The 144179-nt window shown below is 40.9% G+C and overlaps 4 protein-coding genes and 1 pseudogene across 7 annotated transcripts in view; 4 read left to right on the forward strand and 1 right to left on the reverse strand.

Annotated features, from left to right (window-relative positions):
- Positions 1 to 40396: 40396 nt before the first annotated feature.
- On the forward strand, positions 40397 to 81860 carry LOC110561551 (zinc finger protein 208-like; annotated as a pseudogene).
- A 14992-nt stretch (positions 81861 to 96852) lies between these two features.
- Lrrc14b (leucine rich repeat containing 14B) lies at positions 96853 to 100822 on the forward strand. Its single transcript, XM_021631431.2, has 2 exons — positions 96853 to 97944; positions 99252 to 100822. The coding sequence occupies exons 1-2, from the start codon at positions 97058 to 97060 to the stop codon at positions 99895 to 99897; spliced, it is 1533 nt and encodes a 510-aa protein (XP_021487106.1). The 5' UTR covers positions 96853 to 97057; the 3' UTR covers positions 99898 to 100822.
- A 6-nt stretch (positions 100823 to 100828) lies between these two features.
- Positions 100829 to 111123, reverse strand: Ccdc127 (coiled-coil domain containing 127). 3 transcript variants are annotated; one of them, XM_021631432.2, is made up of 3 exons: positions 111044 to 111123; positions 106597 to 106727; positions 100829 to 103915 (listed from the first exon to the last, which is right to left on the reverse strand). In XM_021631432.2, the coding sequence occupies exons 1-3, from the start codon at positions 111112 to 111114 to the stop codon at positions 103254 to 103256; spliced, it is 864 nt and encodes a 287-aa protein (XP_021487107.2). In that variant the 5' UTR covers positions 111115 to 111123; the 3' UTR covers positions 100829 to 103253. The 3 variants fall into 3 exon arrangements, with proteins under 3 accessions (XP_021487107.2, XP_021487109.1, XP_021487108.1); XM_021631434.2 differs by having other exon boundaries at positions 111006 to 111105; XM_021631433.2 differs by having other exon boundaries at positions 110613 to 111078.
- Sdha (succinate dehydrogenase complex flavoprotein subunit A) lies at positions 111124 to 135550 on the forward strand. The gene is made up of 15 exons (XM_021631429.2): positions 111124 to 111268; positions 116010 to 116096; positions 117361 to 117522; positions 118453 to 118596; positions 118930 to 119094; positions 121248 to 121396; positions 125372 to 125496; positions 126704 to 126872; positions 127626 to 127821; positions 128509 to 128680; positions 130974 to 131092; positions 132009 to 132120; positions 132309 to 132439; positions 133829 to 133942; positions 134598 to 135550. The coding sequence occupies exons 1-15, from the start codon at positions 111206 to 111208 to the stop codon at positions 134682 to 134684; spliced, it is 1995 nt and encodes a 664-aa protein (XP_021487104.1). The 5' UTR covers positions 111124 to 111205; the 3' UTR covers positions 134685 to 135550.
- Positions 135551 to 139740: 4190 nt separating this feature from the next.
- Pdcd6 (programmed cell death 6) overlaps positions 139741 to 144179 on the forward strand; it is a 16705-nt gene continuing 12266 nt past the window's right edge. Inside the window, exons 1-2 of one of the 2 annotated variants that reach the window (XM_021631426.2) lie at positions 139741 to 139954; positions 140649 to 140710. In XM_021631426.2, the coding sequence (XP_021487101.1) occupies positions 139860 to 139954; positions 140649 to 140710 (157 nt within the window). In that variant the 5' untranslated portion in view covers positions 139741 to 139859. The remainder of the gene's footprint in view (positions 139955 to 140648; positions 140711 to 144179) is intronic. The other variant, XM_021631425.2, reaches the window with a different exon arrangement.

The following is a 144179-nucleotide window of genomic DNA, read 5'->3' on the forward strand; positions in this document are numbered from 1 at the left end:
CTCTTTCCTGCCCCCAAAGTAATTGATAATTGATAATAGTTGTGAAAACGGACAACCTGGCATCCATCCCCTGGATTTGGAATCCCGCAATGGGCAAGTGTTCTACAATAAAGACTTCAGAAGCCTCCAACCTTACACTGATTAACAGAAAATTCCTTAAGGATATATTGCTTAATGTCAGAGAACTTGCCTGGTATTTGCTAGGCTTTAGGTTCAAGCCCCTCTAAAACACACACAGGCACGCACACACCTAAAATTTCCCCTCCACAGTATCAGTATCAGGCAGATTGTCCTCAGCCCTTCTCATATATAGCCTAAAATACATGATGATGGTCCTGCCTCAGCCTTACCATGTGCTGGATGTGGGTTTGAGCCAGCACAGGGCATTGTTGTCAACTGTTAAATATAACTGGAGATGATGTGTTAAACAAGTCAGGTACTTACGGATTCCTGTCATTTTTGTAAATTACACCGTTAATCTCACAGACTCAAGGGAAGGACCACCCGTCCGAATTACGGTTAAATTAAAGCCAGCCTTATTCAGGCACATATCATAGCCGAATCAAAAGCTGTCTTCCCCAAAGGCGGGGTTTGTAATACCAGCCCCAAGCCAACTTTCCAAGCCCTTTACGTAGGCCAGAAACCTAGGTTGGAGAATTTTGCATGTGATCGTGGTAACAGAACTGAGACCAGGCAATTAATGAAATTGGGTCATGGAACAATGGGTAGAGACCATTCCCAAGAACAGGTAGCTGGGGGGAGGGGAGGTTACAGTACATTTTATGGTTCCTGGGGTAGGGTGCAACCCAGCCCTGAGAAACAGAAACTCAAGTTTTATAGTATACAGAAACTTAACTTTGCTACAGACTCAAAATGGCTCCTAGGAACAAAAAAAGGAGAAGGGCTCACTTCTCAATAGCCTTTTATTGAGCAAAAGTTCCCGTTTCACCCATGTTTTGTTGATTCGGATTCCGTCCTTCATACCTACACAGAAACATCTAATACCATTTGCTTAAAATGTCAGTCTGGACCTCCTATCTTTCAGTTATTCCTTGACTAACTTTCAGTTTGTAAAAATCCACATTAAAATGTAATGTTTTGAAATCTAACCTGGAGGCCTAGAGGGATGGCTCAGAACTAAAAGCACTTTGCTGCTCTCACAGAGGAAAGAGGTTCTGTTCCCAGCACTTGTGTGGCAACACACAACTGTCTGTAACTCCAGCTTCAGGGGTCCAACACACTCTCTGGGCTCAGCGTGTACATAGCTTGCTCTCTCTCTCAGATAGATGCAGGAAAACACTTATACATATAAAAGCATGTATAACCATGTCTGCTGCCTTGATGTGGCGAATTGGGGAACGGGACACCTCAAGCATTCTATCTTTAAACCACAACGCCCAACTTTTATTTTATTTAAGTACATGAACCTGAGTGTTATTATGTGAATGTGTGGTGCGTGGGGGTGGTCACAGAGGCCAGGAAAAGGTAGCAGATTATCCCTGGAGGTAGAATCACAGGAGGCTGTGATCCAGCCAGCATGGGAATTGGGAACTGATCTCCAGTCTTGGGCACCTGCAAGAGCAGAGTGGGGCTCATAATCACTGAACAGTCTCTAAAGACCTACTGTTTTGTTTATTTGTTTGTTTGCTTGCTTGCTTTGGTAGACAGGGTTTACTAAGTATCCCTAGCTATTCTGGAAATACCTATGTATATAAGGCTGGCCTTGGATTCACAGAAGTCTACCTACCTACCTCTTCCTCCTGAGTGGGGTAATTAAAGGTCTGTGCTCCCAGGCCTCTTCTTTTTTGAATAAAGTATTTTGAAATTGCATTTATTTCTGGGCATGGCATTTTGTGTATGTGTGGAGGCATATGTGCCATAGCTTGTGTATGAAGGTTGGAGAACAACCTTGTTTACTGCTTTCACCACGTGAGGCCCCAGGATTGAACTCAGGCAGCCCATCTTAGAATAAATACCCCTTCCCTTGGAGCCATCTTGCTAGTCCTTAGTTAAATAAAATTTTAAGATATTGTTTATTATATGGCATTTGAACCATAGAAATTGATTAATTTATGTACTACTTCAAGTGGATACTGTGGATTCTATATAAATTAGCATATTATAGACTTAGAAAAATAATGACTTGTGATAACAAATATTATCATGTTTGATCCAGGAGTAGTTTGCATTGACTTAATTGGCTTAAATTCATTTTAATAAAAATATACGGAAGAAGAAACATCTGTCTTCTGGTGGAAAATAACTTTGAGTTAAAAAATGAAATGAACATCTACACAATGGAATATTACTCAGCGATAAAAAAATAAGGAAATCATGAAATCTGCAGGTAAATGGTGGGAACCGTAAAAGATCATCCTGAGTGAGGTTTCCCAGAAGCAGTAAGACACACAGGGTAAATACTCACTCATAAGTGGTATTAGACCTATAATATAGATAAACATACCAAAATCTGTACATCTAAGGAAGCTAATCAGGAAGGAGGACTCTGGCTAAGATGCTCAATCCCCTTTCAGAAAGGCAAAGAGGATGGACATCGAAGGAGGGAGAAAAGAGGGAACAGGACAGGAGCCTACCACAGAGGGCCTCTGAAAGGATCTACTCTGCAGGGTATCGATACTCATAGCCAAACTTTGGACAGAGTGCAGGGAATCTTACGAAAGAAGTGGGAGATAGTAAGACCTGGAGAGGACAGGAGCTCCACAAGGACAGCAACAGATCCAAAAAGTTTGGGCACAGGGGTCTTTTCTGAAACTGATACTCCAACCAAGGACCACTCATGGAGATGGCCTGGAAGCCCTGCACAGAGGTAGCCTATGGCAGTTCAGTGTCCAAGTAGCCTCCATAGTAATGGAGACAGGGACTGTCTCTGACATGAATTGATTGGCCTGCTCTTTGATCACCTCCCCCTGAGGGAGGAGCAGCCTTACTAGGCCACAGAAGAAGACAATGCAGCCACTCCTGATGAGACCTGATAGACTAGTATCAGAGGGAAGGGGAGGAGGACCTCCCTTATCATAGGACTGGAAGAGGGACAGGGGTAGGGAATAGGGAGGGTGGGATTGGGAGGGGAAGAGGAAGGGAAGTATACAGGGGAGATACAAAGTGAATATACTGTAATTAATAAAAATAAAAATAATTATTAAAAAATGAAATGAAAATTATTTCTTATTAGATTTCCACAAGTCTTATGATTCTCTCTCTCTCTCTCTCTCTCTCTCTCTATATATATATATATATATATATATAATTATTTTCCAAATTCACTTGTACACACTACTTTTATTCTCAGAACACTGATTAATATCTTGCAGAATGTGTAGGACATGGTGTGGAAAGTAATGCTTACATTTCTTATTTTTGGAAGACAGATGTGAAGCCATAAAAAGATATTCACTTAAGATTACAGCATAAAAGGTCTGGAGAGACTCCCAGAGTGAGATCATTAGAATTTTATAAGAAAAGATATGTTGGGCCTTGTGGTACATGGCTTTCATTCCAGTACTCTGGAGGCAGAGGAAGTCAAGGCCTTCCTGGTCGATTTAGGGAGTTCCAGGACCACCAAGGCTACAGACTTGTCTCAAAGAAAGGAAAAATAGAAGTTCAGGTTTCCCAGTTATACAAAGAGTTAATTCTCTAGTATGTATAAAGTGTAAAACTGTGTAAAAGTTCCTTGCTATCATTCCAGTTTCTAATCTTTGAAATATATGCAGCTGCTAATTGCTGTCACTGCATTATTTACAGTATGAGCGATCTTATCTCTACACCCAGAGTAGGAACTCTTCTTAATGTAGGTCAACCCCTCCTTTATCCTAGCCGCCCCCTCATGATCACTCATCAAATCTTACTCACCTCCTACCCTTATTTTCCCACTCCTACTACATCCAAGCAACCCCCATGCCCTATTTATTACAAATCATCTGCACTTGTTCTTCATTACACCTTGATTCATGGTCTTGTTACCTATATAGGGTCTTATCTTTTAGATCCATTTCCAAATAAATGTGCGTCCTCCAAACAAAATAGGTCTTCCTAAAATACAGAAGTATCGTATTGTGTCACATCTGTGCTTCCGTTCAGGATAATACTGTTAATTATGCTTAGGCTCCGACTTCTTCCTGCATCTGGGCCTCATTTGACACCAGCTATACCCATGTCATGTTGTTCCCTTGCCCTGTGATGCTTCCTCACTTTAAATCCTCCTTTTCCTTTTCCTCTCTGGCATGGCAACAGCTCCTGTTACATCAGCACTCCACTCAGGTATCCTGAGCTCAGGTGCCCTCACCATATCTTTCCATGGCCTTCAGTATCACCTTTCTTTTGTGTGCACCTTCTGTGTATTTTGTGTAAGATTTTTCTTTAACACGTACACAATTACATTTTGGTAGAAAATGCATGCAAAAAGAGTAAGCATATGCCTACACTAAATTTATCTCATTAACAAAGGAACCCACAGCAGGTGTGTTGGCTCACGACTTTAATCCTAGCACTCCAGAAGCAAGCAGATCGCTGAGTTCGATCTGCTGATCTATGTAGTGAATTCCAGGACAGCCAGAACTACATAGTAAGATCCTGTCTCAACAAAACAAAAAATAAACAAAACAAAACAAAAAACAAAGAAACACATAAAATGGCTTAAAGAGAAAATTTGAAAAGCTAAAATTGTTAAAGCTCATGCAAACAAGATAGAACAGCACATTGCATAATTGAATTTGAATTGAATTGAATTGAATTTGTGGTGCTATGGATTTATCACACAGGTACTTACATGTTAAGTATGTGCTCTACAGTTAGTTGACCAACACCAGGATTCAAATTCTAAGAAATGCTGGTGTATTAGATGTGGTCCTAGTTAAACTGTAGATTTTATCACCTAAGTTTTTATCCCACAGAAGAAGATTAACTCATCAGTTTTGCCTAACCTCAAACTTTTCATGGATGTTAGATATCCAGGACTAATAAATAATAAATGCCAAAGATTAAATGATCATAACAATTCTCTAAAAATATTCAGATGGATTGTTGGAAAATTATCTTCTAAGGTGACATTGGTTGAAATGAACGACATCTTTCTTTTTATTCCTGAGTTTGTAACTTATCTTAGCACTATGCTTTTTTTCTTTTTCTTTCTTTTCTTGAAACATACTTCACTATGTATTACAGACTGACCTGGTACTCATGGCAATTCTCTTGCTTCATCTTTGCAAGTGTTGAGTTTAGAGGTGTGTGTCACAACAGAACTGTACTTTTTAACTCATTCAATCTTGGCCCACACTATGAACTACAGAACCGGTTTGGTGTTCCATCTAAAAAATATATTTCCCTGGGAATATGTACATAGTTTCTCATAGTTCACAGGGCTTGAATAGCTAGCAAATAACCAATTATTAAGCCTTTGCCCTAGAGCAATCTTCCTAGTGCTGTAACCCTTTAATATAGTTTCTCATATTGTGTTGACCCCAAACAATAAGATTATTTTGTTGTTATTACATAACTGTAATTTTGCTACTGTTATGAATTGTAAGGTAAATATCTGATATGCAGGATATGTGACCCCTAAAGAAGGAGTCTTGACCCATAGGTTAAGAAATGCAGCCACTGGCATGAACTCTGTTGCCTGCTCTTTGATCACCTCCCCCTGACAGGGCTACCTTGCCAGCCTGCAGAGGAAGAGGATCCAGGCAGTCCTGATGAGACTTGATAGGCTAGGGTAAGATAGTAGGGGAGGAGGACTTTGCTTTTCAGTGGACTAGGGAAAGGGGATGGGGAGAAGAGTGAGGGAGGGTGGGACCGGGAGGAGATGAGGGAGGTGGCTACAATTGGGATATAAAGTGAATAAATTGTAAAAAATAATGAAAAACTAGATTTATTAACACACTGGGTAGAACGTGAAGAAGGTTAAAAAGGGGGAGTTCGGGTGCCTTCCAGAGCCTGAGACTCAGTGACCCCCACCCAATAGGCTTAAGAAAGGAAGAAAGAAAGAAAAGATAGATAGATAGATAGATAGATAGATAGATAGATAGATAGATAAGTGTTGATCTAAGCAGGGTGCGGTGGTGCATGCCTGTAATCCTACCACCCAGGTAGGCAGAGGCAGGCAGATCTCTGTGAGTTCCAGGCCAACCTGGTCTACAAAGTGAGTCCAGGCCAGCCTAGGCTACACAGAGAAACCCTGTCTCTGAAAACAAAAGAAAAAGAAAGAAAGAAGGAAAGAAAGAAAAGAGGGAGGGAGGAAGAGAAGGAGGGAGGAAGAGAGGGAGGGAGGGAAGGAAGGAAGGAAGGAAGGAAGGAAGGAAGGAAGGAAGGAAGAAAGGAAATGCTGCCCTAGAGTGTACTCTTTCCTATAGTCCACCTGGCCCCAAAAGATGTCCTTCTTCTAAAAGTTCTTCTTTCCCACATCCAGTGACTCTTAGACTTCAGCAATGTTTCCTGCCTGCCATTTCTCATCTTAACCCATCTTAACCGCTAGCGCCTCAGCCTACGAAGTGCCGAGCAAGAAGAACAACACTGAAAAACAACACCAAGAGAAAGCGTTGTCCTCAAGAGCATCCTTTCCTCTAAGGAGAGGCTGAACATTGTCAACTCATCTGTCAGAAACTCTGAATACCACATTTATTTTAATTAGACCATAGAATAAGAAGTTTTATAGGGTGTGGTGATAAAACTCTGTTTAAATCTCAGTATTTAAGAGATAGAGACAGGAGGATCAAGAGTTCAAGACCAATCTGGGCTACATGGGACCCTGTCTCAAAGAAACAAAACAAAAACAAACAAACAAAAATCAAGAACTTTCTTTCTGATTATAATTTATATTTGATTAATAAGTTGATAGTGAGTTCTGCCTTTGAAAAGTAGGTCACAGGATAGTTAATATTTCATAAGGTAAACAAGTTAAATGAGCAAAAGTTTAATAAAAGTATGTTGAAAGTCTGTCTACACAGGAGCCTACCACAGAGGGCCTCTGAAAGACTCTACGCATCTAGGTATCAAAGCAAATGCTGAGACTCATAGCCAAACTTTGGGCAGAGTGCAGGGAATCTTATAAAAGAAGGGGGAGATAGAAAGACCTGGAGGTGTCTGGAGCTCCACAAGGAGAACAACCGAACCAAAAAATCTGGGCACAGGGGTCTTTTCTGAAACTGATACTCCAACCAAGGACCATTCATGGAGATAACCTAGAACCCCTGCACAGGTGTAGTTCATGGCAGTTCAGTCTCCACGTGGGTGTCCTAGTAAGGGGAACAGAGGCTGTCTCTGATAGAACTCAGTGGTTGGTTCTTTTGATCACCTCCCCCTGAGGGGGAGGATGCAGCCTTAACAGGACACAGAGGAAGACAATGGAGCCAGTCCTGATGAGACCTGATAGGGTAGGGTCAGAGGGAAGAGGAAAAGGACCTTCCCTATCAGTGGACTTGAGGAGGGGCATGGGAGGAGAAGAGGGAGGGAAAGTGGGATTGGAAGAGGAGTGGGAGAGGGCTACAGCTGGGATACAAAGTGAATAAACTGTAATAAAAAATAAATTAATTAAAAAAAGAAAGTCTGTCTGCAATATCTTGGAAAGTATATTCTTTGTATAAAAAAAACAAGTTACAAAAAAATTAATAGTTACGCTTAAAACTCTGATCTGCAGAGAGGAGACTGGGGTGGGCAATGGAAACAGAACAGAAACAATGAGACTGAATAGTTTGCCAGGAATTTTTGTTTTTTCAGTCTTTGGTGGCTATTGTATTAGCGTTCTGCCAATATAACACATATCTGAAATAACTAACTTATAAGGATAAAGGTTTATTTTCCCTCATGGTTTTAGAAATTTCAGTCCTGGCTGGCCTGGAACCTACAATGTAGACCAAGTTGGCTTGGAACTCACATGTCTCTCCCTCCTAAGTGCTATATGAGGCATGCTCCATCATGCCTCATATATACATATACACACACATATACATATACATATACATATACATATACATATACATATACATATACATATACATACACACACACAGCTTGCGGTAAAATAGTCATAGCAGAAATCTGTTTTCAAGTACAAGCTCATGTTGCATTGATCACTATCATCTATTCCCATAACTTTTTAAGCTTCCAAACTGGAACTCAGAATCTATAAAAGACTGATTTTCTACTCCCATTCCTCTCTGCCCTTGGAAAATAACAGTCTTCTGATTCTTCAATTTTGTTTCCTTTAGATACATCAAATAAATGAAATTATTTCAAATCTGTTTATGTCACTGAGGTTCATGCATCTGTCAAATTTCCTTCTTCTAGAGCTGATCCAGTTAAATGTACATACCATATTTGATTGTGCATTTTCAATGGATTTATTTCTAGCTTTGTCTATTATACATAGTGCTAATGTAAATGTTAACTAATATGCAAATTTTGTTTCAACACTATTTTCAGTTCTTCGGGGTGCCTGCCTACGGAGTGGAATTATTAGATACTTACTTCTAACTTTTTAAGGAGCCACCAACTTTTCACCTGTGGCTGTCCTATTTTATATTTTTGCCACCAGCCAAGGGGAGGGAGTTTCACTGTCCACATTCAAACCAACACATATTACTTTCCATATGGGGAAATAAATTAGTGGTAGAGGACTTACCCAGATTCTTGTGGACCTGGATTCACTGTTCAGCATCACAAAAATGAAGCTATGAAAGTGTTATAGGGACTGGGGAAATGGCTCATCAGTTAAGAGCAATGAATGATAATCAGGAACCCAGGCTCAATTCCCAACACCCACACAGCTTACAATGGCATGTAACCAAAATTCAGGAGATCTGCAGCACCTGGCATGCAAATGGTGCACAGATGTAAATGCAAAAACACTACACACATAAAAAGCTTTAATTAAAAATATTATCATTATCTCTGTGGACATTAAATGGTACCTCATGATGGATTTTATTAATAATATTTTTTGACAATTCCATACATGTATAACATGCATTCTGGACATACTTATCTCTCCAGCTTTCCTTAACTTCTTCCCTCTGCTTCCTTCCCCCACCAAGTCAATGTTCCACTTTCATATCCTTTTGTTTTTGTTTTGTGATCCACTGGGTTTAACCAGGGTTACTGGATGCACGAGTGTGAAGGCTCCCCTGGAGCATGAGTAACTCACCAGTTGAAGACAATGACTTAGTCTTCTTCAGTAGCCTTTGATTGTCATTAGTTCCCCCAGGGCACCAAGAACTCCTGCTGAGTTGTCTAACATGACTCAATGTCTAAAGGCTTGGCCTTGTTTAGCTCCTATGCAGGCAACCACAGCTGTTATGAATTCATCAGTGAAAAACCATATTGTTCCCATGAGACACTGTTTCATGGTCCCCCTTCTTATTGCCAAGTTTTTATATTCTTCCCACTGCCTCATCTAATCTTCTGGGAGCCTTGGAGGAGGTGATATGAGTGTGATGTTAAAGGTTTCCAATATTTTGGTTTTTATTTGTAGTTCCCTAATGATGTAGTGTAAAAATAACTTTTATTCTCCTATTTCAGTTGTTGGCCGAGAGGCCTATTGCCTCCTTCTGCTAACCTAGGCCTAGTCCTGGAAGCTTCTAGCCTTCATACGTTCTAACCTAGGCCTAGAATGTTTTCAGCCTCTGAGGCTTACTGCTGAATAAGCTCACCCTTTCTTGTTCTTACTGAGCTCTGGGCTGGCTGGTTCAACTCAGCTGTTCTGGCTTAAACGCCTCTGCCAGCTGCTGATTCAATCTGGATTTTCTCTTGGTCTCTGAATTGCTTGCTCTCTTGGCCTTAAACTAACTCAAGCAATCTGCTCTAATCTCCTGGCTTCTTTTCATTCTCTTGGATTGTTATGTCTTCACCTGTGTTTTCTCTGCAACCCATCTAATACTGTCCCAGTAAAACTGCCTCTTCTCTCTCTCTCTCTCTCTCTCTCTCTCTCTCTGCACTGCCCCTTTAGTAGCTTGCTTTTCCTTTCTGTTCTCATGAGAGTTGAATATATCATATTCTACCAAATCTTTCTCTGATTTATCAGTTTTTCTGCCACTCAATTAGACATCACTTTCACTTTCTTCTGCAAATTATCTTTGCCTTCATTGTTTGGAATTAAAGACATGTCCCACCACGCCTAGACCTAAGCTTTTCTTTACCTGATACTTGCTCTATCCCAGGCTGGCCTTGAACTCTGTTTCCTGGATTAAAGGTGTGTTGTGTTCCAGACAGATCACACAGACCTAAAAGGTCTTTGTATGTGACCTCTTGCCACAACAGCCAAATTCTGAATTAAAGTTCCTCCACAATGCAGAACATCTTTGGGTGTATTTGTTGTCTATTTGTGTACCTTCTCTGGGAAAATATTTATACAAGTCCCAAGTCTGAGGCAGGATGATTGTGAGTTCAAGGCTAGCCTGTGAGACCCTGTGTTGAAAAAAAAAAAAGTCAAAATCAAAATGGATTGAATACAGCAGATGTAAGAACCTTCAGCCCTCTATTAAGTCAGATATTTTATTAGGGTAGTTTGTTTGTAACGCTGAGGTTGTACGAATTCTTTATATATTTCAGACACTGGTCCCAGTATCTCCTTTTCAAAGATATCTTGTAGCATGTGATCTTCCAAAGGTTTTCAAAATGGCTGATGAAACAGATAAGAGTAAAGACCAGGAAACTCCTTTATTTTAAGGAACTGTGAATAAAAAGAAAGCTGATTTTTGTTAGTTTTTTATTTGTGTGTTTGCTTGCTTACTTGTTTGGTTTGGTTTTTTATCATCTCAGGCCTGATTGCCTTAGCTTATTGCAAGAGACTAGTTGGGAAAGCAGTCTAATCACTCACGGATATCAGCGTGTTTCCATCCTGGATAGTAAGACTGCTCACTCACCTAGGAAACAGTTGCTGCAAAATATAATTGGTCCAGATCAAACTGTCCTCTATAACAGCCTTTATTATCTTGACATACCAGTTAAGATAATAAAGCTGGGCCTCAGGGTGTCGCCATCTGCTCCACCCTCTGCATTTACCAACTGAACAGGAAATGCCTGCTTCTTGAGGCTGCAATCACTTGTGGTCACAGTTTTAGATTTTTGCAGTCATATGCAGGTTACAAAAGACGTTCTCAAGCTGCTTGCTGATTTCAGGAATTAAAATATTCTTTCTGATTGTGATTTTAAGTAGCTTCTCTGGAAAACAGTGGTATTTGTATAACATGGCACTATGACCTGAAATGAATGTAGAAACATCTTTCCAAACAAGGTGGGCCATCCCATCAAAGGAAATTTGAATACTTGAAAAATGACATGGAAACATTAGAAAGTTTTTTGGGACAGAGTCTCACCATGTACCTCTGGTTGGCCTGGAGCATACTTTATGGACCAGTATATACACAGCAGAACTTTCTTAATGATACATGGCATAAAACCCAAAACAAAACAAGAAAACCTCAAGCCTGGATTACCGGGTGTGGTGCTGTGTGCCTGCAGTTTCGGCGTCAACACAGCTCCTGTGAATTGGAACTGTTAGGGTGGTGGGACAGGGGTACCCTCATGCTACCTGCACTGCTGCAAAGACAACTCCAGACAGCGGAATCCAGGACTGGCCGCCCAGTCTACCACCTTAAGGCCAGACACTGATGCTCCCTTGGTGATGTTGCTGCAGGATCTCTAATTTTTTCAACAGTATTTTTGGCAAAACTGTCATTTCTTCTGTGAATCATTTTCATACCTTTAACAAAAATCAATTGGCATTTGAGCTTAATGGTACATGACCATAAATTTCAGAGCTAAATATAGACAATAGGATCACAAGTTTGAGGCAGCCTGAGCAGCATAAGGATACCATATCTCAAAAAAAGAAAAGAAAAGAAACCCATCTGCCACCACGAATTACCATTAAAATGACTACGGTTGTGAATGTCTTACAGAATTTTGGTAAGAATGCAGTGAAACTAAAACCATTTTGCATTATGGTCAGGAAGGTAAAATTATGTAAACACTAAAAAAACAAACAAAACAGCAACAAAAAAATAGATCTCTTTAAAAACTGAAAATGGAATAATCCCGAGAGCTACCAGTTGTACTTCTGGATCCATACCTGAAATAATTGAGGGCAGAACAACTGAAAAGGTGCATGTAAACTTATCTTCATAGCAGGATTATTCACAATAGCCAAGGGAGGAGCAAACCAAGTGTCCATGAGTAAAAAAAATACATAAATAAAATATGATACATATTTCATTTTGTACATATTATAGACTATTATTTTGCTTTGCAAAGAAAATTCTGATACCTGCCTCAACCTTGATAATCCTTGAAAATATTAAAATATACAAAATAAGCCAATTTCAAAGTCTCGGGTACAACTCCTTTATGTAAAACTCCTAGAAAGGCATAAGGCTTGAGGCTAGAGGGTGAGGAGGAAACATGGGAAGCTGTTAGTCACAGAAACAGTTTCGGTTTTCTTTTTAAAGATTGTGTTTACCGTTTTTATTGTATGCATGTCAGAGTGGAGGTGTGTATATTATGTGTGTGCAGGTGCCCTTCGAGGACTGGAGAGGGTGTGAAGGTCCCTGAGGCTGGGCTTCACAGGTTGGTGTGAGCTGCCTGACACAGGTAATCAAAGTCTGGTCCTCTGGAGGGGTAGTGAACTCTTCTAACCACTGAGCTGTCCCTCAAGTCCTGAAGATTTATTTACTTGTTTATTCATTTAATTATGCGCTTAACCCTGTGTGAGTATGTATGTACCACCTAAGTTTGTTTTGCATTATTATGAAGTTCTGGAGATAGTGCAACAATGTGGATGTATTAAGAAAACTGAAGTATAACTTTAGAAAATTCAGATAGTAACTTTTACATTATTTGTAATATTCTACAATATAAAAGACTCAGCTGGCCATATTTGGAGAGCAGGTCTCTGGGATCTGGTATTAGACATTCTTGGTTCTATATGAACATACCTCGATGACCACAACTTTATAATGGTTTTACATTGGATGATACATACTTCCCAAGTCTCCTAAACTGTATTGGCATACGCTCCATACCAGGACCACTGGCATGAACACCGAGATGGGGATAGATAGCGTGGACCCATCTGCCTTAATACAAAGTTTTGACAGGAGCAATGGATAGAGATACCATTTTGCACACTGCAGCCTAAAATAGATGAACTCTGGAGTGTTATAAATAAAAGCAGTCTTGGGGGAAAAAAAAAAAGTAAATTTAAGCACCCAGACTATTTCCAAGTGCATACTCCAAAAAACTATATAGTCAAAAATTTTCTGAGAACTAGGTGTGTAGCTCTGTGCTAAAGCACACGGTTAGCTCGCACGTGGCTCTAGTTCCTGAATCTGGTGTAAAAATCACAGAAATAGTAGAAATGCATAGCGAATAACGGTCTAAAAATTCTGACTAGTGTTTGAATGGCAACTTCCTCATTTTGACTTGACAATGACCTAACGAAATGCCATCTTTCACCTGGTAACTCTGATGCTAGTGATGAGAAAATAACAGAATTGTTGGAAGAATATTTCAAATGACTCCTTTCATCTTTAGAGTACGTATAAGGAGCACAATTTTCCATGCTTGTTTTAGTTCTTTTACAGAACAATTGAAGTGAAAAAAAAAAAAAAGAGAGAATTTCTGAACATAACCTTGTGGACAAAGTTTAAAGGTTTTTCATTGAATCACAATATGCTTTTGTTAAAGTCACTTTTTCTCTTCACCCTTTTTTGTCCTACCAACCTGTAAGTAGACCATCGAGACAGATATTTATATTTCAGTTATTTCCGGATGTATTAAAAGTTTATCAAGAAAAACTTTACACTAAAATCCACATTGTGTTGACTACATCCACATTAACTATGTGCTGTCCTCAGGTGTAGCTGCCTTTCTTTTGGGAAAGCCTTCCCAGTGCGGTTCCTCATACCACAGATATCTCACTTACTCGATTGTGGAATATTTTTAAGACAAAAAGCTTACCAAATATAAAACAGTGAAAGCATTCACTGACAATAAAGTGAAAAGTCTCCTTAGAAGGAGAAAGCAGTATTCATGGCTCAAGATCCCAGGGACAAAAAAGTTTCAAAAATGTATAAAGTTCATACCTGCTTCTGACATTTTCAGGGTCTTGGGCAGTAAATGCAATGTACAATGTGCAGTGTAAGCGAGGCATTTAATCTACAAATCAATCTGTCAGAAGAAACATTATCTATATGTCTATCTTGAAAAAAAATGCCTTAAAAATACTAAATATTTAAAATGAGTTTAAATTTCTATATTTCCTAAGATGAAAATGGCAAAATGTCAAGGACATTGAATATAATTCTAATACATGTTTGGATGCTTTGATGACATGCTGGCGATCTGGGAGTATGTAAAAGAATAGAAACATATATTACAATAAATCTTTGGTGTAATTACAATCAAAGTCTTGATGCTCTACATACAAATTTGAGAATAGTATATAAGACACAGCTTTATGAGATATTTCTCTTGTTGGCGTTAGCTTTTAAAAACTCTTTTATTTACATCTCTTTTTATCTTTTTCTCCCTGATCCACTCCAATCCCTTTCAACACCCCAACAGCAGATAGGAGAGAGAAAGGGTTAGTGGGAGAGGGGTGCAGCTCTTTCTTAGCTGCTTCCTATCCCTATTCAAAGATGATAAGATAGTATACATAAGTGACCCCTAAAATTCTACCAGAGAATTCCTACAGTTGATAAACCCCTTCAGCAAAGTGGCTGTATACAACATTAACTAAAAAAAAAAAAAAAAAAAATCAGTAGCTCTCCAATGTACAAATGCCAAAAGGGCTGAGACAGAAATTAGGGAAAATATGCCTTCATAATATAAAATGTTAAGGTCTAGCATTCACTGAAGGAAAGACCCCGGAATCAGGCAGTAAGCAAAAGTAAAGAGTGTTTATTCGGCAGTGAATTCCAGCATGCTGGTGTCACCACCTTCACAAAATGACGGTGACCCGGAAGTGAGCACCACAGACTCAATTTAAAGCTGGTTAGAGGGATTCTAGGGACAGATCATCTTTATTCTGATTGGAACAAGTTAGAAGCAAGGGTGCAGGTGCACCTGGGATTGGCTAAGACTTTAGTTAAGAGTTAGGGGCTTTCTGAACTGGCTCAAACTGGTTCAAGCTGGTAGTTGGGCAATTTGGGCAACCTTACCTTCCCAGAGATCACAGCTGTTCCTGATTGGTTGCCCATTCTCTGTGGTTTTCCTTATAATTGTTATCTCATTTCTAAGAATTACGGACTTGGGCTTAGTATGCCTAGTAAGAAACTGAAGCCTGTCATGGAATTGGTTAGCCTCATACATCTGGGACCCTTCATTCCCCCCTTCAGAAAAGCTCCATCTTGAATCCTTGAGATGTCCCTAGGGGCTGACATTGTTGTTTAAGAATCATTTGTTGAGCCATGGAGACTTGTTCTTTGGCAAATCTGAGTAAAGTGTTAATAATACATGGGTCTCAGGCAGCAAGCAAACAGGGTCAGGAGCGTTGGAGTCACAGCTTCAGAGGGCCAGAGGGGTGTGATGTAGCCTTCCGTCATTCTTCCTCAAACAGGGTCCTTTCATGCCTCAGCCTCAGCTCCTTGGATATTTCTGGTCCTGCCAGTTTGATGTGGGAGTTATGTATCCAGGTCCGGATTCTGTCCACCATAACAGAGTGGTCACGATCACTGTGTAAGGACCCTTCCAGTGAGGTTCTAGGATCTTGTGGCTGTTGTACTTTTGACTCAGACTTCATCACCTGGTTCAAAGAAACATGGGTTAGCAAGGGGCTCAGACTCATATATATCCTTAAGGAATGGCTGGAGGTTCTTTCGTGTTTGAGGTAGGGCATGTAAGGATTCTCGAAAATGGTAGTTATAGCAAGCAAACCAGACTGTAGGTTAGGCAAAATGGTGGGGGTCTCCTGTACAGAATCTCAAAGGGGGTGACCCCACAAGTGTATGGGATGTTTCTAGTCTTATGTAAAGCATGGGGCAACAAGCTCACCCAGTCTCTGCCAGCTTCCAGGGCTACTTTAGTTAAGGCCTCCCTCAGTGTCCAATTCATGCCTTCTACCCGTCCTGACCTCTGGGGACTATATGCACAATGAAGTTTCCAACTGATCCCCAAAACATTTCCCTGGGTTAGCTGAGAGATGAAATCTGGGCCTTTGTCTGGAGCAGGGAGGTAAATTCACACCTGGGGATGATCTCTTCCATCATCTTCTTGGCCACCATGGTGGGGTAGGCCTCTACCCATCCTGAAAAGGTGTCTGTAAAGACTAACAAGTATTTCTAACCATTTTTAGCAGGCTTTGTCTCAGTATAGTTTATCTCCCAGTTTACGCTGGGGCACTGGCCTCGGACCCTGGTGGCTGAAGTCATATTTGATGTGTTAACAGCTTGGCAGATGGGGCAATGAGAGGGAGAGAGAGAATCGTCAATCAGTTCTCCCACATGAAAGATTTTATAATTAGCCCCTCTGAGTAGTTCCTTTATTTTCCTTATTCCAAGGCCGGTACTCCGATGGATTCGATAAATGAGCTGCCTTGCATATTCTCCGGGAAGGATGATCCAGGTGCAGCCATCTATCTTTCCTGTAATCCCCCTGACATTTTGCCATGTCCTGTTTGTCATCTTCAGTGGGCAGTTGTGGAGGCACTGTAACAACCAGAGCTAAGGACCCTTGGAGTGCAGCAACTCTAGTGTTGCTTCTGCCCTCCTGTTTCCCTCTGCTTCCAGGATATGTCCTTTTTGCTGTCCCCGGTAGTGAATGATGGCCACCTTTAGGGGGAGCCATAGGGCTTCCAATAGTACCAGAATTTCATCTTTTATTTTGTTTTTCCTTCTGCTGTCAGAAAACCCCTTTCTTTATAGATGACCCCGTGGACATGTGCAGTGACAAAGGCATATCTACTGTTAGTGTAAGTACTGGCAATGTCCCCCTTTGCCAATTGTAGGACTTTTGTGAGGGCTATTAATTCGGCCCATTGGGCTGTGGTGTCCAGCACTAAAGTTTGAGCCCAGAGAGTTTCCATAAGGTTCACTACTGCTGCCCCTGACTACCTAGTACCATTCTGAACGAAGCTGCTTCTATCCATTGTGCATCTGGCCAGGTGATGTCTGTCAGATCTGGCCTTAAGCTCTGGATGAGTTAGAACACAATGTGACATGGAGTCAGGATCTGGCAAAAAGGTTGCCGGGTTAAGATCCATACTGGATGCTAGGTGGGTTAAGGAGCAGGGACTAATAATGGGCTAGTCTTGTATTAGACAGCCAACAGTCATTCTTTAGAATTCCCTCACTAGCGTGAGGGGTAATAATTATCAGTTCTTGTCCCATGGTAATCATAGATGCATCTTTAACCAATAGGGTGGTAGCTGCCATGATGCAGAGACAAGGGGGCCAGCCCTGAGCCACTGGGGCCAGTTTCTTTGTTAAATAGGCTATAGGTCTCTTCCATGGGTCCAAAGTCTGGGTTAGGACCTCTGTAGCTATACCCTTGTTTTCGTCCACATATAAGTGGAATGGTTTATAGATGTCAGGTAATGTCAGGGCTGGTGCCTCTAATGAAGCCTGTTTGAGTCTCTGGAAGGCATTGTCCATTTCAAGAGTCAAATCCAAATCATTGTCTTGGCCTCTTGTGGCCTCATATAGGGGTTTGGCAATTTAACCCAAACCCAGGTATCCAGAGCCTGCAAAATCGTGCTGACCCCAGGAATTCCCATGCCTGTCTATGTGTGATGGGGATGGGATTGTTCAGAATAGTCTCTTTCCAACCAGGAGACAACATCCACTGTCCCTTCTCCTTGGGAATGTAACCCAGATAGGTTACCTCTGACTGGCAGAGTTGGGCCTTCTTGGCTGACAGTCAGTGCCCCTGATGACCAAGTTCTTGCAGCAAGTCTCAGGTAGCCTCCTGACGTGTCTCCAGTGTTGGAGCCATGAAGAGAAGATCACCTGTATACTGAAGGAGGCTTACCTGGGGGTGGTTCTCATACACGGTCTCATCGAAGATGGCCGGTGAGTTCTTGAATCCTTGGGAAGAGGGGGCCAGGTGAGCTGCCGTTGAAGTGCTCTCCATATCATGCCAGTCAAAGGCAAAGAGAGGTTGGCTGATGGGTGCCAAAGGCAGGCTGAAGAAAGTGTCCTTCAAGTCCAGGACTATGTAGACTGTCCATTCATTGAGCAGGCTATTCAGCAAGGTGTAGAGATTGGGCACAGTGGGGTGTATGTCTTCCACCATTTGTTGACCTCCATAAGGTCCTGCATTGGTTGATAGTCATTTGAATTGGGCTTCTTCACAGGGAAGAGGAGGGTGTTCCAAGTCAACTGGCAGGTGACCAGGATACCTGCCTCCCAAAGCCCATTGATCTGTGTGGTGATTCCTGTTCTTGCCTCTCTGGGTATCGGATATTGCCTGATTGTGGCTGGGGTAGACCAAGCATTCAGCTGCACAATGATTGTAGCTCTGTGTTGGGCCAGGACTACTGGGTTATTTTCAGCCCAGACTTCAGGGATTTCAGCCAGAAATTCATCCAGTAGCGTGAGAAGGCTATTTCTTTGAGGTAAGAGGGCTGAGAGAACAAGTTATAGTCCTCCTCCAGTGCCAAAGTCCAGACATGAAAGGGGCAGCGGAGTCCGTGACCTGCACCCCTCTGGGCTGAAATGGATTTGAGCTCCCATTTTGGTCAAGAGGTCCTGCCCCAAGAGCAAGTAGGGGCACCCTGGGATCACCATGAACGAATGGATTACTTGCCCTGTTCCTAAGCTCACTTTTCTTCTGGTAGTCTAGGGGTAGGCCTTAGTTCCTAGGGCCCGCTGGACCCAAGTCTTTTTGTCAGACAGTGGTCCCATAGGTTATTTCAACACTGAATGCTGAGGCCTTGTGTCCACCAGAAAGTCCACAGGCTTCCCCTCCACCTTCAGGGTTACCCAGGGCACATGGAGGGGTCTTGAGCCCTGACATCCCCAATCATCAATCTCTTCTAACTCAAGGATCTCAGGACTCTCTTCCTGATTGTTCTGGGGATGCTCATTTCTCCAGTGGCCCAGTTCTCTGCAGTGTGCACATTGATTCCTCCGTAGGGGTGACAGGATGGTTATCCCACAGCCTGTGGCCGTCCCTCAGCTGGCCGCCATGGTCCTACCTTTGCCCCACCTTTGCCCCAGTGGGCTAAGTCTGTCCAAATGACCTCATTCATCCAGCAAGAAGGATCTGGGCCAATCCTTGAGTTTGTCTCTCAGGGGTCTCTCAGTTATTGTAGACTTTCCCCGCTACGGCAGTTAGCTCACCTCTGTTCTCACCGGCAAATCCATCAAGCCTCTGAAGCTTCCAGGGAATATTGGCAGCAGCTTGCATCACAAATGCCATGTTAATTGTGGACTGGTGTTCTGGTGATGTTGTTGTTGTTGTTGTTATTATTAATTAGCATCAGCACTTACAGCTATAAAATGTCCTCTTAGAACTTCCTTGGTTTTTCATCAGAGATTCTGGTAGATTATATTTTTTTTTTATTTTATTTTGTAAATTTTAAAATTTACTCACTGATTTCTTCAATGATTTCTCATTTAAAAGTACTTTGCTCATACTCCAAGTATTTTTATCTGAAGTTAGTCTTACTATTGATTTCAGTCCACTCTGGTCTGGTAAAATGCAAGGCATTATTTCAATTTCTTTATTTCTATTTACTTAATTACTACTTATATTTTAAAATTAGCTTACATAATAACAGATGTCCTTATGGCATTTAATACATATTTTTATACTTGTTCAGTTTGGCTGATTCTTTACCATCCTCCTCCACCTATTTTTCTATCCCATTCTCTGCTGTAAACGTTTATCTCAGTATTTTTCTTTCCACTTTCATAGCCTATGCATTGTGTTATCCTCCCCTTCTTCATTCATTCATTAAATCATCTTATGGGCCCCCTTCTAGTTTCTCTGTCTTTACCTATTTTTACTCCTACCTTAATACATATATGTAGCTGTTAGGAACCAGGGTCCTCTTATTAGGGAGAAAATATTGTATCATATTAAGGAAGGTATCCCAGACTCAAAAAGACATTTTTGTGTGTTTTAGGGCTTACTTTGTGGTCCGTTATCTGATTAATTTTGGAAAAGTTTCCACGTACTACTGAGAAGAATGTGTACTCTCTGTGGCCTGTAATATTCCCGAAGGCCGTGTTACAGCTACCTGATCTATGGAAAATTTACCAATGAGTTTTCTTCGCTGACTTTGAGTTTGGAAAACTTATGTAGGTATAAGAGTGGGATACTGAAGTCTTCTATTGTTCTGTCAGTATCTAGGCACCATTTTATCCCTCGTAGCATTTATTTTATGAAATAGGGATTACGAAAATTCAATACATCATTGTTTACAATGTTTATCTGCTTGATGAATTGTTTACTTTATTGGCATGAAGTGGCATTATTATTTTCTTCTTCTTTTTATTGCATCTCCAATCTTTTGGCTAAGATCAATTATAGTATGTCTTCTTGTTTTTAAGACTTTTTTTTTCCCCAGAAAATCAATACGCCACATTCATTTGTTTGGTAGGTTGATTTTCAGCATTTAGTCTTGGGTTTTGGTTATTTTTTTCCTAATTATATATGTTTCATAGATAGCAGAATCCTGTTTATTAATCCAATCAGCCTGTGTCTTTTCATTAGTGTGTAGAGGTAATTTTTCAAGGTTAGTATTGAGAACGGTTTTTAGTATTGTGTTAGTGGTTGTTATTGTTGACTGTTTTATGCATGTTTTTTCCTCCTCTTCTGATGGTATTACAGGTTGCTGGGTTGCTGGGTAGGGCATGACTGGTTCCTTCCTGGCTCTCTTCTGTTAACTTTTCCTTTCATGAATATATTCTTTCTTATGGATGAAACTATCTGTCTTCTTCTTGTATATATGGTATTTTTTAAAGAGTGTTATGTGGTATTTGCTTTGTTTTAATGAATTGCCTTAACTCATGTTTGTCTTGAAATATTGTTATTTTTCTTCATATTTTAAGAGATAACTTCTCCAGGTAGAACCCTCTTTCTTGACATTTATTTCCAGGACTTGAAATAAACCATTTAATGTTTTCCTGGCTTTTAGTGTTTCTGATCAAATATGTGATGGTGCTATTCATATGTTTCTGCCTCTATATGTGACTTTACATTTTTCCTTAAAATTTTGATTATTCAGGCCAAAAGTAATTAACGTGCTTAAAACTGTCAAATTTGAGAATGTAACAAAATTCTAATAGAAAGTGGATAATAAAAAATACTTTGATTATTATTTCTTTGTTTTTTTATTTTTGATGTCTTGACTATGATGTCATAGGTAAGTTCTTTACTGGTCATGTCTGTAGTTCTAAATGTTTTTTTACATTTGAAAGTCTGTTTATTTCCCTATGTTTTGGAAACATGGTGCAGTGGGAGGTGGCCAGGTAATTTCTCAGAGATTTTCACAGTGACTGTACCAGTTTACACCCTGTGCTGGCTAGTTTTTATGTCAACTTGACATAAGCGAGTGTCATGCAGGAAAGAATCTTAATTGAGAAAATGCCTCTATGGGATTTACCTATAGTGAAGGCCATAGGGCAGTTTCTTGCTTGATGTGGGAGAGCCTGCTTTACTGTAGGTGGTGCTGGACAGATGGTCCTGGATGATGTAAGAAAGCATACTGAGCAAGCTCATTACTGAACCAGTTAGAGAGCGACCCTCTTGCATCAGCTTCCACCTCCAGATTCCTCTCCTGCTTGAGTGTCTGTAGGCACTATATTTTTAATCCTTCTTTATTTGGATTCTTAAACCTCTTCCTCCCTTCCAAACCTTATTCCTTCCTATGCCCTAACACTAGAAGATTAGAGGGGAATGGGACATAGTTCTCTTTGAGCTACTTCTTGCTGATTAGGGTCATCAGGTCTACCGCTTCCCACCACATGGGGCTGTGGGCTTGGTCAGTAATGTTTTCCAGGTATCCTGAGTTCCCCTTGTGCAGCATTGTTTTATTAAACTTCTCCTGAATTTGTCCCATAGTATGATAGTTTCTACTGACTTTATAGAAGTTTCCCATTTTTTTTCCCATTTCCCCCCTGTAAGTAGTATACAAGATGCTATTCTTAAGAAGCTTACTTGCTGTATGACAGAGCTTGTGTAAGACCTCCCCAGCCCAGTTTTTATACTTTCTACCTTATGCTTTTCCTATCTTTTCATCTTCTGGTACCTTCAATTCAGGACCCTGTCTCTGAAGAATGACCTACTGATTCAGGGCATTGGTGTACTTAAGAACTAATTCTTGGAATACCTTTGCTGTGTAACTCTCCCATCTAAGTGGCTAGACTTGCAGTCTCCAGTCCATATTTAAATTGTTCAAAATGAAACCTGGGGCCTGAACCTAAGAAAGACTTAAGAGTGACAGCATAGGTGAATTGCAAAATATGTTCTTGGCTGTCTCTTCTTTGAGCATTAGCCAGAGCTGACTGCATACTTGTCATTAAAGAGATTTTTTTTCCTTAATTAATCTTTTAATTGTGTGTGGAGTGATTTCTCCCTGGGAAGGCATATTAGTTCTAGGACAACTGCATCTTCAGCCTTTTAGGAAAATGTTTCTGAGACAAACTATGTTGACTCAGGTCTCCTTGATCCCACTCTGTTGCTTCAACTTGCTTTCCTCTTGATGAAAATTCCTAAATTCTTTAGTTAAAAGTCTGTACCACAACAGTGTTTTAAAATTGCTCATTCGAGTCATGTAATGAAATGTCCATTTCAATATCAAGAAAAAGATTTGCATGTGGGGCATGGCTTCTGCCTCCAGACCAGAACAGGAGGAACAGTTTAATGTGTACAGTGCAAGGTAGATTGCCGAGGTTTAAGGGAGTCAGCTTCAGGGGTCACCATTATGAAGAAAGACCTGATTTAGGTAGGGAAAGAGATTTTAGAGAGATTTTGTAATTTCCCAGGATGTATTAATTCATGGGTGTGAATAAAAACAGAGCAGTTTGGTGGGTGTATATTTGGGTAGGTTAGCCTGAGCCAGTGAACATTGGGTTTCCAATTAAGGGATTGTCCTATGTCGTGGATATGTGCAAAGCTTGTTGACACACTTGAGTCAACCTATAACCCTCCTCTTTATCTCTCCTCTTTGGGGCTTTGGATTATAGTTTGATTGTCATTTACCTGATAGCCAATATCCATTTATAAGAGAATGCACACCATATTTGTATTTCTTGGTCTTGGTTACCTCACTTATGATGATTTTTTTTCTAGTTGCATTTATTTTCCTGTAAGTTTCATGTTGTCATTTTTAACAGCTGAGTAATATTCCATTGTGCAAATGTACGTTTTCTTTATCTATTCTTCAGCTGAGAAAAATCTAGTTTGTTTCCAATTTCTGTCTAGTACAAGTAGAGCCACTATGAACATAGTTGAGCAAGTGTCCTTGTGGTCAGGCAATGGTCGAGGGGAATTTAGCAGCTCTAACTTCTAGGAATCAGGTGCTTCTTTATTTAGAGAAGTAAGTTTCACAGAACAAAGATAGACTAATGATTATCCAAGTGGTACAAATTATGTGTTTGATTTTTTATTACATTTCCAGAGTTACAAGTTCAGTCACAATTAGAAAATACAAACAGAACAGAATTTATTTTTATTATTAGCCCTATAAATTTAAAGAATCTAAAGAATGTCTCCTCCAAAGCAAACACATTTATTATATGACAGCCTGCTTTTAGGCTGGCAGTGTTTGCTGTTTGAAAGCACTCCAGACAACCAAAATGTCTGAACCGGCCTTTTTTTTTTTTGAATAGCAAATACAAATACCTAACTTCTCTTACTGTATGTTTCATTTATGCTATAAAATGGGAGATGTTTATTTTTGTCAATCTATCTTACTTATTTAGTCCTGTTCCTCCAGGGATATATCCTGTATGGCCTCCTAACTTTAAACTACATTTTCAGAGAGCTCTAAGCCTATAATAAAAGACACCTTGAATCTGTAACCTGTTCTCCTGGACAGTCAGGGTGTGTCAATGGTCTCTACTTACCCTGCACTAGTTATACTGTTTGAGTTTGCTCTGGGGAAGATACCCCAAGAATATTCCTGGAGTAACGGCCTCATCTAGTTATATACTGTGCTTTACTGATCTCCAGGGGATAGGGAAGACTTCCAAATCGTGGCCAGATAAAGTTAATTTTAGAATTTTCCTAAAAATACTCAGACATAATTTTTCTCAGAAAAAGACATAAAATGAGTCATAATGCAGAAAATCCCCAGGAATGCAACATACAGAAACCAGAGATAGAAGAACGGTGATTGTAGCACTCTGCTCAGCTTTGCTGAAACAGTGTCAAGCAGCTGTGCTGGCTGCTTGACTCTCACCATTTCAGTGGATGTGGCTATGCCAGCATGTCACTCAGCAAGTATTCTTCCTGGGGTTGACCTGAGTTCAATACCAACACCTGACCCAAGTTGGGAGGCTCATAACCATCTGCTACTCAAGATACAGGACATCTGACATCCTCTTCTGGTGTGTCACCTGTACACACATGGAAGACATTCTCTCTGACACACAAACATACACATAAAAATGTGACTAGACTTGTTTTCAGAAGTGCTTATGACTTACAAAGCAGTTAGTGCAAAACAAGCTGTTTAGGTGTATAATACAAATCATATACTGTTTCTTTAAAAACCTGCTTTCTTCCATTTGTTTCTTAAATTTTTACATATCCTCAGACTGGTGCAGACTTGTTTCCAATCATCAGTCAGGATTAGGATTAGGAAACAAAATGATTTCTTAGTGATCCTAACAGACATCCTTTTCTTTATCATTAGAGAATGAGATACTTTTAGTAGTCAAAATTGTTGAAACACTTGCATGCTTTCGGGGAATCTCTCCAATTGGAATAGCCTTCCACCCCAAATTCATTTTCTATTATTGACAGAGAGAGATCCAGAGTACACAGTGTGAGTGCTGGCCAGTGATTCTTTTGATTTTGATTTTGACTGTAATCCTGTAGTTCTTGTTTAAAGGACTGTGTTATATTTATAGTTCTGTCTTTGTGTCTGCTTTTATCAGTGGTGCTCTCTATGTTGTGTGATTTTATTAATTATATTGTTTCTCTGGAAAATGATAGACCTCCAATTTTTATGCTTAGAAAATTTAATATATTATGCTATGAGTTCCTTGAGTTTTTGTTGGTTTGGGGACTTTCTATGGAGAAACAGTTTTGGTTTTCTCTTTTTGATCCTAAAGAATTGTCTCTCCTCATTTCTTGGCAGTTGTTGCAATCATCAGTGTTTGGGTTTTTACTACTTAGATATGGTTAACACATTGGTTTTGAGCTTTTAAGACTTTTATCATGTGTTATTATCTCTGTGTGCTAATTTGCTTCAGTTCTCAACATTTCAGAGCATTTCAGAGCCTACAGTCATCTAAGAGAGGTTCAACGGAGGCAGGTCCCTCTCAGTTCTCAACATTCCAGAGCCTACAGTCATCTAAGAGAGGTTCAACTGAAGGTAGGTCCCTCATCAGAATGGCTGGTTGCTAGGTCTCTGAGAGACTGTGTTCATTGATGACTGTTGTGGGGAGGATCTTCCCCTGAGGGTGGCACAATCCCTAAGAAAGTAGGCCTGAGCTGGACTAAGAGAGCCAGCTGAGCACGGGACAGTGACCAGGTAAGAGAGCAAGCCGGAAACAATGTTCGTGTTTGGTGTTTGCCTTCATTTTCTAGATTGGGTTTCTGTCCTAAGCGCCCTAAATGATGGACTGTGATCTGACAAACCCATCCAAAAAAAAAAAAAAAAAAAAAAAAAAAACATTCATTGTCTGAGATGCTTTTAGTTAGAGGATTCAATCACAGCAGCAGAGTAGCAAGTTAGAACAACAACAACAAAAAAAAAAAATGGCACACAAAAAGTGGACAGAACCTGCTGCTGGACAGAACCTGGGGATGTTCTTTTTTGGAGGAATATAGAAAACATGAGGACTTGTGATGCCAAAAGGCATAGAAAGCTGTACACAGAGCTTAATTAGCTGTTCTTGTTGGACCTACAAGATCAGAGTGTTGAGAGTAATGCAGACAGAGGAAATTGAGGTCAAGGGATTTCAGTAGAAAATACATTCCATGAAAAATTTAGCTATAGAGGTCATTTGTGTGGTATTTTGGCCTCAAATCTTTCTTGTTCTACCCATGCCCCAAAGAACTGAGTATGGCAGAATTAAAAAATACTGGGCTGATTTATTAGGTGTAATATTGAATCTGTTGGATGGCTATTACTAGTGACTCATTCAGGACTAGAGTGAAAAAAAGCAACAAGCGGGGCAGAAATAAATGCAAAGTCTTTGTCTTGTAGAGAAAAACAGGTAGTTTCAGGTGGCAATCAAGTGCTGAAACAGAGGCATGACATTTCAAGGCGATTATAACCATTACAGAGAGGGCCTTTGCTCAGGATTGGAAGCCTAAGAATATGCCCTCCTGCTAAGCCTTAACACTGTGTCCTGCTAAGCCTTAAATTAATGGAAGGAGGAGCAAAGTGATTCCTACTCCCAGGAAGAAACTTCATATAAAACCTGCTGCATCTGTGGGCCAAGCCTGGGAGGGTCCATCCCAATTTAGAAGCCAAACTTGACAGGGTCACCTATAATGTGCTGGTTCTGGAAACAAGAAAGATGCAAGATTTAAGGTCATGGGTTCTTTTCCTATGGTCTCAGTTCAGCACTGTTTCAACCGTCTATATTGGGCAGAGTCAGAGCCCCAGTGAGGAAACTGTCAGAGTGCATTGCATAAAGCTGTAAGATGAAGCCTGAGTTGCATTTTGAGACCACAAAATGTTGAGACATCTAAGCTGTGGGAAATCTGCCATGGAGAGGTGAATAAAGGGAGCAGAAGTAATCAAACTGAGAGACGTATAAGAAGTTGGAGGCATAGAGCCATCTAAACTCTCTGAAACTGAAGTCCCATGTGTCCAAGACAGAGCTACAAGATTTGGTGTTTGCCTTGTTGGGTTTCTTTCCTTGATCCAATCTTCCCTTGCTATATACACATTCTACTCTATTGGAATGGGAAAGAGTATTCTGTGTCATTGTATCTTGGAAAGGTATAACTTATTTTCTGATTTTACAAGATGTGGCAGTCAAAAGATTGCCTTGAATGTCAAAAGAGTCTTTGGACATTTGGACAGTGTAAGGGCTATTGCAGACTATTAGGATCATTGGAGTTAGACTAAATGCATTTTCATCATGAGATGACTCTGAGCCTATAATGACCAGGGTCAGAAGTAGTTGATTGAATAAAAAAACTCCTAGATAAGATGATGTCTTTGAACTCTTGTCTGTCCATTGTATCTTTCTTTGGGGAGCTTATAGAAGCTTTTGTAGGAGGAACCTTTCTAGATTCCTTATTAGGGTGTTCTTGATTATAGACTGTCGGGAAGAGAATGGAATTGTGACATTCTAAGTTTTCTTTGGTAAGATTAATTCAATAGAGCTAAGTTCACAATATTTTAACAATCCCAGAAAATGTACTGGGTTAGCTGTGCTTCAGCATTGGGCCAGTATTTTCTCTGGGAAACACTGAAAGTGTTTAATTCTAGGTGGGTAATGATAAACATTCTACTATGTTGAATGTCTAAGAAAAAAAAAAGTTATTTTAGACATTGTGCCAGTGAGTAAGCATGCTCTATGAAAAGGTGTTAAGTAAACTCTCCTTTGGTTCATCTGCATCACGAAAAAGTGTCCCTGCCGTGACAAAAAAAGAGAAATTTAAATTCAATTTAAGTGACTAGTTCATACAAACTGCTGGTGTATAGAAATGTGGAGTACACTAAAGAGAGGGAAAACCTTCCACCTGCAGGGAGACTCATTAAGATACAAATATAGGTGGAACAGCCTATGCAGAGAAGTCAGTCTCAGTCCCTTTAGGGGCTTTCACAGGGGTCACCCAAAACCATCAGAACACACAGATAGATACATTACAATTCACAGCAACAGCAAAAGTACAGTTATGATGAAATGGCAATGAAAATAATTTTATGGTTGCGGGTTGCCACAACACGGGGAACTGTATTAAAGGGTCACAGCATTAGGAAGGCTGAGAACCACTGCTTTAGGAAATTGCTCAAACTGATCAGGTACACTAGGTCCCTCTGTCCCCAGACAGTAAAGACTGCTGAGACACTCTCACACAAGCTACGCTGCCTAAGAAGAGGTAGCTGAGCCACTAGCCAGGAACAAGCAGAGACCATCCCAGTCACCTGAAACTGGCTCAGACCACCTGAGCTACCTGAAAAGAACACCCTGTTGAGCTGCCTGCAGGTTGTGCAGTGAGCTCAAGGTTTCCAGCTTTGGGGAGGCATCACCCATGCTGGGATGGGTTGTGGATGATGCAGCTGTCCTTGAGTTACTTCTGCTCCTCTAAGTAACCCCTCAGCCATACTCCAGTAACTACCCCAGGGAAACTCATTGGTGTTTTCCTTACTTCTGTCTCTCATCAGTTCTTTATCTGGGGTGGGTAGGCATTTATTGAGTCTCCCCAGGAATAGGGTCATACAACACCTGCTTTTCATGACTTGAGGCTTCAACTTTAACAAGTTTCACAATTTCTTTCTTTCTTTCTTTCGTTCTTTCTTTCTTCTTTCTTTCTTTCTTCTTTCTTTCTTTCTTCTTTCTTTCTTTCTTTCTTTCTTTCTTTCGTTCTTTCTTCTTTCTTTCTTTCTTTCTTTCTTTCTTTCCTCTTTCTTTCTTTCTTTCTTTTTTTTTGTAAGGGTGGGTCTCAGATAGCCAGAGCTGGCTGCCAACTCACTCTGTAGCTGAGGATGACTTTTAAAATATATTTTCAATTAAATTTTTTTAGACAGACTCTCATTATGTATGCTTTGCAGACCTAGAATTCACTATGTAGGTCATGCTGGCCTCAGGATCACAGAGATCCAGCTGCCACTGCCTCTAGAATCCTGGGATTAAGGGCATGCACTACCACAGTCATCCTGACCTTGAATTCTTGACCCATCTCTGTGTTACTCTTTTCTAAGTTTAATTTAAAATCACACATACAATTAAAAGTACATAAAATGTAGAAATAAGATGAAGAATAGCAACTCCCCAGAGGTTTGTTCCACTTGTATTGTTCTTGGAGATGCCAACATTACTCTGGAAATACAACAAGACAGAAAGCAGATGGAGTGAGTAAGGAACTTGTTTGGCCCTAATCCTCGTCTCCTCCCCATACATTAGCTAGAAAGCACCAACATGCCCCTGTGTGGAAAAACACAGCTGAAGGAGGTACAGAAAGGATTCAGGGAAGAGGCATCTATAAGTCTAATAATGTAGATTACACAAAAAATTGATCTGGAGTTAATGCAAACATATATTTCCTACCAATTGAATAATTATATAATGCTACCTATAAATACTGTCTAGTCATTTAAACAAAATAAACACTGTCTTTGTTTAACACTACAGAAATACATTGTGTTTTTTGTTCTATTGGTGCAGGGATTCTACACCTCACTGCAACACACTGGCCCAAACATCATGGAAAGTATGTATCTTACAACACAATTATATAGGGAAAATGTACACAGATTTCTTTCAGAATAGTTTTCCAGCAACGTTGCCCAGTGTTGGTCCTACCTGTGTCTGAATGCTTGAACAATATGTTCCAACAATGTCTTTTGACTAGGTTTGGTCAAACAAACATTAGAATATATGATTTAAACATTCTCTTCCATTGTTGGTTATACCCTTGGGCAAGATATAGTATGTAGAACCCCATGGCCAGGACACATGCCCTAGGCAAGAGCAGGCCCAAGCTACTACAAACAGGAGGGAAGCCATCTTAAACCAACCAGTCTCAGTCAAGGCACCAGATGGCTAAAGTGTCAGTTGTGATCTAGCCAGCAGTAGCACAGGAACTGTCAAATGAACGCACTGCAAAATGTGCTCATCAAAACTGTTCTTATTTTTAAACTACCGAATTTTGGTTATTTCCTTACTCAATAAATGTAAACAAATATCTCAGAAGCCAAATTCAATGACTTTAACAGAAATATACCAAGCACATATTCTCAAAGTATACAACAAATATAATCAGAAGACTTTCTTAAGCACGTGCACAAGATCTGAAAATGACAATGAATGTCAACTGCAGGAACTTAGGTTACTGGTGTGAGGACAGATGACATGAACCATTAAAAAAGTACATTCATAAAGTCTACTTTACAACTCTGTGTGTGCACACACATGCGCTTGTGCATGCACCAATGCTCACATGCATGTGCGCAGAAGCCAGAGAACCTTAGGTTTCCTTCCTCAGACATCATCTACCTTTTATTTGAGACAAGGTCACTTATTGATCCAGAAGTCCCAAAAGCAGGCCTGTCTGGCTGGAGAGCAAGCCCAAGACAGTCACCTGTTTGCTTCTCCCCAGAGGTGGGATTACAAACACGTGCCACCATTGAAGGGGCTCTAGCAGGCCTGAGATGGCAAACACTGCAGACAGGTTTTGCCCTGTTACCCCTTTCCTCTCCCTGGATAAAAACCCTTACATTTCGAAAGGAGGCCCCCACGGTCTATTCCCTTATTTTGCCACTGACTCATTCCTGAGACAAAACACCAAAGTCCAACTATCAAAATCCATTATTTGTCTGATATGTCTAATGAGGATTTACCAACGTTTTCCCCTTAAAACCCAGGCAGAAACATCCTCTTTGTTCTCTTGCTTTCCTTGCTTGCTCGCACTTGCTGCTGCTGTCCTTGCAGCCCCCACCTCCACTGACCCACTCAGGACAATAAATCTTTGTGCTGAGAATTTAGTGTCTGGGTGTGCTCTGTACTAATTGCTGGGGGTGGGGCGGGGGAGGGAGTCACCTCCCTTTCAACCACACCACATGTACATACATACATGTATATATACACACACAATGCTGTATATCTGTGTACATACACATATATATCTTTTGGTATCCAATTTAGGTCCTCGTGGTTACAAATATCATGCATACAGCTATCTCTCCAGCACCCTCACTCTTTGGTGAGATTCTCTTGTAGGCTTAGATGTTCTTGAACCTGCTCCATAGCTAAAGATAGTTATTTTTTAATCAGGAGCCTTCCATAACATTTTTTTTTTAACTCAGGGACTTGCACATGCTGTTATGGTCTAGGGCAGGGCTCCAGTAGTGAGTAACAAACACCTCAACCCTCCTAGGATGATCTTGAAGCCCTGATTCCCCTGTGTCTACTTACCAAAAGCCGTGCTGTCAGGCATGCATCACAAATTTTAGTTATGTAAAAAACAAAAACATAAAAAGGACTTATAACTTTAGAGTATGTTACTACAATAGACTCTAACAAAATCATTTTCTTATGGGCATCAGGCAATATACTTTCCCTATTTTAAATAATGTTTAATAGAATATTATTATTTTCCTGAGTATCAGAGATAGTAAATGAGAAGTGTAAGAGTTATTTTCATTATAAAAACCATATCATCCACAAAATCTTGATATTTTAGATAAGGTAGTTAAAAGTATATGTTTATTCTAAGCAGGGCTTAATACTATAAAAAAAGACTCATGACAAATGAAAACTTGATGGCAAAATATGTAAAAACCAGAAAAAGACATTAGGAGTCTAGTATCTACAAATGTTGAGAGCTTGGGCAAGTCAGATCTCTTTTGGTTGGTTTTTCACCTTTTAGATAAAGTGTAAGTCTTCCCAAAACTGACATGTACATCAGTGCGTTTAGATGCCACATTAGGTGACAGTCATTTGAGAGCTTACTGTGTAGGTAATGTGGGTAGACGGGTGAAATGTAAATGAGCAGATACTGTACAGACAGAGCTTATCAGGTCATGCCCCACCCCAAGGTCATGCCCCACCCCAAGGTCATGCCCCACCCCAAAGTCCCCTACAATATTAGTAACAATCCCTAAGGCCATGCCTGACTCTTCTCTCCTGAGAATTGGTCCAAAGCTTTCAACATCACACAGTCCCTGATAGGTATTGAGGGATATTTGCACCTGTGAGCCTCTGCCACACAAAAACTTTCTAATAAGCTGACTGAATGAGACTGGAGAAAGCAGTGGGTGGAAGTTGCCCCCCCTCCCCCAATGAATACTTATTCCTTTCAGGATCAGAGATAAAGAACTGCTAGTTTCTCTTCTGCCTCCTCCCCTTCATCCCTCTGAAATGGATCTGAACTATTTACTGGTATTGTACCATCCAAAATGCTGTTAATGAACTGGACCATGTCACTGGCATCCTTTAAAAAAAGTGCTGTTGGTTTGAGGCATTTAGTGTAACTACCATTGGGACTGTCAATTCACTAGAAAAAAATGGGGGGAAAAATCAAAATTTATATTAGGCACATCAGAGACAAATACTCTAGTGCTCATTTACATCTCAGTAGCTACAGTTAGAGAAGAAAACAGATATTTTCAAACCTTTACCCCTGTGGTCTATAGGAACTTTTCAACATCTGCATAAAATTTACCATTAGCCAAGATTGTATGAAAATATTCTAAAAATCAACACCTGAGTAACAGTGGTTAAATAAAAGAATAAAAGTTCTGCTGTGCAAAACAGATTTCTGCACAGTACTATACAGAATACTAATAACATTTAAGCCCGCCTCACCCTGCCTCAGATGGTACTCTGTTGATGCTTGTTTTCAAATTCTATTTTATTGGGGGTATTTACTGCTTCTACATCCCTTCTCCAACCCCCCAACCTGGGTATGAAAAAGAATTTTAGTGGGGCATAAGGCACAGACCCCTTTACTTCTCCTGGCCGTTTGGAGTCAGTTGGGTTATTTTGGGGCAATACCAACCTCCGTCAACAGCAAAAACAGCAAGCATTCCCCTTCAAGCCAGTGTTGAAAACATTTCTCTCCATGCACCACATGGTCCATATCTGGTCTCTCCAAACTGCTACACCAAACTGCCATGCACCAACACTGCACAGCATGCCTTCTTGCCTCCCGGCTCTCAAATTTATTTTCCTCAGTGTCCTAGACCACACCCCTCTCCATGATGCAAAAGGCAGGTCCTTACAAGCTGGCAAAGACAACGCCCCGCAGAAGACAATTATTAGCGATGGACAAACTAAAGCTCAAACTAAACTCCCACACTTGAGATTAAAACAAAAACCCATTTACATAACATAACTGAGTTTACAAAGAAATCAAAGCTTCCATTACGGTATTCAGAAACCCACACAGGCAGAAGGAAGGTCTCCGGAACCACACTGTTCGAATCTGGAGCTTTCTTTTAATATCACAGGATGTTAGTCAAGAACTTTAGCTTCTTATATGTAAAGCTTTTTTCTTAAAATATAAAACCCAATACCTAACTTGCTACACGATATGAGAAAATTAAGGCGAAACATCCAGAATGGTACCTTGTATATATTAAGTAAACAAACAATACATGTTGAATAAACAATATTTTGAAGTTTCTGTATTCTCCTGTCACTCTACCCAAACAACAGGATACATGTATTTTCCAATAGGCTTAAACATTCATCAAAGCGGATCATACCCTAGCACATAAGGCCCTGTTGCTATGGCTTGAACATGAAATGGCCTGAATATCACCAGCTCCTGATAGCATCTTTGTAGGCAGGTGACTCTTCAACAGTTAACCTAGCTAGATGTTCCAAGTCACTGGCAACAGGCCCTAGATGGTTTATCTTCCTTTTCTCTCCCTCTACTTTTACTTCTTAGTCACCCACAGTGAGGGGTGCCAGCCACACATTCCTGCTGCCATGAGAACCTGCCTCATTTAGACTAAAAGCAACAGAATCACAAACACTGATTGAGACCTACAAACCAAAGTAAATTTTACCTCCTTTAAAATGTTTTCCTCAATTATTTTTCAGAGAGAAAACAAAACAAAAAACAAACAAAAAAACCCGTACCCTTCAAACCTAACAACTTAAGCTGACTATGATATTGTGACTGTAATTTGAGCTCAATGTTCTATTTAACAACTGATTAAACTATGTATTAAATGTTCATCTACTGCTAGATACTGTCATCTCGGATTATGGTTAGTTATTAAAACAAAACTCCTGTGGATGTTGCAAAACGTTTTTTAAATGAATCTATCTACTCACTGCAAACAGCTTAAGGAACGGTCTTATCAAAGTCCCTATCATACACGGCAACAAATGTATTTCTATTACATTTACATTATTGTAAAGAGGATACAGGAAGGGTATCTTTATGAGATTATACAGAGTATCTTTCCTCTTAGGTTTATACAGGATCAACCTTGCAACTTCTATAAACAATAACTGTTCTATGGGCCATGGGAAATATATAAACAATTGTTTTTCTTTTCTTTTTTGATATTAAAACTTTAGTGCCATTTGGGGAACAATGTGGAAGGGGGATGGAAGCAAAATGAAAACAATATAAGCTAGAGAATGGGAGGTGTGCAGCAAAAAAGATGACTTCTCCACACGGCACAGCTGCTGCAAGTATGAGCTCACAGCAGCCACGGTTATCTGCACAAGCCCCGCATGAGACCAGGCCTGTCAGCATCCTTCCTGCACAAGGGAGGGGCTATGTGGTCCTATCTCTTCCTGTGTGATTACTGGCAGTTAATAGCTGTTGGGTCAGGAGCTTATCACTTTCTTACATGATGTTACCTATGACCTGGTCATCAACGTACCACACACTCATGCAAACAACTCAAATTAAAGTAAGTTGAGTCAGACTTACTGGGCAGAGGTGTTTCAGAGGGAAAGGTGGGGGAGAAGGTCAGTAAAATAACTAAAATGTGTTTTTTAAGTTGAAAAAGTATTTAGCGTCAATTACTTCAAGTATCTTCAATAATTGCCGTGTGGAAGGCAGCCAATTCTCAGGAGTTGGGTCTGTTTTGCCACCTTGTGGCATATGAGCATAAAACTCAAGATGTCAGGCCTGTGAGCCAGAGAACAACCCTACCAGCCCACAATTACCTATTAAAATTATTACATTATGTATTATAAACACTACAAATATGTATATTGTAGAATGATTTTAGATCACTGAAAATTATAATGTTAAGTGGGAAGTAATCTTCTTTAGTAAAGAATAAAATTAAATCTCAGTAAATTCAAAATACAGGATTTAGAAAACAAAATAAGACATTTAATGGGAGAATGCCAGCATCAGAAAATGACAAGTGCTTCTTGGAATGTTTTTTCCCAGCTAATTAAGTCACTCCCCATCTCTCAAAATTAGAAATATCAAAGTGGAAAACTGCTAAAAAAACAAAAAACAAAAAACAACAACAAAAAAAACCCGTCAATACTTTACTTGTTCAGACAGCAAGGCTTACATAATCATCTCCACCCACATGGCACAAGCAACAAGAGAAAGAGCACAATATTAGATTAAAAAAAAAAAAAAGATACAAAACACAAGCCAGAACTTGGTAGACACATGAAATTTCAATACTGAACATGAAAATCCCTATGAGTGTGTTGTGCTAGATTTTGATAAGCAAATACACAAGCAGCAACAACAAACTGGACATTTCACCTCATTATACCTGTTTAAAAGGCAGGGAAATAAATGTGCTGCATGTAAGACTCATTTAAGGAAAGCTGGTTTACCGTGAAATAGGGTCACTCAGGTCAGCTACCATGCACCATGAGAACTGCCCAGTGAACTTTCAGTAGAGTTTATAAACCAAGAAAATAATGAATCCTGGAAGTTTCTATTGCCATTTTTGATAGCAGCAACAAACACAAAAATTTGAAATACAGAAAAAAATCATATTCTTAAGTAAATATTTACATTCCATTATTTTTTTGAGTTTTTTTTTAATAATCACTTGCCAGGCATGTTCATTTACATTATCTCTAATTGTGAATTTATGTGCGTATTTTCTCACCATTGAATACATGTCGAACACTCTGAGGAACGCATGAATGTAGTCATGCACCTACATGACTAGGTGCAGCAGCTTCTCTAACTTGTAAGAGGTGGCATGATGTATCCTCATGCTGACTGTAAGCTCCAGGTCCATCGTTCCTTGATTCACCTTTCAAAGTATGAGACATGTACTCTTCTTATGAAAAGCCTGGGGCCAGAAGTGCTTGACATTTCTGAAAGTTTTCATGGTTTGGAACATTTGCACATAAACAAAAAGCTCTTTAGGGCAGGGACCCAAATGGTAGGTGCAGAACTCATATTTTTCCCTCATATATACCTTATACACATATCCTGAGAGAAATTTCACACAACTCTTTAAAAGTGACTTTGTATTCTAACCACTATGGTGGGAAGGCAGGTGTGAAATTTTCTATTTAGAGCCCATGCATTTAGACCTTAGAGCATCTCAGATGGCAGATTTAAATTTTAGAGATTATCTTATCTTACTTACTACTTTCGATTTACTTCACTGTAACGCCAAATTAAACAAAGACGACAACCTTCCAAACAAAGACAATCTTCCAAACAAAGACAACCTCCCATTACACTTGCACATGCCTATGGAGGTGGTCGCTGAAATCACCAGCAACTTCTTGGATAACTGACTTTAATCTGTAAAAGAAAAAATACATAAATATTTCACCTCTCCAATTAAAAGGTTTAATTATCCCACTATAACATACAATGCCTTTACTGAGTACTACAGGCAAGGAAGGACACTCTCCGGAGAGAGCACAAAGAGCTGATCTGGGTGACATTTGAAGCTTAAATCTGTCTCAAAGCAACAACACCTGCTGTGCTTGAGTGATGTTTTTCTCATCAGTAACTGCAATGGCCACAAGCTTTCCTGAAATTAAGAAAAACATCTTTCATTTCCTCGAATTGGGAATGACGGTACACATACTAGCTGAATATTACTTCTGCTGTAACTGGGAACCACCGGGCTATGTTTCTAGACTTTAGTTCTAGCCATCATTTATATGTTACCCAAAGTTAAGCCAACAGATAAGTATGGTGCAATGTTTGCAGCCTAGACCAGTGAATTAGTTAACTGCAACAGATAAATTTCTTCTCCCTCTAAGAGGTAAATAAGAATAAATTTGTTGTGATTTCTCTATTAAAAGTATCTTATGCTTATTATGTCAAAAGCTACACCATAAAGAAGACATTAATTTAAAAAAAGTTTACTTAGAGTTATTTTTGCTAAAAAACAAACAAAAAACCCCGTAGTTTATAACAATAAGGAAATGACTTTTGTGTGGCCATTTTCTCTGTTACAGTCTCACCAGTAAAGGCATATGGACTCAAACTGAGTGACACGCTGCTCTTGAAGTATGAGTGAAACAGTAAATTACAGGCCAATTGATAATGTCCAGGAGGGTAGGATGATGTTGTAACAGAACAGCGGTGCTCTGGTGGTGCTGATGTGGGCTGAGGAGGCTAAGTTCTCAACATTGTACCAAGCCCTGGAGAACACAAGCAAGACACCACTGTTTACTACCTACGTAACTGAACTTCAGGCGACTCCCACTTATTTTAGGAAAGCAAGTTTTTCAGACTATAAAATAAATTTATATACCTAAACATGCTGGAGTATTATTTCACTCAGGGCAGGAACACAAGTGTAGGATTGTTTACATCATATATTTCTAATACATTTATATAATCTCGACTCACTGTTAATTTTTTGTTCAAAATATCAGTCCATAAGGATTATTTCCTTTCTTGAAATATATCATTACTATTCAGTGCCTAATTTTTATTGGGCCTGAGTTTACATAATACTCTTCTAAGAAAGTAAGCTTTTTATAACTTTTAAACTTTCTATGTGTAGCTAACTTTCTAATTATTTTCTTGCTTTGTCATTTTCTATCATATGACCTTAAGAAATGAAGCATAGGATTGATTCCGCTCACAAGTAACAGCAGACATTAGAAGCCAGCAAGAAAACATCACTTTAACTTGTCGTTTCATGGTTTTCTGTCTGTTTGTTTTCCTCATTCCTGAGTCGCCCAGACTCCTCCTCCTCCTCCTTGTCCTCAGCTGCCGGCAGGCCTTCTCTTTGGCTACATTGATGCTCACATGAAAGTATATATCCTTAGTACTAGAAGTCTTACTTCTTAAAAAGCAAACATAAGTCTACCTTAATTAGGAAGTGCAGCTTTAACATAACTAGTAAATAAGCATTCAATTAAAGAAAAGTTCTGTACTGATATGGGAATGGCCCCATGCTTGTTACCTGTGTCTTCAAGTTCATACAAAGGGAAGCCATCCACAGGGGAGTTCTGAAACCTCTCCCTGCTGATCCATGTGGCCAGCGCCATCTGCATTCTCTTGAAACAAAGCAAAGAAAACAATCAGTGCAAGATGGCTGTAATGTCTCAATCCAACAAAAGTGCATATAGTATCTAACATGATATTATAATTATAAAATTATTAAGCTGGTTCTTGGGTAGTTTATTCTACTCCATCAGATATACAAAAGGAATAACGAACAAAGCTATTACTACAGCTTCACTAAATTCAGCAAAAAATAATTCCAATAAAAAATAATTTAAATGTCCTAAACCAAAACTGAGTGCATTTTGCAACATATTGAGAAAGTCCATTTATTTAAAAAGAACTTATATAAACACTTATTTATGTAATGCAAACACTTATTATAGCCTAAATATTCATTTGAAAAATAAACTTGAAAATATAGTAACAAAATGATCAAATGAAAGCATACTCCTGCAATGACAGCCTGATGAAGGTGTTACCGCATTCCATGACTACAGAAATTTTGTATTGTAATTTCTTTGCTCCAGTTTAATTATATTTTATCTTAGTTTACAATTCTTTCTCATATCTACAACTTAAACACGTACATAAGACATGATACATTTGCTGTATTTCAACATTAAATACTTCCTTTTCTAGGCAGAATGGAATATGGTGTTTATGAGAAATATTACATCCTGATTAAAAATATAGTTCTGAAATACCTTTGGAAACATGACAATGGTATGAAGAAACCATTAAAAATAAAGGTCTTTAAATGCCTATCAGTGTGTTTTGACTACATTGTATTCATTGACTGAAAGGTGTGCTTTTCCTGTCACTTACATTAGTAAATAAACTATTTTTAAGCAATCAAACCTACAGAAGTATTTATAGAGCTAGATTTAGAAATTAGAAAACTGAACGTAAAGCCACAAGTTGATTACTGGCCCACAATCTTCATTTCATGCCAATAGCAAATTTCCTAAAGATTGTACAATGTGATAAATTTAAAACTCTTCAGAAAAACTCCTTGTAATAGTATCCTTACATTTCCAGATTCATAAAGAATCCATAGCAGAAGAAACATCTGAGTCATTATGAGATCTGTTATCCACCCAAAGGCAGGTGATGAAAGTTAACTATCCTCCTAAAAATTAAATCTGAACGTTTTAATGCGCAGAAATTGAATACAGCTTATTTCTTAAAGCAACAAATAATTTCACACACACACATCATTGGAAGCAACTGAGGATGAAGTACACTGATGGAAAAACTACTGAAGAGTTAAAAGATCAATGTATTAATTGTAACACTTTGTCAGTGGCAGCACTTACATAATCTTTTATAAATGCCTCCTTATAACAATGTTTTAATTATGAAAGGCTTTATATGATTTAAAGCTTTGGCTCATGCCATCATAAACATAAGTGTCATCTTTTAAAACAAGCACAAGTGGGAATCTCTTTCAGTGTCACACAGCACAGAAAAAGATCAGAAGTTTAAGTTTTAACGCTATCCCAGCTCTCCCTATTCCTACCACTACTCTCCAAATCCCCTCTCCTACCCAGTTCCCTCCCTCCATCCACTGCCAATCCCTTGGGCCTTTACACAATGGAATACTACTCAGCTATTAAAAACAGGGACATCACGAAATTTGCAGGCAAGTGGATGGAACTGAATTTCCTGAGTGAGGTGATCCAGACCCAGAAAGACCTGCGCGGTACGTACAGTGGGTATTCACCATGAAGCACAGGCTAGCCAGGCTGTATCCACAGACCCAAAGACGCCCTAACACGGAGGGCCAAGGGAGGAGGCTGGAATCTCACTCGAAAGGGGAAATAAAATGTCAGAGTCTTGTGGAAGAGAGCGGGGAAGAATTGAGGGAGCCAGAGGGTTCAAAGACACCCCCGGAAGACCTACAAAGAACACTAACCTGGACCGACGGGGGCCCACAGATACTGAACCACCAACCAAAGAACATCTATGGGTGTAGCAGAGGTGCAGCTTGGTCGTCATGTGGGTCCCCTAACGATGGGAGTGGGGCCTGTTTTGACTTTGTTGCCTGCCTTTGAATCCCTTTCCCCTAGCTGGGACGTCTTGTCTGGCATCAGTGGGAGAGGATTCACTTGGTCCTGCTGTGACTTGATGTGCCAGGCTGTGTGTGTGTTGGGGGGGGGAGAGGGTGCCAGGGTGTGTGCGCACGTTTCCTTCTCTAAAGAAAAAGGAAAGCAGGATTGGGAGAAGTGGGGCCTGAGGGTGGGACTGGGAGGAGAAGAGGGAGGTGGCTGCAATCAAGCTGAAGAGTGATTAGATAGAAGATAGACAGACAAATTAAAAAAACAAAAACAAAGCAAAAAAAAAAAAAAAAAAAAAAAACAAAAAAAAAACAACCTCCGATGTCCGGACCTGGTAAGATACAAAAGGGAGGAAGCTGAACAGAGGGAAGCTGGAGTGGTGAGTCTGCCTCGGGGCGGGGTGGGAAGACAGACCGGCAGGCTATTGGAGAACAGGCACAAGCTACTGCCGCGCAAATCTCTGCAGATCTGGAAAAAGTCTGGGCCAGAAACCTTCAGCACACTCTAACCCTATGGGAGGTGCTCACGTCACTCCACTCACTGGCCAATCGGAGCCTAAAGGCGGACCAGCTAGTCAGAGGAGGAAGAGTGTGTTTCCGGGTTTCTTGCTGCAGATTCCGCTCCGTAGCAAAGTGCACTTGAATTGTTTGGGGTGATGTGCTCTGAGCGCTGCTGCTGCGTGCTGTGAAGGGAGCTCAGGCAAGCCTGGAAGTCGATATGGTGAGTACAGGGTCACTGCTCACATCGGGGAGGAAAGGTGCCTGAGCAGCGGGAGCTGGTGCGGTGGGCTGTCCCCGGGGCTGGGTGGTAAGCAGCAGCCAGTTGCGGCCACGTGTGAGGTCCCCTGTGCTCTCAGTCACTTCCTTCCTGGACCCTGCGGTGGCCTCTGAATGACTTCACTGTGGGAGCTGCGTCTGCAAAAAGCATTGGGAGCAGGGGTGTGCCTGCGTGTGTGGAGAAACATCCTTGGCAGGATTCCAAACTCGGAGGGCCCTAGTTTCTCCAGTATCTTCTGCAGGTTCTGCCCTTAGCGTTTAACATTCGGGTGTAAGGTCCATTTGGAGATAATTTTGTGGAGGTTGTAAAAGGCACCTCCTGTTGGGTAGTATTGAACTGTGACGTAGACGAGAAGAGTTGGTGATGTAAAGGATTTACCAATGCTTAGGTAATGTTAAGTGACACCAAGTAGAATTTAACTGAGGGAGGACTGTCTCTAAAACACCCCACAGGCCAACCAGGCCTGTTAGAGGTTAGGATGCTGGGTTACACATATTTGTTCACCAGGATTGTCCAGAAACATGGCTCAGAGCCATGACAAAGGAGGCAACCCTGATTTACAGCCAGCCACTAGGCCCATTCTCATATCAAAGAGCAGGCCTCTAACAGTCTGCTCCATGGGGCATTACGAGGTCAAAGCCAACACCAAGGCCTGGTGTGCCAGAAAGGTCCAGTTTTCTTCTTGAGCTTAGGAGCTGGAGAAGCTGTATTTCTCCCAGCTGCCCTTCCTTTTGTAATCTAACCGTTTTGGTTACCTGGACTTTTTCATTTATCATTTACTATCCTGACCTCTTGGTCTAGCTTTTGCCTCTCCCCTCCTCCCTCCCTTCATATGGCTGAGGGTCATGTTTACTGAGGACTCTTCCAGATGTCCTTGGCTCTGGCTATTCTTTCTCTTTTATCTACAGTAAACTTTTTTTTTCTTTTTTAAACTTTTATTAATTACACTTTATTCACTTTGTATCCCCCATAAAACCCTCCCTCTTCCCCTCTTTTTTATTATTTTTTCCATCTCTTTAGTAATTTTTTTTAATTTTTCATCAATTACACTTTATTCATTCTGCATCCCCCCATAAGCCCCTCCCTCCTCCCCTCCCAATCCCACCCTCCCTCCCCCCTCTGCATGCATGCCACTCCCCAAGTCCACTGATAGGGGAGGTTCTCCTCTCCTTTCTGATCTTAGTCTATCAGTTCACATCAAAAGTGGCTGCATTGTCCTCTACTATGGCCTGGTAAGGCTGCTCCCCCCCAGGGAGAGGTGATCAAAGAGCAGGCCAATCAGATTATGTCAGAGGCAGTCCCTCTTCACATTACTATGTAACCCAATTGGACTCTGAACTGCCCTGGGCTACATCTGTGCAGGGGTTCTGGGTTATCTCTATGAATAGTCCTTGGTTGGAGTATGAGTCTCTGGGAAGTTCCCTGTGTTCAAATATTCTAGTTCTGTTGCTCTCCTTGTGGAGACCCTGTCCTCTCCAGCTCTTACTATTTCCCAGTTCTTACATAAAATTCCCTTCACTCTGCCCAACAGTTGCCCATCAGGCTCAGCATCTGCATTGATAGTCTGTAGGGCAGAGGCTTTCAGAGGCCCTCTGTGGTAGGTTCCTAAGTTGTTTCCTGTTTTCTTCTTCTTCTGATGTCCATCCTCTTTGCCTTTCCGGATGGGGATTGGGCATTTTAGTTAGGGTCCTCTCTCTTGCTTAGTTTCTTTAGATGCACAGGTTTTAGTGGGTTTGTCCTATGTTGTATGTCTATATGAGTGAGTATATACCATGTGTGTCTTTTTGCTTCTGGGACAACTCACTCAGGATGATCCTTTCCAGATCCCACCATTTACCTGCAAATTTCATGATTTCCTTATTTTTCATTGCTGAGTAATATTCCATTGTGTAGATGTACCACAATTTCTGCATCCATTCTTCAGTTGAGGGGCATCTGGGTTGTTTCCAGCTTCTGGCTATTACAAATAAAGCTGCTACAAACATGGTTGAGCAAATGTCCTTTTTGTGTACTTGAGCCTCTTTTGGATATATGCCCAGGAGTGGTATGGCTGGATCTTGAGGAAGCGCTATTCCTAGTTGTCTGAGAAAGCGCCAGATTGATTTCCAGAGTGGTTGTACAAGCTTACATTCCCACCAGCAGTGGAGAAGGGTTCCCTTTCTCCACAACCTCTCCAGCATGTGTTGTCACTTGAGTTTTTGATCTTGGCCATTCTCATGGGTGTAAGGTGAAATCTCAGGGTTGTTTTGATTTGCATTTCCCTAATGGCTAGTGAGGTTGAGCATTTCTTTAAGTGCTTCTCTGCCATTCGGTATTCCTCTACAGAGAATTCTCTGTTTAGCTCTGTTCCCCATTTTTTAAGTGGATTACTTGGTTTGCTGCTTTTCAGCTTCTTTAGTTCTTTATATATACTGGATATGAGTCCTCTGTCAGATAAAGGGTTGGTGAAGATTCTTTCCCAATCTGTAGGCGGTAGCTTTGTTTTGATGACGGTGTCCTTTGCTTTGCAGAAGCTTTTCAGTTTCATGGGGTCCCATTTATTGATTGTTGCTCTTAGAGCCTGTGCTGTTGGTGTTCTGTTCAGGAAGTTTTCTTCTGTACCAATGAGTTCTAGGGTATTTCCCACTTTTTTTTCAAGCCAATTTAATGTGTCTGGTTTTATGTTGAGGTCTTTGAACCACTTGGACTTCAGTTTTGTGCAGGGTGATAAGTATGGATCTATTTTCATTTTTCTACATGTAGACATCCAGTTGGACCAGCACCATTTGTTGAAGATGCTATCTTTTTTCCATTGAATGGTTTTGGCATCTTTGTCAAAGATCAGGTGTCTGTAAGTGTGTGGGTTTATTTCTGGGTCCTCTGTTTGGTTCCATTGATCCACCATTCTGTTTCTATGCCAGTACCATGCAGTTTTTAAAACTGTTGCTCTATAGTACAGCTTAAGATCAGGGATGGAGATACCTCCAGAAGATCTTTTATTGTAGAGGATTGTTTTAGCAATTCTGGGTTTCTTGTTATTCCATATGAAGTTGAGAATTTTTCTTTCCAGGTCTGTAAAGAATTGTGTTGGTAATTTGATGGGCATTGCATTGAATCTGTAGATTGCTTTTGGTAAGATGGCCATTTTTACTATGTTAATCTTGCCAAGCCATGAGCATGGGAGATCTTTCCATCTTCTCATATCTTCTTCTAATTCTTTCTTCAGAGATTTGAAATTTTTTTCATACAAGTCTTTGACTTCCTTGGTTAGGGTTACTCCGAGGTACCTTATGTCATTTGTGGCTATTATGAAGGGTGTTGTTTCCCTAATTTCTTTCTCAGCCCTTTTGTCTTTTGTATACAGGAGGGCTACTGATTTTTTTGAGTTAATTTTATATCCGGCCACTTTGCTGAAGGTGTTTATCAGCTGTAGGAGTTCCCTGGTAGAGTTTTTGGGGTCACTCACGTATACTATCATATCATCTGCAAATAGTGATAATTTGACTTCTTCCTTTCCAATTTGTATCCCCTTGATCTCCTTCAACTGTCTTATTGCTCTAGAAAGGACTTCTAGCACTATGTTGAAGAGATATGGAGAGAGTGGGCAGCCTTGTCTTGTCCCTGATTTTAGTGGGATTGCTTTAAGTTTCTCTCCGTTCAGTTTGATGTTGGCTATAGGCTTGCTGTATATCGCCTTTACTATGTTTAGATATGTGCCTTATATCCCTGATCTCTCCAATACTTTAAACATGAATGGATGTTGGATTTTGTCAAATGCTTTTTCAGCATCTAGGGAGATTATCATGTGTTTTTTTTCTTTCAGTTTGTTAATATGGTGAATCACATTGATGGATTTCCGTATATTGAACCACCCCTGCATACCTGGGATGAAGCCTACTTGGTCATAGTGGATAATATCTTTAATGTGTTCTTGGATTCGGTTTGCAAGTATTTTATTAAGTATTTTTGCATCAATGTTCATAAGGGAGATTGGCCTGAAATTCTCTTTCTTTGTTGAGTCTTTGTGAGGTTTAGGTACCAAGGTGACTGTGGCTTCATAGAATGAGTTTGGTAATGTTCCTTCTGTTTCTATTTTGTGGAATAGTTTGAAGAGAATTGGTGTTAGCTCTGCTTTGAAGGTCTGGTAGAATTCTGCGCTGAAGCCATCTGGTCCTGGGCTTTTTTTGGATGGGAGACTTTTGATGACCACTTCTATTTCTTTGGGGGACATAGGACTATTTAGTTGATTTACCTGGTCCTGATTCAGCTTTGGTAAGTCAAATCGATCAAGAAAATTGTCCATTTCATTTAGATTTTCAAATTTTGGGGCATATAGACTTTTGAAGTAAGTCCTAATGATTGTTTGGATTTCCTCAGTGTCTGTAGTTATATCCCCCTTTTCATTTCTGATTTTGTTGATTTGGGTGGTGTCTCTCTGCTTTTTAGTTAGCTTGGCTAAGGGTTTGTCGATCTTGTTGATTTTCTCAAAGAACCAGCTCTTGGTTTCATTGATTCTTTGAATTGTTTTATTTGTTTCCAATTGATTGATTTCAGCCCTGAGTTTGATTATTTCCAGCCGTCTACTCCTTCTTGGTGTGTCTGCTTCTTGTTTTTCTAGGGTTTTTAAGTGAGCCATTAAGTTGCTTGAATGAGCTGTCTCGAATTTCTTCTTGAAGGCACTTAGTGCTATGAACTTTCCTCTTAGCACTGCTTTCATTGTGTCCCACAAGTTTGGGTATGTTGTGTCTTCATTTTCATTGATTTCTAGAAAGACTTTAATTTCTTTCTTTATTTCTTCCCTGACCCAGCTGTCATTTAGTAACAAGTTGTTCAGTTTCCATGTGTGTGTAGGCTTTTTGCTATTTCTGTTATTGTTGAGGTCCAGCTTTATTCCACGGTGATCAGACAAGATACAAGGGATTATTTCAATCTTCTTGTATCTGTTGAGGCTTGCTTTGTGACCCACTATATGGTCTATTTTGGAGAAGGTTCCATGAGGTGCTGAGAAGAAGGTAAATTCTTTTGTGTTTGGGTGTAAAGTTCTGTAAATGTCTGTTAGGTCCATTTGATTCATGACCTCTGTCAGAGACATTGTTTCTTTGTTTAATTTCTGTTTTGTTGACCTGTCCTTTGTTGAGAGTGGGGTGTTGAAGTCTCCCACTATTAATGTGTGGGGATCTATATGTGCTTTAAATTTTATCAATGTTTCTTTCACAAATATGGGTGCCCTTATATTTGGGGCATAGATGTTCAGGATTGTGATGTCTTCCTGGTGTAATTTTCCCTTGATGAGTATGAAGTGTCCTTCCCCATCTCTTTTTATTAATTTTGGTTGGAAGTCTATTTTATCAGATATTAGAATGGCTACTCCTGCTTGCTTCTTGGGTCCGTTTGCTTGGAAAGTCATCTTCCAACCCTTTACCCTCAGGTAATGTCTATCTTTGTGTCTTAGGTGTGTTTCTTGTATGCAACAGATTGCTGGGTTTAGTTTACGTATCCGTTCTGTTAATCTGTGTCTTTTTATTAGAGAGTTGAGTCCATTGATGTCGAGAGAGATTAATGACCAGTGGCTGTTAGATCTCTTGATTTTGATGTTGGCTGTGGTCATCAGGTTGTGTGCTTGGTTGCTTTTTGTTTTACTGAAGTGAGGTTATTTATTTCCTGTGTTTTCTTGAATGTGGCTAGTTTTCCTGGGTTGTATTTTCCCTTCTAGTGTCTTCTGTAATGCTGGATTTGTTTGTAGGTATTGTTGAAATTTGTTTTTGTCATTGAATATCTTGTTTTCTCCATCTATGAGGACTGAGAGTTTTGCGGGGTATAGTAGCCTGGGCTGACATCTGTGTTCTCTTAGGGTCTGCATGATATCCGTCCAGGCCCTTCTGGCTTTCATAGTCTCTGTTGAAAAGTCAGGTGTGATTCTAATGGGTTTGCCATTACATGTTACTTGGCCTTTTTCCCTTGCAGCTTTTAGTATTTTTTCTTTGTTCTGTATACTTACTGTTTTGATTATTATGTGGTGGGAGGATTTTCTTTTCTGATCAAATTTGTTGGGTGTTCTGTAGGCCTCATGTATTCTAATTGGCCTCTCCTTTAGCTTGGGGAAATTTTCTTCAATGATTTTGTTGAAAATATTTTCTGGGCCTTGGAGAAGGGAGTCTTCTTTTTCCTCTATACCTATTATTCTTAGGTTTTGTTGTTTCATATTGTCTTGGATTTCTTGGACGGTCTGTGTCAGGAATTTTTCGGATTTAACATTTTCTTTGACAGATACATCGATTTCTTCCATTGTATCTTCTACACCTGAGATTCTTTCTTCCATCTCTTGTAGTCTGTTGGTTATGCTTACCTCTGTAGTTCCTGTTTTCTTCCCTAGATTCTTCCTTTCCATTATTTCTTCCATTTGTGTTTTCTTTAATTTTTCCAATTCTATCTTCAGGTCTTGAGTTGTTTTGTTTACTTCCTTCACCTGTCTGATTGTATTTTCCTGTTTTTCTTTTAGTTCCTTCAACTCTGTTTCTTTTATTTCATTCAGTGCTTTAAGCATTTCCTTTCTAAAGGCCATAAACTGTTTGGCTGCAGCTTCCTCTATTTCTTTATGGATGGCAATATTCTGTTTGAGTTTATCTTCCTCTATGTCTTTACGTATCTTATTTGTTTCCTCTGTTATTATTTTCATGAGCATAGTTGTTAGGTCATCTTCTTGGATTTCAGTTATGCTGGGGTGTCCAGGGCTACTTGCCCCTGGGTAACTGGGTTCTGGAGATGCCATATTGCTCTGTCTTTTGTTGCTTGAGCTTTTACGCTGGCCTCTACCCATTGTGCTGTCTTAGGTGTTTGGGGTTATTTTCTGGTGGTTCTTGGGGATCCTGTGGTGGAGAGAATCCCCTTTGCAGAAAGCTGTTTTTTCCTGAAGGATGTCTTCTCAGCTTTTTGGGTATAGTCCCTGGATGGCTGGTGTTTTTTCAGGAGTTGCTCACCTCAGGGATATAGACCTGAGTGGTAACTGTGGTCTTTGTTAGTCGAGAAGGTTCTCCTCTCACCCAGGGAAGTCCTGAGGGCAGCTGCCCTGTTTCTGGGTTTCTTGTTGTAAATTTAATGATCAGCTGCTGTGACCCAGTTGGACATCAGGCGCACAGCAACTGTTTGTGCCTATGTCTGGAACACAGCTGAGTGGTGGCGCCTCGGCCCCACTGGTCTGCTAGACTTTTTCTAGGGAAGGATTGGGTGATTTAAGTCAGTACAGTTTCCTTCCTTCCTTGTGGATTCTCTGGAGACACGGACTCCCAGTGTCTTTTTTTTGCCCTGGTGCATACTGCTCAGTGTCTGCCAGCTGGCTGGCCGCAGAAACTGCCTGTGCCTGGAGCACAGCTGAGTGATGGCGGCTCAGTCTCCGCCAGCTGTCTGGTGCGCAGAAACTGCCTGTGTCTGCCTTTGCGGCCTTTGGGACCCTGGGTGCCTCCCTAAGCTGGGTAATTTTCCGGGGACCTTTTCAGGCTGGGGGTGTCGGCTGAGTGCTCTGAGATCAGACCAGCCATTTCCCTCCCTGTGTGTTTGCACCGGACAGTGAAACTCATTCGCTGGTGCCCTGGTGCCCACAGTTCTATCTCAGGCAGCGAATCAGGCGCTCAGGCAGAGCTCTGTGGTGCCGGAGCCTGGGTCCCCGGCTCTGGCTCTGGGCTGGCTCCTGGGGTGCCCATGGAACCCGAGTCTTTTCCAGGGGATGTCTGGGTGACCTAAGGCCAGTCCCAATCGTTTCCTGTACCCTGGGGTTATCTCTCGACTGAAAATTCCAGTCTCTGATAGTGTGGTGCACACGGTTCAGTCTGGGACCATGACCAGAGACACTGGCTTGTAGCTCTGGGCTGGGGCTGGGGCTGGCTGCCGGCAGCCAAGCATCTGGCAGAACCAGGATCTCTTCCACGGTTTAGCTGGGTGAGTTAAAAGCTGATTGAATCCCCCACCGTGGGGTATCCTCTCACCTGGGAAACACAATGACTGTGTTTTATGGCCGTGAGTTCTGATTACTGGTCACTGTGCTGATCCTGCTGCTACTGCTCAGAATGAGAGTCCTCCCGGCACCGCCATCTTGCCCCTCCCCCTACAGTAAACTTTCTATTCCACCATAGCCAGGAACAGTCATGTTCTTTTCTTTTTATTTATTTATTTTTATTCACCCCCCATTAACCGCTCTCTGCTCTCAAATTCATGGCCACTTTTTGCTTTAATGGTTGTTATTGTTTGAATGTAACTGAAGCTTGGCTGCAGGACTTTCCAGCTATTAGGTAGAGGTGGCTGCACTGGACATGCAGTGTGTAATAGAATACACACTTGAGTTGTCTGCTGAGGTTTCAGAGTCTGAGCTGCTGAAACTGAGACTGTGGTTCTGTTGGTCCATGTGTTTATGTGGGCAGAGGCCCTTGGCCTTGACCCTCCTTGAATGTTGATTCCTTGGGAATGGGGAGGCTGTGCATCCCTGGCAGTGGAGAGCTGCGATACTTACAATATCACTGTCAAGTCTGCACACAGGCATTGGTGGTGGTATGCAGTGGGAAGACAGGTTGGAAAACTGAAGGTCTGATTTCTAGAAGTTCTGAACCTTGCATTCCACATTCAGTTTTGTGTGATAAATTTTATAAATAGTTTACAAGCTGGTAGAAAGGGATAGGTGTTAGGGATCATCCTTCAGCAATATTTGAGTAGAATCTTTTAACCTTTCCACTACCACTAGTCACAATGGCATGATTCAAGAAAATTCAATTCCAGGGTACAAAAGGAGGTTCTGAGATGCAGAAGTTTTTCAGGTGTGCCTGGTGTTGGGTAGGTGGATTGGGCAGATTCTTGTGACATATTTCATGTGTCAGGAAGCAGGCATGAAATTATTCTTCAACCTTGTTTTGTGTGTGGGCTTCAGTGGAGCTGGGTTTGCCTGAAACCACAAGGGAGCATGAGGGCCTGCAGAGCCAAAGTCCACCTTTCTCATCTCCATTTACAGAGAGAGGTCTAGAGCATGGAGCTTCTATGTTTGGAAGTGAAATCAGTAGTAACTGGCGGGACAGAAATATAACAGTTTAGGGATCACTTTGAGTTATATTTGTAGGAGTTGAGAAGTCTGTGTTTATTTAATTTGTACACACAGACAACCAAGGTAACATTGTTCACGTATACACTCTTCCTGGTGGAAAAACATACTTTTACAGTGTTGGCTCTATCATGCTTTCTGTTGTGCACATGTTTGTGATATTTTAGGATGCAGTGACCTATGATGATGTGCATGTGAACTTCACTCAGGAAGAGTGGGCTTTGCTGGATCCTTCCCAGAAGAATCTCTACAAAGATGTGATGCTGGAGACCTACAGAAACCTCACTGCTATAGGTAAGGCAGTGAACTTTCTTTCCCTTTTTAAAATTAGGGGACAACTGTTTCTTTGTTATTGATGGTCTTCTGTAATTTTAATTGAGAATGAGGAAGAATGGGGTGAATAAATCAGGCATGGTTGTAAAGTTCACTGAAGATAGAAACGTAAATTTTGCCTAATTTCCAATAATATATATTTTCTGATACTATATTTTAGGCTACAATCGGGAAGACCATAATATTGAAGAACATTTTCAGAGTTCTAGAAGTCATGGAAGGTAAGTTTCATTTGCAAACTGATACAGTATGCCTCTGAAGAAATTTTAATGTGTTCTGGAAGTTTTAAAGAAAAGCAACAGTGTAAAAAAGCACAGCTTTAAGTGTATCAATGGTTACTAAATTCTCACAAAACACAGTATCTAAATGTCAGGTATCTGATTTGTGTTTGCAAGGCATTCTTCTAAGAAAGAAGACAAAAGTGCCTTAACATATATCACCATTTGAATCATAGCCCCATTGGAGCTATGCTGTAGAACTGCCAATCCACTTAGTCTTATGCCACTTAGATAGTGCCAGAGGTATACACACTGACTAGGTGATAAGTGTATGTCCAAAACCTTCTAATAAGCAAATAGTCCATAGTCAAGCTGGCATTACTCAGAGAATTGTAGTAACTTTGCAAGTTTAGTGAGGGGGCAGTTTATGACAGTCAAGAATGTTGTGGAGAAATCTCAAGCCCCATACCACATGTCTGTGAGGAAAGGAACAAAAAGCCAAACTGTGTGAGTGCAATGTGAAACCCTTTCATTTGTTACTCTTTTAATAGGTATATCATATGTCATAGTGGCTACAGGCCATGTGAGCATAGGGATATTAAAAGAAGCAACATCCCTCCCCCTTTCTCTTCCAGAACAATTAGGAGACGTGTAATAGTCCCCACTTTGAGTAGATTTTCTGAATGTGATACAAGTTTACAATTAATTGCTTTTTGAACTTCATTGGGAACAGCCACAAACTGACCCTGCAGAAAATCCCTGTGCGTACTAGGAATGTGGAAATTCTTCTGTTTATCGTGGCTCACTTAACAAATGTAGTATAACTCACACTGTAGGAAAATTTATGAATGCAGTCAGTGTGGTAAAGCTCTGAGTTCTTCCAGTTCTTTTCAAATACGTGGAAAACCTTATGTAGAAAAAGCATGCTATAAATGTGAGCCATGTAATAAGTTCTCTTACCATCACAGGTGTCTTCGAGATACAAAAGAACACATAAAAGGGAACACCATGCATGTAAACAAAGAGATAAAATTTTAAGATCTGATTCCTCTTTGCCATTAGACCAAATTATAAAAATAATTCATACAGATAAAAAGGTTCGTTGGTGTAATGAATGTGATAAAGCTTTCACATGTGCCAATTATCTTTGCAGATGTGACAGAAGTCATACTGGAGAGAAACCATCTGAATATACCCAGTATGGTGAAGCCTTTACATATGAGAATCATCCTCAAGGGCATGAAAGAATTCACACTGGAGAGAAACCCTATGAAGATAATCAGTATGGTGAAGCCTTTGTACATCACAGTCAACTCCTGATACATAAAAGAACACATAGTGGAGAGAAACCCTATGAATGTAACCAATGTGGGAAAGCCTTTGCATATAATAGTAGTCTCCGGAAGCATAACAGAATTCATACTGACGAGAAACCCTATGAATGTAATCAATGTGGTAAAGCCTTTTTACAACTTGATAATCTCCAAAGACATAAAAGAACACATACTGGAGAGAAACCTTATGTATGTAACCAATGTGGCAAGGCTTTTTCACAATACAGTTATGTAATTATACATAATAGAACACATACTGGAGAGAAACCCTATGAATGTAACCACTGTGGTAAAGCCTTTGCACGAAATGGTAATCTCCAAATACATAAAAGGATACATACTGGAGAGAAGCCTTATGAATGTAACCAATGTGGTAAAGCCTTTGCATGTTACACTAGTGTTCGAGTACATAAAGGTACACACATTGGAGAGAAACCCTATGAATGTAACCATTGTGGTAAAGCCTTTTCAAGTAATGTTAATCTCCAAGTACATAAAAGAACACATACTGGAGAGAAACCCTATAAATGTAACCAGTGTGGTAAAGCCTTTGCATGTCATAGTAATCTTCAAATACATACAAGAATACATACTGGTGAGAAACCGTACAAATGTAATCATTGTCATAAAGCCTTTTCACAACACAGTTATCTAAAAATACATGAGAGGATACACACTGGAGAGAAACCCTATGAATGTAACCAGTGTGGTAAAGCCTTTATAATTCACAGCCATCTCCGAATACACAAAAGAAGACATACTGGAGAGAAACCTTATAAATGTAATGAATGTGGTAAAGCCTTTACACAAGATAGTGGTCTTCTAATACATAAAAGGACACACACTGGAGAGAAACCCTATGAATGTGACCACTGTGGTAAAGCCTTTTCACAACTCAGTGGTCTCCTAGTACATAAAAGAACACATACTGGAGAGAAACCTTTTGAGTGTAACCAATGTAGTAAGGCCTTTGCATGCCATCGTAGTCTTCAAATACATAAAAGAAAACATACTGGAGAGGAAACCCTATGAATGTAATCAGTGTGTTAAAGCCTTTGCATATCATGGTTGTTTTCAAACACAGAATACATATTTGAGAGCAATGCTATGAATGTAAGCTTTGCAGGCTATTTGATTACACTGTGACCCATGAAAGTGTGTACCAGAAAAACCTGTTTCTGGTTGTGCTGTTTACATAAACTTTCTGTTTATTGTAAACTGGTTGTTGTGGTTTGGGTTGGCCGTAGCACACGCCTTTAATCCAAGAGCTTTATGTTTATTGCAAAGATGATTAAATAAAGACAGCCATTGGTCAAGAGGTGGAGCAAGCAACCAATTGACAGGGAGTAAACAGAAAAAAAACATAGAAAGTGAGAGGAAATCAGGAGGACATAAAAAGAGGTACAGGGGGAGTAGAAAGGAGGAACATTGAGTTTGAAGGGCATTTAAGACAGTGTGGAGAAAGAGAAGGGGCTTTTTAAGGTCATCTGGGTTGCTTTCTCTGCCTCTTTGAGCTAGCAGGCGTTCACCTCAGCATTTGGCTCCCAAGTCTTCATTGGTAAAATTGAATTATTAGGACTTTGCTAAAAAGCAACAATAAGCAATGTGGTAAAGCCTTAGCATGTTATAGTCATCTTCAAAGGCATGAAAGAAATCATACTGGAGAGAAAACCTGTGAAGGTATTCAGTATTATGAAGCTTTTGCACATTTCTATAATCATCATCATGAAAGTATTCATATTGGAGATAAATTTTATGAATGAAATCAATGTGATAAAGCCTTTGTGTTATGCCCCCCCCCACTGAGATCCAATAACTCAAACACCAGGTCAATGCAAATGAAACAAATTTACTGTAATTAATCTATTGATGAAGCAAGACCATAAATCAGACTTGGAAGCTGACCTGGGACCCCATCCCTCCTTAGGCCAGACTGTTACAGAGTTTTTAAGCTTGAAAGCCATCAAATTTGTGCCAAGTTACAACTACATTTTCCACCAGCCAGGATTTAGGGATAGAGACTTTCCTTATGTAGTTGATGTATGTCAACTGATATAGAGCATACATTTTCCAGTCTAACTAATCAAAGCTATTCTTTTGTGGTTAGGAAGAGGTATTATGTTTTGAGAACAAAAGATAAATAACAGAAGCCATATTAGGAACAGTCATAACCCTAACCCTGACCCTAAACTTAACCACTGTTCTCACCCTGACCCTGACCCTAACCCTGTAAACCATAGCCTACCACCTTACCCTCCCTTCTTACTCCAGCTTCTGCAACTTATACCTGCTCTTTAGGTGCTTATGCTTCTGATGATTGAAATTTCACTTGCAATGTCTAACTTCTTTATCTCTTAACTATACCTCTCCCAGTCTAGGCTCAGGTCTTTGGAGAGGTCTCTACAGATGAATTTTTGGGGGCACTGCACTTTTCTGACATCTATTCACTTCTGGCTTGGCCATCCTGTCAACACATTAGACATTGTCCTCCCATACTACATAGGCAATAGTTCTACAAACAAAAATAAAACACAATGAAAACTAGTAAAAGTGAAATGCACAGGCAGAAGTGGGAACTCCTTTTACTGACTGCATTGGGAGAGTCAGGTGTGCTGGAGGCTGCCAGCAAAGTTGAACAGTATCTGAGAGAGGAGTGAGGATTAAAAAAACTAAAGCAAGATACAGGGATCAGCTGGAGAGGACTGTCAGTAAAATCTGCAGCCATAAGTTTATTCCACAGTTCCTCTTAATAGGCAAAGCAATACAAGTCACATCAATACAAGGAAGGGGTTCATGGAACAGCCAGACTTTTCTTCAACCACTTCCCGGTAGCAGATATGGTCCAAGGTCACACAAACATGGTAAAGGAACTTGGAAAAGCATCCTACTTATCTCTGTCTCAATTGAAGGCCAAGGTGAAAACATGTTTTTCGCTGACAACTCAATAACAAAGCAGGTTGGCAAACAGGCAGCTCTCCACACAGGCAGCAGAGCATGCAGCCCCTGCTGTTGAACTAAAGCACACTTGTCTGGGGAGAGGGCACACATGCAGCTCTATGCTTTGTGATTAGGTGCACTTGAGCAGAGGACTAGGGAGAGGAAAGGATGAGGCAACCAAAGGGCAAGAGGCTGGAGAAAAGAGGAGCCAGGGTAAGGGAGTGGTAAGGAAGAGGAGAGAAGGCAGAGGAAGGAGTATAGGGAAGAGGCAGGAGAAGGAGGTGAGTCAGGAAAAGGGGTGAAGAGTCAGTTTCAGCTGGAGGTGGGGGCAGGAAATTGAGCTTAGGATAAGACAAATTATCCACAAATTATCAGCGCATATTAGCCCAATACAAACTTCAAATGTCAGCCAGTCAGGAGTTACCTGACATAGCCAACTGCACCTTAATCAACTTAATGCTTCAAAGTTACCTCCCAACCCCCAAAAAAGGTGCTGCTCATGAGAGCCTGTCAGACCTGAGCTTCCTGGGGTTCGGTAAAAGACCTTTCCCTTTATCTCTGGATGCACTTCTCCAGAGCATTCACCATCCTAGGAATGGCAAGGAAGAAAACTACCTCCTCATCTGACCACAGGGACTCCGGGTAGCCCTCCTCTGAGGAAATAAGCCCAAGACTCTTTTCAAATCCTCATACCAAGAAAGATGGCAGGTACCAGCCCATCTCCTCACTAGCTGCTAAGACCTAGTCTTCATTGAAGACCCTTCCTGTCACTGTTATCAACAATCTGGTGTGAAAGGCACAAACCTGCCACCAAGCTCCAGTCACTTCTGACTTTGGAGGTTAAGTGAGGGCTTGAGAAGGCATGTCCTTACAAAATATCCTTGTCAGACAACAGTGACAAGAAACAAAGTAATTCTCTCAAGGAAGTGTGGGCAGCTCCAGGGTGGAGTGAAGCTGATCAGAGGGGAGTTGGGGACAAGATTCTGCTGTAGAAGTGAGTGTAGTAGCTCCAAGCATGTTGTCAGAGGCTCACAATGGACAAGGGTGCTGGCAGTGGCAGACCCAGCTGGGCGTCAGCACTGGTTGTCTAGACCGATAGACGGGATATTGTCTGGTCCTAAGCACACAAGAGGAATCTCTTTGCTCTCAGGGTAGCTGGCCCTTCCTCCAGCTCTTCCCGTTTATGGCATGGGGAACACACTATCTCTCAGGCAGCAGTCATAGAAACCTCATTCTCTCACTCTCTCTCTCCACCCCCCTACTGGGTGCAGTGGCCTGCTTTGAAAACCTACTCAGGCCTCTGCACCAAGCCCATTCTGCTACCTTTAAGGCCAGCTCCTCCTAAAGCCCTTTCCTCATTTCTAGTTCCCCTACACCACCACACCAGCACACAACACCTTGATAACTCCTGTTGTTAAAAAGAAGATTTGAACACAGGGGTCTTCCCAGAGACCCATACTCCAACCAAGTACCAGGCATGGGGAAAACCTAGAACCCCTGTGCAGATGTAATCCATGGCAGTTTAGTGTCTAAGTGGGTTACATAGTAATGGGAAGAGGGACTGCCTCGGACACAATCTGATAGGCCTGCTCTTTGATCACCTCCCCCTGAGGGGAGAGCAGTCTTACGAGGCCACAGAAGATGACAATGCAGCCACTCCGGATGTGATCTGGTAGACTAAGATCAGATGGAAGGAGAGGAGGACCTCCCCTATCAGTGGACTTGGGGAGGGGCATGCATGAAGAAGGGGGAGGGAGGGTGGGATTGGAAGGGGAGGAGGGAGGGGCTTATGGGGGGATACAAAGTGAATAAAGTGTAAAAAAAATAATAAAAAAATGGGGAAAAAAAGCATTCCCATGGCTTGAAGAGGTGGCTCAGTGGTTAAGACTGCTTGCTGTGTCTACAGAAGACTGGAGTTTCGTCCCCAGTGCCTATACCTGGCAGCTCAGGCCAAGTAACTCCAGATCTAGGTGATCTGATGCCCTCCTCTAACCTCTGTGGGCATTTACACTTTATATGCACATAACCACAAATAAGTAATGAAAAAGAAAATAAATATTTGTTAAAGCTTCTCCCCTCCCACCCCCAAGGGAAAGTCCTTTTGACAAATGGTCCTGGGAGACTAAGATGACCATGTGTGGAAGAAAAAAGTTGGACCCTTATATCATTTCAAAATATTAGCTCAAGGTGGAGAAAAGACCAAGCACAAGACCTCAATCTATTAAATTCTTACCAAAAACCCAGAGCAGAAGCTTCCTTCTGGGCATGGCAGCTTATGCCTCGAATCCTGGCCCTCGAGACACAGAGGCCAGAGGGTCATAAGTTGGAGAACAGTTGGAGGATAAGGTCCTGAAACAAAACAAGGAGGGCTAAATAGTTATGACTGCTTGCCTTCCAAGTAGGAGCAGCACCCACATAAAAGCTGGCATGGCTGTGAGTGCCTATAACCTCAATATTTGGAGACAGAGATGGGGAGAGAGGGAGAGAAGAGGAGAGAGAGAGAGAGAGAGAGAGAGAGAGAGAGAGAGAGAGAGAGAGGTGGATCCTGAGAGTACACAGGCCAACCACTGTGGCCAAACAGTACCAAGTTTCAGATTTAGTGACTAAGTCACAAGACAACCACTCAAAGAGTGATAAAGGAAGACACTTGATGTCTTGCTATGACCTCTGTACATGCATTCATGTATGTGCATAGTTGTCTATGCATGTGCATGTCACACACACACACACACACAAAACACAAACACATATGCATGCACACACACCAAAACATCAATTACAACCATCATAAGTAAACTTTTGGTCTGGAGACATAACTCAGCACTTTACTAGGTCCTGGGTTTCTTCCCAGCACATCACAATCTTAACACATTGTTGATAATACAGCAAGGGTCATGGCCATGGCCAAGAAGAGTGTGGACACAAATCTCAGCCCTGCTTCTTACCAGCTATTATGTTATGTGGCCACCTTTCTTGGAAGGCTAAAATAGATATTACCCAGAATCGCAAGGATTTGGAAACTGAGGGAAGGCTTGTAGATGCCCGAGGGTTAGGCTTTGCTCTCCTTCCTGTTGCTTATCAGGGCCAGTCTGCAGCTGTCCTTTGTAACACCTATTACTCTGCCTACTCTGAATAGCTCCAAAGTACACTAGACCCTACACAGAGTTCAGTTCACATTAACTGATTATAAAGACCACATTCTGGGAGTGTTGTTTCCTGGGAAGGGCCCTGCAGCATAGGGGCTGGGGCAGTGGTAATAGGAATAGAAGCCAGGCTGTGCTATGCAAACACTCCACCACTAAGCTACATCCGTAATCCTCTTGATACTTGTTATTTTGAGACACAGTCAGAATACATTGACTAGGCCATTCTGCAGCTCACTGTATTGTAGGCAAGATTCCCACTTATGACCCCCCCCCCCTCTCAGCCTCCCAAGGGGTAAAGATTACAGGCTTTTCCCACTAGATCAGTTGAATATTTACTTGTTTATCTATATCTCTTGATCCTTACTACGTCTCATTTGCCAAGATTGACCCTGAATTTCTAGTGTCAAACAATCCTTCTGCCTCACTCAGACTCCAAAATGCCACACCCACGCCAGTGTCGCCATAGTAGCATAAGCTACAGGGCGGGGGATATGATTTCCCCGGAAATAATGCCCCCTGGAAGGTCCCTGGCAAACTCATCCCACTTGGAAAAGAGACGTGTTCTGAGATTTCTACGCTTCTTCAGTTGTGGCTCTGGGGCTGAAATAATGAATTCTTTGATCTTTCCCTGTGACACCTAAAACAGCACAACTGACTTTATAAAGAAATTTATTATTAGTAGATTGTTAAAGGCTTTAATAAAAATAAGTTTAAGGAAAGTAATGAATTAGATTTAGTATTAATAGGCATTAAGAATAGTAAAATAATAATAGGCTCCTTCTTAAGAAATAATAGCATGAGAGGTGCAGCTGGCGAGAGTTTCCCCCTCCCTTCAGTATCTTGTTCCTAGAGAAGATCATAAATCTTGGGCAGAACATATGGGAGGAGGGTTAACAAAGGTGTAGTTAGATTTTGATATAGAGAGGGACTTTGGCAGGCATCTGACTTAGCTCCTGACTTTCCTCTTCATTGGTTAGCAATAATGAAACTATATTTGAGGTTTCTTTTCCTTTGTTTGCTCTGATCAAAAAGTTTTTAGGCCAAGATTATTCGTGGGTACTGCTTTATGTTTGACTGCATTTTAAGTTAAAATGTGAACTTTTTATTCTTGGTAAAAGTCTGAATGTTCTGGAAAGTATGCCAATTTTAAGGTGCCTTTTGTAAAATCATTATAAAAATACTAGCTTGATTTCAGTAAAGTTGCAGCAGAGTCAAAACCATTAAGGTGTCTCTGTCTGTCAATTCTTCGCCGAAACCGTGTCTTCCTGTCTAAAGCCTTGTTCTCCCGCGGACGACGGGAGCCCGGCTGGGCCGGTCCGTGGCACCAAAACCTGTGACTTCAGTTTCCAACCTGAGTCCCAATTTCAAATTCTGTATCTCAGAATGTCAGCGCTAGGACAAGAATTAGAAACAATTCTTCTTCAAGCTCCTTCTATCATGAGGGAAACTGAGATTACAAAGTGCTGACAATTTCTCTGGAGGCCGCAGGACCTTAAATCCTAAGACTGTCATACTCTTCACTTTAGGCCTGGCCTCTAAAACTCACGCCTCTCTTTGAGGCTACAGAGAGGGCTCAGAGTTTCAGAACACTTGCTACCCTAGCCCTAAACATAACCTTAATCCACTGCCTACCTATTGTATTCCAGTCTACACACTAAAACCTCGTGTGTGTCAGTGGATGTTTTATTTACATGCATGTCTGCGCACCACTTTCATGAAATGTCTGAGGGAGAGAGAGACATATCCTAGAACTGGAGTGAGCTGACGTGAGGGTGCTATGAATGCAGCCCAGGTCCTTTGGAAGACCGGGTCCTCTTAACCATCGAACCATTTTCCAGCCCTAAAACTATTCTGTGACATCTGATACATTTATGGACCACACATTTCACTAGATGAGATCAAGTTTTTTTTAATTATTTCATTTAATTTTATTTATTTTAACTTGTTTGCATTTATTTATTTTACATGTACAAATGTTTTGCCTGCGTGTCTGTATGTGTACTGTGTGTGTCTGGTGCTTGCAAAGGTCAGAAGAGGACATTTAATAACCTGGAATTTAATAAAAAAATAAAGTAAAAAATATATAAACATATGTACACAAACCCTGGAACTGGAGTTAAGAATGGTGTGAGCCACAGTGTATGTGCTGAGAATCAAACCCTGGTCCTCCGCAAGAACAACAAATATCTAAAGGGCTGAGTCATCTCTCCGGACATGTTTTATTTTTTGTACTGGGTATTAAAAGTAAGGACCCCACATTGTAGGCAAGTGTCCTGTGACTGAACTACCTAGCCATCAATTTCTGCACTTTTCACTGAGGGACAGAGTCTCATTAAATTGTCCAGTAGGCCTTGGAGGCTGCCAATCCTTCTGCTGCAGACTCCTGAGTAATTTTGAGTTTACAGGCCAGCACTACCAGGGCTGGATTCAAAAATCACTTTAAAGGGTTGGGAGTGAGTTCACATATTTGTTTATTGTTTAAATATTTTCTTTCTTTTTTAATTTTTTTATTAATTACACTTTATTCACTTTGTATCCCCCATAAGCCCCTTCCTCCTCCCCTCCCGGTCCCACCCTCCCTCCCTCTTCTTCACACATGCCCCTCCCCAAGTCCACTGACAGGGGAGGTCCTCCTCTCCTTCCTTCTCATCTTAGTCTATCAGATCTCATCAGGAGTGGCTGCATTGTCATCTTCTGTGGCCTGGTAAGGCTGCTCCCCCCTCAGGGGGAGGTGATCAAAGAGCAGGCCAATCAGATTATGTCAGAGGCAGTCCCTCTTCCCATTACTATGTAACCCACTTGGACACTAAACTCCCATGGGCTACATCTGTGCAGGGGTTCTAGGTTATCTCCAAGCATGGTACTTGGTTGGAGTATGAGTCTCTGGGAAGACATCTGTGTTCAAATTTCTGGTTCTGTTGCTCTCCTTGTGGAGTTCCTGTCCTCTCCAGATCTTACTATTTCCCACTTCTTACATAAGATTCCATGCACACTGCCCAACAGTTGCCCATAAGTCTCAGTGTCTGCTTTGATAGTCTGCAGGGCAGAGCTTTTCAGAGGCCCTGTTTAAGTATTTTCAAGAAAATTGAGTTGATTGTGTCAATTTTCCATGCTACAGTAAGCATATACAAGTAGCTGTGTGGTTTTTGTTAGGATATATTTAAAAATGCCACACACAACAGATCTAATATGAAAGAGATTTATTGGATAGAGGTGAAGAGAGAGAATCAGAGGCAGAGGGAGTGCAAGAGAAGAGAGATAACAGAAAGAGCAGGTGGGAATGGTGGACTGGTTATATCTAAAGTACCTGGCCCAGGTGATGTCAAAGGACACAGGCAGTGACAAAGACATTGTCAGGCCCCTAAAGGCCCCTAAGGGAAGTCCCATTGAATTGCCTGAACAACATAACATACCACCCCCCCCACCTTTTTAATTAAAAAAAAAAAAAAAAAAAAAGAGGGGCTAGGAAGGGGTGGCAAGGCCAGCATGCAGATGCTGGACTGCTTCTCATATAAGGCAAGTTAAAGTATATAAATACAGGTTCCTTGGAAGTAGCTCTTGGTCACCATGCAAGGGAGGAAGACAGAAGAAAAGTAAGAGCACCAAAATGTCTGGATTACACGGTGAGGAGGAGGGGATAAGCAGGCATCTCTAAGGCCAGCCCCAAGAAACCTAACAAACCAGATACCAGGCATCTGTGAAGCCACCTACGGACCACCTGAAACCACCTGCACATATTCTGGGTCACCTTATAAGAGAACTCTAACCACATCCAATCTCTCTCCTGCCCTGCCCAGAGACGGTCTCTGTGAGCCCTTCTCTTAATAAACATACCACCCACCGTGTAACTTAATGCACAATCCTAACAGGAAGCCCCTGCCCTGGAAAGTTCAGGCTAGAGGGTGGGGTCTGCCAACCATACCCCCAACCCCGACCCTAGCAGGTAGGGACCCCAGAGGAATGGTGGGAGAACCTGCAGCTGTTTGTCTCAGCCTTGAAGTACACCATTCCAGCCTTTTCTTGATTATAAATGAATAACAGGTAAGGAAATCAATCACCTTTAGCTACTTCCTGCCACAATAACTAGAAAAAGCAAAAGGAATAAAATAATTGTTGTCAAAGGATTTAATTACATTCAAACATCTCAATTCATTTTTCTATTCTCGGAATTAAAGAGAAACATGATATTTATTTGAAGTTGTTCGGTGTGTGCAGACTTCTATGACACCTTCAACCTCAGGAAAAAAGAGAAAAACAGAAAACAAAAAAACAGGAAAGAGTAAAACCCTTTCATGTATTTCCGAAATTGCCCCCCACAGACTTGTGGGAAATGTAGTTTCGCCCTGTGTGACGTCACAAGCAAGGCCCAGGGAAACGCGGCTTAGGCATTACCTGTGTGCGCAAACGTTTCCAGAATCTTTCCTTGAGTTCGGTCCCGTGGATGCACCCTTCGCTGTTCTTCAGACTTGGGCTGGATTATTTGACCTTGAAGATAGGTACCAGCCGGGAGAGAGGAGTCCTACAAGCCGGAGTCACACTACAGGTCGGACAGGGAGCGGAGCTGTGGGTGGGTTTACGCAGATAGAACCTGTTGTGGAGGTTTTTGCGGTGACCTAGGCTGGGTTACTGAGTCCGGTCATGCCTGGAGAGAGGAGGATTGGAACCGTGTTTTTCTGCTGCCAGTTGTCAAGCACTGGAAACACGGCTTGGGGAGCCACGTTCCAGGTTGCCTCGCCCCCGGCACGGGCTGTGTCAGCTCACCACCTCATCTTGGGAGGTGTGTAATGTGCGTTCATGTTCCTGCTTTGTCGTGAAAAGATCCTGTTACCAGCTTAATGAGACTTAGTGACTGTTGTACTTGTGAGATTGTTGGCATATATCCCAAGTAGGGGCTCTAGCCTGCCAGGTATTCTTTAACAGTTTATAGAACAGTTTTTTGGGGGGAGTTGATATACTGGAAAGTCGTTCCATTTTCTTTGAAATGAGTCACTGCGGATTTTAAAAGGCCCCCCTTTGAAGATAAATCTCCCAGGTACAATACCACTCTGACCAGAACCCTCGAAGCAGCACTTCCATATGAGATAAAAGGCCCAGAAAGAGGATCACCGCAGAGATAGTAGACTCCTAATGTCTTCTGGTTTTTACATATTTTGCCACAATTAAGTCACGCCAAGGGTTCATTTGTCACGAGCATTCAAGTCTGTTAGAACAAACATTTATTTTTAACCACCTTATTTTAAATACCAATATTTGTGGATTATCTAGTTTTTATATGGAAAATAAACCTGACACTTCTCATTCACTACCTCTGATACTCAGGAAAACAATAATATTCGATTAAACATTTAAAATGGGAAAAGTATATTGCCTGATGCATATGAAGAAAACTGTTTTCTTGACGTCTATTATAGTAACATACCCTAACATTATAAACCCTTTTTATGTTCTTGTTTTTTACATAACTAAAATTTGTGGTGCATGCTTGACAGCAAGGCTTTTGGTAGATAGTGGCAGGAGAATCAGGGCTTCAAGATCATCCTTGGGAGGATTGAGGTGTTACTAGTGGAGCCGTGGCCTAGGCCATAACCCAGCATGTGCAAGTGCCTGGGTTCAGTCACTAACACTGCAAAAAACAAAAAAACAACAAACAAATAAACAGACACCCCCCCAAAAAAAAACAGTTATGGATGGCTCCTGATTAAAAAACTATCTTTAGCTATGGAGCAGGTTCAAGGACATCTTGGACTACAAGAGGCTCAAGCCTGAAAGCGAGGGTGCTGGAGAGATAGCTGTATGCATGATGTGTGTGCTTTGTAACCATGAGGACCTGAATTGGACCTCGTGTGTATACAGCTATATATATATGTATATGCAGATATATATATGTGTGTGTGTGTTTGTGTGTGTGTAAATACATATATATATATGTGTGTGTGTATAAATACATATGTGTGTGTGTATGTATAGTGTGGTTAAAAGGGAGGTGACTCCCTCCCCCGCCCCACCCCCAGCAATTAGTACAGAGCACACCCAGACACTAAATTCTCAGCACAAAGATTTATTGTCCTGAGTGGGTCAGTGGAGGTGGGGGCTGCAAGGACAGCAGCAGCAAGTGCGAGCAAGCAAGGAAAGCAAGAGAACAAAGAGGATGTTTCTGCCTGGGTTTTAAGGGGAAAACGTTGGTAAATCCTCATTAGACATATCAGACAAATAATGGATTTTGATAGTTGGACTTTGGTGTTTTGTCTCAGGAATGAGTCAGTGGCAAAATAAGGGAATAGACCGTGGGGGCCTCCTTTCGAAATGTAAGGGTTTTTATCCAGGGAGAGGAAAGGGGTAACAGGGCAAAACCTGTCTGCAGTGTTTGCCATCTCAGGCCTGCTAGAGCCCCTTCAATGGTGGCACGTGTTTGTAATCCCACCTCTGGGGAGAAGCAAACAGGTGACTGTCTTGGGCTTGCTCTCCAGCCAGACAGGCCTGCTTTTGGGACTTCTGGATCAATAAGTGACCTTGTCTCAAATAAAAGGTAGATGATGTCTGAGGAAGGAAACCTAAGGTTCTCTGGCTTCTGCGCACATGCATGTGAGCATTGGTGCATGCACAAGCGCATGTGTGTGCACACACAGAGTTGTAAAGTAGACTTTATGAATGTACTTTTTTAATGGTTCATGTCATCTGTCCTCACACCAGTAACCTAAGTTCCTGCAGTTGACATTCATTGTCATTTTCAGATCTTGTGCACGTGCTTAAGAAAGTCTTCTGATTATATTTGTTGTATACTTTGAGAATATGTGCTTGGTATATTTCTGTTAAAGTCATTGAATTTGGCTTCTGAGATATTTGTTTACATTTATTGAGTAAGGAAATAACCAAAATTCGGTAGTTTAAAAATAAGAACAGTTTTGATGAGCACATTTTGCAGTGCGTTCATTTGACAGTTCCTGTGCTACTGCTGGCTAGATCACAACTGACACTTTAGCCATCTGGTGCCTTGACTGAGACTGGTTGGTTTAAGATGGCTTCCCTCCTGTTTGTAGTAGCTTGGGCCTGCTCTTGCCTAGGGCATGTGTCCTGGCCATGGGGTTCTACATACTATATCTTGCCCAAGGGTATAACCAACAATGGAAGAGAATGTTTAAATCATATATTCTAATGTTTGTTTGACCAAACCTAGTCAAAAGACATTGTTGGAACATATTGTTCAAGCATTCAGACACAGGTAGGACCAACACTGGGCAACGTTGCTGGAAAACTATTCTGAAAGAAATCTGTGTACATTTTCCCTATATAATTGTGTTGTAAGATACATACTTTCCATGATGTTTGGGCCAGTGTGTTGCAGTGAGGTGTAGAATCCCTGCACCAATAGAACAAAAAACACAATGTATTTCTGTAGTGTTAAACAAAGACAGTGTTTATTTTGTTTAAATGACTAGACAGTATTTATAGGTAGCATTATATAACTATTCAATTGGTAGGAAATATATGTTTGCATTAACTCCAGATCAATTTTTTGTGTAATCTACATTATTAGACTTATAGATGCCTCTTCCCTGAGTCCTTTCTGTACCTCCTTCAGCTGTATTTTTCCACACAGGGGCATGTTGGTGCTTTCTAGCTAATGTATGGGGAGGAGACGAGGATTAGGGCCAAACAAGTTCCTTACTCACTCCATCTGCTTTCTGTCTTGTTGTATTTCCAGAGTAATTTTGGCATCTCCAAGAGCAATACAAGTGGAACAAACCTCTGGGGAGTTGTTATTCTTCATCTTATTTCTACATTTTATGTACTTTTAATTGTATATGTGATTTTAAATTAAACTTAGAAAAGAGTAACACAGAGATGGGTCAAGAATTCAAGGTCAGGATGACTGTGGTAGTGCATGCCCTTAATCCCAGGATTCTAGAGGCAGTGGCAGCTGGATCTCTGTGATCCTGAGGCCAGCATGACCTACATAGTGAATTCTAGGTTTGCAAAGCATACATAATGAGAGTCTGTCTAAAAAACTTTAATTGAAAATATATTTTAAAAGTCATCCTCGGCTACAGAGTGAGTTGGCAGCCAGCTCTGGCTATCTGAGACCCACCCTTACGAAAGAAAGAAAGAAAGAAAGAAAGAAAGAAAGAAAGAAAGAAAGAAAGAAAGAAAGAAAGAAAGAAGAAAGAAAGAAGAAAGAAAGAACGAAAGAAAGAAAGAAAGAAAGAAATTGTGAAACTTGTTAAAGTTGAAGCCTCAAGTCATGAAAAGCAGGTGTTGTATGACCCTATTCCTGGGGAGACTCAATAAATGCCTACCCACCCCAGATAAAGAACTGATGAGAGACAGAAGTAAGGAAAACACCAATGAGTTTCCCTGGGGTAGTTACTGGAGTATGGCTGAGGGGTTACTTAGAGGAGCAGAAGTAACTCAAGGACAGCTGCATCATCCACAACCCATCCCAGCATGGGTGATGCCTCCCCAAAGCTGGAAACCTTGAGCTCACTGCACAACCTGCAGGCAGCTCAACAGGGTGTTCTTTTCAGGTAGCTCAGGTGGTCTGAGCCAGTTTCAGGTGACTGGGATGGTCTCTGCTTGTTCCTGGCTAGTGGCTCAGCTACCTCTTCTTAGGCAGCGTAGCTTGTGTGAGAGTGTCTCAGCAGTCTTTACTGTCTGGGGACAGAGGGACCTAGTGTACCTGATCAGTTTGAGCAATTTCCTAAAGCAGTGGTTCTCAGCCTTCCTAATGCTGTGACCCTTTAATACAGTTCCTCGTGTTGTGGCAACCCGCAACCATAAAATTATTTTCATTGCCATTTCATCATAACTGTACTTTTGCTGTTGCTGTGAATTGTAATGTATCTATCTGTGTGTTCTGATGGTTTTGGGTGACCCCTGTGAAAGCCCCTAAAGGGACTGAGACTGACTTCTCTGCATAGGCTGTTCCACCTATATTTGTATCTTAATGAGTCTCCCTGCAGGTGGAAGGTTTTCCCTCTCTTTAGTGTACTCCACATTTCTATACACCAGCAGTTTGTATGAACTAGTCACTTAAATTGAATTTAAATTTCTCTTTTTTTGTCACGGCAGGGACACTTTTTCGTGATGCAGATGAACCAAAGAAGAGTTTACCTTTTCATAGAGCATGCTTACTCACTGGCACAATGTCTAAAATAATATTTTTTTTTCTTAGACATTCAACATAGTAGAATGTTTATCATTACCCACCTAGAATTAAACACTTTCAGTGTTTCCCAGAGAAAATACTGGCCTATTGCTAAAGCACAGCTCACCCAGAACATTTTCTGTGGCTGTTGAAATGTTGTGAATTTAGCTCCAGTAAAGTTATACTTACTAAAGAAAACTTAGACTCTGGATAATTGAGCCAACATCAAGTGCATAAACCATCTCCACACATTTTTCTCAATTCATCTCTCCATGTAGCATGTAGCATGGTACTTTGTGTGTGTTTGTATGTTTGTGTTTGATATACATACATATCACGTATATTTTCATTTCTTTGCACTTTAATTCAGTTAATTCTTTAAAGGCTCATCAATAGCCTAAAATATATTCAAATCCAAGGATTACTTTCAAGTCTTCGCTTGAATTTTCTGCCGTATTTAATAATGCATTTATCATTTTCTTGTGGATATTCATCTTAATTAGTCTTTGCCACCAGACACTGTGGTGGCCTCCGTGAGTGTTGGGATTAAAGGCGTGAGCCACCATGACCAGCTCAAGGTAATTTCTTAACTGTAACCTGTAAAATCAAAAGGTGAACTATATACTTCCAACATTTAAGAAATATCTATTACCAGTTCAAAGAGAAGCAATGGGGACATAGGGAGTAAAAAAAATAGACTAAAGCAAGACTGGTATCCAGCAGAGCAATTCCAAGTTCTGTAGCTTCATGCCAGGTGTATGAGGGCTTAAATGGCTCCGCACCAGATTTGCTGCCCGCAACATACCTGTCTCTCCCTCTCTTGAGCTAATTCTATTTCCTGTACCAGATATCCCACAGTTGTGGCATCTGCAATATCTTGGAATCTCCACTGCACCCCAGGTTTCACACTCATAGCTCTCTGAGATCATGGACAAGGAATCCACAACCTCTTCCCTTCATGGCCTTAACTCTTGCAGCATGTGGTCAGTGCTACCAAATTCTGCTGCCAGCTTTGCATGGACCCTTGCCTTAAGCCACATAAGCAGCAGCTTTTGTTTTCAGTTGCTCTCTAGGAGCTCAAAAGCTTTCACATGTTGGAAACTTAGCTGCATAGGGTCTTGCCCTGAAGGTTCCAGGGTTAAGCAGGCATCTCCTTAATGGCAGTCATGTCTTGGAATCGTGTGAGTTCAGAACCAGTCTCCAAAGGACCTCTGAAAATCTGTTTTGTTTTTCCTACTGTACAGTTTTCCTAATTCCTTCTGGGAGAGGATGGGAGGGAAGCTAACCGCAAAACTCTTTTGTTCTTTGCAAGATCCTTGAGATTGTGCTGGTTACTTTATGTCAACTTGACACAAACTAATGTCACCAGGAAAGAGGAAACCCAAGTTGAGGAATTCCCTCCATCCGACTGCCCTATGGGCATGTCTGTGGGGCATTTTCTTGATTAATGATTGATGCAGGATGACCTAACTTACTGCGTTCGGTGCCATCCCTGGTCAGGTGGTCCTGGGCTGTATAAGAAACCAAACTGAGTAGGTCATAGGCAGAGGCAGAAAGTAACCATTCCTCCATGATCTCTGCTTCAGCTGTTGTCCTCAGGCTCTTGCTGTGACTCCTTTAGTATTGGCATGTGAACTAGAAAACAGATAAACCCTTTCCTTCCTGAAGTCGGTATGGGTGGTGGTGTTTATCCAAACCTCAGAGAGCAGACTAGGACATTGACTTTACATTTCATTAGTAATTAGTGACTGGCTTTCTCGGTTTATTCTTGGCAGATAACCTTGACTGGAATTTCGTGGATTACTGGTAATGACACCAGAGAAGATAAATAGGGGAAATCTGTATTTCGTTGTGACTGCAAAATGTGGGGGGAAAAGAGGCTGGAGAGATGGCTCAGAGGTTAAGAGCACAGTCTGCTCTTCCAGAGGTCCTGAGTTCAATTCCCAGCAGCCACATGGTAGCTCACACCCATCTATAATGAGATCTGGTGCCCTCTTCTGGTGTGCAGGTGTACATGCAGGAATAAATAAATCTTTTTAAAAATGTGGGAAAATTTTTCTCAAGAAAATATAGTAGATAACTTATGATTGAAACCCATTACAGTGGTTCAAAAATCCAATAAATAGTTCCCCTTTTGAAGGCTTCTGATGGATGACCCTTTGTCTTGTTACCTGGCCATTGAAGTTTAGTCGTAAATCATATGGGAGGGAATTTGCTGTCCTAGAAGTGTTCATGTGTGATTTATTATTCACTTAATAGTTTGTTGTGAGAAAAACAAGTAAATTAATTCATTTATTTTCTGAAAATTTTAATCTTTCTTTTCCTTTTTAGGTATGAAGTATCAGTGCCTCATATTTTTTCACCTCCTTATGTAGAAACATTGATCTTGAGTGTTTTTCTGGATTTAAGCCAAATACTCTCTCTTTTAAAACTGTTAGTAAAGCGGAGAGCAGAACAACTAAGTGAAAGCTAATATCAATCTTGAACCAACAAAAAGAGGCTGTAAAAGTCTGTCTGATCTGCTGTCTTTTGAGTCAAATACAGAAAGAAATAGAGAAGGAAGAAGAAATGGCTGGTTCTAAGGTAAATGTGGCCTAAGACAAGGGCTTTGTCTTAATTTTCCTCCCAAAGTACATTGTATTAAAAACATGTAAATCTTTACTTTTATACACCTAGTAAACATTTTAAGTACTTTATTTATTTACCCTTCTTATAGCCAAAGTTATCTTTGTAAAATATATCTTTCCTTTATTCAGAATCTTCTCCTATTCTTTCACCGTCTTCCAAGCCATTAATAATTTGTACCTTGAATTAATGAACTGTTGTATTGAAAGTATTTTTATTGAAATAACTGTATATGGGAAGGCATTGAGATTCTACATTCCTATTGGGAATCTGTAGGCCTTTCATATTCCCGAGAGAGTGCCAATGCTAAATTTATAATCTGTCAGCTTGATGCACATGTGTCAGTAAAAGCACATTGAAGAGAAAGCTATTCATTTCCCAAACTAACTCAAAAAGTTTTGAATAGAATCTTTTCCCTTATACACCAAGGAAAAATTAATTACATTTTACAATTTTCAGAAACATGACTTCAGATCTGCAGAACTAATGAAAAAACCTATTATAATGAATGGTGATAAAAACTGCAAAGAGCATAAAATAAAGTTAAATAAATTATTTTTAAAAAAAAGGGGGGGCTGGAGAAATGGCTCAGTGGTTAAGAGCACTGACTATTCTTCCAAAGGACCTGGGTTCAATTCCCAGCACCCACATGGCAGATCACAACTGTCTCCATTTCCAAGGGATCTGGGGGCACATAAAATAAAGTTAAATAAATTATTTAAAAAAAAAACTGCAAAGAGGAAAACAAAGTAGCTCTAAGATTGAGATGCTGAGAGTGACGTATATACAAATTCAGACCTGCAGGAAGCTGGTGAAGGAACTTAGCCACTGTCATGAGTTCTGCACGTCAGAAACAAAAACATTAAATATTTATTGTCTGTTATTCTTGGATTTGATATGAACTAACATAGTTCTTGGCATTGGTAGAATTCCACTTTATGTGTACCTTATTCACATTCTTCTCTGTTATACTGAAAAAAGAAATTTTATTCTTTTTCTAATAGTGATTTAATTTCATGATTCTTGTTTGCATTTGTATTACCGAAACTTGTAATTCTCAAACGTGAATCAGGCGGATGGCTACAGTGCAGAGTAATGCCATCATTGCCCACCAGGAAAGCATACTGAAGACTTATTAGTCACCATCAGACAGAGGTCTGGCTACAGGGATCATTCTTTCTGGATGTTATATTGAAAAAAAGTGTGGCAATCTTCCAGTTGTTTGCTTGCTAACATGAGCCTTTGCATTCATGGGGGATGTTCCTGTTATTCTGGATCCTGGATTTCATGTGCTTGATGTGGAAGTGTGCTTTCACATACTATGCTCCACCTCCAGATCTTGCTGCTCAGGGTCTTCAACAAGATTTGCATTAAGGAGAGTGTCAAAGAAATGCAAACCTCCACCATATCAAAACACCCAATGCAAAAGCTGCTGTACCTGACAAAGCCTATCGTCTTTCTTAATAAGTGTTCTAAATGATTTCTCAGCATAATGCTTAAGGATGGAATTTCTTTTGGGACAGACCTAGAAATTAATTCATACATACATAATAGTAGTATGTTGAAGGGGAAATTAAAATTACCTTTCAGCTTTGAGGCTCTACGTAAACTTTAACCATAGTTCAACATTTATTCTATATTAGAAATATATAGCTGGCAGTTTATATTTCTCAAAGTATTTGCTGTTACATACTCAATATATAAATTCCATATATAAATTTAGTGAATCTTTTTGTGTTACAGTAAAGTCAATAATTGATTTTTAACCAATGCTAATTTAATTTGAGCTAACTATGAAGGATACTTTAGGCTTTAGAGGTGAAATCAGCAGCAGCCTCATGGGAAATAAGACAAGGCATTGAGTTTTAAATATAAACTTTTATCGTAAGCTGTTTCTTTGGGAACCAGAATTGAATGCTCCCTTGTTTTCCTCCAGAACTTGATGGTAAGACCCTATTGAAGATACCACAGGCTTAAGTCATAGGACGTGGAGAAATCAAGCTGGTCCTTACTGCTTAGCTTTCCTAGTGCTAAAAGGGTCTAAGTATGCTCTTGGGAGAGAAAAATAATCAGCAGTCTTACCCAGCTCTGAACCCTGTGACCTACAATAAATGAAATCATTAAGATTGTATGACTCAGGAACTATAGCATGTTTGTAGTTGCTTTTCTTAAATATTGTTATTTGTTTTTACATTTGAAAATTCTTTTCTTTCAGTGAGCATACACAGTATCAGGTGTCATTATGGCATTTTCAAACACAGTTTGTTTGTGTTCATTCTCCTCTCTCCTTTTGTACCTTTACACGGACCCACCTCTATATCTCCCTATCCTCCCAACCTCTTATCCCCTTGATGACGTATTTCTTTTTTATTAACCTTTCTTTCTGTTTCTTTGTATGTGTGTGTGTGAGAGAGAGAGACAGAGAGAGAGACAGAGACAGAGAGACAGAACATCGTACACGTGGAGTTCCAAAGGCAACTTGCAGGAGCCCATTCTCTCCTTCCACCATGCGGGTGTCAGGGATGGAACTCAGGCTGTCCCTTATCTGCTGAGTCATCTCACTAGTTTATTTTCAAATGCATGAAAAATTTTACTTTTTTCTAATATATAGCTCTATGTTTGCACATGCTATGTCAGATATAAATATTTGACTAGTTTTGTTTGTTTGACTTTGTAGTAAATTTTTTTAAGACTTTTTTTTTATTATGTATACAGTATTCTGTCTGCATGTGTGCCTGCGCACCAGAAGAGGGCAGCAGATATCACTATAGATGGTTGTGAGCCACCATATGGTAGCTGGGAATTGAACTCAGGACCTTTGGAAGAACAACCAGTGTTCTTAACCACTGAGCCTTCTCTCCAGCCCTGTAGTAAATTTTTAAAAATCTTTTTTTGCTTTAAAAATTGTTTTAAGCATTTTAGCACAGACACTTGATTTTGGCTTTTATATTCCTTTTCTATGCTTTTGAGGTCATATAAACCTAGCTGAAATATTATTTCTTCAGTTGTCTAGATTTTTAGCAACAGATGCCAGGAAAGAAAAAAAAATAACCAATAAATTGTGGTATACATGTGTAGTGGAATATTATTCAGATGTGAAGAAAAATGAAATCCTGTCATTGGAAACAAAATAGATAAATCGGGAAATAATTAATTTAGGAAGAAAAAGACATGTCAGTTGGTCTCAATCAAAATTTGATCTCAGGGACCAGAACATCAGGAAATGAGGGCTGGTGCTATGATATATTTAGTGGGAAGCAAGATTCTTAGGGTGTTATTATACAAAATGGTGACCACAAGTACCAGTGCATTTTAGGAAGCTAGATTTAGACTTTTGACCATAAAGAAATGATAAATGCTTGAGGAGAGAAATAACATGCAGTATAATGCTGGGATCCATTCCCAGGTGAGGTTAGGACCTGTAGAAGGGTACATGCAGTGAGGGAGAAAGGAGTCAGGCATATGGGGATCAGGAGGAGTTCACATCCTGACTGACTAGCAGTCTGGGTGCCTCTTTAACTTAGATACATATTGTTCCCAAACATAGATCATATCATTTTGTCCCTGGATAGGTATTTTAACTTTCACTTGGTCAGAAGTTTAGTCATCATTGATAAACCATGACAGGACAGAATTATTTGTTACAGTCATCTTCCCTCATCAATCCCACAACCCAACTTTTAATAATCTTGTGGTTTCAAGGGCTTATTTTGCCGAAGCATGACAGCCTGTTCTCAGGCTGGTAGCTCTTGCAGTTTCAAGGGCACTTGACAGAAAGAAAATATTCAAGCCAGCCAGGGCAGATTGTCATGTCCCAAACAGTGTATTAACAACTTTTAATAGTCAGAGTCCTAATTGTCATTAGGACCAGGAAAAGTCAGCCCAAAGCTGCTGCAGTTATTTAATTTCTGCCATAATACAGCATTTATATTTTATATATTTGTAGAATTTATTTATATATCTAATCTTGGTATTTTTCTTCCTTGGTCATGCAAGGAAGAATGAGTTCACTTTTTCTAAGAAAGGAGGTCTTAATACTTTATTCTTTTATCATTTATCCACATCATTCTTAGTCCATCAGTAGTAGAAAGAGGCTCTTAAATTAATCTGCTACCAACTTTTCTAGTGGCTCAAATATTATTTACGTTTTTAAGTTTACTTTGTTCTGATTATCCTATTCCTGAGTAAGTGCAGGAGCAGATGTGCCAAGAGTATCTTTGAGTCCAAACCTCATAAAGAAGTCTCTGTCATATTTACTTACTGGAGTTAAAACCTCCAGGGCGTAGGGAAGACTTTCAAGGTGGACCAGGTAAGGATATGTCCCTAAAAAGCAGGAGGGGTAGCATGGTCAGGACATTCCTGGGGAAGCTTAGAAAGCAGTACTCCTGGGAGAAGACAAAATTATTCATAAGAAAATTTCCATCAATTCAATATCCCCAACTTGAACAAATAATAAAAGACCTCCATGCATGTGACAAGTAGAGAGCAAGGCCAAAAAGTGGGAGACTGCACCACAGCGATTGCATCACTTGGCCCAGCTGTGCTGGATCTTTGTCAAGCAGCTGTGCTGGCTTTACAACGTTCACTGTTCCCATTAGATATGGCTGTGCCAGTATTATTGCTGTACTTTCTATGTTTTTAATGTGTAACTTATATAAGTTCTAGAATTTCAGTTTTATCTGTGAATTCTTCCTTTATTGTTCTACCTTACGGCTATTCAAACCAGTCATTGACATCACTGCTGAGATCCATACATATTCAGACACCCAGACCTTACCCCAGAGCTGTTGCTTCAGCATATGCATTTTAATTTCCTGTTGATAATTGCATGCATATATTTAGAATTTGTAGTGTCCTAACTCACCATATTTTTCTGTGAGAAAGGTACACAATTTATATAGTATAATACAGATTTAGCATTCACTATGTATAGTGTAGATTCCTTCAGGTTATAATTACATATGTCACAAAAATACTTACATGGCTTTGGTGGGTCTTACATCATTTTTCATTAAAGATAGATAATATATAAGATAATGTTACTGCATATCAAAGTATGTTGATTAATATTTCTTAAATCAGAACCACTTGTAGTTCTTTCATCTTTGGTAAAATTAGGAACTGACAGCAAATATATAACTTTATTGATTGGTAATTATTTATGTAATTTATTTATATTCAGGGGCAGTTGTCATTCAGAGATGTGGCCATTGATTTCTCACCAGAGGAGTGTGAATGCCTGGACCCTGCTCAGTGGGATTTGTATAGTGATGTGATGTTAGAGAATTACAGCAACCTTGTTTCTCTGGGTGAGGATCGCTACTCTACTGAATTCTTAATTCACTGTCAACGTTTGTAGAATATCTCATGTTATAGAAAATAAAATTATTATTAAGGTTTACTAGTCAGCTATATAATTATTATGATGGTTATTTTCTAACCTGATTCCAAATCAATAAATGACACAGACACTTGATAGATTTTAATAAGCCTTATTTCACCTGGAGCTGGACAGACCTCAGTCCTACATCCCATGCCATTTGCTTTAATCTTTCCTATCTGGGCTACTTCCCATCCAAAATAATATAAATACTTGGACATGCTTTCAATCTGGGCTACTTCGGGCCAGCCATACCGGTCCTCAGAACAGGCTCCTCTAGCCGTTTGTATCTCTCCATGCTAACTCACGGCAGTCCCTCTTCCTTCCTCCCTCTAGTACCTGTCTCCCCTTTCCGTGATTCATCTCTCTCTCCTACCTGTTTCATCTCTCTGTTTCTCCATCTCTCCCAGGATCCTTCTGTCCTTCAAGCCCACAAACCTTAGCTCCACCTCTCCTTTGCCCTGCCCAGGTGCAGGCCCTTTATTGGTCAAGCAGGGACTATTTGAGGAAGTGTTACACAGCAATGTTTGGGCATGCATGAGTGACTGCTCGGAGAAGACAGCAAGCAGACTTCCGGGAGCAAAATAATTAACTTTAGAATACAAAGCACCAGATTATGCCATAGCAATCTCATGCTTATGCTTTATAGCAAAGAATTTTATAGTTCTGCTTTTAAGGAAAAAATAGAAAGGTGGTGATAATAGTTTAGATAAGTTTTATTACATTTATTTTATTTTTAACCTCTTGTTTTGAATTATGAATTCTTTTCTCTAGTAGTAATTTTACAGATTCAGTTGAATGAGACATACCACACACATCTTTAAGTAAAATGATATACCCTTACTTTTCCTACATATTCTGTTTATCAGGAAACATTCAGAGAATTTTTTTTTCTACAAGCTTTCGTTATGTCCTCTTTCCTTATAAGCTTCATACTAGGATAGAAATACTGGTTTTCCAGACACCAAAATAAAGCATCATGTTCCATTTTTATACCAACAGGTCTTGCTTTCTCTAAGCCATGTCTGATCACATTTCTGGAACAAAGAAAACAACCCTGGAATGTGAAACAACAAGCAACAGTGGCCGTTTACCCAGGTATGTGGGAATGTTGGAACAAGAGGAAATAGAGGAGAGGACCAAAAATCCAACAGAATGCCAGGCTTTTAAAATGTGTATTGATAAGCTATTTCATGGAAATAATTTGTAGGAGTCTCCATTTGTTTCTCTTACTATCAAACAAGACATCTCATGAGGATGGCTATCGTATTTTTTTAAATGAGTATTGGATTTTTTTTTTTTGTGTGTGTGTGTGTGTGGTGCCAAGGATTCAACCTGCAGCCTCAAAAATGTTAGGTAACAACACCACTCACTTTTTAGTTTGTTTTTTATGATTTATTTATTATTTATACAGCATTCTGCCTGCATGTATGTGTATGCACCAGAAGAGGGCACCAGATCTCATTACAGATGCTTGTGAGCCACCATGTGGTTGCTGGGAATTGAACTCAGGACTTTTGCAAGAACTTTTGCAAGAACCATCTCTCCAGCCTTGTATCATACTTTTAAGTCTGCTGAGTCTTGTTCTTCCTCTCCAGTAATCTGTGCACATATCCATACTATCAAAGTAATTCCTTTTGCCTATCATGATAGATGTTTCATTGCTGTGTAAACGTCAATTTATACTTGTGTCTAAAGACCTCTGTATCAGACCATTATAATACAGTAGCCACAAGTGAGAGTCTCTAGTTTTATCTATATGCTCACTGATTAAAATTGTCAGCTCAGAGCTCTCTGTGAGTGCATTTTTAATGATTTTTAGATTTTTTTATTTTTTTATTTTATGTATATGAGTGTTCTATCTGCATTTACACCTGCTAGAGGAGGGAATCAGTTCACATTATAGATGGTTGTGAGCCACCATGTGGTTGCTGGGAATTGAACTCATGACCTTTGGAAGAGCAGACAGTGCTCTTAACCACTGAGCCATCTCTCCAGCCCTTTTTTTTTTTTTTTTTTTTAAGATTTATTTATTATTTATACAGTATTCTGCATGTACGTATGCCAGCAGGCCAGAAGAGGGCACCAGATCTCACTATAGATGGTTGTGAGCCACCATGTGGGTGTGGGAATTGAACTCGGGACCTTTGAAAGAACAGTCAGTGCTCTTAACTTCTGAGCCATCTCTCCAGCCCTTAATGATTTTTAAAACTCTGAATGTCAATGATTTAAAATGTATTTGTTTTTATAGTCCTAGCCAAAATCTGGAAGATTTTTTTTTTTGGTAATTCATTATTCATTCTTTGAGGATTTTCTGGGTTCAAGATTCTCCTTGTCCTATTTGGAATTCCATTTTCTGTGGATTTGTTTTTCTAGTCTAGTTTGTCACAAATAAGTTGATAATGTGCTTAGATGGTAGTGAAGACAATGTAAGACAATAAAACATCTATTAACTACATCTATATTTTAATTTAGTTTTTATTTACCTGTTTCCAGGTTTTCTTTTTTTAATTTAATTTTTTATTTTTATTATTAGTTACATTTTATTAACTCTGCATCCCAGCTGTGTCCTGCTCCCTCATTCCCTCCAATTCTACCCTCTCTCCCTCATCTCCCCCCTGCCCCTTTCTAAGTCCACTGATAGGGGAGGACCTCCTCCCCTTTCATCTGACCCTGTTTTATCAGGTATCTTCAGGACTGGCTGCAAAGTCTTCCTCTGTGGCCTAGCAGGACTGCTCCTCCCTTGGGGGGTGGGGAGGTAAAAGAGCCTGCCATTGAGTTCATGTCAGAAATAGTCCCTGTTCCCCTTACTAGGTTACTGAGCTACCATGGGCTACAGCTGAGCAGTTCTAGGTTATATCCATACATTGTCCTTGGTGAAGTATCAGTCTCATAAAAGACCCCTGTGCCCAGATATATTTTGTCCTTGTGGAGCTCCTATCCTCTCCATGTCATACTAACTCCCCCTTCTTTCATGATTCCCTACACTCTGCCAAAGGTTTGGTTATGAGTCTTAGTATCTGCTTTGATACACTGCTAGGTAGAGTCTTTCAGAGGCCCTCTATGGTAGGCTCCTGTCCTGTTACTTGATTTCTCCTACATCCAATGCCCACCCCATTTGTCTTTGTAAGTGAGGATTGATCATCTTACCCCAGGTCTTCTTTCTTGTTTATCTTCTTTAGATTTCATTATGTTTATCATATCTTATAGGTCTATATAAGTGAGTATATACTATGTGTGTCTTTCTCCTTCTAGGATACCTCACTCAGAATGATCTTTTCTAGATCCCACCATTTGCCTGCAAATTTCATGATTTCCTCGTTTTTGATTGCTGAGTAATATTCCATTGTGTAAAAATACAACAATTTCTGTATCCATTCCTTCATTGATGGACATCTGGGTTGTTTCCAGGTTCTGGCTATTACAAATAAAGCTGCTACAAACATGGTTGAGCAAATGTTTTTGTTGTGTACTTGAGCAACTTTTTGGATATATGCCTAGGATTGATATAGCTGGGTCTTAAGGAAGAACTATTCCTAATTGTCTGAGAAAGCGCCAGATTGATTTCCAAAGTGGTTGTACCAGTTTACATTCCCACCAGCAATGGAGGAGGGTTCCCCTTTCTCCACAACCTCTCCAGCATGTGTTGTCATTTGAGCCAGATTTTCATAGTACAGTCAGTAGTTAGTATGCCAAATGAATATTTGTAGAAATTATGCTGATTTTATCATCTATTTATGAATAGATTTGATTCACAGATAATTTTAAATTTATAAATTTTATTTTCAATTGTATAAAATAAGTATCTTAAATACTTTGAATATGCTCTTCAATAGAGTTAAGTATTCAAATTGTTATGCAATATATTTTTAGAAAATGTTTTTTTTTGCATGTTTTTGTTTTTGAAACTAACTTTATACTAATGAAATCGTGTACTTTTGTCTTTATGCAATCTATTTTATTCAACATTCTACTGTAAGTTTTAGTTTTATTAAAATAGAATCTTCATGTAATTCAGGACATATAACATATCCTTGTGTTTTATTTCAGTTATCGTAGCAACTTTTAAGAGTTGTCCTTGTGGTAGATAATAATATGATTACCTTTTAAAGATTGAATAGTAGTCCATTATTTGTATATTCCATATTGCCATCATTTCAGTGTAATGTTTAGGTTATTTCTGCCTGCGCTGTTTCTTCTGAGTAATGCTGCAATAATTTGGAGTATAGAAATATGTCTATATTTTCTAGTTGATGTGAGGGTAAATTTTATATACAAATATAAAAATGCCTATATTAACGATAAGCATTATAAATAAAAATATTATCATTTTTATTGATACCGCATCATTTATTCAACAGGAACAAAACCCTATAAATGTAAAGAATGTGACAAGGCCTTTGTTCGGAACTCACTCCTTATTCAACACCAGAGAAGTCATACTGGAGAGAAACCCTACAAATGTGAACAGTGTGGCAAAGCTTTTAGCTGTTCTTCAAGCCTTACCCCCCATCAAAGAATTCATACTGGAGAGAAACCCTACAAATGTGAACAATGTGGTCAGGCTTTTAACTGTTCTTCACACCTGTATAAGCATCAGAGAATACACACTGGAGAGAAACCCTATAAATGCACAGAATGTGGCAAAGCTTTTAACTGGTCTTCAAGCCTTACCCAACATCAAAGAATTCATACTGGAGAGAAACCCTACAAATGTGAAGAATGTGGCTTGGCTTTTAATTGTTCTTCACACCTGTATAGGCATCAGAGAATTCATAGGGGTGAAAAACTTTACAAATGCAAAGAATGTGGCAAGGCCTTTAACTGTTCTTCATACCTTAATTATCATCAAATACTTCATACTGGAGATAAACCCTACAAATGTGGAGAATGTGGTAAAGCCTTTACCATGGTGTCTTATCTTACTCGACACCAGAGAATTCACACTGGAGAAAAACCCTATACATGTAAAGACTGTGACAAAGCTTTTAGTAATTGTTCAGCCCTAATTCAACACCAAAGAATTCACACTGGAGAAAAACCCTACAAGTGCAAAGAATGTGGGAAAGCCTTTAATAATAGTTCAAGCCTTACTCATCACCAAAGAATTCACACTGGAGAAAAACCCTACAAATGCAAAGAATGTGGCAAGGCCTTTAATTCTTCTTCACATCTTAATTATCATCAGAGAATTCATACTGGAGAGAAACCCTATAGATGTGAAGACTGTGGCAAAGCGTTTAATAATTTTTCAGCCCTTATTCAACACCAAAGAATTCATACTGGAGAGAAACCCTATAAGTGTGGAAAATGTGGCAAAGCATTTAGTAATTGTTCAGCTCTTAGTCAACACCAAAGAATTCATACTGGAGAGAAACCCTACAAATGTGAAAATTGTGGCCAGGGCTTTAACTGTTCTTCAAATCTTAAACAACACCAAAGAATTCATACTAGAGTAAAACTCTACAAATATGAAGATTCGGGCAAAGCCTTTAATAATTATAAAGCCTTTACTCAATACCAAAGAATCCACACATACTGTAGAGAAACCCTATAAGTGTTAAACACTTTGTAGAAGTGTTTAAGCAGTTTAAGTGTAGTTTTACACTTCTACAACTTCAAAATTTTATACATAAGTGTAAAAGGAACTTTTATTCACCTGTTACAGTTGTTGTCTGAGAGGATTACTGCCTTTGTCTTCTAACCTAGGCCTAGTCTTGGAAGCTTCTAGCCTCTGTACAATGTAACCTAGGCCTAGAATGTTTTCAGCCTCTTGAGACTTACTGCTGAATAAGCTTATCCTTTCTTGTTCTTACTGAGCTCTGGGCTGGCTGGTTCAACTCAGCTGTTCTGGCTCAAACTCCTTTTCTAGCTGACTTATTCAATCTGGCTTTTTTCTTGGCCCCTGAATTGCTCTGCGTGGCCTCAAACTAACTCCAACAATCTTTTCTAATCTTCTGGCTCCTTCTCATTCTCTGGCTCATTCCTTCTTCACTTGTGTTGTTTATCTGAATCTTGTCTCCAGTAAAAACTGCCTCCCGTTTCTCTATGCATTGCCCCTTAAATAGCTTCCCTTTCCTGTCTGTTCTCTGAGAGTTAGGTGTGTCCTATTCTGTCAAATATTCTCTGATTTGTCACTTTCTCTACCACTCAATTAAACATCACTTTCAAACATGGGTGCTTCCTTCCACAAACTAACTTAATTGTTTGGGATTAAAGAACCTGGACCACTCCTGGACCTAAGCTTTTCTGCACCTCATGCTTACTCTAAACCAGGCTGGCCTTGAACTCAGAGATCTGCTTGCCTCTGTTTCCTGGGATTAAAGGCATGTTTGCATTCCAGCCCCATCACACAGACCTAGAAAGTCTTTGAATGTGATCTCTTGCCAGAGCAGCCATGTTCTGAATTAAAATTCCTCTACACTTAAGATAAACCCTACAAATTAAATTATGTGTCAGAGATTTTTTTATTGGTGAGAAGCCTTGCAAATGTGAATAATGGTATATGACCTCTAATTGAAGCTTGATCTTCATTAGCTTTCAATGAAGTCATATTAGGTAGTAATTTTATACATGTAATGTCTTTGGAGGAATTTAGTCTAATATTTATACTTTGGAAAATAAAAGTATTTACACTACAATACATGTAAATAAAAAGAATATAACCAAGCCTTTGTGCATACTCAGATCTTACTAAATATAAGGAAATTATTATAAGAGACACATCCAATGAATATATGTAATGTCACAAAAACTTGAATGATTCTTATAATTTACAGGGCATTGTTATTTGATATAATGGAAAGAACTGTCAAGGATATCAGAATCTTGCAGATATCAATATTTTATGAAACCTAATTTACTGTATAGCCTCACTTTTCAAAACTGAATGAAGCACAGATCTCAAATGATCAACAGAACAAAGCTGGTTCTAGAGAGTTATTTTTTCCAGAGACCATATATTAGATTTTGAAATACATATTGTGAAATTTAGGTGAGTGTTTCTTAATGTATTGTCATTGTTATATATTGAATGACATATTATTCTGTCAAATACAAATATGTATTAAGGTATTCTCTTTACTCAAGGATACAGATAGCAGGTTTTAATTCTGTATTGCTGAAGAGGAATGAAATAACTTGTCATTCTTACACCAAGTAATTTTAGGAAGTTACTGTTCCACTTGCCATGTTTCATTTTTCAATTTTTAAAAATTACTGAGAATATTTTTGTTCTTTTCTTTCATATTCTTTTTCCTTCCCAGTACCTCTGAGATAGTCCCCTCCTTACCTACACAACTTCATGTTTTCTATCTCTCTCAAAAAAAAAAGCCTGGAAGTTTTAAAAATAAAAATCATTTGTTTCTAAATAATTTTAGAAGTAAAAAACCATGCATCTAGGTGCTGGAAAGATGACTCAGTGTTTAAGAGCAATGACTTCTCTTCCAGAGGACCTGGGTTCAAGTCTTAGTACCCACATGGCAGCTCACTACTGTCTGTAATGCTAAGATCTGACACCCTCACACAGACATCCATGCAGACAAACCACTAATTCACATAAAATAAAAAATAAAATTAAAAAAATATATAAAAAGAATGGTTAAAAAAAAAAAAAAGAACGTGCACCCAGATTAACACAGCCACTCAAACAAGTACTTGCCCAGACTCAAATCTTCTGAAGTCATGGAGCTTAACTTTGGATTTCATTATTTTTTAAATACATTTATCCGTTACGCACACAGAGTCCGTAACAGTTAGATCTAGAAGAACAGTTCATGCTCTCATTCATGTATTCTGGCCCTTCTCACCACCTGATATTAGTCTCTGCGTGTTGTTCTATAGCAACACTTGACATGTACTTACATAGATACAGTATAAACTAGGATAAATATATTGGGGAAACCAGTTTTTTTTCTTTGTGAGATTGATATTATTAATATTATGCAGTTTAAGACATCCATTTGTGGAAATTTGTTACTTCATTTTTTTTTCCTTTAGAGCTAAACAAAATTCTATCTTATTTACCAGATTTTCATTATCCAGTTATTTGTCGGTGGAAAACTAGATGGTTCCTTTTTTACTAAAGCAATAGTGAACATAAGAATACAAATATCTTTGTGATATGGTAAGGATTTCTCTGGGTATACATCCAGGAGTAAAGTAGCTGGGCTATATGGTAGTTCTATTTTTTCATATTTTGAGAAACCTCCAAAGTGATTTCTATAATGATACATTAATTTGTACACAAAGTAGCATAAAATAAGGGCAGTTTTTTTCATCAAATCTCTAAAATTTGTCAGTTTTCTTCATGATAACTATTTTGCCTTGGGTCAAGTAGCATATCAAAGGAGTTTTAATTTGCATTTCCCTGATGGCTAAAGGATATTGGACACGATTAAATAGTTATTGGCCATTTATATTTTTAAGCTGTCTACTCAATTCATTAGACCATTTGTTGAGAGTTTTATTTCTTTTGCATTTAATTTCTGCAATATTTTGCCAATTCTGGGTATTAGCCCCTGGTCTAAAATACAGCCCATGAAGACTTTCTACCATTGTGTGGGTATGGTCAGTTTGAAAAGATTAATAATAAACTCTGACTCACCAGCTACGTGTCTCATTGAGGAAAGAAATCAGAGCACTTCCCATTGGTGCCATTCAACCAAGAACATGCCCAGATTTGAATTCTCTGTTTCACTTTTCCTCTGTCTCTTATTCTCTCTGTTTTATGAGTCTGCCTGTGCCTACCCGAAAGCTCCCTTGTGAATCTGTGTCTATATATGAGTCTATTGGATGTGTCTGTATGTCCCTAACAAAGGGCTTTGTTCAGCATTTATTAGACAGCACAGAAGGAAGCACATGGGGAATGGAATGAGGAATACTTTACAGAAATCTTTAACACACTTGTCCAAAGGATTATGTCACTGACTCCAGATAAACTATGAACATCATTGTTTATCAAGCAATATCTGTTGTGTTCAACATTTATGATACAAGATTACTTGCAACCTCTAATTTTATGTCTTCAAATTATAACACACGCAAACACATGGATTACTTTTGGGTCAAAGGCATAGAAGCTACATAATTTAAGATTACAACTATGCATTATTTTAGGTTGTAAAAGTCTACCCAAGACAAGTAAGGTTGGTTGTTACATTGCACTTTTTTTTTTTTAATTAAACTGTATCCTAGCTATATCCCGCTCCCTCATTCCCTCCCAATCCCACCCTCCCTCCTTCATCTCTTCCTTGCCCCTTTCCAAGTCGACTGTTTCGGGAGGACGTACTCCCCTTTCATCTGACCCTGTTATGACGTGGAAAGGATAGGAGCTCCACAAGGACCAAATATATCTGGGCACAGGGGTCTTTTCTGAGACTGACACTCCACCAAGGACCATGTATGGATATAACCTAGAACCTCTGCTCCAATGTAGCCCGTGGTAGCTCAGTAACCAACTGGTTTCCCATAGTAAGGGGAACAGGAACTATTTCTGACAGGAACTCAATGGCAGTCTCTGACTTCCCCACCCCCCAAGGGAGGAGCAGCCCTGTTAGGCCACCAAGGAGGACTTTACAGCCAGTCCCGAAGTTACATTGTACTCTTAAAGGCAAGTTAAGGAAACAAGCTTGTCTCAGAGTTATATTGCTGTGAAGAGACACCAAGACCAAGGCAACTCTTGGGGCTGGCTTAACAGTTTCAGAGGTCCATTGTCATCATGGTGGGAAGTGTGACAGCATGCAGGCAGACCCGGTGCTGGAGGAGCCAAGAATTCTCAGAGTTCTATATCATAATGAGCAGACAGCAGGAGACTTTTCTGCAGGCAACCAGGAGTAGGCTCCATTTCCACAATGGGCAGAGCCTTCATGGTGACTCACTTCCTCCAACAAGGTCATACTTCCTAATAGTGTCACTCCCAATGGCCAAGCATTCAAAGACTTGAGTCTGTAGGGGCCAAACCTATTCAAACCAACAAGCTGAATACACAATAGAATAGCAGTCTTAAGTGACCTCCAGTTGTTTTAGTAACTCTAGCTGTGCTGTTCAGAAAAAGTTTCAATTTCTTACAATGTAAGAGGTATGTTTATAATACATGACCATGTATGGGCTGTTTGTGTGCTCTGTTGACTTCCCTTGCTCTGAAGAAACTTTAATACCATGTAGTCCTGCCAGGTGATACTTGGGGCTAGTTCCTATGCTATTAATGTTATGTTCAGAAAGTTCAAATATCTTGAATATTCCCTGTTTTATATGAAATTTCAGTTTTTGTGTTAAGGTCTTTGATCGATTTTAGTCAATTTTTGTACAAAGTGTATTGTTAATGAAAACACAAAATCCCAGTCATTTGACTTTTACCAGTGAAGACTCCAGGAGCCAGATGCTGGGGTGCCATTCTTCATCCGGTGGTAGTCTGGGAGAGCTTCTGGATGCAGAATGGAGGGGCCCCAGGTTCTGTTTCTCTCAGGAATGGCTAGAGTGCTTTAGGGCAAGGCCCATGTACTAGTCAAGGCCTCTAGTCTCACTGGAAGAGGTGGAAGCGAGTTTTCTGCCAGCTGTTACAATTAGCTCTTTTAAAATGAAATTGCAAGGATCAGACAAAACGGAAGTGTTACAGCCTGTTGTCAGTAAAGCCACTGTATTAATGACGGGTGCAGATGAAAGCCCATGCAGCTGAATCACGGGCCTGGTGAGGCTTGGCCCAGTGGGCTGGTGAGGCTTGGCCCAGTGTCTGGTGAGGGACAGGCCCAGCTGGAAGGAAGGTGGGTCCAGGTCAGTGGGTGCTTTGTCAGTGCTGCTGGGAGTGGAGCGGAGAATTTCCAGAGGAGGGGAGCCCAAATTTTAATTCTCTATTTTTCTGTACCCGTGTTTTCCATCATTTTTTGTCTATTTGTTATATGGATCTGCAACTGTGCTTGCTTAAATGGTCTCTTGTCTATTCACTGTGTCTGCTTTCCCTTTTATTGAACAGCACAGAAAGCATCACATAGGGAAAAGGGTCCTTTATAGAAATGTTTAACAAAGTTTTACAAGGGATTAAGTCATTGACTCCAGTTGAGTCAACTGACACATCTAACAAACAGATGCTATCAAGCAATATCTAGCCACATGCTGTCTCCAGCATTTATGGTGATTTGTTTGAAAGCGTTTTCAATCTATTGGCTGTTTTCAGCAAATCATTATGACAGCGCACGCATAGCTCTCTGGATCAAGGGAATGTGTGGAGCTCTGTTGTTGAGGTTGAAGTCATAACCTCTTCCACTGCCCAAGGTTTATAAATCCCTGATTTCACATGAAATGTGCTTCATGGCACCATGGCTTTCTGCCATGGCCACCAGAGATCGATCATTTATTCTGGGGGCACTGAACTTCTGGGGTTTGCTGCCCTTCTGCCACTAGCTGGGTGTTGACTGCTGCCAAGAGCACCTGCTGGGCCTGGATTCAGCTCCCAGCCCTGGGTTTCATCCGACCTGCCTTCTGGCTAGTTTCTGGTGTCCTGCAGCATCCTCTGCCGTGCTTAGCACAGCAGCGTAACCAAGGAACTGTAACACTTTTGTATTGTCACAGGCTTTTGGAACTCTGGAATTTCCATGGCCTCTGATACTGGCAATCTCATTTAAAAGAGTTAATTGTAACACCCAGGAGGAAAACTCACTTCATCTTGGTGAGGCTGGAAGCCTCACCCATAAGGGCTCTAGCTGTTCGTGAGAGAACTGGAGCCTCAGATATCAGGGTAGCTCTGTTCTTCATCCAGAAGCTGACAGCCTCATCCCAGACTTCCCAGAATGGAATAGAAGAGTATTTTAAGATTACAGTTATGCATTGGCTTAGGTTGTAAAAGTTGTTTACATGGGAAAGCCAAGGCAAGTAAGGTTGGAACATTGCTCTCTTAAAGGCAGCTCAGAAACCACACACACACACACACACACACACACACACACACAGGCTGAGTAGGATATCAATCTTAAGTCTGTAGTGACCTCAAGGTGTATTTGCTGACAGTAGTCCAGCAAAAGTTCCAGTTTCTTGTGTCTTAATTAGGGTGTCTTGCTGTGAAGAGACAATGACCACAGCAACTCTTCTAAAGGAAAACATGCAATTGGAACTGGCTTACAGTTTAAGAGGTTTAGTCTATTATTGTCACGGCAGTGTGCAGGCAGACACAGTGCTGGAGAAGGAGCTGGGAGTTCTGCATCTTGATCCACAGGCAGAAGGAGTCTGCCACACTACGCCTAGCTGGAGCATGTGAGACCTCAAAGCCTGCCTCCACCATGGTACACCTCTTCCAACAAGGCCACACCTCCTAAGAGTGCCCACTCCCTTTGGGTCAAGTACTCAAGCACATGGGGACCATTTCTATTCAAACAACACATAATATAAGAGATATTTTCATAATCACCACTCCATGCGTGATATAAATGTCACATTTTCTTTATTATTTATTCCAAGAAGCATTCGGTAAAGAGGCCATTTTCCTCTAATGTACATTTTTAAAGTTTTGTAAAAAAAAAAAAAATACATTAGGGAAATGGAGAGAGGACTCATAAATAGTTAAAAATACTTATTGCTCTTGCAGAGGACCAAGGTTCTATTCCCAACATCCATATTACATGACTCACAATCACTCACTCCAGATCCAGGGGACCTGGTCACCTCCCTGTGACCTACATGGACACCAGGCACGTACATGGTGCACATACATACGTGAAGGCAAAACACAAAATAATCATTTTTTTCTCAGTTAAGTGGCTGAAACTATATGGATTTACATACAGATCATATGTTCTATTCCGCTGGTCTACGCCTCCATTTTTATGCTGGTGCTGTGCTGGTTTATTGCTATAGCTATGTAATATAATTTATGATCATGTATTTTGATACCACTAGTATTGTTTTTTTCTATTAAGGATTGTGTTAGCTTTCAAAGCCTTTTTGTTTGGGATTTTTTTTCTAAGTCTATGGAAAATGTCATCTGAATTTTGATAGGAATTGCATAGAATCTGTAGATCATTTTGGGCAATACAGCTATTTTCACAATTAATTCATGGCTTTTTTTTTTTTTTTTGTCACTTGACACAAGTTGGAGTCTCTGAGAAGAGGAAGCATCAATTGAGAAAGTGCCCCCACAGACCGGCCTGTAGGCAACCCTGTGGAGCATTTTCTTGATTAATGACTGATGGTGAAGGGCTGAGCCACTCCTGGCCTGGCAGCCCTGGGAGCATAAAAAAGCAGGCTGATCAGGCCCCAGCGGCAAGCCAGTGAGCAACGCTCCTCCACGGTCACTGCTGCAGTTTCTGCCTCTAGCTTTCTGTTTTGAGTTCCTGCCTTGACTTCCCCTGGCAGATTGTGACCTGTGAGGTAAAATAAATCCTCTCCCCTCCAACTTGCATTTGGTTGTGGTGTTTTTTCACAGCAATAGAAACAGGAGACCATATTAAGCTGACTCCTAACGGCTTCTTACACGCACAGATTACCATCTCTCTAGCCCTCATTAGAGAAGCTTCTTTATTCAATAGTGGCAACTAACACAAAGCCCCTCTGAACTCTGGTCAAGTACAGAGAATAAGAGACTGCAGGATAAACAAAGAATGCTTACATATTTCCTGTTTCCTGAGTAGACGTGTCTGTGGGTTTCTTTTTCTTATTTTTATTTTAGAATAGCCTTATTTCACCTAGGGCAAGGCAGATATTGCCTCCTAAGCTATTTTTACCCCCCATCCCACCTCATCCGCTCTACTAATTTCTATCTGGGCTTTACTTTCCATCCATAACCTCAAAATACTTGCTGATGTTCTTCATCTGTTCTCCCGTATCCACATCAATTTGGCCAGGTACTCCTCTCCACACTGACCCATTGAGGCTCTCTGCTTCCTTCCTCCAGGCTCCTTTCTCAATAAATTGGGGAATTCTAGGTATTGTAATTTTTATTTCTTTCTTCATTTTTACTTACGATAGGGTCCTATGTTTAGGAAATGTGAAGCAAGTTTTATACACATTATTATATTATCCTCGGGGGCGCTTCTTTTTACTGTCATATAGTAGTCCTGGTTATCTCATTCAAAAAGTTTTTTTTTTAATATAAAAAGTATTTTGTGGGCCTGAATGACTGGCTTGTGTTGAAAAGAAGCTACTGTTCTTGCAGAGGTTCTGAGTTTGCTTCCAGGCACATGTCAGGCAACTCACAACCACCATGTCATAATTTTCTTTGACATGACTTGTTTTATCATATACAAAATAACCATCCATCTTGGTCACTATTTACACAAAATATTTTTCTATCCTTTTAGTTTCATCTTATATGTGTTCTTGAATCTAAAATGAAATCTATAATATAATTCACATTATATTATTTCAGATTTGATCCTACCAACCAGTCAATTTTTATATTTTTATTGGGTATTTGTAGAAATTCCTGAAAGTAAGAACTTATCCCTGAACCCTCACCAATAGCTTCTTCTGGGCTTCCTTCAGGGACTCTGACCCTGCGACCTGGTGCCAGTCCACCACCTCTCTCTATGACCCATTAATCCTGGGTTTCAACTTCACCAGAGGCTGCACATTCACCAATGGCCTAGTTCCAGGCCTCCCCTGGTCTCCATGGTCCCTTAATGACTTCAAATCCAGTGTCACCTGGGAAACTCTTACAGGTTACTAAGTCCAGTTGCCAACACTAGCTATAGCACTGACCCTCTCTGGACCAAGAGCTTTTGTATGCTGACCCCAAGGAAACACTTCACAGAAGATTTTACCTCAATGATGCTGGTTTCTTCTTAATCACTTGAAATTATTCAGCCTCAGATGACCAGTAATGATTGTACCAGTGAGGCAAAAGTATCATTTTGGTGGTTCTTAATTCAAAACAGCTCATGAATGGCCCTAGCAGAGCCTTTGAAGGACTTCCAAACTTCCCTCTGAAATCTCACAAGCAACACCTCCATCATCTGCACTGCTCTTGGCATTAACTTCTTAGTTCCCAAACCAGTTCGTTGAGCTCTGAGCACTCAATAGCTTTTCTAGTCCAAATTTCAAATGGGACCACAATTCCTCCCAAAATATGGTCAGGCCTGTCACAGCAATACCCATTCCTGGCATCAATTTCTGCCTACTATGATAAAACCTTATGACTAATGTAACTTGGATGAGAAAGGATTTATTTTATCTCACAGTTTGTAGTCCATAGTCTAGAGAAGTCAGAGCATGAACTCAAGGCAGGAATCTAGAGACAGACACTGAGATAGAGACCATAGAGTAATGCCGCTTGCTAGCTTGCTCAGCCTACTTTCATATACCTCTCAGAACTGCCTTTCCAAAATTAAAATGGCCCACAATGAGCTGTGCCCTTCTACATCAATCATTAATCAAGAAATACCTCACAGGCTTGCCTACAGGATACTTTGTTGGGGGCATTTTCTAAGTTGAAGATAGGTCTTCTCAAATGACTCCAAACTAGCCAGCACATATCCTGAATTTCATTATTTATATTGACACCGATTTCTATAAACTTTCCCCTCAGGCTTGCTTTCATTGGGTCTATTGGATTTTGATATGCTTTATTTTCATTGAAGTCTAAAAATTCTTAAATTTCATTTCTGATTTCGACCCCATTATCATTCACCAGTGTGCTATTCTTCTTGTTTTATTTTTGAGACCAGCCTAGAACTTGTCTATATAGAAGTCACTCTGTGGACCAGGCTGTCCTGAAACTCACACAGATATGCTTGTCTTTGACTACTGAGTGCTGGTATTTTTGCAGCCTGCTATTTGAGACAAAGCTGCAGCCATCTTGGTATTCAGCTTACATTTTGTTTATAAGGTGAAATTAAGTTCCAAATTCTAAACTTTTCAATTCTGCTTCTTAGAAGCAGTTATTCACAGCTGACACTAACAGACCCTGCCAGAGGGTTGAGCTGGCCTTTTAGAGTCAACAGTTTCATAACTCATACTTTGTTATATACATACTTGGCTACACTCTGGTTGCACCCCTCTTATCTACACACCTGGCTACACTTTGGATGTACTCTAGAAGACCATAAGCCCTGCCTCACTTACCTCATTTAAGACTAATCTAAAGCTTAAAGGTTAGCTGATGATACTTTGTCTACTTAAGCCAAAAATGTAAAACTGCTTTTTACGGTTAGCTAAGCTGTGTTTCTGCCCTCCCGTGGATTTGGTTATTTCTGTAAAAACCTGGATGTGAGACCTAATTGATGTCACAGTTAGGCTCCTCTATCCCTGATCTGACCAGTCTTGGGGTGTTGTGTTCAATAAACTATCCATATCTAACTGAGACTGGAGTCTGAGTGGTTTGTTCAGCTATTCTTAGACTAGAACAGTACTGAAGGTGTGCACCATCACAACTAACTAGAGTGTTGTTTATTTCCACTACTGTTCAGTTTCAGACATAGGATCTTAAATCAACAAGGAAAGGAGATAAAAGAGATACCAATAAGAAGTGAAGTCAAACTATCCTTATTTGCAAATAGTATAATTCTATTCATAAAAGATTCCACCTGAAACTTAGAGCTGATAAAAATTCAGCAAAGTTGCAAGATACAAAATTATGACAAAAAAAATCAGTAACTTTCCATACCAACAACATACCAACAACAAGCAAAAAGAGGCTATACTTTTTTGAGGCTTCTAGTAGCCTCAAAAATGTCTTGGAATAAATCAAATGAAGAAAAAAAAAAAAGCTTGTACAAGAAAAACCTTAAGACACTGAAGAAAGAGACTGAAGAGACCAGAGAATAGAAATAATTCCCATTCTCATGGGTTGATAGGATTCACATTATGAAAACGGCTATCCTATCAAAAGCAATCTACAGACTCAACACAGTTCCATCAAAATTCCAATGCAGTCTCTCTACCCCTCCAGATCCTGCACATCTTTTTCCAGAGTCTCTCCAGGTGAGTCATTCTGAACCATGAATCCATGAACCCTCCCAACTCCCCAGATCTAGTCCCATCACATATACAGTGCCCAGCTTATCTGTGCACCACAGATTTATGCCAGGATACATCTCTGCCCTCGTTTAATCCACAGAGCCCTCCATACCACACCCAAGTTCTCCACCAAGTCAGATACTCCTCCAGGGTCCAGCGGGGTAAATCTTTTTGATCACCCCCTTCACACAACTCCTCAACCCCCTCACATGCCTACATCCTCCAGGCTTGGACCAAGAAGTTCCTCTTGTACACCAGGTCAGTACCCTCTGTCCACCTGGCTTCACTCCACCAGAGACAAATCCAACCTCTATACTCAATCTGACTTGCATTGCTTCTCCTCTGCCCCAACCTGCTCTGTCCATGTAAGCCCTAACAGAACATGTTCAGATCTCATCACAAAAAATCGGACAGTAGGAAAGATCAAAGCAGTATATACCCCAAGACCACTAGGCCTGTGGGAATATTGCTCAATGAGAATCACCTGGATGAACCCTGGAACAAGCATGAACTTTAGTAAAGGATTCAGGGAATTTAAAGAAGTCAACGAAGGAACAGCTCAATGAACGTAAAAAGAGAGAACTTAAGGAGAGCAAATGCTTTTAATTATTTTATAACCTCAAATAATAAAAAAAATATTTAAAAATTCCAAAACAAATCTTCACAGAAATTGGAAAGATAATGTTAAATTTTATATGAAAGACCCAGGATAGCCAAAACAATTCTCAACAACAATGAAAAACACTGCTGAAGGTATTACCACCCCAAATTTCACGTTGTACTACAGGGCTGAAGTAAGAAAGGCGGCATAAAAACAGACACATTGACCAATGGAAGAGATAAAGACCTAAACACAACACCACACGCCTGCAATCACGGTTCTGCCTAACGGAGGCCAACGGCGCCCCCTGGAGAAAAGACAGAGTTTCCTACAAACTGTGCCGAGAAAAATGAGTAGCTACAAGCACAAGAATGAAACCATATCTTTATCTCTCAACCTACGCCGAACTCAGCTCCAGACTGATCAGGAACTTCAACATCCGAAGTGACAGGCTGAATCCAGTAGAGAAGAATGTAGCTTATAGGCACAAGGCACCAAAACCAACAACTGATAAATGGACCTCATGAAATGAAAAGCTCCTAGATGCAAAGAAAAAAAATCAAGAAACCCATTTTTAAAATGGAGCGTGGAACTAAACAGAGTTCTCAAAAAACCAAAACACTAATTCACAAGAAACATTTAAAAAAATTAACTATCCTTAACCATCAGGCAAATGAACTGAAACTACTTTGGCTCAGATCAAGAAAACAAATGACATGTTGTCACGAACGTGGGAAAAGGCAATGCTATTCACTGTTAGTGGAAATGTGTTTTAGTTAGAATTTCCATTGCTGTGGTAAAGCACCATGACCAAAAGCAACTTGAGGAGAAAAAGGTTTATTCAAGCTAACCGTTCTATATCACAGTCCATTGTTGAAGGAAGTCAGGACAGAAACTGGAGTGAGAGTTTTTGTTTCTTAAAAAGTTCAGTTATGAGAATATGTTTTTATTTTAATCCCATGTGTGGGATATGGGGTAGCTTCAGTTTGCCCACAGCTGTTAATTATGACTGTCTCATGCTCTAGCAGGGGCATGGTCTAACCAGCTGCAGATAATTTAACTCTAGGGACTATAGAGAGGGTATAAATTCCAGAGCCCAGAGGAACTGAGAAAAAAAGAAGAAAGGAGAGCTGAGGAAGAAGAGGGTGAGCTCTGAAGAAGGAAGAGGCTGCTGGTCTCCTTGATGCTGTACCTCTTTGATGTTGCTGGTTCATCTTTCTGCTGTGTTTGCTCGACTGCTGGATATACTGAAAACTGAGACTGGTATTGCTCCAAAGAACCTGATGACCCTAATCAGCAAGAAGTAGCTCAAAGAGAACTATGTCCCATTCCCCTCTAATCTTCTAGTGTTAGGGCATAGGAAGGAATAAGGTTTGGAAGGGAGGAAGAGGTTTAAGAATCCAAATAAAGAAGGATTAAAAATATAGTGCCTACAGACACTCAAGCAGGAGAGGAATCTGGAGGTGGAAGCTGATGCAAGAGGGTCGCTCTCTAACTGGTTCAGTAATGAGCTTGCTCAGTATGCTTTCTTACATCATCCAGGACCATCTGTCCAGCACCACCTACAGTAAAGCAGGCTCTCCCACATCAAGCAAGAAACTGCCCTATGGCCTTCACTATAGGTAAATCCCATAGAGGCATTTTCTCAATTAAGATTCTTTCCTGCATGACACTCGCTTATGTCAAGTTGACATAAAAACTAGCCAGCACAGGGTGTAAACTGGTACAGTCACTGTGAAAATCTCTGAGAAGTTACCTTAAAAAGTTATAAATAGATCTACTATTTTCCCATTTTTTGGAATACACCTCAAAGACTCGATCCTACTACAGAGATACTTGCTCATCTATGTTCATTGCTGCTCTATTCACAATAGCTAGGAGACACAAACAGCTTAGATATCTATCAACTCTCAAATGAATAAAGAAAATGTGGTACATTTACATAATGAAATATTCAGTTGTTAAAGCTGGGCGTGGAAAGATGGTGGGGTGATTAAGAGTACCAGATGATCTTCCAGAGGACCCAGGTCAGGTTCCCAGCACGGCGTGATGGCTCACAATTACTTGTAATTCCATATTCAGGGGATCCAGTGCTTTCTTCTGGCCTCTACAAACATCAGGCATATACAAGGCACAAATATACATGCATGAAAAATACTCATACTCATAAAATTCTAGAAAAAATTAATAATAAAATGAAAACTATGAAATTTATAGGTAATTAGATGGAATGAAAACAATCATTCTCAGTGAGGTAACCCAGAGCCAGAAAACAAATCATCATATGTTCTGTCTTATATAGAGATGCTAACTTTGAATCTTTGGATATAAATTTGAGTACCCAAGGATGTCAGAAAATTGTTAGGAGACCAAGCTGGTGGCTGGGGAGATGAGATTTCAAGGGAAGAAAGAGAGATCACAGATGATATGAAGGAGGAATGTGGACTAGCTGAGCAGGAAAAAGTGGGTGGGGTGGAGGAGCAGGTTAGGAGATGGAGTATAAAGAGGGATAACCAAAACGGAAGATCTTTGAGAGAATCATGTGAAAGTCTACTGCTGTAGACATTTCATAACATATACTAACATACACATACAAAGTTTAAATAGAGCTATCCTTTAATGGGGTAAAATACCTTCTCCAAATACTGTATGCTATCAAATGCGAACCCTGTGCGGGAATGGGTGACCTTTTTTGAAGTTTTTGGCCGGTGGGAATCTGCAGACCCCTACACATTACAGGCTATTGCCATTGTTCCTGGTGGCCTCCAGAACGGAACGGTGAGACGCTCTTGCCAAAGACGCCAGAGAAATCAAGCTGTCATTACTAGCTACTTTTCCTAGTGCTGGGGGGTATGAGGCATGCTAATGGGGAAGAAAGAAAAGTAATCTGTAAACTCTAAAAGTTACAACAATGACTAGCCTAACAGCATATGCATACTGGCACAAAAGTGGCATGGATTTCATGGGTTTATCCACTTTTTCTGATTAGATCTAGGACCCACTGCAGGAGAAGGAACACATGTCTGCTAATGGAGGCCAATAACCCGTGGCTGCATAGCCACGGGAGAGACCTAGGGAGAGACCTGCAACTATTATTCTGTTGAATAAATATAGCATTAATCTGACTTCTAATGGCTTATCTATTCTTATTACATGTTATAGCATGTAACAGCATGGTCTGATGCTTTGACTGTTAATTATTTTGCTCCTGAGATCTGGGTGCTGCCCAGACAAGCACATTCTCATACGCCTGCCCTTGTTGTGTAAATCTTGCTCTATCTAATGTGAAGTTGATTGGTTAATAAAGAAGGCCTACATCTGGGCAGGGCAGAAGTGAGAGGCGGAGCTGAGGTCCACAGGCTTTGAGGGAGAGAAGGATCTTGGGTAGAAGGTGTGGAGAGAACCACATGGCTGAATCGGCTTGGGTGGAGGAAAGCAGCCCAGATGAAGAGCATTAGCAAGTACTTTGGGATTATGGACGGGAAGTATCCCAGATAGGAATGAATAAAGCAGATGGCATGGGATGGAGGCTGGGAGATAAAGGTAGTTTAGAGGGTTAATATCTGCCCAGCCCCAGGTAAAATGAGGCCATTCTAAAATACAACAGGTGTCTCTGTCTTTTGTTGATTATGACAGTAGGTTATATAATACCACTGTAATATTTACAGGTTTTGATAATAACCATTATTAGCTATATTTTATATTTTCTACAACCTACCTATGCCAGGGCTAAGAACCCACAGCCTATAGGTACCTGCATTTATTTGCAGGATTACCTGCTTCCCTGTTCTGCAGGGAAACTGTTTCTCTCTTTTGTGCAAAGAAGAACCTTGGGGATAGGAGATGGTGAGGCTTCATGGGCTAGTATTCTTAAAAACGGAAGTTATCCTACCCCCACATCCTGGCCCCTGCCTCTCTGACTCTGAGCTGTGTAAAGAAGGGCTTTACCCAAAGACCACTGTTTCATCCATCCCAGCGCAGTTCAGGATTTCGTTGCCCTCAGATCTTCTGCCTGGGGTAGGCCCCAGCCGGGCAGAATTTCCATTTGTAAGTAAGCCTTAGGCTGCTTGCGTACCTTGAGTTTATAGCCCCAAATTGCGCAACAAAGCCAAGCAGCTTTGCCTTCACCAGCAGGGGGCCGTGAAACACAGACAGGTGCTGCCACAGTGACAGCCAAAGGACCAAAATAGCTGTCAGATGACCACAAGGGCCAGTTTACCACTTTTTCTCCTGAGCCCAGAAGCAGCAGCAGCTAAAAATAGGCACAAAACCGACATGCTTTAGGACAAATAAGCAGGGACAGCACCATTCTGACTAGGGCACAATGAGGTCGCTTCGTTTCATTTCTGCTGAAGCCGTGGTGTCCCACCCCCAGCTGGCACAGGAGGGCCTGGACAACGTAGCCTACAACCTCTACCCGCTTCTGTTTAAGGCCAGTTACCTGCTAGAGCAGGCAGAAGTCACCCGTGCTGTGCTGAGTCACTGGCCGCTGGAGGAGTTTCGCCTGGCTGTGCTGCTGGGGCCGAACCCTGACCACCCCGAAGATCTGCGTGACCGTGCCTGCAAGGCCTGTCTGGAGGCCTGTATGCAAGGCCTAGCTGACCGTGTGCTGCAAAACGGGAGCAACCGGCTTCGGGTAGCTGATTTCACAGGCATCCAGGATGTGCAGGTGCAGCAGTGTCCCTGTGGGAGAGCACTGGGAAGGTGGGGCCGAACCAAGGTCCTGGCCAGGACCTGCTGCCAGCTCCAAGAACAGCCCTGGGCAGCTGGGCGCCCCATTGAAGTTTTTGCTGACCTTTATGTCACGGAAGGCAATTTTGACTTGGTGGTGCGGGCCCTGAGTCCGTCAGGCCCAGCCCCTCTGCAGGTCTGCTGCCCTTCCCTCCGGGCAGACAGCCTAAGCCCTGGGCAGCTCCTCCAAGTGCTCGGCCTGGCTCGGCCGGGCAAGCTTAGGAAGCTGGAGGTGGTGCACAACGTCAGGCTGCATGCCGGCCACGTGCAGCAGCTGCTGGCCCAGGTGGGCTTCCCTCAGCTGACCTCACTCACTTTGCCCACCAAGGCCTTCGATGCACCCCCAGCCTGTGCCCCGACTCCAGAGGGTGAGGACCCCCTCCTTAGCTCCATCGCCTGGGAGCTCGGCCAGATGAGCCAGCTCACGGAGCTCAGCGTAGCTTTCTCCACCCTGACGGGGAAGATCCAAACATTACTTAGGTAAGTCTCAGATAACTGGGAACAGGTCGGGTCGGCCGGCTGGAGTCACTGAGGAATACGGATCCTCAGGAAAGATTCATCAGAAAAGAACCAGAGCACTGAACCAACTTGGAGGACTCCTTTCAATTTACAAAAACAGACATGGGGTTTGTTCCCCAAGGTCCCTGCTCTCAGAAGGCATAGGCAGGAGCATTTTAAGTTTGAGGCCAACTACAAATAGAGGCCTTACCTCAACAAACAAAAACAAGGGCTGAGAGTATAGGGTATTTCCATGATAAAATACAAGCAGGTCCCTAGTTTTAGGTCTCAGCATCAGAGAGGGAAGGAGGAGGAAGGAGGGAGCTAACTGAAAAGTAAACAAGGCAGGGGTCACACCCAGACCTTTCACTGAGTATTGCTGCATAACAAACTGCCCAATATTTAGTGTCTAAAACATTTTCACAGGTCAGAAATGGGAATGCAGCTCAGCATAGCGAGGTTGTGTCAGCTGGACTGCCGACTCACCTGAAACCCTGGCATTGCCATCTCCTCCTCAGCAGTGAAGAAGGGCGGGAGGGCAGCTGCCGGGTAGTGATGAGGCGGTCGGGTGGTTTCACGTGGAGAGTGCTGTCCCAGGAGAGTACTGTCCGTGTGTGGACAGGCAGTGGGGAGGCAAGGCAGCAAGAAGAGGACAATAGGAACAACACCCCAGTACACACTGCCTTGCTTAACAAGGGCTTAAGGGGGATGTTCCCAAAAAGGCCCAGGGTCCCAGAAAATGTATATTCTCAGGAACTCTGAGTGGGGATGTTATTCCAGAGACATACCTTCCCCCCCCCCCAGCTCATCCGGGAAAACCCAATGAATACAGGATATGGAGCCCAAATTCAGGCTGCTGGGTGTCTCTTCCCAGTCTTGAAATTGCATTGACTCTTTTGCCATTGGTGACAGTACTCTTTCAAGCCAACTCTTCTTTTGCTGTTCCCATAGTCAACATTCAGTCTGTTCTGAGATCATGTGCATAAACTTCCCTGCTCAACTTGAAAGGTGGTGTTGGTCCACGTTAGGTTCAATTCTTGAGTGCTCAGCAGGTGCAGCAGTGAGACTTCTAGGAGAAACATGACTTTCGTATGTCATGAACTGTTTTGATTTTTTAAGTTTTGCTTAATAATATCATGAACTCATAAGCCACATGAAATGAAGTGTCAGCTTGAGTTCCTGACAGGCTGCCGTCTGAGGTCTGTCTGGGGTTGTATTGTTCGCCTCCACCAAAACTCCAGCTCACCTGGGACCCTCATAACATTTGATGTTTTTTTGCCTACTCACAGCCCCCTGAAGACACCTCTAAGAGTGTTGGACCTAGCCAACTGTGCCCTTAATCATGAAGACATATCCTTCCTAGCAGACTGTAACCACACTGCCCACTTGGAGGTGCTGGACCTGAGTGGACACAATCTGGTACATCTGTACCCTTCTACCTTCTTCAGGCTCCTGCGCCAGGCTGCCCCAACACTGAGAGTGCTTACCCTGGAGGAGTGCAACATCACGGACAGTCATGTCAGCATGATGATTCTGGGCCTCAGCCCTTGCAACCAGCTCCAGGAGTTCAAATTCCTCGGGAATCCACTGTCAGGCAGTGCTCTCCAGCGCCTCTTTGCTGCACTCTGTGAACTTCCTAGGCTGCGCCACATTGAGTTCCCAGTGCCAAAGGACTGCTACCCCGAGGGTGCCACCTACCCCCAGGATGAGCTGTCGGTGTCCAGATTCGACCAGCGGAAATATGACATGATTGCAGAGGATCTGCGAGCAGTGCTGCTACAAGCTAACCGGGAGGACATCCAGGCTTCCACCCCCCTGTTTGGAAGTTTTGACCCAGACATTCATGAAACCAGCAATGAACTTGGTACTTTCTTGTTGCAAGCTTTCAAAACTGCTCTGGAAAACTTTTCCAGAGCACTAGAACAAATGGAGTAGGTCCTGGAATCATGCTGTAAGAGGCTGTGCATTTCTAGTGCCCTGAGGTCAGGCCTGACCAGATCAGGTTCAGCTGTTTGTCACCAGCAGCATCACCGCGACAAGATTTCCTTAGTGAAAACTGCAGGCATACTCATTACGTACTCCAAGAGGAAGGCCAGATATATAAATGAGATATGAGGTGCTCCTATGTGTCAGCACAGTAGGATCCTAAAGCGGAGGGGAGGCTGCCTTAAACCAAGATAGAGAAGGCGGAGGAGAATGTGGATACTAGGACAGGATGTAGTGGGAGCAGGGGCAACTTGGCTTTGATGCCGTGAGGGGAAGGAGATGAGAAAACTCATCACAGAAGCTGTCCAACAGCAGCAGCCCATAAACAGCAACAACAATCAAACAGACACTGAACACAAAACTGAAGCAGACCCATGAGCCTAGTAGTTTAGCTATATTCTATCTGCTATACTTCTTACCAGATGACATGTGCCTGCACAGAAATATGGGGCGGGGGCGGTCAACTTTCTGTTGATGGCTGTCTCGGCTTTGCTTCCAATCTGAGGACATCTAGGTGCTGAAATATGCCCGGTGTTTCTTGGCATTTTTTGTTCAGCATCCAGATCCTAAGATAGGCACGTCCAACTTGAACAGTGGATGAGGCCACAAGTAAGAGGATAGCTACGAATGCAGCCTATCACAAAACTGTAAACTTAGATTTTGTGAAATCTGTTGTGACTCAATTAGTTTTCAATCATGAACTTTGTACATGATAATGTGTGTAATGCACACAAAGCACTACTAAGAATGGCTGAGGCCTGGCCCTCTGCAATTCCTTTGAAGAACAAATTACCACATAAGAAAGATCTGTTTAAGACTTCATTTCCAATATCTGCTTTTGCCAAAGTATTAGTGTAATTGAGTGCTAATAAAACGGGAGTGTGGCTTAACTTATGTACAGTTTATTTCATTAATATTCTGAATTTTAAAGAGTATGAAAATAATTCACTTGTGACAGAAGTAAACACTTAGCTCCATAACTGCCTGTGTACCAGCCAAGGGTCTGAAATGTGACTCCAGTTTGTGGTTCTTCTCCATGTGTCCCCAACCAGAGGTAAACCATCTCAGGTCCTCCCATTATATCTCCTCCCCTAGGTCTGTCTCCATACCAGGTACTTCCATTTGACCCCTGAACAGCAATAAAAATGTTACTGATAATTTCAGTTTGAAAAGCAGACTTAGGATGGAAGGTGGCCATGCCATAGATACAAAGAATTGATGTGATTCCCATGGAAAATGTGTCATTTTAAAAGATAAATCCTAGAAAAAGCCATGAAGTAGTGTGTCCAAGGTCTTATGAGCAGATCAGTTGAGTAACAGAAACTAGAGCCTGTGCAGCTTCCTTTAAGGATCGAATGCATTAGGAAACACAATTTAAGAAAACTGTTTCTAAGATGTACTAGAAAAAATAACTTCTCCCAGTCCTGGTAATACAGTAGAAAGGCGTAAGTATCAGTTGAGAAAAGCTGTAACTGAGGCTGGAATCAGCTGGCTTTGGCTGATTAGCCTGCTGCCAACTCTGCCAAAATGGTTCTGAGAACTTAATGTGGAATATAAAACATGAGCCTCAGTGCTCCTCAATCATTGTATACTTGTTTTCTGGATAAGTACTTCTAAGTTTGTCATATATCTATTCAGAAAGATATGCACAGGGAGGAATATAGGACTTGCGCATAAACTGACCACTTTATTCACTTCCTGCCACTGACAACAACATACAGGTTCCTAGTTCGGAAGTCCAACACCCAACTCAGACCCACTCCAACAAAGCACTACCATGACCTAGGCAGAGCACTTTCTCCAAATCATGGCTCCAGCTCCCCATCCTCCAGAAAACAAGGCTAATTAGAAAAGCCCACTTGACAGACTTCATACTGCATCCTTTGCAAGGCTAGTCTAACAGGTGTCTGGGGACCTGGATGCTGGGAGCTCCCAGCACTGGTAACTACACTGCTTGCAGAGTATGAATGATTCCTGCCGCTTGCCTTCCTGTGGGAATGGAACTGGTATATGTCAGATAGAAGGGTCACATGAATAGCTCTCACCCATCAAAATCTTTTGCTAGTCTCCAGGGAGTTTCCCGGTAACCTCTCATGTTCCTAGTCATATCCCTAAACTAAAGACTGTTCCCTGTGACTCCACAGAGTGTGACCCTTGGTGGCTCCACCTGGTTCTACACCATTCTACTGTTGTCCTCTGCTGTTTTTATCTTTCTTGCTATAATACCTCTTATCTCTAAGGGCAACCACAGGTGGAGTCTTAGAAAACTATGGCAAGTCATAGAACCTGAGTATCTTGGGAAATTACCTTTTGCAAGATAAATAATAGTGCTTAGCTCATAAAACCAGAGTAAGGATTACATGAGTTATGCACAAAGGGTCAACTCATATAAGCTGTGTGTAAATGACTTGTAAGTACTTATTTGCTTTTTAAACAAATGTTAAAAACAGTGACAATACATGTAAGACTATCAAGTCAAGAGTAGTGATACACACTTGTAACCCCAGCACTTGGGAGCCTGGGGCAGGAAGACTGCACGTATAATGCTTACGTGGACTATGCAGCAAGACTCTTTCAAAAGAACAGTAAAGTCATACAAATAATAAGTCACACTATTACTTTAAATGACAAATGTTATTGACTGCGTATCATTGCTAATAAATAACATGCTTATTGAATATAGGAACAGCTAAATTATTATTATTTTTTCCAGAGCTGAGGACCAAACCCAGGGCCTTGTGCTTGCTAGGCAAGCACTCTACCACTGAGCTAAATCTCCAACCCCCTGAGCAGCTAAATTCTAAGTATTCACTGCGGTACCAACTGGGTATAAGATATATATATATATATATTTTTTTTTTTTTTCTTCATTTCTTTGTGGGGGAAAATGTTCCATAAAAGTGAAATCTGGTAATATAACTACTACATTACCCAACAACCTGTAGATAGACTCAGGGAAGGGAAAACAAGTAGAGGAGAGGCAAAAACTGACAGAACATTTCTTAGAGTAAGAATACTGCATTGGAGCTTTACATTTTTCTTTCCCCTAGAACTAAAATACACAGTTGTACAGGTTCTGCTAAATATTAGCAGCTCAAAAATGCTTCAGAAAAAGTGAATCTCTAATAGTTGCAGAGCATCGCAGAAAAAGCTTATCTGTGAAGGCCCTACTGTACTGTTGAAAGGGTGGAAAGACTTGAGTTCTCACAAAGGGTCACATTCAGTGGCAAGGGAACACAGGAAATATCAGAGATCCTAAAATACAGACTGCCATGGTGAATGAGGCCTTGAGTTCCATTTCACTCTTATTTTTCTAGTATAATCTTCTCTACTTTCCTGAACTTTTTAAGTTCAACAAGCAGTTCCCAATATTTGAGATACATCCACATGAGCCTCCCATTTCGGCGTTTGTTGGTGTTCCAGACATCTCCACAATGCTTATCATGCTTAAATATGTCTGATAAGCCAGCTGTCATCTCTAGATCAGCAGCCACCGGATCAACAGAGGTGCGCACCAGTAAGCTCTTCTCCAGCGCCAGCCGTGTGCTACGGGGAAGAATCAGGCTACAGTAGATATTCTGGCGTTCCTCGAGAGCTTCTCCCACCTCCTTCAGCATAAGCTGGGCTCTCTTCTGCCAGTCATCCTCTTCTTCCAGGCAGTTCAGGTAAGCACTTCTCAGAGGCCGCAGCTGGCTTTTTTCTTGCATTATCTGAGCCCGTTCCTGTTCAAGAAGCTTCTTTTCTTCTGCCAGCTTACGCCCCTGAGAGATAAGGGCTTCCCGAAAACTAGCTGTTCTATTTTGCTCTTTTTCCAGTTCCAAAGACAGCTGAGCAACAGCACGCCGTTGTTCTGAGATCACAGCACGGTATTTAGCTTCAAGATCCTGCTGAAAGGCAGCGGTTTTATGATGATATGCTTCTCTTACTTTTTCTATTTCTTTTTGGGATTCCCTTGACCAAATCCAACCTGACATGAATAAAACAGATGAGGAAGACACATGAAGAGACACAACAAAAATCCTGTAACTACTTAAAGAAAATATGTAACAGTAATGACAGCATTTTGGTAAAAACCTAAGAATTCAAAAGTGTCAGGACATGAAACTTTGTAGATTACAAACTAAGAAAAGTTCCTACCTTAAAATCATACCAGTGCTGGGCACTGAAAGCGGCACATACCATGTTCCTGGTTCTGGCGTCTAACTTTCATGGCTGAAAAATTTACCATTGTTTTCTTTGCATCTATCATTTATGTGCTCTGCCTCAGTGCTCCATGACTTATTGCCAATGTTTAAAAAATTAATACAGGTAGGCTTCACATATTGTTGGATGCCCAGTTATCATCTGCATATAGCTTAAGTCTGGTGGGTTTGCTGTTATGCTCTACAAAAATAAAGGGAAGAAGTTCAACCTTAGGTTGGCTGTGGTAGCAAGTGCTTGTACTTGGGAGGCTGAGTGAGAGGAGGATTCCAAGCACAAGGCCAGCCTGGACATCTAAATTGTGTAGGTGTCAAAACAAAATAAATCCAGGAAGATCAGAGACTTTAGTGTTATCTGACAGAGACTTTAAGATAGCCACATAACTTTATACCTCCAGTTAGATTGGGAACCAATTGGTTCCTAGATGAGTGGTTACCAGGTTTCAGAGGGAAGTGTGGCTATGAAATGACAGGTGTCCCTTCATAATGTGATCTTGCCTGTGCCAAACACAAGATCATAATGTTATCTTGCCTGTGCCAAACACAAGATCCTGAGTCCCGTATGAAGCAACCACTAGGGAAAACAGAGTAAATGATACTGATCTCTCTGTGTTACTTATCACAATTGTACGTGGTCTACAATGGTCTCAAAACTGTCTTTTTTGACTAAACTGAGTTGTACTGCATGATTAAGCTTGGTATGCCAAACACTTCACTTTTTAGATCTACGACCGTTTCTTTTCTACATAAGAGAAGAAAAGGTGAGGAAGGGAGGGATGACAGAGAAAGGGGAAAACAGAGAAATAGGGAATGAGAAAGACGACAGCAGCAGAGACAAGAAGACACAAGCCTTTCAAAGAGTGAAATGCCAGACACTCTTCAAGGTAAGCTCAATTTTACCAGTTTCTGAATTGTATTAAAAGTTATGAAATTTGGGGGTATGGATATAGCTCAGTGATAGAGTTTTTGCCTAGCATACCCAAAACGAGGCATCAGAACCACAAAAGAAAGGAAGAAAGAGGGCAGGATGGGAAAAAAGGAAGGGGGCATTGGTCATGAAATTTAAAAATATGAGAATAAAAGTAGATTCTCATTCTCAGAGGTGGTTAGTCAGGTAAGGCATTCATTCTTCTGCTGCTACTTCAAGATCATGATGAAGGCTAGTTAATATTTGCATGTTGCAATACACCTTCTCAGACATGTAGTAACTTAATTTTAGATTAATGCGCACTGTGAGTTTAAGGCCTCATAGTGAGACCCAGATTTAAAACAACAACCACAACAATAACAAGCCCAACAGCTATCCCTGAATACATTATTTAACCAGGACAATCAATACAGAAACATAAAACATTCTTCAGCTCTTCTCGAGGACAGAACGTATCATCTTGAACATCCAACAGGGAAAGGCAAGAATTTGGAGTTGGTGTTAAAGCTCCAAACAAATCTGAGAAACACATGGAAAGTGAGAGGGCCTCTCCACGTCTCAAAGCTAACTCACTCAGAGTAACTAGTGATAGATGAAACTCTACCTATAATAATTATGTGAGTGTAATTTTAAGGCTTCCAAGCTACTCAGAGAATCGCAGCAAGAGGTGTCCTTTATGCTGAACAGTGGCCGAAAGAGGATGACAGGCAGGGCCCTCCAAGCACCCTCTGGGAGAAATCTGGACTGGCAGCAGGCAATGCTCAGATCCCTCCACTTCCTCTACGGCAAACTTAAACTGAGAAACTCAGGCACATAACAAGCTACAGTACAAAAACAGTCACTACACATATGGGACTGTATTTGCTTTTGGTTTACTGAATCATCAGTTTCTCATAGTCTTAGAGGACAACCAGGAGCACAGACATGAAGACATATAAACCAGCTCTTCTACATCAGTGATGTGTTCCCATTAAAAGCTGGGGTTTTCTCAAGTTTCTTTCGCTACACCCGCAGAGACATGTACATGCACATACACACTGCGGCCTAAGACTGGTCAAGTCCTTGTGCTATTCAGTCAATTTAGACGCAAGGCTTTCCAGTCTGCACAGTAGTTTTCATGGGCAAACTCACCCAAATACAACTTTAGAAATACTAAACATACATCCTAACTGGTTTTCTTTCTGACCAGTTTCTGCCAGTCCTGAGGGAGGCAATTAAGGCAAGAAGTCCCCTCAGAACAGTGAAGCAATGAGAGAAAGCTGAAGCTTATTAAAGCCTAACCCACACCAAATACTTTTGTTTCATTTAATCCTCACAATGTACTGAGGCATGAAGGAAACTTACTTCCTTCTAGAAACAGTTAAACTGACAATCAGAAAATCTGTAATTCTGTCAGAGTCCCTGTATAGGATAAAACGGCAATGTATTGGTCAAGTCTTCTGGTATCCAACCTCTGCAGCAACCCACTCCTGGAATAATTTTGGACCAGGAAACAGAAATGTCAAGAAAATCATAACTTACGAAATGCTGCCAATCCCAGCATTGGTACCAACAGGGCATAATTCCACTTGCTTCCATCACCCCCATCAGCCCTGGAATTGGGCCGGATGTTCCAATTTGGGGGGTCGTTTAAGTTATTCATGGAGCTATACCTTGAAGAAAATGAAAAAGATACTAACTATACAAAAAAAAAAAACAACCCAGAGTATTATGTCATCTATACATTTTTTTTTTTTTTTTTAGTTAAGAACATATTTTTCAGCTTTATGTGCGCCACAACATCACATACAGGTGATTTCAAGAAGTAAGGCACAGTGTAATATGAAAGCAAAGTACAAGCAGAATGCCATGAGCTCTCCCAGTATGTTTAGATATATGGTGGCTACAATGTTTAATCTTATGTGTCAACATGAGTGAGAGAAGGCATCTCAGCATGCCCAGCTAATTGATCAACCATGATTCTAAGTGTGCCTGAGAAGTGTTTCCGTATGACTGGTAAGCACTGGAGTGCTTACACTGATTACTCATAATAAATTAAATGCTCTCTTACTCAACACATACCATCACAAGCCCTAGAGAATGTGGTTGATCATGAACTACACAAATAATAGTAGTTCCATGCTATATTGCCTAGCAATGTCACAGCAGGCTCAGCTCACTCTTGGATTTACATAAAATTGGAATCTCCTGTCAACACATCTGTCAGAATCTGCCTCCACTGTTAAGTGATGCACAGCTAGCTATACATGTTTCTCATTGGTTGTCTCTGTAAGACTCTAATACAGCTGTCCATAGACAACAATAAAACAATAAAGGTGAATCTACAATAGACATGTGCTTTATATAGGCAGGGTTGAAGAATAAGCAGCTTTCTACAGACAAAAATCGAAGAAAAGCAACTTGCATGCCGGTCCTGATCTGGATTATAGAAATCCCTTGCTTCACTTTAGGGTATAACTCCCAAACTAGGCTGGAGGCCAATATTACTATGAATCTGTCAGTTTGCAGAATACCGTACTAGCCAGGAGTGGTGGTGCATGCCTCTAATTCCAGAATTCAGACCACAGAGGCAAGCTCATCTTTTTGAATCTGAAGATACCCTGGTCTACACAGTGATTTCTAAGGACAGTTAGGACCATGAAGAGAGACCTTGTTTCAAATAAATAAAGTTAAATTAAAAAGAATCTGAATAAAGTGTAATTGATGAAAAATTAAAAAAAAAGGGGAAAAATAATTTAAGAACCTTAAATGACTTTCAAAAGTAGAGAAAAACATGGAGTTAGTCAATTTACATGGAGCACATCTCGCCCCTGGGGGCAATGGTCTCCTGAACCTACTCAGACCTTGGACACCACCACTGCTAGTTCTAGAACTGATGCAGGATGTTCCAACGAGGGGGTTAAGGCTTCTCATAATATTTCCTATAAGCCCACACCTGTTTGTTTTTATTCCCCATTTTCATTCATTATTAGCCAGATAGAGCCAAGTAATTGTGGTAATGATACTTGCTTTTTTGCCCAATGCTGGAATGCTAGTGAATTTAGGTATGCCCTGGTTACTCGCATGCCTCGCTGGGTGCCTGTGCCCGTTGATGCCCCTCATGCTATGACTCTCCTCAGACAGAAAAGGGATCTTGGAACTACAGCCGCCATTGTTACTGCCATCTCATTGGCGGCTGTTGGAGCTACCACTGCGGCATTAGCCATGAGTCATACTGTGCAGACTGCTCAGACCCTGAATAATCTTTTAGCCAATGTAGCTCATGCCTTAGATGTACAAAAAGGAATTAATGCTCAACTAAAAGGAGGCTTGATGGTGTTCAATCTTGCAGAAGCAAGATTTGCTCTTGCAGGAGCAAACTGATACCCTATGGCAAATCGCTCAACTTGGCTGTCAATGAAAGTATGCTGGACTTTGTGTCACTAGCATACAACATGAGAAATTTTCCTGTGCTGCAAATCTGTCTAAACAATTGTCTAGCTATATTTTAGGTAATTGGACTGGAGAATTCGATACTATGATGGAGCAGCTGAGAGTGGCCATTGTCACGGTAAATTCTACCAGAGTGGACGCAGGACTAGCCACAGGATTATCATCATGGATTGCTGCAGCCATGAATCATCTGAAGGAATGGGCAGGCATGGGAGCGTTAGCAGGCCTTCTGGTGTTGGTCTCCTTGGTTTGCCTGTGGTGTATATGCAAGATTAGAGTCTCACAACAGCGTAATGCAGCCATGATCATTCAGGCCTTTACAGCCATTGAAGCAGGACAGTCTCCCCAAGCATGGTTGGCTACCATAAAAAGCTAAAATGTTATGCTCAGGATGTGAGGCTAAGCACTGCACTCAGGGTCAGTCGCTTTCGACCCAGAGAAGAACAAGTCTGATTGCATGCGGGTTGATGCCCAGGTCCCGCCTCTGAGAAAAAGGTATTGGACGGGTCTGATGCTCTTTGGGTGGATGACACCTAAATGAACATCGGTACAAAGTCCCAATTTATTTCTAATATCAGAGATCAGATCTCTACTCTTGCCTGATGCGTCTAAAACAAAAAGGGGGAACTGTAGAGAGCTGCGTAATGCCGCACCCTAAAGATGGAGCTGGTTTCGGCCTTCCACCTTCCTGATGGTGAGTGCTCTCTGTCACAAACAACTCCACATTTGGCTAAGGCTGAGGATCTGGCTTGCTTCCATGTATGTGGACCTATCCGCATTGCCCACGTGGCACGCTGGGGTTGGCTACCCAGAGGCTATTTAAGCTATGGGCTGGCTTTCCCCAGGGTCAGATGATTGTTCAAGGTTCCTGAATAAACTGTATTGAAAAACAAAACAAAACAAAACAAAACAAAACAAAACAAAACGCATGAACTGAATCTTAATTAAATACCTTCATAAATATGCAAAAAAAAGAAACAATCTGTATCAGATGGGTGTTTTCATTATGTAAAGTCATGAAAACATTCAGCTTGCCTATATGTACCCTCACAGACAAAATAATCACAAAATAGTTAATCCAGAGTTTTTAACAAACCTTGTTTTACATGTAAAGATGAGCAATGAGGAACAATAAGCATGACTATACCTAAGAACTTAACGGTTCATAGAAACCATAGGATTAAAAAGTTTGGTAGAAGGCTGGGAAGATGGCTCAGTGGCTAAAAGCACTGGCTGTTCTTACAGAGGACCTGAGTTCAATTCACAAACCCACATGGCAGCTCACAACTGTCTGTAACTCCAGTTCCAGGGTCATCTGATACCCTCACACAGAAGAATGCAGGCAAAACACCAATGCACATAAAATAAAATAAATATTTATGAAATTTAGTAGATGCCTATTTTAGAAACATATACACACACACACTAACTTAAAACAGGTAACTTTCAAAAACCTCCTACTAAGTATAGCTATGCCTTAGATCTGTTGGGGAGCCCCAGCAGATACCAAAAGCCTTGAAGACAGTCAAGGCTTCCATATAAAATGGTGTATCTGAATACAGTCTGTTTAATACTTTAGATTGTCTCTAAATCACCAATACCAAATAAGGTATAAAGGCACTTAGGTAGTTGATATTCTTTATTTTCCTCCTTGTTTAAAAAGGTCTGCACATGTTCAGAATAGACACACATTTCCTCCAAATGTATTTTGATCTACAGTTGGTTGAACTCACCAATGCAGAACCCTCGTAGGGTCAACTGTCACATTTATTCCCTTCACACCAATAACATCCATTTCTGGGTTATAAAAGTCCAAGGAAATAATACAAAATATGAAGCATTGTGCATAAATATATTCCATATTTCTTTCTTTATTATGATTTAGTAAAAAAAAAAAAAGAGAAAGAGAAATAAAATATGAATGGTTCATTGTAAACTTAAATAATTCAAAATTATGTTCATGAAGATTGTGCACCAAGAGAAAAAGCCCTTAATCTAATATTAAGTGAATATTCAGCAAACAACTAGGATTGTTGGTTTAGTTTCTAAGCCATTTAATTCTATCAAAGTTTTCAGCTATTTCACTAGAAAAACAGAAATACTACCTGAATCTGATCCAATCAGAGCGAGTTTTCAAGGAAGGATGCTAGGCATGCTCTAGGAAGCTTTAAGGACAACAGGCCGGGCCCTGAGCTTCCTAGCAGCTGAAATGAAGACGAAGCTTTGGATATTGTTTCTGGTTCGGTATTCTGCGCAGCCTGGTGGAGCTGCCTCTGGTCCAACCACCAAGAGATCATTTCTACTCACTCCGGAAGCCCAGGGCGGTACCTCCTGCCCATTCCTTGAGACTCTGCGCCCAACAAAATAGGCTCTTATGGAGCTGCAGTTGCTGCCCCTAGGATCCTACATCCATCTGCCGGGATCCTCCGACCCTCTCTGTCTTGGCAAACTCGAAGAGCCACCCGAGAAGCACTTTAAAACATTGGTACCCCACTTACTCCTGGAGCAGAGCCCATCAGCGAAGCAGACAGCCTACCTCAGAGGTACTACCACCGCAGCATTTGCAGTGCGCAGGCGCAACACCCTCCCGGGAGCCAGGAGGGGCATGGTGCGCAGGCGCAGAATCGTCCGAGACGTGCAACGGCTTGCTTGGTGCGCAAGCGCAGTCTGTCGTTGAGGCTAGCGGGAAGGCAGCGACATGGCCGGGGTTGGCGCAGTTTCGAGGCTTATTCGCGGGCGGCGGTTGGCGCTAGCTGGGTCGGTGAGTTCGTGCCACGGGATGGAGAGCACCGGGAGTGCGCCAGAGCCGGGCGTACTTCTAATCCCGCGAGTTGTGCTGGAACTGGGAAATGCAGTGGGCCGGAGCCGACAGCTTTCCGGCGAAGGTCATGTCCCTGAGGTTGCGGGAGGGGTGAAGGAGTGGAGTCCGGCCTTCCCCGTCCTGCTCTATCTAGCTGAGTTCTTCAAGGTTAACGCGCGGGACCGGCCTGTGGCCCTCAGGTTGCGGGCGACTCTGCGTGTAACAGTTAGTAGCTTGGGTTCGACACTAAGACATGTAAGTGATGAGATTATCGATTTTGTGTCGTGGCCTCACAGATACTGTTTTTAAAAATCAGGTGAGACTTCTGCACTGTGTTCATCCAGTCTTGCGACCACTGTTTTGCATTCGAGTGGAAGAGGGACACAGAGGGCCCCAAGGCTGCAAGGGGCCAGTTGGGCGCCCTGGATCGTCAGATCGTGTCTCAGTGTACTCTTTGAGGATGACATATTATGCGACAGATTCCTAGGGTTTTATTAACGCAAACTAAATTTGATAGATTGGGCTCTTTAAAGTGAACTGGCCCACCTACCTCCTTAACAGTTTAATTACGAAGTAAAAGCCCCAAGACTTTCAACAGTATCGATTTGCATTGTGCCTGTAATTATGGCTGCAATTGTCTCCTTTCTGAAATAGATATTAAAAGTTATGCTCAGTTAAATGTTCAAGGGTTAGTTGGCAACTATTCTTGGAAGACCAGAAGGCATTTTCAAACATTGATAATTTCCATGACTTGTGTTTACTGCCGAAAACTCCCACCTCCACCTCTATTCCTTGGCCTTTTAAAACACCCCAAAGAGGTTTTAAAGTACTGATCGTGAAGCCTTTTACAGGAAATAACACAGGAGCAACCTGTATTTATAACAAAATTGTATTGAGCAGAAATATGTGTGCCTACTGCATGCCCAGGATTCACTCCCCACACTCAGGAAAAAATAAGGAGAAAGCCTTTTAGTGATAGTCTGAGTCCAGCTCTGGCTAATGTCCAAAAAGGGAGCAGCGAAGAAGAGAAATTTTACTAATTTATATGCACCTTAGGTTTATGCATTCCATATATGTTATTGTCATCCTTAAAGCCCTTTTAGGTCCTAGATCCAGTTTAAACTTTGACTGGTTTAGATAGAGACAGGAGACTGCAAGTCTAGCTGCTTAGGCAGGTGGGAGATTTACACAGCAAAAATATCCCACATTTCTTAATTTATTTTTAAGTACAGCTTTGTTGTTCTTTTCCAAATAGTTGTTACCTATGGCCATCTTGTCCAGCTGGCAGAATTAGGCTTTTCTTAAGAGAAGTGGGCGTTTATGGAATACCATATTTAAAGATGGTTGTCACCCTGAATTGCCTATCAGAGGAATGTTCTTTCATAGAGAAATGGGCCTAATAGTTATAAGTTGGGTTGTCTCCTTTGTTATGGAACTGGAGCCAAAAGGCTGTCAATCCTGGTGAAGAAACAATTACATTGCAGAGTTCTTAATTTTACTTATCTCTAATAGGTCTGGTTACTATGCTCATATCTTTGGGGTATTTTGGAGGCAGTACTTAGTTTCTATTTTGTATGACTTAATGTCGCCTAAGCAAATCTATTAATAAATCCTTTATAAAATAAATTCTTTCACTTTGTTTCTTCTCCGTCAGTATGTCCTCACCTTAGGCTAGTGCTCAGTGGTCCCTCTGGAGACGAAGACCTAGATACTGATTTTTATTCAGACTAGAGTAAAATTTCAGTTGAAAGTGAGAATAAGTCTCGAAGCATGTGAGATCAAGCTGTATAACTTTTTATAGGGGCATGATTGGAAGCTTTTTTTTCTTTTCTCAAACCTTAGTTAAATCATGTTACCTGCTAGCATTTTACCTTCTTTGTGGTGGTGCTTCATAACTGTCCCATGATTAAGTACCACTAAACAGGATAGTAAGACAGGAAAAACAGAATTGACACTCAAGTGGGGCCTTCCAAAATATAGCTTTTTGTTTAAAAAAGTTTCTTCATGAGCATGACTGTTCCTATAGAAATTCTGCCCTGTAACTGAATATTTGTTGTCATTTGAAGTTTGTTTTTTTCCTTTTTTATTTATTACAGTTTATTCACTTTGTATCCCAGCTGTAGTCCTCTCCCTTATCCCCTCCCAATCCTGTCCTCCCTCTCTCTCCTTCTCCTATGTCCCTTCCCCAGTCCACTGATAGGGGAGGTCCTTCTCTCCTTCCATCTGACCCTAACCTATCAGGTCTCATCAGGACTGTCTGCATTGTCTTCCTCTGTGGCCTGGTAAGGCTGCTCCCAATTCATGGGGAGGTGATCAAAGAGCCAGCCCCTGAGTTCATGTCAGAGACAGCCTCTGTTCCCCTTACTAGAATGCCCATTTGAAGACTGAGCTGCCATGGGCTACATCTGTGCAGGGATTCTAGGTTATATCCATACATGGTCCTTGGTTGTAATACCAGTTTCACAAAAGGCCCCTGTGCCCAGATTTTTTGGTTCTTTTGCTTTCCTTGTGGAGCTCCAGTCCCCTCCAGGTCTTTCTCTTTCCTCCTTCTTTCATCAGATTCCCTGCACTCTGCCCAAAGTTTGGTTATGAGTCTCAGCATCTGCTTTGATACCCTCTCAGGTAGAGTTTTTCAGAGGCCCTCTGTGGTAGGCTCCTGTCTTGTTCCTTGTTTTCACCCTTTTCTGATGTCTGTCCTGTTTGCCTTTCTGAATGAGGAATGATCATCTTACCCAGGGTCCTCCTCCTTGCTTAGCTTCTTTAGGTGTACAGATTTTAGTATGATTATCCTATATTATATGTATAATGTCCACTTTATAAGTGAGTATATACCATGTGTCTTTCTGCTTCTGGGATACCTCACTCAGGATGATCTTTTCTAGTTCCCACAATTTGCCTGCAAATTTCATGATTTCCTTGTTTTTAAATGCTGAGTAGTAATCCATTGTGTAAATATATCACAATTTCTGTATCCATTCCTCAACTGAGGGACATCTGGGTTGTTTCCAGATTCTGGCTATTAGAAATAAAGCTGCTATGAACATGGTTGAGCAAATGTCCTTGTTGTATACTTGAGCATATGTTTGTTCATTTTTAATGAAGAATTTGAGTTTACAAAAGAACAGAATCAAGTTAGCAGAAAAAAATTTGTGTGTGTGTGTGAGAATTTGTGATCACTAACTGAGAAAGGCTGAAGACAGGAATTGTTTAGTCTTATCAAACTATTCTGTATTGACAAATGGCTTTCAAGTTATCAACTCATCAAGTTTATTTTGCCTTTGTTTTGCTTTTCATGGTCCCAATGCATTGATGTGAATCACAAACATTTGAAATTGTTCGTTGTAGAGGAAAACTAATAACAAGGACAGCTCACTTCTGTAAAGTTTTTCAAATTCTTAGGAAAAACTCATGAAACATGGTAGAATAAATCTTTTGTTTGGATGTGATGTTTTGGCTGTTTTAATGATATATCAAGAATTACATGAGTTATTTGGGCCTTTCATACTCAGGATCCTCATAAAACCAGTGACATTCAGTTCTGTATTTTGTGATGTTATTCCTGGCTTATGTGAAGACTTCTGGCTTAACATTTATTCATAACCAGGATTTTAATCAGAATTTAGAGTTCTCAGGGTTCCCCCTCCCCCCATATAGTAGAGAAAGTACACAATTTGGGTCTATAGTCCCCACTGACCTTCAGTTTTTCTGTGTGGATTGTGAGAATTTTGTGAGGCAGCCTCTGAAAGTTTGAACTGTAGTCATCCATGTCAGGAGCAGATATCCCTGTAAATTGTATTTCAAGCATTAGTACTTTAAAAATAGTGAAAGTTAGAAAATTTATTACATTTATTTGTGTGTTCATACACACCATGTAGAAGTCAGCTAGCAACTTGGAGGTATGGCTTCTCTCCAGCCCCATGGGTCCTGGGTACCAAGCTTCAGTTCTCAAGCTCAGCACGAAGCATCTTTGGCTCCTGAGTCATCTGACTTGCCTTAAAAACATTTTTAGTGAAAATAATTTTAATTTTTTTAATAAATCATTAAGATGAAGAAAGGTTTGTAAGTGAAAAGGAACAAACTATTATGTTCAATAATGGAAACAATTTCTAAATAGTGTCATTGTGCTCTGGTACTTACCTCCATTTTTATAGCTGATAGGTAGATTTTTAGACATTTTTTTCCTGAATGATAAAAGAGATTTTCAGTGCACTTAAACCACTCACTTCTCCCAGTGCCAGTAGCTTTTAGGTCTTCATTGTCTGATTTTATAATTGTAATAATTGTGCAGAAGATGATTCATACCATCTTCAGCTGATGAGATACTTAGCTTTCTGAGTCGCTTTGCTTGATGGGAATACTTAATGGCTTCTGCTCTTCTCAGCCTCTCTCCAGCTTTCTTAATGAGAATGTTTGTCCTACCGGACAAGGTATAAGTGACCTTTTTGTTACATTGTAGGTAAATTTCTTCATGTTCATGTTTTCAAATTAGAACATTTTGAAGGACTAGGAAGATGACTCAGTGAATAAGAACACTTGCAAGAGGACCCCAATTCCAGTCTCCAGTACCCACGTGAAAGCCAGATATGGCCTTTTTGTGTTTGTGACTCCTGCTGTGCTGGAGATAGAGACAAGTGTATCTTGGGAGTTCACTCCTCTCTGTTTCTATTCCTTCAAGACCCTAACACTATTTATGTCTCTGCAGTGGCCAGCGGCATCCCACACACAGACCCGTGGCTTTCACTTCACTGTTGGTGAGAACAAGAAGGCATCTGCTAAAGTTTCAGATGCGGTAAGTTTATTGCTCAATTGTAAACAACTTTTTTTATTTTATGTTTTTTTTCAAGACAAGGTCTCACTTTGTAGCTCTGGGTATCCTGAACTCGCTATGTAGATCAGGCCGGCCTCCAGCTCACAGAGATCCACCTACCTCTGCTGGGTTAAAGGTGTACACCATTACACCCAGCTTGCAAACAACTTTTATTACTTTGAAGGATAATTATCTGTAATCATTTCAAGATATTTGAGAATTGCTCATATGTAAAGAAAAGGTTCTTAGGTTATTGATTGTATGCTCAAATGTGTGTAGTACAACACTTACAGAAATACTTAAATAGATAAATACTGACATTTTTGCTGGCAAATCAGTATCTAAATTAAACTCTAAATTCAAGTAAAGTAACAAAATAAGAAAATATAAATGAGCTGTGTATGCTGTGATGGACAGTGGAGTCCCTGCACAAAATAAGACTGTTGCTCCTGGACTTGAGGCTCATTTGTATTTAGCCTGTTCTGTCTGCTTTCTGTTTAAAAAATCTGAACATTGATCACAAGTTCTTCCCATATGAACTAGCAGGGTTTATAGAATATTGCTTGACAGTTTCTCATTGATAAATCATCCCACATGGACTCTTCCCCTAAATATAGGCCTGAATATAGTTGTGGTCTGTACCCAGGCAAACTTTAACATGCTAACTTATGTTTTCAAGAGAGACTTGTATATCACAGGTGGAGAAGCATTTTCAGTGCGTGGTTAAGCTCCTGTGGACAGATGTATATGGCTATAGGCATAGATGGTAAAACCATTGTGAAAAAGACATAGTTAGAGCTCATTATGTTGATGTTTCCTTCTGCTTTTAGACTTCTCTGCTTTGGAAGCAGAATAGAAAAATTGGAATTTTAAGTGCTCTCAAAAAACTTTTTTTTTTCGGTCTAATTTTTTTAGCATGTACTTGTAGTCCTAGCACTTGGGAAGCAGAGGCAGGAAAAAAAGATGGTGAATTTTGAGCCAGCCCAGCAAGAAGATGTCTCAGAACAAAACTGAAGAAGTGGTGTGTGTATGTGTGAATGAATAACAGATCTTCTATTGTCCATAATATCTGATTGCTGGTTCATTGTTCCTATCACACTTCAATACCAAGAATGCATGCTCAGCCTAGAACAGGATTGAGGCCTTCTGTGTATAGCAGCTATTCTTTCCTTTGATTAGCTTGTAATTTTAGCCTTAATGGTTTATGAAGTTGAATATATAATGAATGTGTGAATTTCCTTTTCAGATTTCTACTCAATACCCAGTTGTGGATCATGAATTTGATGCTGTGGTAGTAGGTGCTGGAGGGGCAGGCTTGCGAGCTGCATTTGGCCTTTCTGAGGCAGGGTTTAATACTGCTTGCCTTACAAAGCTCTTTCCTACCCGATCACATACGATTGCAGCACAGGTAAGAAGGCCCTCTTTTGATGCCTAGAGATCTTGCACAGCACCACTCCTCCTATGAGACAAATTGTTGGCATTTTATTATCTCTACAGTTGTTGGAGTCCAGTCAGTCATTCTCACTTTGCAAGTCACTGCTTATAATCTCTTCCTGGAGATCATTGAAGGCTTGGCACCTCATTATTCTCGAATGTGGTTCTTTTCCAGCTGTCCTGTCTTCCATCTGTCTCCCCATCATGGTTCACTTTCTTCCACATTTATTCCCTGATTAAGTTTGGTCAGGAATTTATCACTGAGACAAATACCTGAGATAATAAACTTAAAAGGAAGAGAGACTTATTTAGATTTGTGGTTTCGTGGCTATATATATATAGTGAAAGAATGAAGAAAAGAGTTTTCCTAGTACTGCTATAGTAGTTTGTGATTCTGAGGAGTAAGGAAGAGTGACACTCACATAACAGCTGAAGAAGCTAGAGTGCAGAGTTGTATAACTGAATGAGGAGCATATTATGTATGTGTCAGAGAGTACTTCTTTAATTCCCATACAAGTTCCATTGAGAATATTTTATCATGAGATTTCCAGATAGACTTGTTGAATGCCTGTATCTGACAGGTGCATAAGCAATGGGTGAGTTATAAGAACCTTTGACAGGCCCAATGGGTAAATTATAAGGATCTTTGACAGGCACAGTGGGTAAGTGATAAGGACCTTTTTCAGTCTTTAGAGGTCTGGAGATCAGGCAGCACCCCCATCACAGATACAGACTAAACCACTTCAAGGGAAGTCTCATGACTTAGGGGCTGTCCTGCCTTACTGCCCCTGAGCCTCCATGAAGAGTTCACGGAAGGAGTTGGCTTTGATCTCGGGAGGAGGTGGACTGCAGAGGCAGTTGGCCTCACATTTAAGGCAGGTGAGCAGTTGTGTGGTGTTTCCAGGGGGGCATCAATGCTGCACTGGGGAACATGGAAGAGGACAACTGGAAATGGCATTTCTATGACACCGTGAAAGGCTCTGACTGGCTGGGGGATCAGGATGCCATCCATTACATGACAGAGCAAGCTCCTTCCTCCGTGATTGAGGTAGGTAACTAAAAGGAAACTCTTGGGTTAATGTGTATGTATTACAAAAGAACCAAACGTAAAAATAAAAGAGGGATGGGATATGGCTCTTGGAGAGTGCATGTGTAGCACAATTGAGCTCTCGGGTCCTGTCCCTGGTAATGGGTGAACCAATGAAAACAGTACTTCCTTAACTATTCAGTTCATTGAACAAGCTTTTCTACCCCCTGAATTGTCAGTGTTTTCATGCAATATGCTAGTATGAATGTTTTAGATTTCACATTTGGTGCAAATAACCATCGATATTTTTACTTGTTTAAGGTAATATAGTTTTGCTTATTTTGTGTTTCATAGCTAGAAAATTATGGTATGCCATTTAGCAGAACTGAAGAAGGGAGGATTTATCAGCGTGCATTTGGTGGACAGAGCCTCAAGTTTGGGAAAGGCGGGCAGGCTCATCGGTGCTGTTGTGTGGCCGATCGGACAGGCCACTCACTCTTACACACCTTGTATGGAAGGGTAAGGCTGATTTGGTGGTAAAGGAAATGGAACAAATGGATAGTTAGATGATCTTTATAACTAACAGTGGAAGTGGCATAGGATAGGCAATCACCCAATGGGTTGCTTAAAAAAAAAAAAGACAATAATGTTCTGCTTTGATAGCTGTGACAGAGACCTTAACCAAAAGCAACTTAGGGAGGAAAGGGTCTATTTCACCTTATAGTTTTAGTTCATTGTAAAAGGGTGCAGACTTGAGGAAGGACTGCTGTGGGACCCGTAGAGGAACACCACTTTCAGCTTGTTCCCTCAGGCTTGCTCAGCCTACTTTTTTATACACCCTTGGTCCACCTGCCCAGGGATGGCCACCGCTCAGCATGGGCTGGACCTTCACTGCTCGCCTCCAGTACAGTCTTAGGGGAACATTCTCTCAGTCGATGTCCCCTCTTTGATGGTTCTAGTCTGTGTCAAATTGACAAAAACTAATACAAATAGTAAGGTATCTGAAATAATTACTGATATGAAAGTATTGAATAGGTAATATGAAAAGCTGTCTTTAAGACGTTATGTTAGGTCTGGAGAGAAGGATGAGGTTAAGAGCACTGGCTGCTCTTCCAGAGATCCTGAGTTCAATTCCCAGCAACCACATGGTGGCTCACAGTCATCTGTAATGAGATCTGATGCCCTCTTCTAGCCTGCAGGCACACATGCAGACAGAACATTACATACATAATAAATTAATCTTTAAAAAAAAAAAAAACAACAACAAGAGGACATTGTTATTCCCTAAGTTTGTCTTGGAAAGTTGAATTGGTCGTCACCGCTTACCAACTTGAGCTTGTGATCCGTCACATGCCTAGAGCAAAGGAAGTGTTCTTTTTTACAACAAAATATTTTTATTCATTATTTGGGAATTTCATATTATGCACCCAATCATGCTCTTTTTCCAGTCCTCCCAGGTCTGCTTCCCCACCCATGTGCCCTCACCTGCATCCCCCCAAAAGAAAAACAACTCCAGTTTTTGTTGCCCATATACCCACTGGAGCACGCATGGTCAGACTCCCAGTGGCCAGCCCGTTAAAGAAAGCTAAGTATCTTAATGCACTTTTATCACCATTTTATCACCATTCAGTTCCTGAACTGATTGGTATGTTTTAATACTTCACCGTTAAACGGGATGAAGTCTTGCGGGACATGAGTCACTGCAGGTTGTGGCCTTCAAAGACTATGAGAAGACACATATTTATATTACTATTTAGAACAGTAGCGAAAGTACGATTATGAAGTAGCAACAAAAATAGTTTTATGATTGGGGTCACCACAATATGAGGGTTGCAGCATTCGGAAGGTTGAGAACCATTGCACTAGATAACTGCCATGTCCAGATAATCAGTAATCTGAACTCTGTTTTCAGAAAGTAGTGACAAGTAGTTAACATGCAAATATTAGAGCTCCAGTAGCTAAAGTACACTGAAAAAAATGTAACAGTATGTGCTTGTTTCATGGTTGTGTTGAGAGTTTGCCTATGCTCTTTAGAGCTCCTTGGGCTGTCCGAGCCACCCCCGGTGGCACTGTGCAGTGCTGACTCCCCTATGTGCATGGCAATGGACTTAACTGCACTCCTGCTACCAGCCCCTGAATGTGGCTACTGCAGATTCAGATGAGCTTACTGTAACGGAGGAGCGAGGTGTTTTATTTTCATTAATCAAATGGCCACATGAAGCTAACAGCTTCTGGGTCATGACCCTGTGATTTGTGGGCCTCACTCACTGTGGGCCTCTTGAGAGGTGTTCTGTGCTACGTGGAGCCACCAGAGAGCCTGGAGTGCCTCCAAAGCTTTTGTAAAAATAAGAGTGGTGTCACCCAAATCGGAGCAACCAGAGCCTGCTGCATTCAGTTCTCTGCAGTGTCATGTGCTTACTATTTATTTGTTTGTTGTATATATACTGCTAAATTTAGGGTGACTTTTTGTGCTTTGAACTGCTACCAGTATTGATGCCGATAGGAGCTCATATAACTTCATTACAAACCCTAGTATCCTTAACTTCATTTATTAACAGAACTGGATCAAGTTTTTCAAACTGTTTAAATGGTTTAACCGTTCACATTTTGTGTGTTGTTGGTTTAATCTTAATCTTAAATGTAGTTTAAAATGTGGGATCCTTTTCTTATAGTCTCTGCGATATGACACCAGCTATTTTGTGGAGTATTTTGCCTTGGATCTTCTGATGGAAAATGGGGAGTGCTGTGGTGTTATTGCACTCTGCATAGAAGATGGATCCATACACCGAATAAAAGCAAAGAATACTGTTATTGCTACTGGGTAGGGTCTAAGTTTTTACTGTATTTAATTTCTCATAGAAAGTTGGGAGGATGCTTAATTCTCATTCCGAAGGGCAAATAGCATAGACATCGAAGTGGTTGAAGAGAGGAAACAGGATGGGAGCCTACCGTAAATGTCCTCTGAAAGACTCCACCCAGCAGGGGATTGAAGCAGATGCTAAGACTCACAGCCAAACTTTGGGCAGAGCACTGGGAGTTGTAGGAAAGAGTGGGGGAATAAAAGGACCCAGAATGGACAGCAGCTCCATAAGAAGACCAACAGAACCAACAAATCTGGGCCCATGGGGCCCTGCAGAGACTGATTCAGCAACCAAGGACCATGTGTGGAGAGGATCTAGACCCTTGCTCAGATATAGCAAACAGGCAGCTCATTGTCCATGTTGGGTTCCCTAGTAAGGGGAGCAAGGCTGCCTCTGACATGGACTCTGTTGCCTACTCTTTGATCACTTCCCCCTTGTGGGGGCTATTGCCAGGCCACAGAGGAAGAGGACGCAGGCAGTTTTAATGAGACTTGATAGGCTGGGGTCAAATGACAGGGGAGAAGGGCTCCCCCTTCTGAGAAATAGGGGAGGGGAAGAGGGAAGAAGGGTGAAGGCTATAATTGGGATGTAAAGTGAATAAATTATAAAAAATTAAATTAAAAAAGAAATGAAAGCAACAGAGAGAAAGCACTTGTTGGGAGGGTTTGTTTGGTTTTTTGTTAACTAAAAATGGGTCAGAACAATGGGTCAGATGTAGGCCTTTATGTCACCTCATGTGGATGGATGGTGACCTTTCCAGCCTTTGTACCTTTGTCACAATATAGATGTTCTCTGAGCACAGGTGGGCAAAATTTGGATTATAAAGCTTACCCTACCTCTTCTTATATAATAAGCCCAGAGAGTCACGTGGCATTTTCAGATAAACTTTTCTACTTTTTTGTCTGCTGTGTATACCGAGTCTTAGAATCAACAAATACCAAAAAGTATTATCTGCGTGAAAGATGAAAATAACTTTGACTTTACATGATTTAATTTTTTACCATTTTAAAAATTAAGAGCTGAGAGTATATCTCAGTTGTAGAGTGTTTGCTTGTCTCTAATGCATGTGGTTCTGGATCATTCTCCATCTCCACCACCATCTCCATCCTCCCCCCCAAAAAAGAAAAGAAAGTTTAAATAAACCAAAGTTTTTAAATAGGTATAGAACCTGAATAGATGTATTTTCCAGGACAGAGGGGATTCAGATGGTCAGCATATTAAACATCTGGGGAGTTCAAGTAACAGCCACACTTGTGAGGATGGTTAATGTACAGATAAAAATGAAATAAGTGTTGATGAAGATGTAGAGAAAAAGGGGCTGTCTTAGTTACTTCATTGCATGATAAAACACCATGACCAAGGCAACTTATAAAAGAGTTAAATCTAGCCTTCAGTTTCAGAGGGCTAGAATCTGTGAGTAAAGGAGCAGCTGAGAGCTCAATCTTGATCCACTAGGCTGAGAGAGTCCAGAGCCACGCCTTCTCAAACAGTTCCATCAGCTGGGGACCAATATATGAGCCTGTGGGGGCCATTTTTATTCAAACCACCATACTGGGTCAAAGCAGTTAACATACAAGCGTGGCAGTTTATCTGAGTTCCATCTCCAGAACTTACAGTAGAACAGACAAACTCTGTTTGTCTGTTTTGTAAGTTTTCCTCTGACTCCTACAAACGTGCCATGGCAATGCCTGTGCCCATACAGCAGCAATTTTATGTATGTATACATAGACGTGTACATACAGATATATTTATAATTTCATAAAATTATAATTTTATATATTATAAATGTTCTAAAATGATATATATTTGCATAAAATTTTAAAGCAAAACAATGGGTAGAGATGGCTCAGAATTAAGAGCTGCTACCCTTGCAGAGGACCTGCACTCACTTCAGAAGTCTCACAACTGCCTATAATTCAAGCCCTGAGGTAGCCTCTTTGGGCATTGGCATACATGTTACGTAACTTATACAGATACATACAAATTTTTAAAAAATCTTAAAAAAAAAGATAAAGAGTCTAAGACTATTGACAGTATAAGTTGGTAGTCATTGTGGAGGTTCCTCAGAAAACTAAAGAAGACTGAGGAGATGGCTTAGGAGACAAGGTACTTGCCACCTACACATGGGTGCCCAGAACCCATGTAAAGCTGAGTAAGTGTGGTCCTGTCTGTAATCCTAGATTTTGGCAGAGTTGGGATGCCCCAGCGTATGCTGACTAGAGACTAGCCAGCTAGTTGACAAGATCTTGGCTTAGTTAAGAGACCCTGTTTCAATAAAATAGAATACAATCAAGAAAGACATCCAGTGTCAATATTAGCCCCCACCCCACACAAACACTTAAAGACCTGCAAGTGCATCACACTTCTACCACAAGGAAAAAAAAACCAAACAAACAAATCCCTAAGAGTAAAAGGATACAGCAGCCCCACTGTAGCCGTGTCTGTAAAGGGAATGAAGTCAGCATAATCACATCATGACTATATTATCTATGCAAATGTTTGCTGCAGTATTCAGATTGGCCAAGATATGGTCACTATAACCAGATACAACTTATGCAAGGAAAGGTTTATTTTGGCTTATGGTTTCAGCAGCTCGTGGAGTCATGTGTTTGAGCAGGATGTTGTGACAAGTATGAGATGGAGGAGAGCTCTTCACTTCCTGGCAAAAAGTGAAAGATCAGCCCAGGACTGTGTATAGTCCTAGGGACATAGACGCAGAGATCTATTTCCTCCCAAAAGCCCCATATCCTAAAGGTTTCACAACCTCTCAAAAAATGCAGCTAGCCATGACTTTTCAACATGAATCTATGAGGGACATCTGTATTCAAGTAAGATCAATTTGAGTCATGAGATGAGCAGTTTCTGAAACCTGAGAGATAACATGTCTACAGTAATGATACAATTGCCAAGTATATTTAGTGTCCACACCACAAAGAAAGGATAATTATGTAACACTATGAATATGTTAATGAAATTGATTGTGAAAATTCGTTCCCAGTATACATTTATCAGATAATGTGGACATCTTTAAATGTATAGTAAAGCTGGAGGAGAAATGATAAAATAAATAATTTTCATTATGTGGTGGTTAGAATAGGAATGGCCCCAGGTAGACCCATATATGTGTGTGTGTGTGTGTGTGTGTGTGAATGTGTGTGAATGCTTGGCCCATAGAGAGTGGCACTTTTAAGGAGGTATGGCCTTGTTGGAGGAAGTGTGTCATTGTAGGGGCAGGCTTTGAGGTCTATGCTATAGCTGTGGCAGTCTTCTGCTATCTATAGATCAAAATGTAGAACTCTCTTTGATCACTTCCCCCTGGCAGGACTGCCTAGCCAGGCCACAGGGGAAGAGGACATGCTCAGTCCTGAGGCAACTTGATGAGCTGGGGTGGATGGGAAAGAAAGCTCCCCTTTTCTGAGGAATAGGCTAGAGGGGATGGGGGAGGATAGTACTAGGAGGGGAGGATGGATGGGGCTACAACCAGGATGTAAAGTTAATAAAAAATAAATTAATTAAAAAAAAGTAATATATCTTTTCTTTTTCTTTTTACTTTTATTTATTTATTTATTTGTTTGTTTGTTTGTTTTTGAGACAGGGTTTTACTGTGTAGCCTTGGCTGTCCTAGAATCACTTTGTACACCAGCTGGCCTCAAACTTACAGTGATCCGCCTGCCTCTGCCTCTGCCTCCCTGAATGCTGGGATTAAAGGTGTGTACCACTATGCCCAGCTAAAGTAATACATCTTAATCGGGAAAATTCTTTGACGATAAAGCACAGAGTACCAAATAGAAAATATACAAAATTTCCTTCCTGTGTGACACAACCTCCATTACATGGAGGCAGCATCGAAAATGTGGCCTCCCAGTAGTGTGTGCCACATACACATGCCTGGGTTGTTGTAGACTGATGCTTATAGTCACTGTTTTGTGTTTCAGGGGCTATGGGCGAGCCTATTTCAGCTGCACATCTGCCCATACCACCACAGGGGATGGCTTAGCCATGGTCACCAGGGCTGGCTTGCCTTGCCAGGACTTAGAGTTTGTTCAGTTCCACCCCACAGGTAGGATGGGCTGCCTCTCTGGCTCTGGGCTCTTCTGTGTGTTATAAGCATGTGATACCTGGTCAGTTCTGTGGTGCACTTTTCCTGTCTTGAGTCCTCAAGGAGAGTTTTCTCCTGGTTCTGTAAAAGCAGTTCATAATTTTGATTTCAGGGGTTTTAGGCACTCGTGTTAAGAGGGATGTGAAGTTAGAAAAGACTGGGCTCCACCTGATGCCAAAGTTAGGGTTTGGATTTAGAAGAATGAAAGAGCTAATTATGGGGAAAATTAGCTCTTCCTGTCAGAGCCTTGAGTCAGAGGAGAGATAACAGAATTAGAGAATGAAAAATAAATGTTAGTTTTCTCTCTTCAGTTTCTGTCCAGTGTCACTGAGCCTCTGGATTTCCTATCATATACTGTGTTTACATTCCATTTTTTTATGCTTTCTTCACAATGTATAAAAAATAAACTACCTAAAGGATGCTATTGAAGCTATGAAAAGTGAAAAGCAGGTGAAATGTAAGAACTTATATTCTTACTTAGAACATGCAACCCATTGACATATGAAAGAAAAATTTAACTTTAAAATAACACTTATTTAGCCTCTTCCATTAAAATTCAGTACTTGCCTTGTTTTCTTTATATTGAGGAGCAACAGCGTTATATTAAGAACTCAGACGACATCATGCTCCTCAGGTGTGAATTTGGGCTCTGCTCTTTAATAGGTCTGTGACTTAGATGATTTCTAAGCTTCGACTTTTTTATCTCTAGGGATGGAGTTCTTATTACCCTGGGCCATCATAGAACTTATGAGTAAATGTTTAGAATTGATACAAACAAATAGTAACCATTTGAATAATTTGTCATCTTTGCTGTTTGGGTACTTCAGATAGAAAATCTCCCAGATGTTTTAGTTTTGCTTAAACTTGTTACGGCATTTCGTGTTATAAAGTTATATTTAAAGAATTAAGTCTACTAAACATACATGATATTTAATCAGAGTATGGGTTAGAGTCTTGTGAATGAGCTACTCTTCCTGTGTCTGTTGTGCTTTCTGATTTGTCATTGCTGCTTGTGACACACATACCTGCTACTTGACTTTTCTTATTTTGAGTTTAATGCTCTTTGCTTTCCTCCCAAAAAACGGTTTCTAAAAAAAGGATTAACCATTTGAAATAGCTATCTTGTTATCACTCATTTACAAGCATTTAATCACCTGGATTTTTACAGGTATATATGGTGTTGGCTGTCTCATCACAGAAGGGTGTCGTGGAGAGGGCGGTATTCTCATCAACGGTCAAGGTGAAAGGTTCATGGAAAGATACGCCCCTGTTGCCAAGGACCTGGCCTCCAGGGATGTTGTATCCCGATCCATGACTATGGAGATTCGTGAAGGAAGGTCTGTGACTCCCTTCTAGGGATGCATGTGTGTGGGCAGGTGGACAAACACATCTTCTTTTCTCTTTGGTAGCCAGCAGATCACATCTATGTATTTTAGCACCTTAACTTTGCAGACAGGCACCCCTGCACCTCAGGTTTAGGGTTAGAGAATAAAGCTACCCCATTATTTTCTGACTTACATCTGTTAGCTTGTGTTAGCTTTCTAAAGATCTACATTTTGAGATTCTTCTTCACACCAGTGAGTGTGTAAGAAGTGTGTCATCATATACTCTTGGAATGAAAGTGAGGTTCACACGCCCAGCGAAGTCTTAGTCTTAGGAGTTATGTTGTTTTACTCAGTACCTACAGGAAACTTGGCAGGTAACCTTCAGGGCTGTGTGTTACTTCTTCTGTGGTGAAATTGCTTTAGACTCCCAATGCCTGGCCCTGTTACTTAATGCTTATGTGGGCTTGACATTTTCATTTAAAACTGAGGTGTCTGGTGGGTTATGGGAAACTTTCTAACATATTTACCAAGGAAAACATAGGAAATCATGCTACCCAAGATGAGAATGTGAGTTTTGTGAGTACAGGTTATGTCCTTGCATAGTATTGTCCCTGACAAAAATCCTTGAAGGGAAAAAAGTTTTGATGAGACACTGGCCTGAAATGTTACTAAAGATCAAGGATTGTTGAGGCTCACATACTTCAGTGATTTTAGTCAGCTCTTTCTTGCTGCTCTTTGCCTCATGTTACGATGGTGTATTTGCAGAGGCTGTGGCCCTGAGAAGGATCATGTCTACCTGCAGTTGCACCATCTGCCCCCTGAGCAGCTGGCCATGCGTCTGCCTGGAATCTCAGAGACGGCCATGATCTTCGCTGGTGTGGATGTCACCAAGGAGCCCATCCCTGTCCTCCCCACTGTCCATTACAACATGGGTGGCATTCCCACTAACTACAAGGGGCAGGTGATGGTGATGAGCCCACCTCATAAAAATCCCCTTAGGTCTTAGAGGCAGAGAAGCAAAACCAGGCATTTTTCCCTCCAAAAGTGCAGTGTATTTGATAGTTTAATGTTAATTATAAGATGTCATACCTGCCAGACAGTAAGATGCTAGATTATGTTCTTGGGTTTGCATCTTCTGGTAACAACCAATAGAATGTTAATTCCCCTTCCTTTTCCATTTTACAATTGCATTTCCATGTGATCTGCTACTTTTACAATGAACTTATAAATTAATGATATATATATATATATATATATTATATATATATATGTCAATTGGTACTTGGGTTATAAGCAGTTCACAAGTGCCATCAACTAGTCCTTCTGCTTCAGACTCCTGGTCAGGACAAAGGGTGGGGATCAGTATCACCCTTCACAGATGATCCTCAGTGTTCCTCATTCCTTTGGTGTTCTCTCTCCTGCCACGTTCCTTAGTCAAACCAGGTGGTGACTGAGACTGAGGAAGCTAGACCATCCTTTGACCTGCTTGTAACAAACAGCAAGAGTTCAGGAGCAAAAGAATTGGGGATATGCTAAAGAGAGTGAAATAGAGAAGATACCGTTTTTCCTTTTTTACTTGGGGCATGGGAAGCAGGTGTGTGGAAGTATAGGTATTTTGATGACTGCCTCATCTGAAATATTCCTGCAGGTGCTGAAGCACGTGAATGGCCGGGATCAGATTGTGCCTGGCCTGTACGCCTGTGGGGAGGCTGCCTGCGCCTCAGTGCATGGTGCCAATCGACTTGGAGCAAACTCTCTATTAGATCTTGTTGTCTTCGGCCGAGCCTGTGCCTTGAGCATTGCAGAAACTTGCAGGCCAGGTATGTGTTCTCTTCAAGCCCTTGAGCTATTTTAGGAGACTGTTGCTGGAAATTTGCTTTTCCCATAGAAACAGATTAGTAGTATTAATATTGTGTATTAATCACTTTTTTAAAAAAACACACTTTCACTATATAGCTCTGTTTGGCCCAGAACTCAATATTTATCAGCCAGGCTGGCCTTGAACTCATAGAGATTCATCTGCCTCTGCTTCCTGGCTTGTTTGCCTTTTTTTAAAATTTTTTATTTACAGTCATTATGTTTTTAAAATACACTATTAAGAAATTGGTATTTTGAATGGAAATTAGTTTTATATTGTTTGCCTGTTATAAATTATTTTTATAGTGAAATAGTCTTAATAGTAAAAAGGAATCTGTAGCTTCTTGGTAATTATGAAAAAAATTTAGCCTGTTTTAAAAACAAGATATAATGGAATCTCATTAATAAAGGGATGGCATAAGGTCCTACCCCTCAGGGATAGAATGAATTTCAGTTAATGTCTTCTTATGATAGCTTAAAACAATGTATAAAAGAAAAATGTTCCTTGTGTTGTAGTTTGCTTGAGCAGTCAGAACCAGGTTACCAGAGCTACAACCCCCAATGAGCCTTCATGGTAGGGTAGCTGTTTTGTCTATTTGCTCAGAATAGTGGTGTAAAAGAACATTTCAGGAAGAGGAGACTCCCTTTCCATCCACTACTTTTTCCTTCCTCTTGCTAATTGTGGATGCCAGTTGTACAGTTTCTGTAGAGTAGATGCTTTATAGATGAACAGCAGTGATGGTGTAGAAAGCACACACCCTGCCTCACTAGTAAATAGAAAGATGTAGATCATCAGTTTTGTACATTGCATCTTCACGCTCCTAGTCATGCCACAGTACAAGTCTGAATGTGAAGACAATTCCTAGTCCGTAGTGCTGGCCAGCTGCATAGGTAGGGTTCAGCGTACCTTCTCTTGACACTAGAAGAAGCCTTTTGGAAGCCTTGTACCTAGCAGGGAGGATCAAAATCACTTCTAGAGTAAAGTAGAGACTCACTTATTTTGCTTTGAGAATGAGAAAGCTTTATAAGAATATCTTATACTTTTATGTGCATAGGGTCTACAAATACATGTAAATTTAAATTCAGTGATGAAAGGAATAAATGTCAGCATCCAGCAACATCTCAGACAGGATGCTTAGAGTAAGACTCAAAAGGCTGCACGTGTGATTTTAATTCTGGAAGTAGCAAACTGTAAGAAAGATAGATCATGGTTGCTGGGCTGTCCTTGTGCTGGTTGTATTTACATAGAACTCTGTTTGCTAAAACCTGAAAAGCTCATCTAAAAAAATGAAAGCTACAAAAAGACAGCAAACTTCACTGTGTTTTAATTCTTTAATTTTAAATATGAAAAGGTTTGTAATAAGGTTTGTAATATTTCTTCCCAAGAGTAATGGTGTAATATTTTTAAAGTACAAGTCTGAGGTATCTTTGCTTATAGAGGTGTTAAAATTTGTAAAAATGTGCACTATAAGAAAAGTCAGTTTTATGGAGTAAAAAAAAAAAAAAAATTAACACTAAAATGAAGCCAGGCACACATACCTATAATTTGAGTACTCAGAAGCCTGAGGTAAGAAGATTGCTAGTTCAAGGCTGATCTGAACTATATAGTGAGTTCATGAATATCTCAAGACAGAGAAGGGAGAGAGGAAGGAAAATGAGCTAGTTTTATGCCTGGGAGGACACGTAAGAGCCAGTTCTCTGGTTCCCTTGGAAAGGAGGTGGCAAGAAACAGTTTTGCCTGCATTTCTCTTTAGAAAATGCATATACCACCTAAAACGGCCTTTTAAATAACTAGTGAAAGTGAAGAGTATTATTTCATTTTTTGAAGGGGACAATGTGGTACAAATCTGGGGCCTCACCAAAACAGTACTGTACTTCTCAGCTGTACCCCCTGCGTAAAAGTCATGTTCTTGTGGTCTAGTTAAGAGGACAGAGCCATGTTTATCCCTTTATGAGCAAAAGTATGAGGTAACCTCTTATCTCAAGGGTAACAAGTTTCCTTACTAGAGTAGCAAGTCTAATCTTTGCAGGAATGGTTACCTAGTATCCTTATTTCTGTGTATGTTTTTAAAAATTGAGTATATCATACCTTAGGTTGTGCCAAGACAGTGTTGGCTCAGATTACTTCTATACTTTTCGAATTCTTGGGATGTCTATGGTATAATTTGAGTGGTATTCAAAAATCTTTTTTTTCCCCAAGTGGTTTAGTGGTTTTGAAAGTTAAATTCTGTTTGTTTGTTTGTTTTTGTTTTTAAGGAGATAAAATTCCTCCAATTAAGGCAAATGCTGGAGAAGAGTCGGTCATGAATCTTGACAAGTTGCGATTTGCTGATGGAAGCATAAGAACAGCAGAACTGCGCCTCAGGATGCAGAAGGTAGGAATAGACACAGCCACAGCTACCCTCCACGGGTCCTTGGGGGTCAACAGCAGGAGGACCTGTTCGTCACTTTGCCTCTCTTGCAGAAGTGTGTTTTTTTTCCACATGGAACATTGGAGTTCTTAGTTCAGGACAGAAATAAGCAGCTTTAGCACCAGGGACTTAGCTTTCTCTGGCACTCCTATATGTGAGCTTGTCATCGTCCTCAGACTACTGTGTATCATATGTGCTGCAGCCAATAGGAAAGGGAAGAACATCAGAAACCCAGTCCCGGGTCACTTGAAAACCAGCATGGCACCCTTGCTCACCTTTCATTGCCCAGAATTAGTATTAGTTGTGTCACTTCATTTAGCTCCTCTTAGCTCAGAGATGGAAAGAGACATATGTCCTTAGACTGAATCTTGTACTGTAACACAATCAGAAAGTGGGGAAAGTAAATAGGGTAGGAGCTAATCTAGCCCCTTGGACAGTGGGGTAGTACCCCACAAGGGTTCTGAGGCCCTGGTTTCCTGCTTTTAATTTCATGACCTCACAGTTCTTCACCCACCACTGCTAGCCCTCTTGGACTCTGGATGGTTGTGTTCCAGAAACGCTGTCAGATAAGTAAAATAATTTGAAGTGACCTATATAGATTCGTTGTGAGATACATACATAATGTAGTACATAGAAACATTTTTTTAAGTTTAATGAAAATTTAATTTTTACTAAGATAAAGAGTCAGACTTGGAAGACTGTGGTAGGAGGATCACATGCATGCATAATAAGACCCTTTCTATTGTCTAAATTTAACCCACAGTCCGAATTTCCTAGTTTAAGTTGTATAAATTTGTAAAATGTAGGAAAACTAAAGATGTGAGAGTTTTTGCCTGTCTTTTCCTGTGCATTAAAAGTTTGTAATGGTGTCTTATGATAGTTGATGCATAATAATGCTGCAGTGTTCCGTGTGGGAAGCGTACTGCAAGAAGGCTGTGAGAAAATCAGCCAGCTGTATGGAGACCTGAAGCACCTGAAGACATTTGACAGGGGTGAGTCAGCAGAACTCTGAGAGGACACCGCCTTCTTTGGGGTAGCGTGGTGTCTACCATTTACTATAACCTTATTCCATGCTTGCTGTCCAGCTGTCTGTTCCCCACAGTTATATGTTGCAGGTGAGTCCAGAGTACTGACATGACTTAATCCTGTCTCTCTGTCATGGGTTCTTGTGTGTCCCCAGGAATAATCTGGAATACAGACCTGGTGGAGACCCTGGAGCTACAGAACCTGATGCTATGTGCACTGCAGACCATATATGGTGCAGAGGCACGGAAGGAGTCACGGGGTGCTCATGCCAGGGAAGATTATAAAGTATGTCTTCAAGATACATCACATTGACCTGACATTTTCCTGCCTGGTTTTTCTTATTCCTACTTGCTTTTTCTGTTTCATTTTATTTTTAACAAAAGTAAATCAAGAAAAACACTCTTTCCTCCAAGTCTCACTCTCAGAACCTTGTACCTTTTCCTTGCTTTGAGTCAGCCCATGCAGCATCTATAAACAGAGCAGACCTGGTCTTTAGCAGGGCTGAGGATAAAATGCAGCCAGTGACAGTTTGGGAAATGCTGACTTACTGAATTAGACTATCCGTGAGTCATCAGCTTAGACATGTCCTGAGGCTTGGAAAAGAAATTAGAGGTCTGTCTTGGCCATGGTTTTTATGCAGAGTGTTGTCTGTTTAGAGCACACATGTTGGAGTCTACATGTGTAGAAGACACAAGGAGAAGCTTGGGTATAGCTCCAAGTTCAGGATGAATACATCAGCTACAGAGTTAGATTTTCCATGACAGTCACACAGGTTCTGAACAGTGTAGGGTGGTGAATAAATAGGAATGTGAGCTAAGCAGAAGTTTTCACTGTGCTATGAACATGTATTGACTTAAGCTGCAATGATCAAGTGTATAAAGAGAGACTTGGGTAGGCATATCCCCAGTATGTACCAAGGGCTGGAAGCCTCTTCAGAGTTAACTGTTAGGAGCTGAATAAACAGGGCTTTGAGGATTTGAGGTAGATTCTGCTTACTCTCGGGCAGGCTTATGCTAGAGTTAGGAATGTCCAGCCAGGGCTATGCTTTAGGCCATTGACTCAGGTAAGGAGCCTCCCCTCTGCCATTTCTCCCATGTTTGCTTTCAGTAGAAACAGCAAGGTGTCTGATCTTGGTTTTTATTTGAAGAGCCTCTTGCTCATTTAATATATTCACATAAGCACTTTTTTTTTCGGTAGCAATGTTCTGATACTTAATATTTCTTCAGTATAAATGCTGAACTTAAATAACAGTTAAATTAAGCTGAGTATAGTGGTATATTCCTTTAATCTTAGCACTTTGGAGGCAGAGGTAGGTGGAGGCCAGCCTCATTTAAATAGTGAGTTTCAGGACAGCCAGGGCTATGTAAAGAGAACCTGTAACAAAACAAAACAACCCATTTACATTAAAAATGCTGAAGAGAAAAGTTGAGGAAATCTCAGTGCCTGGAGTCAAAGAAAAGAATTCATAAATGATATTTAATTCCAATAAGTATCCATCCATAGAGTTCTAAGAGAAAGTGCAGAAATGGGTCTTGTATACTTGCACTCCTGGCTCCAAAAGCTATTTGCCAAGGTCCCCATCTACTGTGTTGTTCTCGTGTGCATCTTTTAATATTCTTTGTGTTTTTTGATGTTGTTGTATGATGCGAGATGGAGGTGTGCTTTTTACCTCAGGAGCGGATTGATGAGTATGACTACTCCAAGCCCATCCAGGGACAGCAGAAGAGGCCCTTTGAGGAACACTGGAGGAAGCACACCCTCTCATACGTGGACGTCGAGTCTGGGAAGGTATGTTGGCATCACCCAGGGTTGTAATGAGCCTGTTTTGCCTTTGATGGATGACAGTTTAGGAAACAACCTAGTTCTAAACCAGCTGTTAGCAGATCTGAGATAGCACCAAAAGAGAATAGTGTGAGTAATGCTTCTTGTTAGAAACAGAATCCAGTTCCTGGGTGGTTCAAGGGGACCCTTAGTACAGGACCAGCCCTCATCTTCTGTGCCAGATAAGAGCACTGGGCAGTGATCAGATATCTAAGACGAGTAAGGAAGAAGTGATGGCTGTTACACTGTTTACATCACTGTTGTGACATCCTGGCATGAATAACTTAGAGAATAAAGATTTACTTTGTCTCCCAGTTTCAGAAAGTTAAGGCCATGGTTGCTTGGACTCAGTCACTTAAGCAGAGTGTCTTGACAGACAGCTGCTCAATTGATAGCAGGAAACTAAGGCAGAAGAGCTTGAGTTGGAAACCAGCATAGGGTACAGATGGGAATGAGGTAGGAGGAGTTACCGTAATTCACATAGCTAGCAAACTTGAGACTCCTTTTTGTAAGGTTCTCATGCCTGTAAATGTACTTTGATGGTTTAATTTTATAGAAGCACAGAAGAAATGGCTTTTTGTAAATTTTCATGCCTTGATTCACCCTGACTCTTTTCTCCAAGGTTACTTTGAATTATAGACCTGTTATTGACAAGACCTTGAATGAGGCTGACTGTGCCACCATCCCTCCTGCTGTCCGTTCCTACTGATAAAGTCTGACAGCTACAGGACCAGCTTATGTGATTGTGTATTGTGGCTTACATAGGTTCTCCTGTCATACTTGCTAAATTCTACTCTGTGAACAAGGAGTTACTTCATCGGTTATTGGTCAACAGGTTGCTTGTACTTGATGTGCGGGACAGCTGCACCAGACTTTGTCCCTTTATTTTTGTGCGTTAATAAAACTGGCATAATTCTTAAATAAAATACAAATGAACAATCTTTTATTTGCAAATAAAACCATGTAGTTTTTTATTTTAGACATATCTGCAATAGCAAATACAATTTTCTTCCCCTGTCTCACGCCAGCAGTTGTGTTTTCCAAGTATTAACTTTCTGGTTTATTCTTTGTACCGTATACTAAACTAGACTTTGGGGAATGTTAGGCTGTAATGGAAAATAAAATTGAGAAGTAGGGCAGGCGCTTAATAATTAGAAAGTTTGGATGTGGTAGGAGTATAGAGCCAGTGCCTTGTTTAGGTTCCTGGTGGGCAGAGGTATACATGTGTATTGATGTATATGTAAGGGAACAGGCTGGCCAGCTTTGTCAAGTTGACACAATCTAGCATCACCTAGGAAGAGAATCTCAGTGAAGGATTGCTGTGATTAGCTTGGCCTGTGGGATTGTCTTGATTATGTTAATTGATAAGGAATACAGCCCACCATGGGCACTGCCTTTGCCTAGGCAAGGGATCCTGGACTGTGTAAGAACAAGCTAAGCACTCACAATGCATGCGCTCACTCATTGTCTTTTCATAGTGTATGTAACTAGTTGCTTCAAGTTCCTGCCCTGACCTTCTTGAAATTAAAGTCTTTAACCAGAAATTGTAAGCCAAATAAACCCTTTCTCAAAGTTGCTTTTGGTCAGGGTGTTTTATCACAGAAAAAAAAAGAAAAGAAAAGAAACTAGCATAGTACATTATTATGTGGAAACTAGAGCTTGACATTCGTGTTGTTGGACCAGAAGTAAAAGAACAGTGCTAGAAATCTAAAAATGACCTAGAAGTTTTGTGTCTGTTACAGAAAGTAGCCACAGAAAAGTTGCTTTTCATGCAGGAAAAGATGATTGTATTGTGTCCACACAGTGCTCATCACTATTAGGAAAGGATGGGCTGTTGGTATACACACCAGTATGAACGAATCTCAATCTTATTGACAAGGGTAAGGAGTCAAGCAGGTGCATACTGATTCCACTTGACATCTAAAAACTGCAAACTAATGTAACAGCAGCATATCAGTAGCTCTATGCAGACTTGGAGAAGGAGATCCCAAGGATTAGGAGAATGTTTTGTGTGAGTATTATGTTTGTTGTTTTCTTCTAATTATACCTCAAAACTTTAAAAAGCAAAAAAATAGAAAAGCTATACTAAGAATTTCTCAAAGCTAGACATGGTGCTACTTGTCTATACTCTCAGCACTTGAGAGGCTGAGGCAGGGTTGTTACATGTTGGAGACCAGCCAGGTCTATATACCAAGACCTTGTTTCCAGAAAACAATAAGGAAAAGAACATTTCTCACCTATAAAGTTGTTAAATGTCCTGTAGTTCATGGTTGTACATAGCACACAAAGTGATGGCCTGCAAGGACACTTGAACGTGGCGTTTGGGGATGCAGAGCTTTACAGCTTTGGAGAAGAGAATTTTGTAATACTTAACTACTTAGGCATTTGCTGTAGGACTCTACCTTACCTTAAGGAAACAGTCCTAGGAAGTGAAGCTCATATTTTTCATAATCAGAGGGCAGAATGGAGCTTACGATACAATAAGCAGGGCATGGTAGCACATACCTGTAATCTCAGAACTCAGTGTGAGGCAGGAGAATCTTAGTTTGAGGACTTGTCTTAAATGACTACAAAGTTACAAACTTTGTATTGTCTTTTTAATATTAAGAACAACAGTTCATTGCTGGGGGATAGATGCATTCATCTAAGGTAGTGTATATCTGAGAGAAGGCTTGAGGAAGATCTTGTTATGTGCCTGTCTTCCCAGTACTCTGGAGGCTGATGTCTCAGGGTCTAAGTTTGAGACATGGTGACTGGAAAAATGGTTTGGAGGTTAAGAGCTAATACTGTTCTTTCAGAGAACCTGCGTTCAATCCCCAGCACCCATATTGGGTAGCTCTTAACTACTTTTAACTATTTCCAGGGGTATCTGATCCCTCTGTTCTCCTTGGACACCTGCACTCAGGTGCATACCTACACAGACATATAATTAATAATAATGAAAATGCAAGAAAAAGTTTAAGCCCAGCTGTGCTATATGGGATCTCTCTTTCATATCTCTCTCACACACTCACAAATGGCATTATGTTCCGTACAATGTAAAAGTATGATTGTTGGCTTGCTTTGAAAAACAATCTAACAAAAACATTAGGAAGATCTGAAACAAATTTTCCCTTCAGTATTGCAACCAAGACTTGCAATTCCTAAGGGGTTTGCACCCAAGAATTTGCATTCCTAGAATGACCAGGAACTCTAGAATGACATGGTCCAACCAAAAGGCAGGATATGGCCGGTGGAAAGTTGTGACTACTTGGCCCCATTTAGAAGGTTTAATAAGTGCAAGGCTCTGTGGGAGCGCTAGATTTTCTTTCAAAATGCAGGTCTTTTACAAAATGAAACTTTGTAAAAGAAGCAACAAACCAGGTAAGTAAAAAAGTTGGGATACCAGATGTGATGGCACCTTCATATTCTGACTTGCACTGAGCAAAGTTTCATTGTAGCCACATGTAGCTAGTTACATTTTAATTAACTTGAAATTTAAAACTACTTCAGTTACACTGGTCCATCTTGTGCTCTGTAGCCTCATGTGGCAAGTGGCTATCATGTCAGAGCAAGCAGATTGGAACAAGTCCATCCATGGCCATTGGTGGTGTGTGGACATTCGCTGCTTCCCTCAAACCAACTAGCACACATTTGATACACTCAACAATGGTCACTAAGAAGCCTGAGTTTCATAAAAACTGATAGGTTGTTCTCTTTCATGCTAAATTCAAATCAGAATATTATTAGAGCCAAGGGACAAAGCTTCATTATTAATCTGAGAAAGAAGTGTGCTGAGCTCTGGCCCCAGAGGCTGTTCAAGGAAGGAAAGGTTACATTAAAAGGACTGTCTTCCCTGTGCAGATGTCATATGCAGTCAGCTTGGGAAAGTGAGCAAAGGAGCCATGTGGTTTAGAGTACTAAGTTAGAAGTGCGCAAAGATATGCACGCATCTGTGCATACACAGAATATCTGTGCAAAAGAAAGGACAGTGACTCATTTCATGGCTAAATATTGTGGAATGCATCAGGCATCTCAGCTCCCAGAAAGACAATGTTTACAAAAGTTCTAAAAGAAAATAAAAATTAGGCTAAAGGAAAGACTCTCAGAAAAATTAGGCTAAAGGAAAGACTGGCCCAATATGCAGACACATGATATGATTAGCATTGTAGGAGGGAGGGCGGTGTTATCTCATTTATTTCTCAACTCCTGGAAAGCTTAGACCAGACCTGGTTAGGAGGAAACCGAACCTGAGATAGGGTAGGGAGATAGATGGTGGCCTGGAAGACAGCTGCCTATAAGCTGCTGAAGAAGGTGGTCTCCTCAGGACAGGACCTTTATAGCTGTCCAAACTGGAGACTTGTCAGCAAACAGGTAAAGTCCCAGAAAATGTTGGACTCCAGTCTGATAAAGTAACTGCTTCCAGCTGAAGCTTCTCTGTACTAGGAACTTGCAGCTCAGGTAGCAAAATTATGGTTGTTAATATTTTCATATTTCTGGAGAAAAGGAACCAGAGATGGGACAGAATAAAAATGGAATTCAAGAACTGGAAAAGTCTAAAGGATGTTTCAACAAGTAAGGTGAACAGTTCATGAGAAATTTATAAAATGAGAGATTTACAAAATGAATTCACCAAATCATGGGGGGAAATTACCTTGAATTTTGTAGATTTTGAGGTAAATGCCAGAGCTGTGTGAGATGTTTGTTTGAATCTGAAAATCTCAAATAGATGTCTCATGGACAAGAACAATAAAAATGGGACAGAAAATGATACAGTTAGGAGTTGATCAGATCTAAAGCTAAATAATGGATGATTGTCCACATGGAAGTTTCAGTGTCCAAGGCCATATCCTTGGCCCGGGGTGTTCAGCCTCAGCAAATAAACTACAATCCCACAAAGACAGCCGAGCAATTCTGATTATGATAAATCAGTCTTCACTGGATGAGGAATAGGAAACCCGGAATAATCCTGTGGCAGAACCTGAGGTGACTAGTATCTTGAACTATACACAGCACAGAGATCTAGGTGGAAGGATGGATGGCCTGACAGCATATGAGTACGACTGTTGGTTAGTTACCCAATGCTGTGCATTCTCCCGTCCAGGGGCATTCCAAATTATAAAAACATCATAGAATTAGTATCCAGAATGAAGGAGTGCTTACAGTTAAAGGACTTAGCACCAAAACTGTTAAGTTATCTCAGTACAGAAGTCCAGGTAAGGGCGGTGAGGTCACAGACAAATGAAGCTCTCTCCTCAGGAACAAGAACAATAAAAATGGGACTGACTTACTGACTGGGACCACTTACAAATGAAGTCACTTGTGCAAACGCAAGGAGACTGGGGTTCAACCTATAGAAGGAAGTGGGAAGGCGGGAGGGTGGAGTACGGACAGATGAACAAAGTCCAGAGAACGCAAAATGTCACTTTGAGTTTCAGCCGAGAACTTCGCGCGGTTGGCGCACGTCACATTCACGACAATATCTATGTAGACGTAACGGGGAACTCATCAACGCAAGTGAAGCGTTCACCACTTTCCTTCTAAGTCGAGGCATTTTGTAAGCTCGGTTGGCTCCGCGCGGTGTGCTCTCTCTTCCGAGCCCAGCCGCCGAGCCCAGCCGCCGCAGCTCCTGGTCAAGACCAGCAACTGGTCTGGGCAGAAGGGCGGGGCAGGGTCGGGCTAAAAGGCAAGGGACACTGGACGCTCCGCTAGCTGAGTAGGAGGCCGGGCTAGCCGCGCCGCGCCGCGCCCCAGACGTTGCGTGGCAACTGACCACGCCTGCCAAGTGACTCAAAGGCACGCGCTTCCGTTGTTCCCAGGAAGTTGTGCGCTCCTGGTCCTGCCCCAGACGGAGGCGGAAGCACAGCGTTTGGAGTTGGTCTGCTGTACCGCTGTGCATCAGCCCATGGCAGCCTACTCCTACCGCCCAGGCCCGGGCGCTGGCCCTGCTGCCGGAGCGGCGCTGCCGGACCAGAGCTTCCTGTGGAACGTCTTCCAGCGGTGAGTACGGTGGCGCCCAGCTCCTCCGGCCCTTGGGTGGGTCTTGGGTTTCCAGGGCCTACCCTCCCGTCCTCCCTGCCCTTCTCTCCGTCCGACTTCCTTCGAGGGCCTTTCCTACTCCCCTCCATCCTCGACTAACTCTTCTACAGTAGCGCAAGGCTCAGGATCATGTTGGCAGTTCCTTTTGCTTAGGGCTGAGGGGCGCGCACCAGCCGCCCTACGGGGTCTGGGGTGCCTGCGTTAGAAACAGACCAAATCTTGAGTCAGGAAAACGGCAGCAGTAAAAATTGCTAGCTGCTATGCAGCGTCTTCTGCCTCTCTGGTCGTTCTTCTGAATGCCTGATTGTCACTCCACTGAGTCATGGCCAAGGTATGACTTAATCGTCCTAGAGAATCTTTACCTATTACGTAAAATATGAACTGGTGTAGGTGTAAATTAAGACAGACTTGAAGAATTAAGAGAAAGCTTGAGAAGGGATAGAAAAAGGTGATTCAACCTCTCCGTACTGCTTCTGGCTGTTCCTTAGTGTCTGGAACACCTGGAGGCGCCGTGACATTCAAACTGAGCTAAGAGACCGGTCTGGTCAGAGTAATATCCAGACCTAGTGTAGATGGATAGAAACGATGTGTTAGCCGTGTTTTATTTTTCTTCTACTTTTACTCACCAACTTACCTGGTCTTTTTTACTTTGTAGGGTTGATAAAGATAGGAGTGGAGTGATTTCAGACAATGAACTTCAGCAAGCATTATCCAATGGTGAGTTGAAGCCTGATCCGTTCATAGCAAGCAGTTTCTTTCCTGGAATTATTTCCAAGCAAGGAGGCCCTTAAGACTGAAATGCCATTACCAATATAAGGTAAAGGTATTTCTAAGCTACTGTGTCCATATTTTTTTAATTATCATTTTTGTTCCTTCACCAAGATTTAGAACAAATGTATGTGAGCCTCAGAAAATGGTTTCTGAGAAATGGGAGCTGTAGGGTAGGCCTGGGGGAGAGGTAAGAAGGTTGGCTCTTTGCAGCAGAGGTCCTTTAGTTATCTAGAAGGCCTTTGACCTACTTGGCTAAATCAGTCATAGCAACTCCTCTAAAGAGGATCATCAGGAACAATGAAAAGTTGTCAAGTGACATTTAGAAGTAATGGCTTAGCATTGAAAACCCTCAAGATGGTCTTTAAGTACTTCTGTGGAAATGTGTTTGCTGTAAGGCCTGCTGGAACTGAAAAGGTTGAGGCCAGGTCTGGAGAGATGGCTCAGTGATTAAGAGCACTGTCTGCTCTTCTGGAGGACTCGGGTTCAATCCCCAGCACCCACATGGCAGCTCACAGCTGTCTGTAACTCCAGGGATCTGACACCCTCACACCAATGCACATAAAATCAAATTAAAAAAAAAAAAAAAGAAAAATCCAAACAGTAAAACTCTGGGGCCAGTTCGGGAAATAGCAGCAGGATTATGGGAAGGTGTTTGTATATATGTGAGGAGCATTTTGTATCTCAGCAGAATCGAGATTGTGGCTTTTGTACGGAGCTCTCCCTGGAGTCATGTTCTTCCTGGTGTCAGTGTCATTAGAGACAATTTTTTTTTAATTATTTAATTTTAAGATTGATTTATTTTATTTGTATTAATGTTTGGTCTGCTTGTATGTATATGTACCAAGTGTGTGCCTGCTGCCCATGGAGGATAGAAGTGGTCACCTAATCTCCTGGCACTGGAGTTACCAAAGGGTGTAAGCCACCATGTAGTTGCTGAGAACCAACTCTGGGTCCTCTGCAATGAGTGCTCTACTGCCGAGCTGTCTCTCCAGCCCCCACATTTTTTTCTTTTCCTCTCTCTCTCAACAAACTCATGTGTCCTAGACTGGCCTTGAACTTGTATTTAGCGAAGGATGACCTTTAGCTTCTGATCCTCCTACCTCTACTGAATACTGAGTGCTGGTTTATTATGTACTGAGGATAGAATCTAGAAATACATAGTGGACAAACACCCTACCAACTGAGTTCATCCATAACCCTAGAGACATTTTTCTTACTAAATGGCGTTTGTAGGTCTTCAAGTGTGGCTTTCTTTTCTAATTATTAGATTGTTTTTGCTCAGGTGTGCTATATAAGCTTGGAAAGGAGTTAGTTTCAAAACATAATAAAAATTTAAAAGGCTCATTTTTGTTCTAATGAGGAGCATTTTCCTATAATTGATTGGACAGAGGGAGAAGGCAAGTGAGATGCTAGATAGTGCCTCATAGCCTTGGTGTCAAAATTAAAGGAAAGCCCTTGCCACTTCTGCCATCCGCTTATGCTAGGCATCCTTGATTCATTTGTGTTTTCAGAGTGACCTTTGCCTGAGACAAAGGTGACTAGAATTGACACAAATTTTATTATATAACCTATGAGAAATATAAGATGGTATTTTGAAGGGACCATTTAAATCTTGGTGGATTTTCATCACCTAATAGAATGATGGTGTATAAATTGGCCACTGTGTCGTATTATTACAGTAGGGAAGTAGACTTCGACAGGGGTTATTAGGGAAAATGAGAATTCTGGCTTGAAGGCAGGAGCAGCCATATTCATGTGGTACGAAATACATCTTCCAGTGAAGAGAGGAGCGTAGGATCCATGGCAGCATGTAGGCAGAAGAGTGGGTGTCTAGTAGTTTGGCTCGTGTGTTTGGTGATCTACAGCTGGTACAGGCAAGGCAGAAAAGCACACAGGTTTCAGACTGAAAGAAAGTGAGAGACCTTAGGTGTCCATGGCAAAAATACTGGTATCACTATTACCTGCACTATGAAGGAATTTATGCATTTATGTACACTGATAATCTGCTCTAGTCTAAATAGTCAGAACACAGAAAATAGAGTACAATTTAATTATGTTATCCGTGAGACAGAAAATAAGACAGTAAAGATGAAACCAAAAAAAGGTTACCAGTAAGTCTTACAAGGGTCTGGAGCTCCACAAGGAGAACAACAGAACCAAAATATATGGGCCTAGGGGTCTTTTCTGAGACTGATACTCCAACCAAGGACCATCCATGGAGATAACCTGGACCCCCTGCACAGAGGTAGCCCATGGCAGTTCAGTATCCAAGTGGGCTCCCTAGTAAGGGGAAGGGGGGCTGTCTCTGACATGAACTCAGTGGCTGGCTCTTTGATCACCTCCCCCCTGAGAGGGAAGCAGCCTGACCAGGCCACAGAGGAAGACTATGAAAGTCAGTCCTGATGAGACCTGATAGGCTAGGGTCAGATGGAAGGGGAGGAGATCCTCCACTATCAGTGGACTAGGGAGGAGATGAGGAAGGGAGGGAGGGTGGGATTGGGAGTGAAAGAAGGTGGGGCTACAGCTGGGCTACAAAGTGAATAAATTATAATAAAATAAAAATTATATTTAAAAATTAAAAATGATTATTTTTTAAAAAATTAAAATAGTTGATAAAGTGAAAAGGAAAATTTATTCAGTTAATATAATCTTGGTTTTTCCAAGATATAAACAAAAACAGTTACTGAAGCCTCTTGGGACACACATATTCTTAGCTTGTGGATCTGTGCAAGGCCTTGCACACATGGGGGCAGTTCTTATGTTCCCAGCATAAGCCAAGATTTTCCCTGTTTAGCTTGGGTACCAATTTCAGAGTGATCCTGACATGAATGAGGGCTTAGTGTCCTTTCGGCAACTGTTAACATTTTCTGTCTCTCTCATAAGCTTCTGTTCTAAGGCTGGAGTTCTTATGACCTAACCACCCCATAAAGGACCTGCCTTTTAATACTTTAACCAGGCAGATACATGCTATTTTTAGTTTCAGAGGGAATACCGTTCAAATTTTAGCTCTCTCTGGATGTTAGATTCCAACCTTCCTGAAGAAGGGTCACAGCTGTACTGTGCAGGAACACTTATTGTGTGGTTGCACATGAGTGCTCAGTACCCTCAGAAGCGCTATGCTCTCGTGGTTTAAACTTATCACTGTATGGTTGTGTGTGAGTGCTCAGTACCCTCAGAAGTGCTATGCTCTCATGGTTTAAACTACTTTGACTTCCAGGCAGTCCTCTACAATTGGTTTTCTGCTTCGATTTTGGAATCAGATTAAATTATTTTAGAAAATTTAATTAATTTGTTACTGGAAGGGAAGTGTGAAGTTAAAAATAGCATGGTTTCTCACCTCAGTTTAGTCATCTCTAAGACCTCTTTGTTTACAGGTAGTTGACACCACAGTAGGAGGGGTTTTGTGTACACCGAG

The sequence above is a fragment of the Meriones unguiculatus genome, chromosome 3 (assembly GCF_030254825.1).
Source record: "Meriones unguiculatus strain TT.TT164.6M chromosome 3, Bangor_MerUng_6.1, whole genome shotgun sequence".
NCBI classification, from domain to species: Eukaryota; Metazoa; Chordata; class Mammalia; order Rodentia; family Muridae; genus Meriones; species Meriones unguiculatus.

Coding starts and splice junctions, on each gene's coding strand:
- Ccdc127 (XM_021631432.2), bottom strand. CDS start 111,114: ATGCCCCTCCTGGCTCCCGGGAGGGTGTTGCGCCTGCGCACTGCAAAT. Junction 106,728..111,043: donor GCGGTGGTAGTACCTCTGAG/GTAGGCTGTCTG, acceptor ATTTTCTTCAAG/GTATAGCTCCATGAATAACT. Junction 103,916..106,596: donor GCTGGGATTGGCAGCATTTC/GTAAGTTATGAT, acceptor TATTCATGTCAG/GTTGGATTTGGTCAAGGGAA.
- Lrrc14b (XM_021631431.2), top strand. CDS start 97,058: ATGAGGTCGCTTCGTTTCATTTCTGCTGAAGCCGTGGTGTCCCACCCC. Junction 97,945..99,251: donor AAGATCCAAACATTACTTAG/GTAAGTCTCAGA, acceptor GCCTACTCACAG/CCCCCTGAAGACACCTCTAA.
- Sdha (XM_021631429.2), top strand. CDS start 111,206: ATGGCCGGGGTTGGCGCAGTTTCGAGGCTTATTCGCGGGCGGCGGTTG. Junction 132,121..132,308: donor CCTGAAGACATTTGACAGGG/GTGAGTCAGCAG, acceptor GTGTGTCCCCAG/GAATAATCTGGAATACAGAC. Junction 132,440..133,828: donor ATGCCAGGGAAGATTATAAA/GTATGTCTTCAA, acceptor TTTTTACCTCAG/GAGCGGATTGATGAGTATGA.